At 48.8% G+C, this 124825-nt stretch overlaps 1 protein-coding gene across 18 annotated transcripts; it reads left to right on the top strand.

Moving 5' to 3' along the window:
• The first annotated feature begins 48317 nt into the window (after window positions 1–48317).
• Jakmip3 (Janus kinase and microtubule interacting protein 3) lies at window positions 48318–106287 on the top strand. 18 transcript variants are annotated; one of them, XM_038341823.1, is made up of 21 exons: window positions 48318–48452; window positions 66352–66849; window positions 81602–81817; window positions 83113–83232; window positions 84158–84304; window positions 84906–85037; window positions 86784–86819; window positions 87504–87563; window positions 89602–89730; window positions 91004–91132; window positions 91811–91894; window positions 93108–93170; window positions 94898–94996; window positions 96210–96308; window positions 96389–96448; window positions 99495–99560; window positions 100597–100665; window positions 100751–100828; window positions 103020–103223; window positions 104291–104356; window positions 106237–106287. In XM_038341823.1, exons 1-21 carry the CDS (start codon window positions 48318–48320, stop codon window positions 106285–106287), a joined length of 2541 nt encoding a protein of 846 aa, XP_038197751.1. The 18 variants fall into 18 exon arrangements, with proteins under 18 accessions (XP_038197751.1, XP_038197759.1, XP_041911190.1 ...); XM_038341831.1 differs by having other exon boundaries at window positions 96389–96442; XM_042055256.1 differs by having other exon boundaries at window positions 91004–91126.
• The last annotated feature ends 18538 nt before the right edge of the window (window positions 106288–124825 follow it).

A 124825-nucleotide genomic window follows, 5' to 3' on the forward strand; every position in this document is an offset into this window, starting at 1 on the left:
TATTCTATGGTTGGTGGTTGTCTAGGAGTAGATAGGTTTGAACACAAGTCGTTGACTGGCACGGCTGGTACAGTAAAGGGAACAGCTGAGCTGCAGAGGGCTTAAACTGTCTCTGGCAGTATGTGGGACTCAAGGACAGGTTCTATTGTGGTGTTCATAAGGACCTTCACCTTTTAGGAAACCTAGTCTGCCCTGCTGAGGCCCTGGCTCCCTTTTCATATTGTGCGTGTCTTTCTTCCCTCCACTCTGTAGTAAGTGAAGTTGGATAGAAGTCGTGTTTCTCATCCTTACTGGGACTGGAGCAACTGGAGACAGCAATCCTTTTACCATTGGGGCCTTGCTGGCTTTACAGCTATGTTTCATACTTTGGGTTCCTCTGCAGCTCTGATTCCACGCAGCCTGATGTGGCAGAAAAATTAGTCAACTCAGTCACCCTTCAGATAGCAGACATAAGCAGTAGACATAAGCACTCAGAAAGCCCCCTGAGTTGGCATCAAACAGTGCCATGATGCTTCTCTTCCTAATGACTTATTTGCTTTCCTTCTCTCTCCCTTTCTTTTCTCGTGTGTGTGTGTGCATGCGTGTGTGTGTGTGTGTGTGCATGTGCGTGTGTGTGTGTGTGTGTGCAGTCATGCAAGTAGGTGCACACATCATATCACACATAGATGGAGGTTAGAGGTAAACATTCGTCCTCAACTTCTATCTTGAGGCAGAGTCTCTTGTGTGCCAGTGTACTGGTTAGCCTAGCTGTCTCCAGAGCCTTTGGGATTCTTCTGTCCCCAACTCCCATCTCACAGTAGAGGCGCTAGATCACAGACACTCCTGGCTTTTTCACATGGGTCCTGGGGACTCAAACTTGGGGTTTTTATACTTTCATAGAGTGGTTAAGACCTATTGAGCTATCTCCCAGGCCTCTTTTTCTTCTCTCTCTTTTCCCTTTTGTTGTTTTGAAGAGTCTCATTGTGAAACCCAGGTTGGCTTGGATTAAATTCCCTATCTAACCCAGCTTGGCCTTGAACTTATGGCAATTCTCCTTCCTTGTCTCTTGTTTGTGGGAATTACAGTTGTACAGCCCCACACCTAGCTTTTTGACTGCTTACTTTCTAACTTGGCTGTTTTCCCTCTGCTGATGTTTTATGGCCTTTGTATTGTATTCAGTTTTGTTACACACACACACACACACACACACACACCGTATACCCAGGCTATTCTAGGTTTTTGGTTGGTGTCCTTTAGAGAGGAGAAATGCAGAGCTGGACTGTGTTGCTCCAGTGCTCACCTTTGATAGGAGGTTGGCAGGTGCATGATTTTTGCCATTTCCAGCGACGTTGCTGAAACTGGTGTCCTCTGCAGTTCAGAGTGCAATGTCGAAGAATCACTAGGAAGCCTGAGTAGGGGACCTTCCAGCTGCCACACTACCTCCACTGAAATTCCTGAGAGATGAAACCTCCAAGCCAGGACTCGGGAGCCTGTGTGCTCTTCCCTGGGCTCCAAGGCTAAAAATCTTCAGACTCTACTCCCCCTACCCCCGCCCCAGAATTTTTGAATCAAAATCTTAGGAGGAGAAGAATGTTTTGGAAGTAAGCCAGGAAGCAAGCCCACCTGGAACTGAAACTCAAGATTCTTCTCCTTCTGCACACATGCACAGTCTAAACCCTGACTCTGTCTGAGGGTGGGAACAGGCCAGGTAGGGCTACCCAGGGCAGCAAGGTCAGTGGAGGCTCTTTCTGGAGGTGCCAGAGGAAGCTGCTCTCTCCCACTGTCCCTAGGGATTCCATTACATGACAGGTTTAAAGAAGGATGGAGGTGACTTTGTTGGCTCTGTGTGTGTGTGTGTGTGTGTGTGTGTGTGTGTGTGTGTGTGTGTGTGTGTGTTTTGAGACAGGGTTTCTCTGTAGTTTTGGAGCCTGTCCTGGAACTAGCTCTTGTAGATCAGGCTGGCCTCGAACTCACAGAGATCCACCTGCCTCTGCCTCCCGAGTGCTGGGATTAAAGACGTGCGCCACCACCAGCTGTGTGTGTTTTAACTGTGGTGAAATATACACCTTATAAAATTGGACACCTGAACCTCTTGTCTTGAGCAGTGCATAGTTCTGTGGCATTAGATACATTTATACTTTTGTAAAACCATCACAGCCATCACCCACCTCCAGCTCTATTTTCTTCTTGCAAAACTGAAACTTTAGGGCTGGAGAAACAGCTCAGCAGTTAAGAACCCTTTCCGCTCTGCCAAGTGGTGGAAACAAAGAATAATCTTGGCATCACACAAAGTAAATTTTTTGGATAAAAAACATTCTTTTTGATAAAATGGTGTGCCATGACCCAAATAGGGCTAGTAAGCACACTGGGGCAGGATGACATTTGGTTTTTATTCTAAGGTGGGTGGTGACCATAGGGCTTTTGTGTAAACCAGAGTTTTAACAGGTGGGGGAGATTAAAGGTGGGGAAGACTTATGGGATATTGACCCGTGGTGGGCTAGCTACCTCTGATAGAATAAACCTCATTTTTCTTTTCAAGAGAACCTGAGTATAGTTCCCAGGACCCATGCTGGGCACCTCATGAGTGCCTGTAACTCCAGCTCCAGGAGATCTGACACACTCTTCTGGCCTCTGTAGAAACCTGCACATATAGACATACAGGCATACAAGTTAAAAAGTAAAAAAATATTTTTAAAAACCCTGAAACTTCATCTTCCTTAGATGTTAACTCGCCACTGATCTACCATGTCCCCGTCTCTGATCTGACTGTTCTGGGGACATTAGAAGTGAAATCACAGTGTGGGCTGGCTTATCTCACCAAGCATCATTTCTTTAAGTCTCACGCGTCCTACACTGTGACATTCGTCTATGTTGCTGAGTGTGTTGGCATCCCCTTCCGTCCTTTTATTTTTTAATTAAAAATTTTAAATTCATGCGTATATGTCTCTGGTGTCAACCAACTAGAAGAGGGCATGAAGTTCCCTGCAGCTAGAGTTGTAGGCAGTGGGGAACTGCCTGACATGGGTGTTGGGATTTGAACTAATTTGATACTAATCCTTTAGAAGAGCAGTAAGTGCTCTTAACTGATAAGCCTTCTCTCCTTCCTTCCTTCCTTCCTTCCTTCCTTCCTTCCTTCCTTCCTTCCTTCCTTCCTTCCTTAGGTTGGGGAGGACCATTACTGTTTGCATTTATCCTTCAGTGTATGTGTGTGTTGTCCACATTTTTACCTTGTGTCCGGTGTCTCTGTGGACATGGATGTGAGAATAACTGAGGCTGCTTTATACTGTCTAAATCTAGAGTCCACTATGAACACAGCTGTGTGAATGTCTGAGTCTTTCTCTCTCTCTCTCTCTCTCTCTCTCTCTCTCTCTCTCTCTCTCTCTCCTCTCCTCTCCTCTCCTCTCCTCTCCTCTCCTCTCCTCTCCTCTCCTCTCCTCTCCTCTCCTCTATCTATCTTGAAATAGGGTATCACTATGTAGTCCTACTTGGCCTCAAAGTCACAGAGATCTACCTGCTTCTGCTTACCAAGTTCTGGGATTAAAGGTGTGTTCCCTGCTCATCCCTGAGACCCTCTTTTTTTTTTGTTTTTGTTTTCGGTTTTTGTTTTGTTTTGTTTTTTTAAGACAGGGTTTCTCTGTGTAGCCTTGGCTGTGCTGGAACTTAGTCTGTAGACCATGGTGACTTCAAATTCAGAGATACACCTGCCTCTACCTCCCAAGTACTGGGATTAAAGTTGTCCACCTCCACCCCCTAGATGAGACCCTTTAAAAAAAACAATGAAGAAACAACCCACCAAAACCCCACAGTGGAGCTCCGAGTTATAGGTCATTCTGTTTGAGGTGCTGCCGCACTGTTCCCATGGTGCCAGCCTCAGTTTCCATTCCAACCAGGGTTATAAAAGGTTGCAATTTCTGTGCAGCCCTTGCTTTCTGTCTATTCTATGGACACTCACCATCTTGCGGCTGCAAGGTGGTGTCTCACTGTGGTTTTGATTGGCATGTCCGTGGTGGTTACTGACAGTAAGTATCCATTCCTAGGCTGGCTGCCATCTCTACGCTGGTGTCTTTCTTCCTCTTGACATCTTTGCGGGGGGGGGGAGAGGGGGAGGCACCCGCCTGCTTCTTCCGGTAGACTTTAAGCTTTTTCGAGGCGACCCACACTTGACTCTCTTCCCCACCCACTGGGTGCAGGTAAGGAAGGCTACAGGTGTAGGACATGTCTTCCAACTGTTAGAGGCCCTGGAGTGTAGTGATCAAAGGAAGTAAAACCTGAAGGCATTCGTTGAAAGTGCTTTACTAAGGTAAGCTTTATTTTTAGATTTTTTTGGGGGGTGTGTGTAAAATTTACATAGTGGCGTCTCTTGGCGCACCTTTTCTCCAGGGGTTGCATAGGTGTGAGGACACATACCCCAGCCCTGGCACACATAGGAGAACCCCTACGCCAAGAGCCCTCCCCAGCCCTGCTGCCTGGACAGGAAGAGGTAGATCTGTTTCCTTGGCACATTAGCTCAGCCCCTGTGCTTCAGAAGAACAGACCCACCAGGCTGTGCCTTGTGTCCGGGCTCTTTCAGGAGTGCCGTGTTTCTGGGCTGGCACACTTTCATCTGTGTCAATGAGTCTTTCATCGTTGCTGAGTAGCGTTCCATTGTGTGGCCACATCTTTCTTCCATCCGTTCACCTGCTGAGGGACACGGGGCAGCTGCCGGTTTCAGCTCTCACACACACACACACAAAAAAAGTGCTGTCTTGCTATTCTTTTTCTTTGCTCTTCCTCCTCTTCTGCCCTGGCTGTCCTGGAACTTATTATAGAAACCAGGCTGAGCCGGGCGATGGTGGCGCACGCCTTTAATCCCAGCACTCGGGAGGCAGAGGCAGGCGGATCTCTGTGAGTTCGAGACCAGCCTGGTCTACAAGAGCTAGTTCCAGGACAGGCTCCAAAGCCACAGAGAAACCCTGTCTCGAAAAACCAAAAAAAAAAAAAGAAACCAGGCTGGCCTCAAACTCACAGAGATCCACCTTCCTCTGCATCTGAGTGCTGAAATTAAAGGCATGCACCACTATGCTTGATATTGTTTTTCTAAAAGGCAAAGCTTTATTTTTGCCCAATTCTGTTTTAGTTTATTTTCTAAACGTTTATTTATTTATGTGTGTGTGTGTGTGTGTGTGTGTGTGTGTGTATACGCACACGCACGCGTGCACACGTATATGTGTAGGCAGAAGGACAACTCTCAGGAGTCAGTTCTCTGCTTCCATCACGTGGTTCTAGTAATTGAACTCCGGTCATCAGGCTTGGCAGCAGGTGCCTTTACCAGCTGAGTCATCTTGCTGGTCCTAATTGTTAATGTTTCAGTGAAATATTTTAGATTAGCATACAAAGTAATGAGCTATACCAGGGTGTCTTCATTCATATGCTAAAATTATAATTCGGTTTTGGTTGGCATATGAAGACATGGGTTTCGCTGTGGCATTTCCAGATGCAGACACCATGATTTAGTCTTGCTTCTTCCCTCCCCCACGCTCCTGCTCTGTCCCCTCTCCTTTCGGCTGCTCCCCTTTCTCCCCAGCTCCCCATCCACCCCACTCCACTTTCATGTCACATTTACCCTAGTGCCATCTCCTCTCCTACTTTCTCTCCCTTTGGTCCTAGCGCTCAGGAGGCAGAGGCAGGGGGATTTCTGTGAGACTGAAGTCAGCCTTGTCTACCTAATGAGTTCCAGTCATGGCTACATAGTGAGATTCTGTCTTACAAAAAAATGTGAAAAATGGACTATCCACCTATCCTTATTTTGTGTCCCAGAGTCCCATCCTGGTCCCCATATTGCACCAATGCTATGTCCTCTGCTCATCCTTTCTGTTTTCCATGGCCTTGAGGCTTAGGAGGCCACTAATGTTATTTGGAGATGTTTGTGTCTTGAGTTTATCTAATGCGCCCAGGTCAGAAGGAGGATATGATCTGGGACAAGAAAGCCTCATCAGGGACATTGGGTCCAAGTGTTGGACATCCTGTCGTTCCCAGGACCAACGCCCCTGCCCTGTGTGAGGTGCTCTGTAAGGCGGCCGTTTTCCCTTGCTAGTTGGTAAATGTCATGCTGAGCCTGTGCAGTCATTTCCCGCTTCTGCTGCTGACTGGAAAGCGGCACACTTGCATCTCGTGGGCTCTGGTGGGGCGCTCCCAGGGCTGCAGGTCCCTCCACCCCATTATACCCACTAAGTGGAGCTTTGTGGTGAGGGACAGGTGGTTCCTACTCCTTGGTGATGAACTTACTTCCATCAGCAGAGGGCCCAGGGAGTTACTGTGTGCCAAGGCTAAATTCCAGTGACAACAGCCTTTACTTAGCTCTTAAAATGTCTCTAGTTTTGGATTTCAGAATCTGGGAGGTCCCTGCGAGCTTTCCACAAGCCTGAGTCAGGCTCTCGCTCTGTAGCCCAGGCTAGCCTTTGGCCTCCTGCCATGCTGGGGTGATAGGTGTGCACTCATTGTCCCTAGCTCAGTATCCAGGGCCTGATGCCTGTTCGCGTTTGCTGCTGGAACTTAATTGATCTATTAGCTTGAAAGCCTTGAAGACTCTGTCTTTAGCTTTGATGTCTTGTAGTTTTACTAGATATATGTTGAAATCAATAAACTGGATTTAGTTTTCTAGGGACCTGGTGAGCCCTTTGAAATTCAAGGTTTTTCTAAAATCTATATGAGAAGCTTCTTTGTTATAGCTTTAAATTTTTATTTATTTATTTATTTATTATTTTTATGTGTATGGGCGTTTGGGGATGTTTATATGCCAGTGCAGCATGTGTGTGCAGTGTCCAAGGAGGCCAGAAGAGGGCACTGGATCCCCTGAAACTGAAGTTATATGCCATTGTGACCCTCCATGTGGGTGCTGTAATAATACATGTCCCTGGTAGAGTAGCCAGTGCTTTTAACTGCTGAGACCATTCTCCAGTTCTCCTGGTTATAGTCTTCTTGTTTGTTTGTTTGTTTGTTTTGTTTTCGAGACAGGGTTTCTCTGTAGCTTTGGTGCCTGTCCTGGAACTAGCTCTTGTAGACCAGGCTGGCCTCAAACTCACAGAGATCCACCTGCCTCTGCCTTCCGAGTGCTGGGATTAAAGGCATATGCCATCACCGCCCGGCCTGGTTATAGTTTTAAATGCTCTCTGGCCCCTTTGTATGTCTGCTTTGCCTCTATCTGTCTCTTCCAGAGACATGTGTCTCTATCTCCTCTCCTCTCCTCTCCCCTCCTTTCCTCACCTTTCCTTAGGCTGTAGCCCAGGACTGGCTTGGAATTCACTGTGCAGCCCACACTGGCCTTGAACTCATTATGAGTTCTACACAGTCCACTCAGGTAGCTGAAGATTAAAGGCCTGAGCTCTGTAGACCAGGCTGCCCTTGAACTTGGAGATCCATTTGCCTCTGCCTCCGAGTTCTGGGATTAAAACATATGCCACCACACCTGGCCCCTTTACTATTTTCTCTATGTCACTTTGTTTTCTTGGCTTTCCTGCCTTATTGTTCTTCAGTGTTTCTTATTAATTTTTCATTTGAGTCTTTTCTCCCTTGAGCATCTTAATATTAATTTCTTATCTTTAAGATATTTTTTCTTATCCCAGCACTTGGGAGGTAGTGGAAGATGGATCTCTGTGAGTTTGAGGCCAGCCTAGCCTACAGAGTGAGTTCCAGGACAGCCAGATTTATACAGAGAAACCCTGTCTCAAAAAAAAAAAACAAACAAACAAACAAAAGGGGTATTTTTTCTTCATCTAGTCATTCAATAATTCTTTCATTTCTTTTTCTTTTTTTGTGTCAATTTTGGTTTTGTGGTTTTTCTTGTTTTACCCACTCACGACAGAATATCCAGTAGTCCAAGTTGGCCTTGAACTCATTGTGTAGCTGAGGCTAGCCTTGAACTACTGACCCTCCTGCCTCCACCTCTAGCGTGCTGGGATTACGGGTGTGTGACCCTGCTTCTCAGGTTAGCTTCTAAACCGTGGGTGTGTTTTTGTTGTTATTGTTGTTTTTGGTGTCACGCCCTCAGACTGTCTTGGAAGTTGCCTTTTGCTCTGTGTATAGCTTTCCTGCCTTGGGTTGTTTTAAAGACCAGCGTGTGCCTTGCTCAGTTTTCTTCAAGGGAAGTCTCGTTCCTCAGTTTCCCCAGTTCTCTCCCATGGACTTGGCTTTCCTGTGCAAGATTGCTCAGAGGGCACGCTGTCAGTTGCTGGAATCCAGGCATTTGAATGACAGCTTTCCCTTTCTCCTTTTCTGTCTCCTTTCCTCAATTACCCCCGCACCCCTCCTCTTCTTCCCTTTATGTAGCCCAGACTGACTTTGAGCTGGCCTGTTCTCTGACTTCAGCCATCTCAGGTTAGGATTCCAAGTGTGTGCACTATGCCCAGGTATTCTTGTCTCTTAAGGCAAAAGCTATAGCACTGAGATACAATCCCAGACCTTAGATTTTTATGGGTGACTCTGGGTATTGAACCTAGGGCTTCAAACAGTCTAGGCAAGCCCTCTGCTGCTGAGCTACGTTCACGTCCCTACTCTTACCTCTCCTTAAGTCACATGTCTTTCAGGTCTGCTCTTTTCCCAAGCAAAGGCCTTCTGGCTTCTTTGAGATTCCCCGCTATGACCTGGCCAGCAGCTGCCCAGTTTTCTCTAGCTGGTGGCTTTCACTCGCCTGGGTTGTTCACACCTTCCTTCCCTGTCTGTTCCTTGTGAGTTCTCCAAGCCTGCCTTTGCTTTCCAGGGCCTGAGGCTGGAGTGGGTGAACAGCAGGAGGGGTGCAGACTGGGATCTGTTCCTTTGCTTTTTCACTTACATTTGCTTGGCAGTTTCGATATTTTCTGTCTTTAAGTGTAGATCCGTGAAGGCTTTTTAAGGCCATGGAGTTATTTGTGTGGTTAGGGAGCAGGTTAGTTCAATCATGTCTAATCTTCCAGAGTGACCATTCTTGTACAAGTCTGTGCACATGTTAGTATTTCTGGGGCAATTCCTCAGATTAGAACTGTTGGCCCATATGATAAGTATGTGTGTGTGTTTAATGTTTGTGGTTGTGTGTGTGGTTGTGTTTGTGTTTATATATGTGTGGTTTTGTGTATATGTGGTTGTGTGTGTGTGTGTGTGGTTATATGTTTGTGGTTGTGTGTGTTTGATTATGTGTATGTGTGTTTAATGTTTGTGGTTGTGTGTGTATGTGGTTATATGTTTGTGGTTGTATGTGTTTATATATATGTGGTTTTGTGTGTGTGTGGTTATGTGTGAGTGTGTGGAGGTCAGAGGTGTCTTCCTAAGTCCATTTTTGCCTTATTTTTGGAAACAGGGTCTCACTGAATCTGGAGCTGACTGATTTCACTAAACTGGCTGGCCAGCAAGCCTTGGGCTCCTTCTATCCCTGCTTCCCACCCAGTTGTTTTAGGGCTGGCCACTGGCACTCCTGCTGTTCCTTCTGTCTCTCCAGGAGCTTTTCAAAGGCTGTGAAAGTTGGGCTCTTCCCTGGGAAGTGGACAGCGTGCTCTTTCCACAAGACTCCTTTGGTTCTAGGTAGGCAGAGAAGTCAGTTTACCTCCAAAGGATTCTCGACTCTCCCCAGGGTCCTCACAGAAAGCCTCAGAGAGGCTGGAGCAGGTGTGAAAGTGGACTGTCCCAATATCCATGACAGACGTCCTCTAGTGACCCGCAGAGCACACACCAAGCTGTCCTTTGGTGCCTTGTGTGCAGAAGAGAGCATCGGCAGCATTTGAGACTGATGTGAGCCAACTGAACGCAACCTTTCTCCCCCAGCATCAGAGGGTACCGGATGCCAGTCAGCCTTGCCAGAATGCCTGGCGACTGCAACAGAACCAAAAGGAGGAAAGAGGGATTGTGGCAAAGCACTGTCATGGTCCACATGGCAGCAGAACCAGCTGGCAGGAGCTGGGCATGTAAGTTGCCTCAAGTCTCAGCTTTAATTAATGCCGGCTCGACTATGTCATGTCCCTGCCTGACCTTCCTGCTTCTTTCTGCCTGACATCTTAAACCTTTTGTTTGAACTTGGGGACCTTGTCAGCAGGAGTTTAGCACTGGTGTCCTGGCTTTGACTCCTCTCACATCGAAGTTTACGTGCACTCACCCTAATAATTAGCCTTCTCCCCATGGGAACTGTGAGTCTCAAACCCCAATTTCCTCATCTGGTTCCAAGACCCTGAGGAGAAATTTCAGCCCCACCCATACGCTGGAATTTGACAGGGAACAATGTCATTCCAAATGAATTTCAGGGTGTTGTTGAGCCCGGTCTACCTGGGCACTATTGTGCTGCCTTTGTCCATCTGTCTGTCTGCTCTTGCCAGCATTGGCTACAGCTTGTCATTACGTGTGGGTGTCTGGGTGAGTTTTCTGTTCCTGTGCCATGCAGCTTACAAAGAAGACAGGTTTCTTGGGGCTCATGGTTGGCGATCCTGTGAGTTCATTAGGGTTACTGAGAGAGCGTGGGGGACTCACTCCTGGGAAGTCCCCTGGGTGACTCACAGACGGCTACACTTCTGTATGTTTCCCAGGCAATTTATTGGCTCTTACATGGTGGCAATTGGAATCTTGGGGAGTTTAGAGACTACCTGTGGATCTCAGGAAGGCCTTGTGAGTTCTGTGGCCCTCTTTTCTCCTTCTGCAAGAGAACATTAATAGGCATGGACTCATGAGATCACGAGTAGGCCATCCCAGCTGCTCTGTGCCAGATGCTGATGGTCATGACAATCAAATCTAGAGGAAACAGCTGTACAACACTTGGCTTCATCCACTCATTACCTGGAAGAGCTCAACATCACACTCTCTGGCAACCCTTGGTGGTATTGTACATCTCCTGTGGTTGCTGTCACCTTGGACTCTATGTCTGACATCCTCAGAAGATCCACGCTTCTCTTCCCTGCTATACAGTCTTTGTGGTGGATAGCTGTAGATCTGAGGGCTGGGGGAGGGGAGAGGAGGGCAGGAGATCAGGGTGTACTTGTGACTAGTCAATGTGGGACTATAATTCTTCAGAGACTGGCCCTCTCTTCATCACATGGGCTAGGGATCTCTGACTTTGAGCTAGCGACTGGTGAAACTTGAGGTGTTTGGCAGTGATAACACCTGTGCTCCCGCAGCAGTGGCACCCTGGCATCAAGCAGATGCTACAGCCCCTTACTCTACCACCTCCCTTCCACCTCAGGTGAATGTTGGATGCCAGGGACAGGACCACCCCAGGCCCAGCAGCAACAGGGGCTTACCCAAGCAAGTATGACAAATATTCTTTCAGAATCCCACCCACAGAGTGGCAAAATCTGTGCAGGGTTCAGATTCCCACCCTGGGTTCCAGACTCCTACCTTGAGTTCCAGATTCCCACCCTGGGTTCCAGCCTCTTGTTCTAAGATCCAGATTCCCACCCTGGATTCCAGATTCCCATCCTAGGTTTCAGACTCCCATCCTGGGCTATTCACACCCGCCCTAGGTTCCAGACACCCATCTTAGCTTCTAGACCCTGCCCTGGGTTCTAGACTCCCACTCTAGGTTCCAACTTCCATTCTGGGTTCTAGACACCTTCAGCCATCTCAGGTTAGGATTCCAAGTGTGTGCACTATGCCCAGGTATTCTTGCCTCTTAAGGCAAAAGCTATAGCACTGAGATACAATCCCAGACCTTAGATTTTTATGGGTGACTCTGGGTATTGAACCTAGGGCTTCAAACAGTCTAGGCAAGCCCTCTGCTGCTGAGCTACGTTCACGTCCCTACTCTTACCTCTCCTTAAGTCACATGTCTTTCAGGTCTGCTCTTTTCCCAAGCAAAGGCCTTCTGGCTTCTTTGAGATTCCCCGCTATGACCTGGCCAGCAGCTGCCCAGTTTTCTCTAGCTGGTGGCTTTCACTCGCCTGGGTTGTTCACACCTTCCTTCCCTGTCTGTTCCTTGTGAGTTCTCCAAGCCTGCCTTTGCTTTCCAGGGCCTGAGGCTGGAGTGGGTGAACAGCAGGAGGGGTGCAGACTGGGATCTGTTCCTTTGCTTTTTCACTTACATTTGCTTGGCAGTTTCGATATTTTCTGTCTTTAAGTGTAGATCCGTGAAGGCTTTTTAAGGCCATGGAGTTATTTGTGTGGTTAGGGAGCAGGTTAGTCCAATCATGTCTAATCTTCCAGACCCCACCCTGCATTCCAGATTTTCATCCTGAGTTCCAGACTCCTGCCCTGGGTTCCAGACTTCCATTTTAGGTTCCAGGCCCCACGCTGGATTCCAGATTCCCATCCTAGGTTCCAGATTTCCCCCTGGGTTCTAGACTCCCACCCTAGGTTCCAGGGTTGCGTTCTGGGTTCTAGACTCCCGCCCTAAGTTCCAGACTCCCACCCTGGGTTCCAGTCTCCCATCTTAGGTTCCAAACCTCACCCTGCCCTGCATTCAAGACTTTCATCCTGGTTTCCAGGCTCTCATGCTGGGTTCCAAACCCCCACTCTCTGTTCCAGATTCCCTCTTAAGCTCCCAGAATTACGTTCTGGGGGCTTCTACCTCCAGTCCCTGACCCCAAGCACAAGCTGTCAGCCTGCATCCCACCAGAGTTCCTCTCCTTCTCCTCATTAGGATTTGAGACAAGGCTTGTAGGTGTTTTAGGAAGGGACTCCAGGGAGCAGAATCAGGGATGATGATCACTTCAGGGAGGGAGGGTAGTATTTTTATTTGGCTCCGGCTGTGGCTGCATTTTGGATGTAATTCCCTAGCAACAGAAGCAGGTGAGAAAAGACTCCCATTTGCCATCCCCAGAAAGGAAAGGGGAGTGCAGAATGTCCCCTTCTGACCCTGTAGGCGGAGCATTGCCTCGTGTGAAGGAGACTCTGCTTCTAGAGTGCTGAGCAGGCCTTAGGCCACACTCTGGAGGCTGCAGAGCTGGAGTCCAGAGTGTGCAGGAATAAATGGCCAGCGGCTCCGCAGTCAGGGCGTCCTGGACAGAGTATGTTCAGAACACGCACACCTCACACCCTCCCGTGTGGAGCACACAATTGAACCCTGCATACAGCCGAGACCAGGAGACCAGCAGGTGTGACATGACAGGTAGTGTTTGTGCCTTTGGCTTTGGTCTCTCCACAGCCCACATACAGTCACCTCCTCCCTTCCAGTGTGGCAGAAATGTGGGGCCGTCAGCTCTGGGCACTCGGGGCTGAAGGCAGCAGATGTGCCCCATACTAACCCGCGTGAAAGCGGCACCATCCTCTTCTCTGCCCGGCCAGCATGAATGCCGTGCATTCTCTGCTCTGGCTTGCGTGACGTACGCCAATTAGCAATGGGCATAATGGTGCTGTGTTCACTTTGGGTACTGAGTACAAGTCAGGGAGAGGGACTCAAGGCATCGCAGCGAGAGGCCGTGACACCAGCCCTTCCAGGGCCTGATGGGGGTGTTGTGGGATCCTCAGCCCTCTCTCCTGTGAGTGTGTACTGGCCCGTATCCCTTCCTGGTACTGCTCAGATTGTGGGGCTCCTGGAAATGAGTAGACAGGGTGCTGCTCCCAGAGCCTGTGGGTGCCACTTGCTCCAAAGTGGACCCAGGTCAGGGCTTGGGGCCTAGCTAGTGTGACAGATTGGTGAATGACTTCAGTTGTGTGTGTGTGTGTGTGTGTGTGTGTGTGTCTATGTGGGTCTGTGTCTTTGCACACGTGGGAAGGATTTCATCAGGGAGTAGGAGATCACATTTTTCTGGGTGGATGGCACTATTGAAAACGTACACCTTAGATTCCAGGGTCCTAGCAGCAATCCACTGGCCACGCCTTCCAGGCCTGTGGTGTTCTAAGGTTCACGAAACCTTCAGGGCTGGGCATGGCAGAGGGCCATTGTAGGGCTATCACATCTCCATACAGTGAGATTGCTGGGTGGCCTCAACAGATGGTAGCTTCTAACCTGTCTAACCCTGGACAGTTGGTCACTGGGAGGACAATTGTATTTTCAGCTACACACCCATACTCAAATCTTCTGTGGGTCTGAAGCTTCTCTCCCTTCTGACCTTTGCTTCTCCTTCGGGAGATCCCAGTGCCTAGCAGGCAGGGTGGGGGCATCATGGTGCGTCTCAGTGGCACTGTCTGTGCCACCATCAGCCTGTCACTGAGAATGGTGCTGTGGAGTATTGTCTTTGTAGAAGCCAAGCTTTTCTGCGCACAGGGAAAGGGACTGAGGGTTTGAGTCAGGAGGTGAGGACCCTGAATGCCCAGTGTCCACCTCTTTCTACAGGAAGTGTTTAACATAGCTAACATGGCCACAGCAAGGAGGCAACTCTGACCATGGATGGAAGGAGAGGCCAGGACTAGGCCCACCTCTTCTGTCTTCCCAGTTCCACCTCCACAATGATAGTGGTGCCAAGCCAGCCCTCAGGATGCCCCAGCCTCAAGTCCCACACTGAAGCCATTTTTTTTCTGTAATGGTGTATGGGTGCCCTCAGGAGAACGTGGCAGCTGATAGTTTGCAAGTTTCAGAGATTGTGGCAAAGGCCCTATCTACTCACAGTGGAGGCAGGAGGACACATTAGAGCGATGGCCTGGGCTACCTGCCACTGTCACCAACTGCAGTGACTCTCAGGAGTCAGACATTCAGGAAAAAGCTCATTCGAGCCCTGAGGGCTATTGGGAGGTTACCCATGTTTTAACCTTTTGTTGTCAGAGCACAGATGCTACTTAAGGCAGTAAATAGGATTGCTGGCAAGGTTTCAATCGTTCTGAGTTCTCCAGCTCTCACAGTGCTGAGAGCTTAAATGCCACTGGAATTGGCTCGAACCTAGGGTTCAGGAGGGAGAGGAAGAAATCGAGAAATAGATAAGGGAGAGAGGAAGGGTGGGGCTGATTTAGGCATCAGAAATATGAACCCTGAACCTAAAAGCCCAAAAGCCAGAGCTGTAGCTACAGCAGGCAGGTCTCCTCCACCCCCAAGTGTATTTTCTTACCCATTCATAGGCTGGGGTGGGAGGGTAGACTACTGTAGGAAGCTGCACCTTAGACCCTGCCCAGTGCTCTGATCCTACCCTCAAGAGCTACCTAATATGATATCAGACTGAAAATTCCTACTAAACCCCGAGAAAAACTTGCCTGTCAACATCAGCTCTGCGTGGAAGCACTTTTGGGAGACTGTGAAGAGCCAGGCCTTTCCTCTCCCACATTTGAGGCTCAACTTGAGATTTTCCAATGCAGAGGCCATGGCGAGATGGGTCTGGGTGGCACCCTGGTCAAGAAGGACAGTGAGCAGCAGGCGTGAGGTACCACTATAGGGGCATGGAGAAAACAACATAATGATTCTTCTAATAGATGCTAAGAAAATAGCTCGGTGCATTGCAATATCCATTCATGATGGCAAAACACAAGTATTTAGCAAATTCAGAATACAGATTGGTTCTTGGTCCTGACGAAAGGCGTTCAGTGGATCTGCAGCCAACATGGTGTTAGGTGGGAGACTGTTGGGAGTGTCTCAAGTCAGAACAGTTAGAGGCTCTCTTACCATCCTCAAGTATTGCTGGCACAACTCCAAGGCCACAGAAGGAAAAGAAAGAATAGAATTGGAAAGGAAAAAAACGAAGCTGTTTTCCACATATGATATCATCGATGCAAAAGGAAAAAGACTATGGAACAAACTCTCAGAACTTATTAGTTTGTCAACTTTCTATCCCAAGGTAAATTTCAAAAGGATCACTGGTGTTTTAGTGAGAGATCTCTAGAAGAGGAGAACCAATGGGATTTATGTGTGTATACATTTATGGACATATACATACATATGTATATATGAGTTTATTAATTCAGCTTTAAAATAATAACAATAGCTAATCACACCTGAGATGCTGAGAACCGGGTGGTTGCGTATTCCTTGAGGCTAAACGCCTCAACAGTCACACGATAACTGTCTCTCCCAGAGTAACAGCTGTTACAAGTCTACAAGTCAGGTTCTTCAATAGTTCCAGTCTGGTGCCAGGCACCTGGAAGCTTCCTGAAGAAAGGCTGGCTCCTAGTCCATGACGAAAGCTTGGAAACGCTGGTTCTGTTCACAATGAAGGAATTGACAACTGCAGGAACAGGGCAAAGCAACTCAGGAGCAAAAGGCAGGATGACCACCCTCTCAACACTGTTTTCAACTGCGCTGCTACCAGAAGGTGTCACCCACAATCAGGCTGGGTTTTCCCACGTCCATCAATCTTTAGATCAGGATCCTATTCAGGTGACTCTAATTTATAGCAAGTTGAGGTTTAAGCCAGCCATAATAGCTGGTGTCCCCACATGCCACCTTTTTGCTACTTATGGTAGGACACAGTAAATGCCTTCCACATGGTTCTCAACTATTAGGCACCTGGTTACTTGCATTTGAAGTTATGTACAACCTTTTGGACAAAATTATATAACTTCACTAATGCGGTGGTTAATGTTAATTGTCCAATTGACCGAATCCTAGGACCATCCAGAGATAGGCCTCTGGGAATGCATATGGATGGTTTACATTAATTGTGGTGGGAAGATCTGCCCACTGCGGGGATCCTGGATCAGGTGAAGAAGAGAGAGGGAGCAATGCATTCATCAGTTGCTCTCTGTTCCCGATGGTGACTGTGATCTGACTGTATGGTGGGTGTGCTTCAAGCTCCTGCCTCCCACCATGACTTCCTTATTGTGATAGACTGATCCCTTGAACTCTGAGCCAGAGTAGACCCTTTCTCTTAAGTTGCTTTGGTCAGGGATTTTTATTAGTGACATGAAAAGGATCTAAAACAACAAAAACGGTGTGCATGCGTGTTGTGTGTGTGTGTGTGTGTGTGTGTGTGTGTATGTGTACACACGCGCGTGTGTTCCTAGGGATTAACCCAGGGCCTTCAGTAATCTAGGTAGACCTTCTACCACCAAGTCACATCCCCATACAACTTCAACATAGAACATCTGAAAGCTTCCCGATGAGATGGGGATGATGCTATGATGATGTACAAGAAGACAATGTCCCAGAGACATCAGCTTCTTCCCAGAGACCCGCTAACCTCAGGACAGTCCCAAAGTCCAAACAGGACTTTCCTGAACATGGTAAGTTGCCTCAGAGGGGTTGAGTCTGAACAAGAAGGCAGAGGATATAGCTTTCCAGACACCAGGCTTTTGTCCAGCCTTAGAACAGCGGCAGTGCTGGTGCCGATGCCAGAGCCAGCATGCTGTGAGAGTCGCCAGGCTAGTGGCTGACATGGGAAGACCAAGACTAAAAAAAAATTCCAAGAACTCTTAAAGGCTTTTTTTTTTTTAAACTTTACACAATGAAGTCTAATTACTCCCACAGAGACGGGTGGGGGGAAGGAAGGGACCACAGGAGCCGTGGACACAGAGGCCAGAGCAGCCAACAAACACATCTAAGATGGCTCTCATCTGTCACTAGGGAAAGCAAATCAGACCAGTCAGCATGACTGACACGGAGCATGGCCAGCTGTGGGGAGGAGGCAGTTTACCACGACTGACCACCACTCTGGGGACAAGCTCCAACGTCCACGACTGGCCACCACTTTGGGCACAAGCTCCAATGTTTAACAAAGTCAGGATTCCTGTCCCCTTTGCTAGCTACCCTCCACCCCTGGGTACTCGCTTCAGTGACACCTGAGCAGGTGGGTGTCAGAGTCGTACCAGGGTTTCACTGTAGCACCATCTATGAAAACATGGAAATAGAAACCGCCTCACTCCTCGGTCGGTAGAAAGGAGGTGGAACATGCAGTGATGTGATTTTTTTAAAAAAATATCTGTGGGAATACAGTGGAAACAAATGGAGATCTACACACCCCATTGTGGATAAGCATCAAGAGCACAGTGCTGGGCAAAAGGCCCTGCAGAGTATGACATCACTTCCTGCTTATGCTCCACAGCACACGAAGCAATAACTGGACGGTCGAGGATATAGGCTTATGAGGTGACAGCACAAAGTCCCCCATGGGAGTAATGAAAATAGGTCTGAGGTATGAGAAATCGCCTTGGGAGGCGTGGCCAGGGGTAGGACACAGGAGCCCCTTGCTCCTGGCAGAAGCTGATGGGTGGTGAGGCTGTGAGGTGCAGGAGAGGCAAGGGTGAGGTGTTCACTCAGCTGATTAGTGGGTGGTGAATCAGGAGCTGAAGTGGAAGGGAGAATGGACTATGGGTGTGGGGGAAGATTATCTGGACTTTACAGGTCTGAGGCATCCCTGAGGGACCAGGGGTGTAGTGATGGGGAGCGGCGGGCTGCTTCCCACCACCCGGCTAGCTTTACCTGAAATAGTTACACGGAAACTGTATTCTTTTAAACACTGCCTGGCTCATTAGTTCTAGCCTCTTATTGGCTAGTTCTCTCATCTTGATTAACCCATTTCTAATAATCTGTGTACCATCATTAAGTGGTGGCTTACCAGGAAGATTCTAGCCTGTGTCTGTCTCAGAGAGGAGAGTCATGGAGACTGCCTGAGGTGTCTGCCGGACTCTGCTTTCTTTCTCCCACAATTCTGTTCTGTCTACTCCGCCTACCTAATTTTCTGTCCTATCAAAGGGCCAAGGCAGTTTCTTTATTAACCAATGAAAGTAATACATAGACAGATGACCCTCCTCCACCACAGGGGGAGGATGTATGGAGCTGGGTTTCTGATGATGAGGTGGCAGTCTATGAGTCTGGAACTCACTGAGTACCCAAGTTCTCCTGAAGAGGTGACAGTGGCCTCCTAATAGGAAGGGTTAACAAGGGTGAGGCTGGCAGAGGTTAATCCAGGGGCCTCTTGGTAACAGGAAAGATGACACAAGATTCCCTGGGGAGGGCAATTTGCAGTTGCCCAAGCACTGTGACAGGAGTGGCCCTGTTATTTGAAGCTCCATTCCTCAGGTTGGCCCTAAGGCCACTCCTGTTACTCTGTTGGTTCTACTCTGGGGGCTGAGCCCTGGTTCTGAGCCCTGGAAGGGCTTCTGCAGGAGGTCCATGAAGGATTGCTGTTTTCTTATCATGCCTTTGTTTTCCCAGTTCTCTACAATGAGTAGATTTATGTTTTTAATTATGTATATGAGATTATGAGTATGCATATGTGTCTGTGCATATGAATGCAATTGTGAGCTACCCGGCATGGGTACTAGGAAAGGAAATCAGGCCCTCTATAAGAGCAGTGTGTGCTCTTAACTGCTGAGCCATCTCCCCAGCCCCCAGAGATTTTTTTTTAAGGTCAGAGTCTCACTGTGTAGCCCCCTGGCTGTCCTAGAATTTACTTTGTAGCCCAGGCTAATCTCAAGCTCATAAAGATTTATCTGCCTCCCCTCCCCTCCGCTCTCCTCCCCTCCTCTCCCCTCCCCGCACTGGTTATATTTTATTTTTATAGTCAGGAAACAGATATGTTTTACATCAGTTAGCTGCACTGAAGGGCATGCTTTACTGTGGTGCCCAGACCCTGCCCCTTCTACTCCCTTTCAGCCTGGGGACTCTAGAAGGGTGTCCCTTTCTGAGGCTGAGAAAGGACAGCCTTTGGGGGACACTTTTGTTGCAGTGACAAATGAACGCACCTGCTTAACACATTTGAATAAGTTTGTTTTAAAATGAAAAATAGATTTTCTTGGCGTAACAATACATATTCATTGTCTTAAAATGCATGTAATCCAGAAATACATAAAGCAGAAGGTCAAGTCCTCTGGGTTTCTGTGACTTAGAGGTAAAACCATGTGATAGTTTGGTATATGCACGTGCAGGCTTTTTAGAAACTGTGAGTTCCAGAGATGAGACTCAAGTTTGTGCAAGCTTGTGCATCTTGCGCCTTTACCTGCTGAGCTATGTCCACAGCCCGCGCTTTTTATTTATGTGTGACTGTTGTGAGGAGCTCATGCAAAGGTGCACATATACTCGTGGGCACACACATGCACACACACTTTTTCTTTCTCACTCTGCTGGGACTTGAGCCTGGGACCCACCATGTGGTGGGTGTGTATGTACATTTTCAGCCAGCTTTTCAAAAGCTTAGCAATAAGCTCTTTCCGTCTCACCCGTTGGCAGCACAGACATAGGGCACCTGCCAATGGTGCCATTACACACTAGTGTTTGCCTTTGGAGGTTGGGGTGGATTCTTTCTCCATTGTTGGACCTTTAGGTTGCTTCCAGTTTTATCCTCTTGTGTTATTGGAAACATTGCTACAATTCTCTTCCAGTGAGCCATATTTTGTTCTAAGAGCACTGCCTGGCTCAGTGTGTAACCATGTGTATTGCAAAATAAAACAAAACCTGTGTATGTTCTAATAGTGGCCTGCTCCTGATATGGGGGAAGAGGAGCTGTCCTCCAAACTGGGGCTGAGACTCAGGCTGGTCTCACGGGGTTGGTGGTCTGGCTTCAATGTCCATCTTGTGCTACAGTCCAGGGAGTGGTTGGGACCCTGACCTCAGACTCCCCATCCCTCATCACACTGATTAGTTGTGGGGTGGAGGGCAGGAGGCTTGGCCTAAGATTCCTCACCTGTGAAACAGGAAGAACCTCAGTGATTGGCTGTGGAGCAGCCGTGACTGGCAGGTGAGTTAGGACAAAAAGGGGCATAAGACAGCATCTTTGCAGAATGTCACTGTTGTCGCCACAAACAGGTCATTTGTTCTAATAGATGGGAACTAGCCAAACCCAGACAGACAGCAGGTAGCGGGCTTCCTGACTTAGTGGGCTACATTGTATCATCTGTCTTCTCTGTGGAGTGTGAAGCCAGTTGGGTCTAGTTTAGGGAGAGGGCATGACTTTGAGGCCTGACTAGAAGAGGCCAGTGGGAGGAAAGGGTGGCACAGGCCAGTGCACTAGGGTGGGGCAGGGTTGGTGAGAGCAAAGTGGGCATGCAGGGTCTCCCTGGTTAGCGCTGGAGAGCCAGGCCTGGGTGCCCGTATCTCCCCTGAATCTAGATTCAGCTGTATTCACAGTTCTTTTCCTGGTGGTTATGCTCTGGCAGGGCAGTCAGGGTTATTTTAATTGTTTCTTCCCCAGTTCAAGCAAACCAGCTGGGGCCAGAGTGCTGCCTGCTGCCGGGGGAACCCACACTTTCTAAGAAATTGCTTTCACGGCCAGCAGTGCTCCCCAGAGTCACTCAGACCATGGCGCTGAGCTCAATGGCTCTCTTCCACTTTCTTTATCCAGTCTTCTCCCTATGTGCCCTTCAGAATGAAAACACCCTTCTTAGTGGAAACACATTCCGCTAGTGACCTTATAGTGACATAAGATCCCTGTGGGGATTCGGCGCCCCAGAGGAAGAGAGGAGCAGATTGTGTGCAGAAGCAGCCCGAGATTGGGACCCACCCAATCTCAGAGTAGGAGCTGTCCAGCACAGGCCTCTGCTCCTCCCTCTCCCTTTCATGTAAGGAGCTGTCTAGATCCACTCAGGAGCCAGCCTTCCTCCCTTGGCTGTGCAGCTCAGAGCAGTCAGGATCCCCACAGTGGTACAGTACCATCGTCTCCCCAGTGGTGGTCATCCTGAGCCCCGGGTCTCCATCTCCAGTGAGTGAGCCCAGAAAACAGTGAGAAGCCCTCTGCTTTTGGGGAGAGCTTCAGCCATGCCGGCTGCTGGGCTCTGCCTAGAAACGGCTGGAGAAATGGTTCCTCCCCCTGGATGCAGTCACGGCGTGGTCAATCCCATCTGAAAAATAAAAGCAGAGTTCTTTGCTGAGTCACAGAAGCTCCAGAGCTGATTTGCACACGCCAGGCTGAGTCTGGGCAAACAGAGAGAGTCCCAGCATCTAGATGAGAGATGGGCAAAGAGCAAAACCTGAGGCTTGAGACTGTGAGTATGTGTTCTGAGTACTGTAAATGCTTTGTCATTTTCTGACTGGGTTAAGGTTTGCCTCTCCAGGTTTTTTCTGCTTGAATTCTCTGCTATCTTTAGCATGCACATATACGTGCTAAAAGTTAGCGGTGTGGTATCTTGAGTGTGCAGGAACATGTAGAGGAAGATATTCCAGGTCTGCTTTTACCTGTACACTCTTGCACGAGCCTGGGGGGTGCCTGGGCCTGATTCTCTCATAGTGTTCCTTTAAAACATGGCTGTCCATTTAACTGACTCTGCAAGTGGAGCCTTGTTGCTGGCAGCTGGGATGAGCTGGAGGATCTGGGTGGCAACTTTGCTTGGTTCCATGGAGACAAAAATCCCATGAGCAGAGCCTCTGGAAACTCTGGGCCCAGCCTGGGAGCCTCCACTGCCTTCCCCTTCCCAGATGAGTGGGGTGATGGATTGGACTTGCCTCTTGTTTTCTTGTGTGGTTTTGGCCACTGGCTGCTTCCATCCTTATCTTCTGCCTGTCCTATGATTGGAGAGTGTCTTCTCTTTAAAACTTAGTTAGGAATCACTTTCCTTCTTTTTTTTTTTTTTTTGTTTGTTTTGTTGAGACAGAGTTTCTCTGTGTAGCTTTGGTGCCTGTCCTGGAAGTAGCTCTTGTAGACCAAGCTGGTCTTGAACTCACAGGCCTGCCTCTGCCTCCTGAGTGCTGGGATTAAAGGCATGCACTGCCACCGCCCAGTTAGGAATCACTTCTAAGCAAAGCACTAGGGGAAGCAGCAGCTTGTATCAAAAGATGTCCTCATTATCTTAGAAAGGAGCCATCACTGTTGCAGGGTGCCTCAGTTTTTCCAGTTGCTCAGAGAAAACCCAATGCTAACTGAGGCTGGCAGAGCCACATTGGAAAGATATAGCAGGTAATTGGCAATAACTAAGTTATCCTAATGATGTCACGAGGCATCTGAGCAGCCATGAACCTGAGCATGAAGGCTACATTTGCAGGCCATCGCCTGTCATTTTGTTATTGGTCCGTAATGTGAGAAGAGATTGCAAACAGGTTAATCTTCCTCGTTCAAATCCAAGATCAGAGTTGGAGACCTGAGACTTCTTGGATTGCAGCCTTTGAGGAGGTGAGCACCAGCATGCAACCTCTATCCCCTAAACAACAGAAGACGACTGAGCATCAGGTGATGTGAGGAGCACAGACTGAGTCCTCCATTCCTAACCTAGCACCCAGTGCCACTTGCCCTGCCTTGGAAGGATTCTTCATCAAACACTTGACCAGATTGAAGGTAGCACCCTGCTTGCTCTGCACTGGGCTTCCCCTGGGAGACCCCAGGAGCTGTACTAGGGCAGCTACACTGTGACAGCTTGAGATGTGTGCCCAACGCTGTATGTGTTGTCTTTCTGACGGTGTCTCTGAGCGTGGGTGTCGCAGGGGCTATGTCAGCAACACAGAGCTGGAAAGGCTGGCCTCACAGGAACTGGATTCTTCGCCTGGTGGCTCAGTCCAGCTTGGTAAGAAGTGTTCCACTCAAGGAGAAGGCTGAAGCAATGGGCCTAACCTCTGTGCTTGATACAGAGTGACTTCAGCTTCTACTGGGCAAATGGGATGCTGGTTAATCCAAGAAAGGAGAAGTCCTGTTCAAGGTGATGCTTTCCCTAGGCTGTGAATTTGTTAAAATTCTCTCTGGAACCCAGGTATGATGGTGTATGCCTTTAAGTTCAGCAGTCAGGAAATAGAGGGAGGTGGATCCTTGTGAGTTCAAGGCCAGCCTGGTCCACAGAAAGTTACATAGAAAGTTCTGAGCCAGGTAGTGTTACACAATGGAACCCAGTTCGGTAGTTTTGTTTGCTGTTTGTTTAAATGCTCTCTGAACTAAGAGTAGAGACATGAATGTCTTAATTACTTTTTCCTGTTGCTATAATATTACCCCAACAATCTTATGGGAGAAAGGGCTTATTTTGTCTCACAGTTCACAAGTCCAGCCCATCACGGGGGAGGGGGAAGAAGTCCTGGCAGCAGGAGCTTGAGGCAGCTGCTCATCTTGCACTTGCGGTAAAGAAGCAGAGAATGGTGAATGTTTGGGCTCAGCTCGCTGGCTCCATTTTTTTTTTCAGTATGGGATGTCCTGCCTAGGGGACAGTCCCACTCACAATTAAGATGGGTCTTTTCACTTCAGTTGACATAAGATAATCTCCTACATATATGAGAGATTTGTCTCCCAGGTGATTCTTGAGTCTGCCTAGTTGACAATTAATATTAACCAGCACAGTACACCTGTAATTCTAGTCCTCAGGGGACTAAGGCAGGAGGATAGCTGAGAGTTGCAGACCAACCTACAAAAAGTGTGTGTGTGTGTGTGTGTGTGTGTGTGTGTGTGCGTGTGTATGTGTGCGTGTATGTGTGTATGCACAGCATGGTGGCTGTGCATGTGGAAGTCAGATGACTCCCTTGAGGAGTAGGTTCCATCCACCTTTAGGTAAGATCTGGGGATTAAAATCAGGTCTCCAAGCTTGTGCAGCAAGTATGTTTACCCACTGAGCCATCTCACCAGCCCTGAACCATTGCTCATATACATGACCTTGACTTCTGGTTGGTTGACTGGGCTGCCTTTGACTCAGAGGAATGTTATGGTTTGAAGTCCCCACTAGAAGTCTGCGCCACTATACAGTCAGGGTCAACCATGGTACAGCCCCAGCCACCAGGATCTGAGCTGTGAAGAGACCTGTGTCTGTGTGATGCTCACATCACACGGGTCCACACCAGTGTCTGCTCTGCATTAAGCTGAGATCCAGTGTCACTTTGGCTGTAGGAGGGGTGTCAGAAGTGGGGGGGGGGGCTTTGTGTGCTTCATTCCCCTCACTGAACCCCCGGTGACCTTTGTGGACCCCTGCTGAACTCTCTCACCGAGAAGAGAGAGGTAGGACTAGGGTAGTTCCTGCAGCTCAAGGGCATGTTGGAAGTGACTTCCCATGATTTGCACAGGGCTAACCTCAGGTTTCTGTGCTTAGCTTCTTGCTGTGCCAGCTGGCGAATCCCACTCCAGTTTATGAGAAAACACACTTGGTAGTAGTATAGGTTTGGTTGCTTGCTCTCTGCCTTTGACCTCAGAGCAGGAAGGAAATGAAGTCAAGGGCAAAGGTCCTACTTGAGACATGGATGTAGGAAAGGTTGGAAACCTCTGGAGCTTTCCCAGACCATCTCTCCTGTTTATGCATCTGCAAGTGTCCTCTCCTCTCCTCCTTCCCACTCTTTCCTCTCTGCCCACCCTCCATGGAGTCTTGCTAAGTAGTCCAGGATGGTTTGGAATGTGTTATCTTTCTGCCTCAGCTTCCCAAGTGCTGGATTATGGAGTTACCATCCCCATCCAGGTTTCCACTATTTTTTATCCTAAGCAATCTTTTCCTGGTCCAGCATTCTGAAGATGCTGTTTGCCTTCACCTTCACATTTGCGTTTGTCTAGGTGGAGAGATGGCTCAGTGGTTAAGAGCACTGCCTACTCCTCCCAAGGTCCTGAGTTCCATCCCCAGCAGCTCCATGGTGGTGCACAACCATCTTTAATGAGATCTGGTGCCCTCTTGAGGAAGAGACCTGGGCAGTCGTCCTCATCAACTTGGGCCATGAAACCCAATATGGACAAGTTCAACAGAACTGCCATATATGGGCTCCCCGTGCATGCTTCAGCATTGCCAGGACATAAATTTCATTCATTTGAGGAGGTCTCTAATGGTCATGGAGTGTGGTGCTTTGTCATGTAGATGTAGATGACGGTTCTCCTAGCATGATGAAAAGGCTGCCTTTTCTCCATTAAATTGACAGTGGTTATTCATCGTTGTGGCAAGGTACCTGACAAAATCAGCTTGAGACAATGTGGTAGCTTGGATAGATATGGTCCCATAGGCTCTTGTGTTTGAATGCTTGGCCCAAAGGGAGCGGCACTATCAGGAGGTGTAGCCTTGTTAGAGGGAGTGTGTTCCGAGGCGGGCAGGCATTGAGATCTTGAGCTATGCCCAATGTGTCTCCTTCTGCTGCCTGCGGATCAAGATGTGGAACTCTCAGCTATTTGTAAGCCTGCATGCTGCCATAGTCCCCACCATGACAATAAACCTCTGAACTGTAAGCCAGCCCCAGCTAAATGTTTTCTGTTAGAAGAGCTGCTGTGGTCACGTTCTCTCTTCACAGCAATAGAATCCTGACTAAGACAGGAAAGAAAAAGGATTGATTTTGGTTTAAGGCTTATGAGAGCACCACGGTGGAGAAGGCTCCACAATGCTGGTATGAGAGCCTGGCTGCGCTGCATTCAGTCAGGAAGCAAATCAGTGAATGCTGTGGAACAACTGGCTTCCCCCTTTCCCTTTGTTCTCATTCTGGGACCCCATTCCATAGGACAGTGCTGCCCACATTCAATGGTGGGTCCTCCCGCGCCACTTAAACCTCCCTAGAAATGCCCTCAGAGACACCTAGAGGTGTCCCTCCTAGGTGGCTCCAAATCTCATCAAGTTGGAAGACCAACCACCACAGAGCTCTCTTGGGCCCTCTGTCATAAATCAGTGACTACCCAGCATGAGGATGTGTTTTGCTTTCTCTCTCTCTCTTTCTCCCAGATGTATACCAGTCCTTATGCCAAACCACGCTACCATGGTTGCTATAGCTTTATTGTAAATTTGAAATCAGGTAGAAATATCTGAGTCCCAATTTGTCCTTTGTTTCCCAGCATGGCTTGGGTAATTTAGGTACTTCTTTCCTGACACTTATTTCAGAAACATTTGTTTCGGATTTTCACTGGCTCATTATTTTTTCAAACAACATCGTAGCCACTCCAAGGTCCTCAGTCCCTGAACGTGGTTTGTTTCTCTGTGTACTTCAGGATTCTTTAATTTCTCCTCATGAATGCCTCCTAGCTCCAAGTGCACAAACACTGTAACTATTTCGTTAAATTCATATCTAAGTATTTCATTTTATTTTGGTGCTACAGTGTATTGAATCTTCTTAAAGCAAAATTGCCTCTGCAATATAGAAATATAATGGTAAACAGCACCGAAAAACATACATTATTTTTCTCTTTCGCCTTTCTATCATTTTAACTTTCCAAACTCTTGGTAGATTCTTTGGGCCTTTATATTTTGGTTGTGAGCCAAGCCTTTAATGGCTGAGCCATCTCTCCCTTCAGGCCTTTGTATGTAGATGACCACATCCTGTGATTACCAGTGAGTCTTTCTCTCCCTTTAGCATGGCCTTTAGCATTTTCCCCTGTACAGATTTGAGCAGAAGTAATAAGGAGAGAGGCTCTTGCATTGGTTTCTGTTTTAGAGAAAAGGAAATAGCAAATAGCTCTTCCCTCTTCATGTGTGCTGTTAGTTATAGCCTTTATTACACGTTTGCGTTTGTTTACTTTGTTGGGGGGGGGGGATAGGCACACATGCCAAGGTGCACACAAGGAAGGCAGAGGGCACTGTATAGGAACTGGTTCAGTTTCGGTGGCAGGTGCTTCACCCACTGAGCCACCTTGCCAGCTCAGCTATGGTTTCTAAGGAACTGCTCTTGACCAACCTGATGGTGTTTCCTTTCATTTCTAATTCATTTAAATTTTAATCGTGGATATATTTGGAATGTTTTCAAAGACTTCTGCATCTTTTGAAGTTATTTTTCAGTATATTAGTATAGTGATAAATTGAATGGATTCACTTTAAATTATTTACCCAATTTCCTTTAATATGTTCCCATGTGATAAAACTTACTGGCGAATTTGAGTAGCTAGTTTTGTTAAGAGATTTTCATCCATCCTCATGAGGGATATTATCTTTTCGGAATAGTTTTGCTAGGGGTGTGTGTGTGTGTGTGTGTGTGTGTGTGTGTGTGTGTGGTGTCCTTTTGCATGGATGCCAGAAGTCAGGTGCCTTAGGAACCATCCACTTTATTTTTTGAGATGAGGTCTTTAACTGGCCTCAAGATCACCAATTAGGTTATGTTATCTGGACAACAGGCCTGAGGGATCTGTCTCTGTCTGAACACCGAGATTACAATCGCTCACTACCATACCCGGACTTTCCCATAGTTCTAGGGATTGACTCAGGCCCCTATGCTTGCTGACTGAGCCATCTCCCCAGCCTAGTCTTGGTGTCAGGGTGGGCTGACCTCGTGAGATGATGTGGGAAGTGCTCTCTTCCGAGGACATCAGTACAGAAACAGAACTGGTACCATCACACTTTGAACACTGGGTGCCTTCCATCAGCAGATGCCTCTGCGCTGAGGGTTTTCCTTAGCACTTCAAAATGATTCCAGGTGCCAGTGAGCATCTTTCTCTAGGGGACACCCCTTCTATCCTGATGTTGGTTTTGTTTCCTTTTTTTATGTCATCAGTTTAATTAGATATTTATCAATATTACTGTATTTTCTAATACAATATTTTTCTAATACAATTGGTTTTATTTTCCTGTTTTCAAATGTATTGATTTCTGATAATGTCTTTCTTCATGATTTACTTTTCTTTTTTTCTATTTTCTTAAGAGAGGAGGATTTGCACATGATTAGAAATTTTTTGTGTTCCAGCTGGGCGTGGTGGCACACACCTTTAATCCCAGCACTTGGGAGGCGGAGGCAAGTAGGTCTCTGTGAGTTTGAGGGCAGCGTGGTCTACAAGAGCTAGTTCCAGTACAAGCTCCAAAGCTACAGAGAAACTCTGTCTCAAAAAAAAGAAAAGCCCAATAAAATAAAATAAAAAAGGATTTCTTGGGGCTGGAGAGATGACTCAGAGCTTAAGAGCACTGGCAACTCTTGCAGAGGTCCTGAGTTCAATTCCTAGCAACCACATAGTGGCTCACAACCATCTGTCGTGAAATCTGGTGCCCTCTTGTGGCATGGAGGTGTACATGCAGGAGGAGCATTATATGCTTAATAAATAAATAAATCTTTGGGGGGGGGGAGGGACTTCTTACTTTTTAGTTAAAACCATTTATTGGTTGATTGATTTGTAGGTGTATGTGGTGGGTGGGTGCACACATGCCACAAGCCATGGAAGTCAGAGGACAACTTGAGGGAGCCAGTTCTCTCCTTCCACATCTGGGTCCCAGGGACTGAACTCAGTTAGCTTTGATAGCAAGTTATTTTATTAACTGAGCCATCTTCCCAGCTCTCCAACATAAGAATTAGCTTAATTAAAAACTGATAATAAATAAAACAGTTTATTGTCGTGATGGTTCCTCTTTTTTCTACTTTTAACATGTCCCATAAATCTTGGTATATTGTGTTTGCATTTTTATTCAGTTCAAAAATATTTTTCTAATTTCTTCATTAGTAACTTTTTTTGTATATTACTTACTTAGAAATTTTATTTGTTTTTGTTTAAATTTCAAGATAGTTAACTGGGTGAGGAGGCACACATCTGTAATCTCAGGAAACCACTGTGATGAATGTAACTCACACAACACACAGTTTACCAGTGGAATCAGAATTCATGAGACTTTATGTTTATGAATTAAGAACATTTCCATTGACCCTGAACTTTGAACCCTTAGGCAGTAATGTCCCTCATCTGCCTGACACAATGACCCCCCCCCACACTGTATTTCCTGCCTCTGTGGCTTCCCCTATTCTGGATATTTGATGTAAACAGAACCTTACATGTGGTGCTTCATTCCTGACTTCTGTCATTGAGAACAGTGTCCTCAAGATTCATCTTGCAACAATGTATTGGTTCCCCATTCTTTATCATGACTGAGCAATAGTCAGTTGCGGGAATGGACCCCATCTTGTTTACTGCTTACTGGCTAATGATCTGGCGAACTTTTGGGTGGTCCCCACCTTTAGACTGAAATGACTAGCGCTGCTGTGAATGTTTGTGTGCAGGCTTTCGGTGGGACGTAACTTTCCCTTCTAGGTATATCAGGGCATGGCATTGCTTGTTTTCCTTTTGTTTTGTTTTCCAAGAAAGGGTTTCTCTGTGTAACAGTCCTAGCTGTCCTGGAACTAGCTCTTGTAGACTAGGCTGATCTCAGACTCACAGAGATCCACCTGCCTCTGCCTCCCAAGTGCTGGGATTAAAGGCGTGCGCCACCACTCGGTGGTGTTGCTATATTTGAAGCTGCTGCACTGCTTCTGCATTCCCCCCCTGCTGTGTATGAGAGTCTTCCTATCTGTCCTGGCAGCAGCCGGCTCTACCTGCTTGACCAAGGACTCCATCTGCAGAGACTTTCTTTTCTCCAGCCAGGGTTTATGGCTGCTTTCCCTGCACCATCTGGTTTCTGGAGCAGGTGGAAAGGAGGAGGAACTTACTTTCAGCTCCTCAGTGGCCCAGGTGCCCTCTTCCCAGGGGCTTAGGGCTTCTGCCGTGTCTGGGAGGTTTATCCCCAGGAGTGGCTGTCCAGGCTGCGCACTCCAGCCCCTCTGGTGTCTGAGCTTGGTCTCTCTGGTGGGTACTTGGCATGAACTTCTCAGGAGGAACATGGTCTGGTCCCTCTGTAGACAAGGCTAGTATACACACACACACACACACACACACACACACACACACATATTTGGTTTTTTGAGACAAGGTTTCTCTGTAGCTTTGGTGCCTGCAGGCTGGCCTCGAACTCACAGAGATCCGCCTGCCTCTGCCTTCCGAGTGTTGGGATTAAAGGCAGGCGCCACCACCGCCCAGCTCATTAGATATTTTTGAAGAAGAGTTTTGCCATGTAGCTCAGTCTGGCCTCAAACTTGGCTATGTTCCTGACTCAGTCTCCCTCTTGAATGTGGATATATATTTGAGACTGTGTCTCACGTTGACCAGGATGGCCTTGAACTTACTATGTAACTAAGGATGGCCTTGAAATCCTGATCCTTCTGACTCCATCTTCCAAGAATTGCCCATATCAGTTTATGTGGTGCTAAGGACTGAGCCCAGGGCTTCATGTGTTCTAGACAAGCACTCTACCAACTGAGCTTTTGTGTGTGTCTTGTTCTTTCTTTCTTTCTTTTGCCAATTTATTTATTTATTTATCTATATATCTATTTGTCTATTTTGTAGCAGGATCTTTTTTTTTATTTGCACAGCTTCCCCCACAGATGTTCCTTCACTAGAAGGAACACAATTGTGAGTGTCATGACTTGCTTATTCAGTAAACTACCAGCTACTTATTTATTGTGTATCTGACACAGCAAAACTCATTATTTTCCAGCCCTTGAGGCTATTTTAAGTAGCTCATGGTCTGAGATATTTTTTTTATTCTTTTTTTAAAAAATTGTTTTTATTGTGCTATACGTTCTCCCTGCTCCCCCTCTTCCTCTCCTCTCCCCTTCTACCCTCTCTCATGACCCCCATGATCTCAATTTACTCAGGAGATCTTGTCTTTTACTCCTTCCTATGTAGATCCATATATGTCTCTCTTAGGATCCTCTTTGTTGTCTAGGTTCTCTGGGATTGTAGACTGTGGGCTGGTTTTTCTTTGCTTTATGTCTAAAAGCCACTTATGAGTGAGTACATATTATAGTTATCATTCTGGGTCTGGGTTACCATACTCAATATGTTTTTTTCTAGATCCATCCATTTGCTTGCAAACTTCAAGATGTCATTACTTTTTACCGTTGAGTGCTCCATTGTGTAGAAGTACCAATTTTCATTATCCATTCTTTGTTTGAAGGGCATCTAGGTTGTTTTCAGGTTCTGACTATTATGAATAATGCTTTTATGAACATAGTTGAGCACATGTCCTTGTGGTATGATTGAGCATCCTTTGGCTATATACCCAAAAGTGGTATTGCTGGGTCTTGAGGAAGGTTGTTTCCTAATTTTCTGAGAAATCACCATACTGATTTCCAAAGCGGCTATACAAGTTTGCACTTCCTCTCCAGCATGAGCTGTCATCAGTGTTTTTGATCTTGACCATTCTGACAGGTCTAAGATGGAATCTCAGAGTTGTTTTGATTTAGCAGGATCTTTCTATGTAACCCTGGCTACCCTGTCCCAGACTGGCCTTAAACTCAGAGATCTACTTGTCTCTGCCTCCTGGACGCTGGTATTAAAGACATGGCCACCACATCCAGACCAAGTGAGCTTTATCCTCAGCCCTTTCTTGATTTTTTAAAAAAAGTTTTTTCTGTTTTCTGTTTATTCATGTGCAAGCAAGTGTCTGTATGGACGAATGTCACACATCTGTGTGCACCCACAGGGGCCAGAAGAGATTGTTGTAGCCCCTGGATCTTGGGTTACAAGCAGTGTTGAACTTCCCAGCATGGGTTCTGGGAACTAAACTCCAGCCCTCGGGCAGCGCAGCAAGGGTTTTACACTGACCTTATCTCTCCAGCTGCCTTCTCATGAATTCTAAAATCAATTTTACTTCTCATTTTTGTAAATTATCTCATCTGGTATTTTATCTAGTAAGGTCTTTTTCCTTTTTTTTCCTTTTTTTTCACAGCCCGTTAACTTAAAATGCAGACACTTCTTGCAGAGAGACCCCTGCTGTTATCGGTCTCCTAATTGCACTGCATGTCTATAATAAAGATCCGAGCTGTGGAAGCTATCGATCTTTCCCGTGTGGATCCCTTTCATCCGTTTAAGCCTGGAAAGCCTCTTCTCCCCAGAGCTTTGATGAATGTTCACTCTCACTTGGCCCCAGTTGCTTTCATGCTTTTGATATTTTTTTCCTCCCACCCTCAATTCTCTTTAATCCACTTAGAGTTTTACAGTAGAAAAATAATATCCATGAGGTTGCTTTCCCCTCCCACCAACCGGTCAGCCTTCTCAGTGCTGTGGACAATGTTCTGTACTTGCCCATTGCCTTACTTGGGTTGCTATTGCTAATATGAAACCCCATGACCAAAGGCAACTTGGGAAGAAAGGGTTTATTTCCCTCATAGTTCTGTATAACAGTTCATCAGCAGAAGCGGTGAGAGCAGGAACTCAAGCAGGGCAGGAACCTGGGGTCAGGAGCTGATGCAGAAGCCATGGAGGGGTGCTGCTCACGGCTTGTTCCATCATGGCTTGCTCAGCCTGCTTTCTTACAGCTACCAGGACCACCAGGCCAGAGATTGTACCACTCACAATAGCCTGGGCCCTCCACCATCAGTGACTAATTAAGGAACTGCCCTACAGCCAGATCTTATGGAGGCACTTTCTCAATGGAGGCTCCCTGCTTTCAGATGACTTGAGCTTGTGTCAAGTTGGCATAAAACTTGGCAGCATTGCTGGAACATTCCATGCTTACTAAAAGGTAGGGCCTGTTCCAGGACCTCGCGGTCTTTTAAATCATCTGGGCACTAATGAGGTCACCCCCCAGGTCCCACACCTCAATGTAGAAAACTTATATTATTTAGAATAAAGAAATTATGATTTTTTTTCCTGTTAGAAACCGTTGTTTCCTTTATAGGTCCGTGCTAAACTTGTCTTTCTCAGAACCTCCACGGAGATTGTTTTCTGTTGCACATGTCCAGGTTATGACTCTTGGGCCCTTCATGGAGTCTGAGTACTAGCCACAGCACACCAAGTTGCCCTTGGCGAGCTGGTATATGATCAGCAGGCTGCAGCGCTGGACAAGCACTGCGCTGGAATAGACCCGAGGGAACAAGTGCATGCCTTGCATGAAGAAATGACCCAAAAAAAAAAAAAAGAAAACCCAGCCTGCTTTGTCATCTTGTCTATCCCATGTGCACCTGCAACTTTGTGACCTGCTACCCGAGGAACTGGAAATCGGGCTGTGTTTGCAGATGCCTCAGGGCAACGTGTGGTGCCACCTGCAGGGGACAACTACAGCAACACAACCCCGCTTCTGCCACTAAGACCTGAGCTCATTTCCTATTACCTTTGTGGACAGTTGCTGTGTGCGCACTTACAGTTTAAAACAAAACAATTGTGTTGGTTAGAACCCCAAAGCCTGAAGAGCTGCTCTCCTGGAGGCTTTGAGTCTCTTCCCTGGCTCCTTCAGGTGATGAGCTCCTGGCAGTAGCTGAATGGATGTCCCCATCTCGTTTGTCTGTGGCTGTAGGTTTGAAAGATATTTATTTAAACACACATGCCAAATAGTTAACTGTGTGCTTCCCAAGATAGAATCTGATAGATTTGACTACTTACATACAAACTAAAGATGGTCTCGTGGGACACTAATTCATACCACTTCTTAAGCTTTGAACTCTCAATATACATATGAGATAGAACTTATCATCCTTGTTCACAATCACACAGTTCGGTGTGTTTAATAGATTCGTGTTTTCTGTGCAACAGAACTCCGGCGCTTCTTTGTCTTGGGAAACTGAAACGTCTCCATTAATCAATTCTTTGTCCCCCTGACAAATCCTGTAATTCTAACTCTCTCTTACCCCCAGTGAGTGGATTCCCACGTAGTGTCTTTCTGTCGTGGCTTATTTCGTTCAGCACAATGTCTTCAAGGCTATCTATGCCCTGCCCTAGCAGGTGCTCTCATTTCCTTCCCTTCTAAGGTTGAATAACTGTTGCGATATGGATGAGAAATGTCCCTCATGGGCTCAGCAGTTCTGATTTGGAGGCTCGTGGAAGGAGTGTAAAGCAGAATTTTGCAGCCGGCAGTGGGTCAGTGGGAGTGGGCTTTGAGACTTCATTGCTCAGCCCTACTTCCTGTCCGCTTCCTGTTTCCTGGCTGTTTACACCATGTGACCAACCACATCACCCCACACTTCTGCCTGCAGACCTTCCGGTGAGGCACTGTATCTCTTCCTAAGCGTGAACCAGAAGAAACCTGTTCTGAAGTTGCTTTTGTCGTTAACACCAAGAAAAGTGACGAATGCGGTGACATTCCTGCTCTTCTGTGAACTACATCCGCTCGTCTGTAGATGGGCTCCCGGGCTGTCACCTCTGGGCTGGTATGAGAAATGCCCGCTATAAACGCCGGCGTGTGGATCGCTCTTCAAGATCCTATTTTCAGTTCTCCTGAGTGTGTGTGTGCCCAGGAGTGGAATTTCCGGGGCCCTCGGCAATTCTCTATTTTTAATTTTGTAGGAACCGCCAGACCGCACTCCACAGCAGCCACACCACTTTGCGTCGTCATCTGGCAGGAGGTGCCAGTTCCCCGCATCCGCCCCAGCACTGATTTGTCTTTGACAGCAGTCGTCCTAATTAGTGTCAGGTGGTATCTCTTAGCGGTTGCTTACTTTCCTGACAGTTACTGATGCTGAGCATCTTCCGTGTCTTTGCTGACTATCTTCCTTAGAGGACTGTTTGTTCACATTCTTTACCACTTAAGTCATGTATGTGCTTTCTCGTTGTGCCATAGCCACCCCCTGTGTGCTGTGGCTATAAACCTCACGAGCTCCCATGTTCTGTCAATGATCCCTCCCCTCCTGCGGGCATGGAAGGTTTGGCTCCAGTACAATTTGTCTTATTTTCTCTGCTTTGGTGTCAGAGAAATAATCACTGACTCCAAATGTCATGAGGGGTTTGCCCTGTATTATGTCTTCGAAGCCAGTGATTCTCAACTTTTCTCATTGCTAGGACTCTTTAATATAATTCTTCATGTTGTGGTGACCCCCCCCCAACCATAAAGTTATTTTTATTGCTACTTCATAACTAAAATTTTGCTACCGTTATGAATCATAATGGAGTATCTGTATTTTCCAATGGTGGTGACCCACAGGTTGAGAACCGCTGGTCTCAGAGTTTTGTGGTTTTATCTCAAAGACTCGTCTGCTTTCAGTTAGTTGTTGTGTGTGATGGAGGCCAGGGTCCAGCCAGCTGTGCTGTGGTGCATACAGCTCTGCAGTTTCCTCAGCACCGTGATCTGGGAAGTCTGTCCAGCCTCCCCTGAGTAAGCGCCCTTGTCAAAATGCCTTACTCACACGCAGTCTGCAAAGAAGCTAGTGCAGGTCAGAGTCTGTGTATAAGCCCACACACTGGAGGCTTCCCTTCTAGGGTTCATCCTGTTGCATGTATATTTAGCTTTACACAACTCAGTTTTTTAATTTTAAATATTATGTGTGTGTGCGTATGTGTGTGTATGAACCGTGTGTGTGTGCTTGTATGTGTGTATGAGCTGTGTATATGTGTGTATGAACTGTGTGTGTGTGTATGAATCATATGTGTGTGCATGTGCATGTGTGTATGGACCGTGTGTATGTGTGTGTTTGTGCATGTATGAACTATGTAGGTGTGTATGTGTGTGTGTTTGAATCGTGTGTGTATGTGCGCATGAGTGTATGAACCGTGTGTGTGTGTGTGTGTGTGTGTGTGTGTATGTGTGTGTATGTGTGTGTGTACCAATATGCACATGGGTGCATGTGTAGAAGCCAGAAAACAACTTTTTTTTTGGTGGGGGATGGGGGTCAGTTTTCCCCTCCACTTTGTTTTGAAGCACAATCCGTCTTGCTTCTGCTGCTGTACAGTGCACTCCAGAGTCCCCTGTCTCCCATCTTACTCCTGGGTTTAGAAATGCATGCCATTGCATCTAGAGTTTTTCATGGGTTCTGGGGACCAAACTGAGATTGTTAGGCTTGGATAACCAGCATCTTTACCAGGTGAGCTGTTCTTATTAGACTTGCCACCCAATTTTTATTCCCAGACTTAGTAGTAGGTTTGAAGACCCTCCTCCTTTGCTCTGTGTAATCTAGGGTCATGTGCTGGCTTAGGGACACCTCCTCAGGTCCAGCAAGTAGTTCTTACTATATCCACCTGCCTGACCCTGTGTGGAAGAAGCTTCCTCTTTAGGACTCATATGGTTAGATAGAGCCACCCAATATCTAGGTCCTTAGTCATACGTGTAGTACTGCTGTGTGGTATACACAATCACAGGCCTCTCCAGAACTGCGGACAACATTGGGACATCGTTATTCTGCCCAAACACACAGAGTATCCCCAGGGTGTTTGCTGGGTGTCCAAACCTAGCCATTCCCTCTCTGTCCTAAACTAGTGGGTTCTCTCCTGCTGTGAGAAGAACCGTGTGCCTGAGAAATCTTACGTTTAAGACAAACACTTTATCTAAATGGGTGTACTGTCAATTTTCTCATGGCTGTGGTAAGATACCTGGCTGACATACTACTGTAAAGGAAGGATTCATTTTGGCTTACAGTTTGAGGAAATGCAGTTTCATGGCAGAGAAGGTGTGACAGAGGATATCCACCCATATATGACTGATGTGACTGTCATGTGGCCTGCTCCCATCTGGGCTGCTGAGCAGGAAAAGCAGAGACCTCAGGTCACAACAGGGCAGCTATAACCCTCTAGGTCTACCCCTATGATTGCCCTAAATCCACCTGCTAGACCCATTACGCAAAATATTCCACAACCCTCAAAACACTACCACCAGTTGGGAACTATGTGTTCAAGCGCATGAGCTTGTGTGGGCTATTTCACATTCAAACCAACTTACTGGGCATGAGGGTGGGAATCCCAGCATTCAGGACACTGGGGCAGACAGATTGCATGTTCAAAACCAGCCTGGACTGCACAGTGAGTTCCTGGCCAGCCAGGGGCGCATAGCAGAGCCCTGTCTCCAGCAAAACAGAACTAAACATATCTAAAATAAATTGTTCCCATAAAAAAATCCATAGATTAAAAGGGCAGTGGCTTTGATTGTAATAACAGTGATATGATAATTTTATATAAAAACTCACTGATAAAGGCATTTTTTTAAAATATTTATTTATTTATTTATTATGTATACAATATTCTGTCAGTGTGTGTGCCTGCAGGCCAGAAGAGGGCACCAGACCTCATTACAGATGGTTGTGAGCCACCATGTGGTTGCCGGGAATTGAATCCAGGACCTTTGGAAGAGCAGGCAGTGCTCTTAACCGCTGAGCCATTTCTCCAGCCCTGATAAAGGCATTTTTATAAGTATACTTTTATTGATAACTAAATGACATGCACTAATTAATAAAAATAGACAAAGTCACACTTGCGAGGCGTGTAGTGAGCTTGGCAAGCACAAGCCCACACCAATGAAGGAAGTGCAGGGTTTTCAAGGGGATCGTGGTTTTTTTTTAAATTCCTGCCAGAGGTCAATGACAGCGGTGCTTCTAGGCCAATGGACCCATCTCTGAAGCAGCCAGTCCTTTTGGACTGTGCATTCCAGGAATTAGTCTCTGATGAGGGATACTGGTTATTAGGAAGTTGTCAGACCAATGGCAGCCTGGGTGGTGTCCACACCTGTACTTCCTCAACCAAACAGACACGCTGCTGTACAGGTACAAAGACGCCCATGTGGAAGGAAGTATCCTCAGCTGGGTGTTTAGAGGCATGCTAAACAAGGCCCTTGTTTCTTTCCTAGAGAACAATTTCATTTTTTCTTTTTTCTTTTTAAAGATTTATTTATTTATTATGTATACAGTGTTCTGCCTGCTTGTATGCCTGAACTGCAGGCAAGAAGAGGGCACCAGAACACACTGTAGATGGTTTTGAGCCACCATGTAGTTGCTGAGAATTAAACTCAGGACCACTGGAAGAGCAGCCAGTGATCTTAACCTCTGAGCTGTTGGGGACTGCAGACCTCCAGACCCTGAATTTTCTGTAAACAACTTGTTTTCCTTTGCTTTGAGCAGCCTGCAGCTGCTGATGGCAGGGGAGTGATTTCTGATGGGCCTGCAGCTGAAAGATCCCAAGAGCTGGGGCATGGCCAGAGCACTATATAAGCTGCCCCTGAACACAATAAAGGGGGCATTCTTGTACCAATGATGACCCGTGTCCCCGTAGCTGTGCGTGTGTTTTTAAAACTCCAGCCTAGTTCCCGGCTTGCGTTCCATCCCGTATGGCAGGCCTACACTAAGCCATCTCTCCAGCCCCTTCTTTTTCATTTTCAAGACGTGATTTCTCTGTGTAACAATCCTGGCTGTCCTGGAACTCTCTTTGTAGACCAAGCTGTCCTCGAACTCACAGAGATCCACCTGCCTCTGCCTTCCAAGTGACTGGGATTAAAGACATGAGCCACCACACCTGGATGTGCTAGAGAGCAATTTCAAGGGTAAAAGTTTGAGATTCAGGGGCTAGAGAGATGACTCAGTGGTAAGAGGACCCCAGTTTGGTTCCGATCATTCATGTCAGGTGGCTCTCAACCATCTGTAAACTCTAGCTACCTCCTTTCTTTTTGCCTCTTTTGGACACCTGCACACACATGATAGGCACACATACACTTAAAAGTAATATATATGTATATATTTGTATAAAAGTACATATACACACACGTATATATACTTATATACACACACACTTCCCAGCTTGAGTGTTTTCTTTGACTCCGGCTGTTTCATGATTCTAAACATATGTCAATAGTTCTTCATGTAGCCCCTCCAGTAGGTACAACATTTCACTGAAGCAGAGGCCATAGATCACAGGGCACCACATACATCCTAAACAAAGGTAGAGTAGGATGGGGCACAGAGCATCACATCACCCTCAACAAAGATGGAGTAGGATAGGGCACAGGGCATCACATCACCCTCAACAAAGATGGAGTAGGATAGGGCACAGGGCATCACATCACCCTCAACAAAGATGGAGTAGGATAGGGCACAGGGTATCACATCACCCTCAACAAAGATGGAGTAGGATAGGGCACAGGGCATCACGTCACCCTCAACAAAGATGGAGTAGGATAGGGCACAGGGCATCACATCATCCTCAACAAAGATGGAGTAGGGCAAGGTGACTCATGCCAGATACTTGTTTGGGGTTAATAAAATATAAAATCTCAACCAGGTGGTGGTACACACCTTTAATCCCAGCACTTGTGAGGCAGGGAAAGGCAGATCTGTGAGTTCAAGGCCATCCTAGTCTACAAGAGCTAGTTCCGGGACAGACACCAAAGCAATACAGAAAAACCCTGCTTGAAAAAAAAAACAAACAAAATAAAAACAAAACCAAAAGAAAATATATAAAATCTCTCTTGAATGGTTAGATCCTCATCTAGACCCAGTAAAACTTTAGGAGAGGAGGTAGGAAGAATTGATGTAACTTCAGATAGAAGTCTCCAGGAAGGAGGAAGGGTGGGCTTGCCTTTATCCACCCATCTGCCCATTCCTGTCCACCTCATCTCGGTTTCTCTCTTCACTTACTCAGACTGGCTGCTGTTTGTTCAGCACAGCTGGGATATGAGAGGAAAGGCCCTGAGTACCCCAGCTTGCCCACCATCTCTGTAAGTTAGTTAGGGCCATGGTACTCTGGTTCATGGTGGCTATGGCTATCAGTCTGGATGGTGGAGTCCCTTTCTTACCCAAGACCTTCTGAAGGTCATGAGCCGAGTGGAAGCCTGGTCTGTTATTCTAAAACATTTCATAATGTCTGTGTTTGTTGCAGGCTTTCTTTTGGGCCACCAACCAGCTCCCAAATCATGACACAGAGACTTACTATTCATTATGAATGCTCGGCCTTAGCTTGTGCTTGTCCCACTAGCTCTTATAACTTAAATTAACTTGTTTCTTTTTATCTACATTTTGCCTTGGAGCTTTTTACTTTTCTTTTATTCTGTACATCCTATTCCATGTCTGGCTGACTGGTGGCTGCCTGGCTGACTGGCCCTGGGCATCTCCTCCCTTGTTCTCTCTCTTTCTCCCTCCTCTCACTCTCTCTCTCGTTCTCTCCAGCCTTAGATTCCTCCTCCTTCTTACTCTCTCTACCTGCTAGTCCCACCTATTCCTCCACCCCCTAGCTATTGACCATTCAGCTTCTTATTAAATCAATCAGGTGCCTTAGGCAGTCAAGGTAAACCAGCAACCCATCTTTATATAATTAAACAAATGCAACCTAAACCAGTGTAACACATCTTTGCCTAGTTAAAAATGCAGCATAAAAGCCGGGCGGTGATGGTGCACGCCTTTAATCCCAGCACTCGGGAGGAATAGGTAGGCGGATCTCTGAGTTCAAGACCAGCCTGGTCTACAAGAGCTAGCTCCAGGACAGGCTCTAAAGCTGCAGAGAAACCCTGTCTCGAAAAACCAAAAAAAAGCAGCATAAACAAATGTAACACACTTTTACACAGTTAAAGTAATATGCTGCAATGTAAACAAATGTAACACAGCTTTACATAATTAAAGTATAGTCCACAACGTGTGTTCATTGCATAAACCACTGTAGCCGCCCATTTTCCCCTTCATTTATTTTGTCTGTGCACATGCATCCGTGTGCCGTGGCACATACGTGGATGACATAGGACAACTTGTGAAAGTCAATTCCCTTCTTCTGCCAACTGGGTCTCCAGGATCACACTTGGGTCATCGGGCTTGGTGGTAATAATATTTACCTGCTAAAAAATGTTGTACATTTATTTATTGATTGTGGTGTGTGTGTGTATGTTCATGCACATGCGTGCCTGTGCATGCATGTACACATGTAGGCACACACATGTCATGGTGTGCATGTGGCAGTCAGAAGACAACTTGTGGGAATCAGTTCTCTCCCCCTACCATGTTGGTCCAGGGGATTAAGTTCAAGTTGCTAGACTCAGCAACAAGTTGTCTATATGCTATTTTTATAAACATTAATTTTGTTGGTTTCTATGGCATAGTGGTTAACAAATTTGTCTTACATTTAATTTCTTTGTGCGCATGTGAAGGTCAAAGACAGCTTGCAGAGCTGGAATTTTTCTTCTGCCAGGGGAAGTCTAAGAATGGACCTCAGCTTGTGAGGCTTGGCATCAAGTGACTTTATGTGCCATTTTGTCAGCTCCATTGCTGCTAATCCTTATGTCCCAAATAAAGTAACTAGACCAATTAAAACTATTAGGGAATATTATTTTAAGGTGTGTTACTTTTGTTTATGTTGCATTTGTTTAACTCTGTGAAGCTGTGATTCTTTGCCTGTCTAAACCACCTGATGGTCCTAATAAAGAGCTGAATGGCCAACAGCGAGGCAGGAGCAAGAATAGGCAGATCGGGCAGGCAGAGTATAAATAGAAGGAGAACTCTGAGAGGAAGAGAATACGGAACAAGAGAGCAAGGAGAGGCAGACATCAGGGGCCAGCCACCCAGCCACCTGGCTACACAGCAAGCCACGGAGAAAGAAGAAAAGAAAGGTAAACAGAAATAGAGAAAGATAAAAGCCCAGAGGCAAAAGGTAGTCAGGTTAGTTTAGGTTAAGAAAAGCTGGTAAGAAATGAGTCAAGCTAAGGCCGGGAATTCATAACAAGGAATAAGCCTCCGTGTGTGATTTATTTGGGAGCTGGTTGGCATCCCCCTCTAAAAGCCAAAGAATAAAATATCATACAATATAGAACTGCACAGCTTGCGGCTTTGCAGCACACCCCGAAGATGACTATTCTCTGGAATCCAAGGGGAACTCTGTTTCTTCACTCTGGGTGGTGGGCTCTGTGGTCATTAATATCTGCCTTCCACCTTGGGAAGAGCACTGGAGAATTTTAAATCACACCTGCTGCGTAAATAAAATAATGGTAAGTGTAAACCCAAGATTTCTTTCTTTGATTAAAAAGCTATAGCAAGACTGTGTATCTGGGAAGATGCAGCCCAAATGTGTGTTTTCCCTTCTGTTAGTACAGTCTTTGGACTGTAAAATCAGTACAAGGAAACCCTGGAGGAGGACAGAGGGAGCTGACTAGGGTCCTGGTGACCCCAAGAACTCATAGCAGGGAACTCCAAATTTTCCTTTTGCCTCAAAGATTCCAGAGGGGGAGTTGCAGAGGCCATCAATGAATGGATAGATTATATAGCCAAGTGGGAACAGCAGGAGCTCTCTACCAAGGGAGGAGGGAATGGCAGCCTACAACAGATTTCTCATTGGGTGTGCTGCTGCCAAGTAAGCTGGTGCAAACACACCTGAGTTGTTAGAGAAATTCAAATAACTGTAATGCAGCTTTACCTACTGAAGCGGCTAAAAAAAAGAAAAGTGTGACTATCAATTCCTCAACTGAGGTTCCCTCTTCTCAGGTGACTCTACTTTGTGTCAAGTGACAAAAACTGACCAGCACAAGAACGACCTCCAACTAAAAACTTTACCCAATTCCTGTCAATCATAACCTTGTAGTGGGCGTGGCTTGTCTGGCTGGGTTGTGAGTGCTTCACAGAGACCCCACACAGGAGCTAAAGATTTTTCTCTTTAGAAGGGTTCTTTTCTTCTCGTCTCCCAATCCCACCTTGTTTTCTGCAATCTTCATTTCTCCCAGGGGCCTAGAAATGATCAATATATACAAATAGAAACGTTCAAAGAAACCAACAAGTGATTTATTTGTATTGTGGTTTGGAAATGAGGCCACGATCCAAACCTTGGCTAATCCTATCTTTCAGCCAGTACACTGAGAGCCGTCACGCCTGTTTCCAAGGGCTGCTCTCAGCTCGTCACGCAAAGCACGCTCTCACACGTTCCATCACACCTGCAGTTAGCTGTCTCATCGATTGTCACAGCTGAAGGACAACATGTCAGGAGAAGTCCGTCATCCTCCTGATGGCTTTGACAGTACTCAAACAGAACATTTTGTTTCTCTTGTCGAGTTGATGATACGTTACTTCCTGTAAATTGTGGAATGACAGCATAGCACAGTAGCGTTCGTGAAGTTGAATGCAGGACAGAAGGGATGAGGGAGGTTACTCAGAGGAATCCTGACTTGGTGTCCAGTCTTATAGACCAAAGAGGAAGTTTCTTCCTGGTTGGGGCAGCTTAAGCAGGTGCCTGGCTGTGTTCTCTCTGCCCTGGGAAGCTGAAAAAGTAAAAGCCATGCTGCTTTGAGTCAATGGCTTTGGAGAAAAGTCTCACTTTGGTGGCTGGCTTATATATTGCCACTTCCTGGGGCCTTTGGATGTCCACGAGAACCATCCGCTGAGCAGCAGCATACACAGAGGTCAGGCTGCCCAGCTGGGCTCCCCTCGGTGCCGGAAGCCAATGCAGAATTCCTAAGAGAAGGAGTGGTCTTCCCAGTTACTCAGCTATGGACTCTTCTCATTCCAAACATAGGACAAAGGGCAGGTATGAGGATTTAGAGGCTTGAGCCTGAGCCTGGTGCTGGGTCTGGCCCTGGCGGTGCTGTTGGACACACAGTGACTGACTTGCCACCCTGGAGCCATTCCTGTACCTGGCCAGCTTAGGGGACTGCCACAGAGTGACCACATGACTCTGCTTCTACTTGGGGCCTCTCCCTCTAGCTTCAAGGAAACTCACATGCAGTCAGACTTGCGTGGATGTCCTTCCGTGTACTGCCTGCTTCTCCTGTGATAGTGTACCCCACATAGGACTCCAGGTACTGTGCTTTTAGTCAAAGGCTCTCTCTTGGATTAAAATGACTGCAGTTAGTTCAGAAACTCTGGACGCTGGGATTCAGCACATCTAGTCAGACCTCAGCTTTGCTCTAAGTTACTATTCACCCTCCTATGCCTTTCACCAAAGTCGTCCTCCCTCAGCACCCGGCTTCCCGTCAGCATTCAGTGCCAGTCCATGTTCCAGAGGTCCACCTCTTCCAATAGTCCCTCTTGCTTAGCCTCCACTCTGGAAACTCCCTGTTCCACCTGTGAAAGCTGCTTCTGCTGGCTTCCTGGTTGGATCCTCTTCTCTAGTCACCAGCATTTGCTACTCGACACCAAGGGCCAATGGATTCGCCCCTTTGAGTGAAGGCTCTGTTTACAGGACTTTAGCTGCGGTTGAGGTGTATCTGTTTGACTCCTGTGGGCCTCACCTGGTCTGTAACCCTGGGCAGCAGGGCCTGCTGGATCCCTGTGTGTATCCTGCTTGTCACGGAAGTGCTGGCTCTATGCCTGTGGCTCTTTCCTCTCTCCTCCTAGTTGCTCTCTCAGATCCCAAATTTGGTTTCCATGGAAATGAATTGTCAGAGTCATAATCTCTTCCCCATAAACAAGTTAATCAGAAAATCTGAGCCTGCTTTTTTAAAAAAAAAAAAAAAAAAAAACCCTTTTAACTTCTATTGATTCTTTGTGGATTTCACATCATGCATTCCAGTCCCACTTGTCTTCCCGTTCCCTCCCATCTGCCCTTGCGGTCTCTGTCCTCCCCCCCAAAAAAATAAAATTTAAAAGAAAAAACAAAAACACAACAGCGACAGAAAACAAAGGAGAGAAGAAATCTCATCATGGAAGCTGTAATGTGGCCGGCTGGATCACACGGTTTTACCCTTTGGTCCGTTCATCTTACAATTGTTCATCGCCATGAGTCATTGGTCTGGCTCAAGGCCTCTGGTTAAATCTGCTTTAAAGACTGCAAGGCTATGTGTCACTGTCCAGACAGAGCATGAATTAGGGGGCAGACCAGGAAGGGGACAGTGCTCCAAACAGTGCTGGATGTTGAAGAATTACTCTGACCTGTCCATGTCCTTTAGGTCACACGGTGACATCAAAACACATATCAGAGCTAAACATTAACTAAACCTGCTGGCAAGTGGGGACAGAGAGGGGAGGGTAGTCTTCCCACACAGGCCTCCAGTGAGCACCCTGTGGTTTACAGTGGTGATTAACCCACCCCAGGGGTGCATTCATCAACCATAAAGCTCTGCCTCCTGCTGTATCTCATCCCAGAGAGACTGGCAGAGGTCAGCCCAACCCTTCTACCCTGGTCTTGGGAAGAAAATTTATTACTTCCGTGGAGACCCCAAAATAAAAGATGGTATATGGAGCTATTAATTTAATGACTTCACCAAAGAAAGCATGAAAAATTCAGTTCTGCTCAGTGCTGACAGCAAAGTGGTACTTGCCTGGGAGCTGAGAAGTCCTGGGATAGAGCCCAGGCTTTCCTTCAGACCCTGGGGAGAATGTCTAGGGCTCTTTATTTCAAATGTTGCTCTAGCAAACATTTAAGATACTCAGCATATTCTTTTAAAGATTTGTTTTTGTTATATGTGTATGGATATTTTTCTGCATATTTCTGCGTACAACGGTTGTGTATGGTGCCTGCGGAAGCCAGATGAGGGCATTGGATCCCCTGAAACTGGAGTTACAGATGACTGTGAACTGACGTTTCAGAGCTGGGACTTGAACCTGGATCCTCTTGAAAAGCTCCCCGTGCTTTTAGACCCCAATAACCCCCCCCATCTCCATAATCAATGGTTTTGTGCCAATTCTGCTACAAACCGAACAAGTTACAGATGCTCAACCAGAGCCACTTGAAGTGACTGTCCCTTGGCTGTCCCTGCTCTGTGCCCTCCTGCATTGAGTGCATATTTCAGGACTGCCTAGCTCCCATGACTCCCCTCTTCACCCTCCTGCATTTGTGACCGGGGATGAGCTGACATGAAGCTAAGGACATCCTTAGTCTCCAGGTCTTTGCATTTCTGGGTTCCATCCTATGGAAACCCTTGCTCTCTTGTAGCCTGCTGCTGACTTCTGCCGCCCAGTGCTACTTCAGGCAGGCAGAGTTTGGCAGAGCTCGCACGGCGGTGGCTCAAGATGGCCTTTCTCAGACCACATGGGCCTGAACTGTCTCATCAGCATAGCAACCTGGGCTGTGAGCACCGGGCTTCTGGAAGCAACCCCGGCACACGCCCTGTGTGTCTTCATTGCTTCCTCTTGAAGTTGGTCACCTCTGTGTGTGTGACTAGTGGCATAGCTTTATCAGGGCAAGACCTATAGATTATTTTTCTTTTTCTGTTTTTTTTTTTTGTTTTTTGTTTATTTGAAACAGGGACTCACCATGTAATCTTGACTGTCCTAGGGCTTGATCTGTAAACCAAGCTGACCTTAAACCTAGAGAGATCTGCTTGCTTCTGCCTTCATAGCGCTGGGATTAAAGGTGTGTAATACTACACCTACAGAAGTTGGTTTCATTTTGTTTGCTTTTTGTTAGTTGGGATTTTTTTGTTTGGTTGGTTTTGTTTTTTGAAGACAGGGTTTCTCTGTGTAACAGTTCTGGCTGTCTTAGAACTCACTCTGTAGGCCAGGCTAGTCTTGAGCTCACATAACTCTGCCTGTTTCTGCCTCCTGAGTTCTGGGATTAAAGGCATGCACCACCACGGCCCGACAAAAAGTTTTATCTTAAAATAAGTTTTAAAAAGTTCCTGAAGACACCAGGTAAATGTTGGTACCTTGGCATAGCCATGGTGGTCCTACGGGGGCCCCGAACCTTGCTGGCATCTGATGAGGTAATAGATGGAGGGAGGGGGACAAATCAAAGCAGGAATCTTATGTAATGGTTCTGGGCTGTCTGATACTCTTGGCTGGAAGCTGGTACCGAATTGCCCTGCTGGGATGTGAGCAGGATGAGCAAATGGCTTTGCAGGGTATGGAGGCCCAGAAGCTGGAGAAAAGACCATACCTTGTTCACAGAGGTTAGTGAAGCAACGTTAGGGGCCCATGGCTCCAACAGTTCTCAACCTGTGGATTGTGACCCCTCTGAGGGTGGAACAGCTGTTTCACAGGGGACATAATCAGATATTGAGCATGTCAGAATTTACATTCCAATTCATAACTGTAGCAAAATTACAGTTATGCAGTAGCAAGGAAATAATTTTATGGTTGGGGGTCACCACAACATGAGGAACTGTATTTAAGGGTCACTGCATTATAAGGTTGAGATCTAGACCACTGATTTAGACTAAGGCCTGGGGAGTCCTTGATAGATAGTAAGTCCATGATAGCTCCCTAACCCAGACTTTCTGGATACTTGAATGCAACCAGCCATTTTGCTCAGTCACTTTTGTAAGCTGCTGGTATTTCTAACCAATGGTTCAAACAGTAAACTTGAACCCATTTAAGAGACCAGCCTAGGTGGCTCCCAGACCCTAGACATGGGTGATGGACAGGCAACTAGGAGGAGTCACAGATAGTTGCATAGCAGCAGGGAGTTCACACCCAAGGTCTCCATTCCCAGGAGGGAAGGGCAGCAGGCAGCTGCCCAGGGCTAAACTGGGATCTAGTGCTCCAGGGAGCTCAGCCAGGGTTTGTGGGTTCTTCCTTGGTGAGCTGGTACCCTACTTCTACGTGGAAGTACAAATACTCATTGAGACCTGTGTGCCCCCTTTCCTTCATTTCCCCCTCCTCCTCTCACCTCCTCCTATTTCCCTCCTCTCCCCTCCTCTTCACTCCCCACCCCAAACCCCTGTGTTTCCTGGATGAAGTTTGTGGATCCCTGGGATGACCCTGAGTTGTAGCCATTACTCCACCATCTATTCTTGCTTTGTTTTTGTTTTATGTACATTGGTGTGTGTTTGGCCTGCATGAGGATGTCAGGTCCCCTGGAACTGGAGTTACACACAGCTGTGAGCTGCCATGTGGGTGCTGCGACTTGAACCCTGGTCCTCTGGAAGAACAGTCAATGCTCTTAACCACTGAGCCATCTCTCCAGCCCCCTCTACCATCTGTTCCTTAGCTCATGGTTTGCACTCACTGTTGCCATCATGGGTCTCACAACCACATATGAAACGCTGGAATTGCATACCAATCTCTTCTTAAGGGAGCAAAGGACTAACATGTCCAATGCAGAGTCCCTGTCTGCGGACACTGTCCATGGCAGATGCCTCTCTGACCAGTGTTGGTTTTCAGCAAGCACAATCAGGACAACATCCTCAGCTCTGGGATGAGAGTGGATGAGGAGCCGGCTGTGCCCCCACCCCAACACCAAGGCCCTGAGTTCTAGGCTGAAGGTGCATGATTGAGGGGCTACTGTAGCAGTCGGCCATATACAGCCTGCTCACTGGGAGTGTGCTTTTCCTCTAGGTGAGTGAGAAAATGTAGCGGAGTGACACCTGCCAAGAGCTTGGCGTGGATACCCTGGCCCAGACGGAGCAGCTGCCCCTGGGCGTTTTTCTGGTCATCCAGCCTCACCATGTCAAAGAAGGGCGCGGGCAGCCGGGCCAAGGGAGACAAAGCGGAGGCACTCGCCGCATTGCAGGCTGCCAACGAGGAGCTACGAGCCAAGCTCACGGATATCCAGATTGAGCTACAGCAGGAGAAAAGCAAGGTGGGCGCTTAAGCCTCTGCCCCAGGTTCCCTGCCCTGAGCTCCTGCCCCTGGAGCCAAATGGTCTTAAATAAAGGAGGATGTGGCCAGGTCTCTGCACAGATGCCCGCTCCTTTATCCTGGTGGGTATCTTTGGGGAAGAGAATGACAGGCAGAGAGAGTTGGGAGTCTAAAACCCAATGGGAGTGCATGGAGGGACCCCTAACCAATGAGATGTCCCTCCCACAGAGGGTGTATGCTGTGGGTCCGTGAGGGCCTTGTCAAATGGCATAGTCCTGGGGCCAACACTGTTTTTCTCCTGAAGTATCCGTAGTGGACTTGAAATAAACAAGATAAGTTGGTGTGAGTACATACACTCAGGATTCCACAACTGCTTTGTGAAGCCAGCCTTGTGCCGGCACTGGCCGTGCACTGAAAAATAAACCATGCTCTGTGTGCAGGCAGGGAAAGATTGGTCAGGAGTTGAGAGCCTCTTGCTGTAGCTGAATCACACCTGTGACCACACTTGAAGCCACAGGCTTTTTGTTTACCCTCCTCCAAAGCATCTTGCAGATAGAAGTGACTTGCTAGGGACCCAGCAGTAGCGGTGCCTTCTGTTCTATTGTGACAGCAAGGCTCTTTCCATCTAAAGAATTTGGGGCCCAGAGATCACCAATAGAGCGTTTCTGTTGCGACCTCAGCTTCTCTATCACCAGCCTGCTGCAACAGCAGCACGTGTTTGTTTTACATGTAGCTTGTCAAAACACATCCGTGTCAAGACATCCTGATGATACCTTTGCCTGCTTATAGCAATTCAGCAGCTTCTAAGTTCCAGCATCCCCGTCGCTCATATGCACAAGACAGCTAGCAGAACAGGTACTTGCAAGATCGACAGCAGTAACAAGGTACCCCTGGGCCTACACGGACACAGAGCCCGCTACAAGGACAGGTAGTCACGGGAAGAAATCCCAGAAGCCAGATGTGCTCAGAGCTCTCAAGGGCAGATCAGGAGGATGACGTGGGCACAGCACACCGCAGGGCATGCATCCCTGGCATCTCACCTCCTTCTCCAGGTGTCACCGGTGCTCTGCCCCTTCCCTTTATATCATATTCAGTACACACACGTCAGCAGTGGCCTTCAAGTCTCCCATGAGCAGTATGTAGGTTCTCTTAGCAACTAGAAACAAGACGGAAGGAAACTGTCAGGAATGCATGTGGAGCTCATGGCCCCTCCCACTTGCCACCCACCCGAGGAATATTTGCTCAAGTCATTGCTTCAGTTAGTTTCCTTGTTGCTGTCACAAAATACCGGACCAAAATGACTTGAGGAAGGACAGGCTGATTTTGGCTCCCCGTTTGAAGGCACATCCATCATGGCGGAGGAAGGCAGGATAGTGGGAGCTTAAGATGGTTATCTCCACTGCATCCCCAGTCAGGAAACAGAGATGAATGCTGGTTTATAACTTGTCTTCCCTTTTATTCAGGCTAGGACACAGGAGGGTATCATGCAAGTTTAAGATGAATCTTCTGACCCTGACTAACTCAGTCTAGAAACTCCTTCCCAAGCATGGTTTGTCTCTTGGGCAAGTCTAGATCCTACCAAGTTTACAATATTAATATCATAGTCATGAGTCATGACCAACTAGGAAGTAAAGTATGAAGCTGAACATCACAATCACTAGCAATGTTAGTTCTTAGTCTTTCTGGAGTTTTCTGATATAGGTGTCAAAACTAAGATCTTAACTCCCACTGCAAGGTAGAACTAGCTAGAGAACTGGTAACTCTGTCTAATTTTCAAAAGATTCCAGATTCTTCTGAAGCTTCTGGTGGATAAGGGACACCAATACAGGGCCAGGAAGACCCTTCCTAGGTAGGTAAACTCTCCATAGACCTCCAAACATGTCTGGAAGCTCCTTGAGCCACCTGGAATGCCACTGGGCCTGGTGGTCCCCATGCTTCACTGGTGTTCAGGGCAGCTAGACCTATGCTGTGGGTTGGGACATAGGCAGGGCACTCCATGGAGAATTAGTGCCCTGGCAGAGCCTGAGCCTTCACAACCCCACGGGAAGACCCAGATTCAGGTCCACTGACAAAAAGGCACAGTTATAGGTTACACGAAATCACTTCCACTGGGTAATGTGACCTCGGTTTAGACCTAGCCATCCCAATGTCTCAGTTGTGATCCTGGCCTAATACCTAGTGGGGGCTCCTTTCATTGCCTGGGCATTCTTTGTGCCCTGATGCCCTGCAGCAGTGATTTCTTACTCTGCAATGCCAGGGTCAAGTGCGGAAGGAAGCCAGCAACTGCAGCAGCTTAAAGCTGAGCATCTTAGACTTCGCCAACAACTGGCTTCTTGCGGAGCAACGAGTGCATTAAGGCTTGTCTGTGAAGCACAGAGGGGCACCAAATCAAACTGGACCCCTCCCCCGTCCCCACGCTAGCTCACACAGTGGGGACTGGGTAGTTCATTAATGGCTGTCTGCTGTCTGCACACTGGAGAGGTAGAGAACCTGTAAGTCAAGTGCCTCTCTTGGCAGTCCTAATGTTGTATGGAAGGCCCGGAAGGCCCTTGGGTGTCACTGGCATTCAGTCTTTTTTAAAAAAATATTTATTTATTTATTATGTATACAATATTCTGTCTGTGTGTATTCCTTCAGGCCAGAAGAGGGCACCAGACCCCATTACAGATGGTTGTGAGCCACCATGTGGTTGCTGGGAATTGAACTCAGGACCTTTGGAAGAGCAGGCAGTGCTCTTAACCTCTGAGCCATCTCTCCAGCCCCCAGCATTCAGTCTATGTGGGAAGGTTGAAGAAACTGGACTCTGAGGTCAGTGGAGAATGGCAGAAGAGGAGTAAATAAGCTCACTCAGAAGTAAAGGAAGGCGGACAACTCTGCTTTGCCTCAGACCTCTTTATATTTGAGCTGTGTGGTAGTTTGAATAAGAATGGTCTCCATAGGCTTATGGATTTGAATGCTTGGTCACCAGGAAGACGAGGTCTTGTTGGAGGAAGTGTGTCACTGGGGGTGGGCTTTGAGGTTTCAAGAGCCCAAGCAAGGCCCAGTGGTTCTGCTCTTCCTGCTTCCTTGTGGATCTGGATATAGAACCCTCAGCTACTTCTCCCACACCATGTCTGCCTGTGTGCCGCCATGCTCCCTGCTATGAGGACAATGAACTAATCCTCTGAAACTGTTATCAAGCCCCAATCAAATACTTTTCTTTTATAAGAGTTGCTGTGGTCAGACTGGTCTACAGAGCAAGTTCCAGGATAGCTAGGGCTACACACACACACACACACACACACACACACACACAAAAAACCCTGTCTTGAAAGACCAAAAACAAACAAACAAGCAAACAAAAAGCAAGAGTTGTGGTCATGGTATCGCTTCACAAGCAACAGGACACTGAGACAGGCTGCCTGCTGGGATGTGCCACTTTTTTTTTTGTTTTTTTTGTTTTCAAGACAGGGTTTTTCTGTGTTACAGCTCTGGCTGTCCTGAAACTCATTTTGTAGACCACGCTGGCCTTGAACTCAGAGGGATCCACCTGCCTCTGCCTCCCTAGTGCTGGGATTAAAGGTGTGTACCACCACTACCTAGCCCCTTTTGTTTTTTAAGACATAATCTCACTGTGTAGTCCTGGCTGGAGGTGAGCCACAATACCAGTACCAGGCCACCACTCACTTGTGGTTTTTCAAGACACGGTTTCTCTATGTGACAGCCCTGGCTATTCTGAACTCTCTCTGTAGACCAGGATGGTCTCAAACTCATAGAGATCCACCTGCCTCTGCCTCCCGAGTGCTGGGATTAAAGGCGTGCTCCACCACCACCTGGCTCAAATGGATGTTTTAAAAATGAACAGTCTAGCAGACTGCATCCAAAGTTATACTAATTTGATCATTACATGCTGAGAGATGATCATAAGGACATATTAAAGGTGGTTTTTCCCCACAATTAAGTCATTGTGTGTCTATATGAGGAAAAACTGCATACCATAAAACCTCCATAACTCACACTATGTATGCCTTGCATGTAAACCCCAGGATTTTAGGCAGCATTATCTGGTTTTGAGAATGACTGATACACTGTTTTGCTTAGGGAGAATCTGCCTCTTTTTGGGACAGATACAATGTTCAGTCTATAACCTCAGATCCAGAGGGCTGAATACACATTGACAGATAGTTCAAAACACCAGCAGGCTAATGTGGTAGGGGTTGGGAAGGCAGCTTGAGGAGCTGGGAAGGTGGAGAGGATGGCAGCTGGTTGGTACCCTGTGTCCTGCACAGACCCAGACAGAGGTGTGAGTATGAGGGTGAGCATGCACACAGGAGAGTCCCCAGGTTTTGACCTAAAGCACCGAGCGAGGGAAGTCTGGGTGAGGGGTTTGTAGGGGATCCGAAGCTGTGGTTTGGCAGGTGCCTGGGAGATGCGCCAAAACATCCAGGTGGAGACTGTCAGCTGGACCGCTCAGTATGCCTGCCATTCATTAGGGAGCACTTGGCCTAGGTGGGTGTGGGAGTTGTCAGGTGTTGGGAGATGTCAATTTGAGAGTATATAGGAAGAAGGGGACTCAGTGCTAAGTGTGGAGCCTTCAGGTGGTTGGCAGAGAAGGAAGATAAGCAGCAGCGAAGCCACTTGGTGCTGCAACTTTCTTTGGGTCTTTGTTTTTTGTTTGCTTGTTTGCTTTGTTTTAAATTTATTTATTATGTATATAGTGTTCTGGGCACCAGATCTCATTATAGATGGGTGTGAGCCATCATGTGGTTGCTGGGAATTGAACTCAGGACCTCCGGAACAGCAGTCAGTTCTCTTAACCTCTGAGCCATCTCTCCAGCCCTGGGTCTTCGTTTTTTTGTTTTTGTTTTTTTATTACTCTTTTTTTTTCTCATTTTTTTATTAAAAATTTCCATCTCCTCCCCTCCTCCTCCCCCTTCCCTCCCCTCCCTTCCACCCAAACCCCCACTCCGCCCCTCTCCAAGCCAAAGAGCCATCAGGGTTCCCTTCACTATGTTAAGTCCAAGGTCCTCCCAGCTCCCCCTAAGTCCAGGAAGGTGAACAACCAAACTGACAAGGCTCACAGTGAGCCCGTCCATGCTGTAGATTTCATGCTCATCGCCGTTGTCCTTGGTTTCTCAGTCCTCCTCCACCATCAGCCACATTCAGAGAGTCCGGTTTGGTCCCCTGTTCCATCAGTCCCATTCCAACTGGACTTGGTGGTCTCCCGTTAGATCTGTCCCACCGTCTCAATGGGTACACGCACTCCTCACAGTCCTGACTTCCTTGCTCATGATCTCCCTCCTTTTGCTCCTCATCAGGACCTTGGGAGCTCAATCCGGTGCTTCTATGTGGGGCTCTGTCATTTTCTCCATCCAATGCCAGGTGAAGGTTCTATGGTGATATGCAAGATATTCATGAGCGTTTTTAAGTTATGTGCCTGACAAGCACATAACTCCAGCCTGCCTTCTGCTTATTGCGCTCAGCCATGGCTGCTCCGGTGTTTTTGTCGGCACAGCCCCAGGGGGCTGTATTTTCACAGCACTTGATGCTAAAAGGTCTTGAACTTAAAAAGAGGGAACCCGCTAGTGTTTCCCTGGAGAAACATACACATACTATTCTGGGTACTAATGCTTCTGTGCTCATGGACTGGGAAAAATATTCCCACAAGGAGCTTTGGAGATAGCTGGGGCTCAAAAAAATAAGATTCTCCTTATTGCCCAGAGCCATGGTCCTTTCTGCATGGAGCAGGCCACCTGGCTTCCCTGACCTTGACAGGGGCTAACCTTGTTCTGTACATACATCAGACAAACTCACACCCTCAGCCACCTGGGTGTAATCCTCTCTATTCCTCATTTCTCTCTGCAGCCCCATCTGATTTTCCTATTTTCTTCAGTCTTCACAATGAAACAGACAAAAGCCTTTGGGTCTCTGGATCCAACAATGCAATGTGGCTAGGTTTTTCTTTTAATTAAGTATTTTGTGTGTGTGTGGGGGGGGTGTTTTGTCTACATGTATGTCTGCATCACATGCATGACTGGTACCCTTGGAAATCATGGAGCTAGAGTTAAGGATGATTATGAGCCACCATGTGGGTGCTAGGAATTGAATTCCAGTCCTCTGGACGAGCAGCCACAGTTCCTAACTGCCGAGCCATCTCTCCAGCCCCGTGGCTAGGTTCTGAGACTGCGACCTTCACACTTTTTTGTTGATGTTAGCGTGGCCTACAGGACGAATGTGTCTGCCTCGTGATTGCAACACTGCACACACCTCATCTCAAAGCGTTTGTCACCCAGCTTCATAGCCCACTAATGGTCTTGACCTGATTTTAGCAAATTAAGCTTCTCCCTTTAAGAAGTCACTAATCCAGCTCAGGGGACCATAGACAGTGACCAGAAGAAGCTCCAGGGAGGTTTCCCCAAGGAACACAAATAAAAGCAAGTGTCTGTATGCCACATTGTGTTAGCCTGTCACTAGCTCTCAAGTCCCCGGGTGGCTGGTTGGGTTAACACTCTTAGAAGCTGCTGAAGACAGTGGAGCAGGTCCCCTGCTTTGCTGGTGACTCCTTAGCAGGCACCAGGACATGAAAGATGCTGCTGGGTTTTCATTACAGTGTTTCCCAAGAATGTCTGTAGGAGAATATGTTCAGAGATGTGCACGAATGTGTTGGGTACCAATCTCGGTGTGCTGCTTGGGGCTTCAGGACCTCACTGGGAATGAGTGTTTGCAGATGGGGATACAGTTGCTGTATGGTTGAGGAGGCCTAGGAAGCACAGGCTGGACATCTGTGCAGATTCCTCTTGAACTTGTTTGTTCAGAAGAACCTTTCCAGAATCATAGAGACACTTTCCTATGCTTTCTAATAGAAGTTCGCCCTCCCTCCCCCGCCCTCTGATGTGGTGTACATGCATGTATGCACTTGTGGGGCACATGTGTGGGTGGGGGTATGCATGCATGCATATGTGTTCACCTGTATATGTAGGACCAAGGTTGATGCAAGTATCTTTTTCATTTGCTCTCTGCCTTAGATAATGAATAGCCGTGTCTCTCACTTAAACCCAGAGTTCACTGATGAGGTTAGTCTAGCTATCTAACTTGTCTGTTGCTCCAGGGATCCTCTGTAATTCCAAGCAGTAGGATTATGAGTGGTTGCCATGCCTACCCCACATTATGTGGGTGCTGGTTATCCAACCTCTGGTCCTCTGGTTCTTGTAGCAGTGCTGAGCCTGCTGAGTCATCCCCTAAGCCTAGAAATCTCCCAGAAATCCTCTATTTTGCCTTCCACATAGCCAAAACTCTCCTGGAGCTGACATTTGTGCCTCATGCGAGTAGTGACTGAGTCTTCCCTGTGATGTAGAATAGTTATGGTGCCACATATTTACTTATTTTTAAAAAATTGTTTTATTGGGGGGGTTATAATATAGTTATATAATTCCCCTTCCTTTTCTTCTATCCACATATTTATTTTTTAAAGATTTATTTATTTATTTATACAGTATCTTGCCTGTAGGCCAGAAGAGGGCACCAGATCTCATTATAGGTGGTTGTGAGCCACCATGTGGTTGCTGGGAATTGAACTCAGGACCTCTGAAAGAGCAGTCAGTGCTCTTAACCGCTGAGCCATCTCTCCAGCCCACGTATTTATTTTTTAAAGGCTATAACACAGCATGGCGGACACCCATATACGACCTCAGCACTTGGGGTGGGGAGGCAGGAAGATGGGAAGTTCCAGGCCAGCCTACAACACCTAGAAAGATCCTGGTGATAAAGACATGACCTTTTGCCTTGTACCACAGCACATGTTTAGAGCCAGCAGGCGGCACTTGTGTCCTGGCAGGGGCAGCACTGTGGGCTGCATCCTTTGCCCTCCCGAGTGAAGCCTCAGGTCATGTAACTCTGCAGTCTTGCTTGGCTTTGGACAGCACAGCAGTGACCTAGGCTCGAGCCTGGTCCTCTGTTTTTTTTCTGTTTATCCTCTTGCCTCTGGCATTACTGCAAGGAAGATACATCTAGATTAGCTACCACTCCCAAGAAAAGCGTTATTTAATCACTAGCTAGTCCCTGTCATCATGAGCCAGGGGTCTGTTTTCCCTGTGCCTGTCTGTGGCTAGTTCAGTTCCTAACTCTTCCGTGGCAGGATGTGATTCTGGAGGGGGCATTGTTCTTGTTTTGCTCTTTTTCTTAACCGCTGCTTTAGGGAGTCCTGGATCTTTGTATTCCCATACAAATTTTAGAATGTACTTGTTAATTTCTGCTTCCTTAGCACCCCTGTGGATTGGGTTGCATTGACTCTATAGGGCATTTTGGGGAAATCCGACTTCTTTATAACACTGGGCATTTGGGTTTATAAACAGAACTGGTTCTGTTTATTTAGCCCTTTTGAATTTCTAACAGGCTGCAGCACAGAGGTCCTGAGCATGTGTCTTAGCGTGTATCCACAGGCATTTGATCACCTGATATAGCCTAGCATTTTCATTTCTAATGACGCAGAAGTCTAGTTAACTTGTTCACATTTACACTTCTTATCTCTCATCACATTCACTCAACCAATCTTTAAAAACACACATTTTGTCAGGATGTGGGAGGGCCAGAAGCCAGTGAGGGGACATGGCCCTAGTGAGGGGACATGGCCCTGACAAGCAGATGTGCAACAACAGTAAGAGTGGTGCTCCAGTCCAATAGACAGTGCTTAGGCACGCCACGTGCCAATCTGTCCAAATTAGAACCATCAGCGAATCACAGAACACAGTTCTGAATCATCCTGCAGCTTAGCTGGGGAGGCTCTGGGACTGTTCTGATGAACAGAGGTCACCCAAGGACAGGGACACACACACACACACACACACACACACACAGAGTGACCAGAGACTGAACTCCTCCCCAGCTAATGGCCAGATGAAGGCCCCAGAAAAGGCCACCTATCATCCCTGCTGCTCATTTGGGCCTTTCCCAGGCAAAGCTTTGCTGGCAGTTCTTTTGATTATCTTCCAACTATCTCTGATGAGAGGAAAACAGACAGACCATAGGCACAGACGTGGCATGTGGGTTCAGGTGTGTGTGTTGTTTGGTGTCTATTCTTATAAAGAAACCAGTCCTCAATTGACTGGTATAGATGACCTCGGATTCCAGAGCACTCATAGTTGAAGGCTTGCCGACTATTTTCACAAAAATATTCAGAGAACATGTACTTTCCAGCAAAACAAAAAAAGTGGCTAGTGGCTAATTAAGCATCTCTTTTGGGCTAAGGCGTAGGATCACATCCTGTCATCTGTCTAATTTAAAACCTCACAACCTTCAAGCTGTCTGCAGGGCTCCACAGTATTGTTAACTATTACTTGAGAGCCCTAAATACTTTCATAACATGAATAAAGATGGCAGTTGCATCTCTAAACAACTGTGCTAGAGGCCCCTGCAGGATGAGATGTGGATTCCTGGGGGTATGGCGCCCTCCCTCAGGTGGGAAGTGATTGTCCCAAGTGAATCCCAGCACCATGCCTGACTCAGGACCCCTGCAGCCTGCACTGCACTTTTGGTTCAGAGATCCACTGTAGTGACAGCATCTTGCCAAACCTTCCATGATGCTGTCTCTTGAGTCCATGGAGCAGTTTATTGCTATAACTACATACTGCTTAGGAGACATTCATTTATAGATTTGTTTTTATGTGTTTGAATATTATGCCTGCATACATGTGTATGAATTATGTGCATGTAGAGCCCACAGAGGTCAAAATAGGGTGTCAGATACCCTGAAACTAAAGTTATAGACTGTTGTGAGTAACCGTATGGGTCCTGGGAATTCAACCTGGATCCCCTGGAAGATTTGCTAGTGCTCTTAACCACGGACCCAGCCTCTCTCCATCTCCTTAAGGAGACCTTTCTAAGGTGAGTGAGTTTCAGCCTCCCCTTCCATCTAAAAGGGAGTCTAAGGTGTATCAGTCCACAGTACGGGGCAGAGGCAGTGTGCTGACAGCTGATAAAGTCCAAGGTCACGAGCCAGTGCTTGTGTTCTGAAAATTGCTCGGCTATTTTCCTTTTTTTTCCATTTTTAAATTTATTTTTTAAAAAACCAAACTTATCTTTTTTCATTATACATACCAATCCAAGTTCCCACTCCTTTCCCTCCTCCCATTCCCTCCACATACCCTCCCACCCCACCCCCAATCCAATCCTCAGAGAGGGTAAGGCTCGTTGCTTTGGGGAAGGACCAAGGCCCTCCCTACTATATCTAGGCTGAGCCAAGGTATCATCTAAAGAGAATAGGTTCCCAAAAAGCCAGAGCATGGAGTAGGGATAAATCCTGGTGCCGCTGACAGGGCTATTTTCTAACTTTTGTGGGTAGATGGTGGGTGGGTACATTTTCTCCCAAGGCTGTCTCAGGGACTCAAAGTGAACCACTGACCTATAGTCCCCGAATTCTAATCTGGGAGGATCAATGTGCAAGAATGGGTAGGAAATGGCTAACCTGGACAGTAGTTGCCCGGGTGACTTATTTAAGCAGATATGAGTACATGGCATGATGCTACCATTTCATCCTTCCCTTATAAGATAGATAATTGGATGAAAAGTCCAGAAGCTGAGCTGAGTTGCATCTAGTGGCTGCTTTTGTAAACAGAGACAGCAGATGCTAGGAGACAGGCAGTGTCGCAGTCATATTTGGGGCATAATTTCACAGTCTCCGTGAAAGTCTGGCTTCTGTAATTGGCCGAGGCTCAACTGCTTGGCTCCAGGAGACAACTCCTGTTACATTCAGTCTGCTGGAACATCCAGCCAGGCCAAAGTTCACTGTTTACAGAAGGACCAAAGTCTCTGTTTAAGGGTTCTGTGGTGATTGGGTTGTAGTTTGGAGTCTCGCAGTTTCAATATCCCGTAAGCAGAAGAAAACCCTATGGATGGGGATGGAGTTATGCTCAGTGGTTAAGAGTACTTACTGCTCTTCCAGGGGACTGGAGTTCGGTTCCCAGCACCCATGTCAGGTGGCTCAGAACCGCCTGTAACTCCAGCTCCGGGGAATCTAGTGCCCTCTTCTAGAATCTGCCAGAACTCACATGCAGGCACATATGAACATGCACACATACATAAATAAAAATAACAAATTTTTTAAAACAAGGAAACACGAGAGATGGCGGGCGCACAAGTTCAGCAGTAAGAGGACAGGCCTGTAAACATGATGGGATGCTATAAAGCTCTTTTGGTTTTAAAATGAAAGCGGCTTTCATGTGATTTTTCTATAGCTGGTTACAGTGAACATTTTGAATGGGGAAGAGGGCAAGGAAAGTCCGCAATGAAGCATCACCGGTGCCCATTTCTGAGAAGTGTAATTTAGGAACATTTAAGATCAGCTGGGGCTGGTCTGTGACCTTCATGGCAAAACCTGTGTTCCTAGCCTCCCATCACTCCCTCAGCTGCCACCCTGCCGCTGGGGCCTTGCAGACTTTGAGTCTCTGTGTCCTCTGTAGCTTACTCCCCTGGAGAGAAGGCTTGAGGACCATGGTGGCTGTCTCTCTGGAGATGAGCCCGTTTCCTAGCCAGCCATGCTGGGATGTTGAGCTGAGCCGAGTGAGAAAACGGGCAGCACCAGACGTCACACATGTAAAGCACCCAGGAAGCCTAGCAGGCCCCACTACCGGGAAAGGGCTCTACTGTGTGAGACAAGCATCTTTTAAATGTGGTTTTTTTTTTTTTAAAAAAAAAAATAGGTTTGGTGATAACTGCCATTAATACAGATACCCTGAGGCAAGAGGCCAGCCTGGGTTACCTGACTGAGACTCTGCCATGAAATTATATGTGTTAGTGTGTATATACATACATATATTCGTAATGCATATATGAAGACAAATTATACATCTACATGCATACACACACAGGAGGTGGTTACATGGCTTGCAGCTGCTGCCCCACTGTGGGGAAGTAAGGAAAAAGATTCCAGAGCTCTGTGTGGTGCAGGACACAACCCTCTAGGGGGAAATGTGGGGCAGGGGTGAGAGTGGGGGTGTGTTCAATGTCAAATCACACTGGAGATCTGAGACCACATCAAGGTACTGTAAGGAGAGAAAATGAGTAAGAAACAGAGAAATGGCACCACAGAAACGCTCAGTCAGAAGATGCTACAAAGGCTCTGTACAATAGACCTGAAAAACATAACAAAAAACAAACAAGCAAAAAAAAAAAAACTGGATAAGAAGTACATACATCCAAGTTAGAAAAAAAAAATACACAACTGATGTGTCAGGACACATGAATTAGAAGTGAAATTTTATAAATATAGATCTAGAAGAAACATGAGCATATGAGTCCAACAACTAATACCTTATGAGGAATTGAAGGAGAGACTAAGAAAAGAATATAAACAAAGTGGGGGAAAAAAGGCTTTAAAGAAAGCAGGTAGATACTGAAGATGAGCTGCGTTACTCTGACGTAAGGGCAGTGGGGGTTCCTGAAGATGATGGAGACATAAAAGCAGGCTACAGAGACACGACACTTAAGAAGAATGTGGCTATGTTTTAGAAGGAAGCAAGGGCTACTGAGGTTGCTCAGAGGGTAAGAGCACTTGCCATTAAGGCTGGCAACCCGAGTTTGGTCCCCGGAACCCACATAGTGGAAAGACAGAGCTAATTTCTACAAATTGTCAATTTAACCTTCACACTTGCAACGTAGCACGTGCCTCCTGCCCAAATAGAAGTAAATAAATAAATGTAATTTTAAATTTTACTTATTAATTTTGTGTGTGTTCATGTGTTTGTCTGAGCTTATATGCACCACATACGTACAAGAGCCAGTGGAGACCAAAAGAGGGTATTGGATTCTCCTGGAGCTGGAGGTACAGGCAGTTATGAGTCTTATTGTGGTGCTAAGACTCCAACCTGGGTCCTCTGCAAGGGTAGTGAGCTTTCTTAATTTTTGAGACACAAAAAAGGTTTTGCGAAGGAAACTGCTTATTGAAAGAGCAAGACCCAGACCAGCAACTCCAGTGTGTGCTCTAGTAACACAAAAGAAACTGCAGGTGCCAATGCACACTGTCCGTGAAGCGAAGGAGACTTCACCATGGTGAGGGATAACAGAGCAACTACGGATGCAGAGAAGAATGAGCAGCAAGTGTACGCCGAGGGGCTTGTGTCTGACAAAGTCTGCATCCGATCACGGAGGGGACATCTTGCAAGAATTCAGGTGGCATCATTCCTGCAGCTGCTCCTAAGGCTTCTTCAGACCCTGAAGTGGACAGGGCCACCAACCGGGCTATGTGTGTGGGATCCAGAGTCCCTCTGTGAGTTAGACCCCAGTGAAGGTGATGTCATAGAAGCCACCTGTGACTTGTGCTTAGGCAGCCTGCCAGGTTTGACCTGTCTAAATCTGTTGGGAATTATGGGGTATTTTGAGATTTAGAAAGTACTTTGAGATTCCTGGGGGCGGGGAGAAAGAACGAGGGGAGAGTGTTTGAATGGCCGTGGTGTTGGCCATGTGGTGAGGGTGCAACCGCACAATGGGGGCGTACAGAAAGTGCAAGAGCACCAGCCATTCGTGGTTATCACACCCAGTGGTGTCAGTGCCAAATCTACCGAGTCCTGGAACAGTTGCCTATATAATGTGGGGATGGGGAACGAGTGATTACATCACCTCCTGATTCCTTGAGAACAAAAGTGCTCAGTGTGAAAGAACAGAGATTCCGCTGTGCGCAGGGTGCTAGGCAGAAGTTCTGTGGGCCTGACTTTGAACTTAATGTTGATGTGGACTTGTAAGGTGTATGTGCATGTGACACACACACACACACACACGCATACATGCATACACACATACATACATATATCAGTAACCTACCCAGTAGGAATGAGCAGTCCTGGAACCTTGACTGTGACCTTGAAACACCACTTTCTATGAAAATGAAAAGCACTCAGAGCAACTAGAGATAAGCCAAACAAACCTGGACCATGCCACATTCTACAGTTTGGGAAACTACTTGGCTCTCAATAAGAGGATTCAAGAGCCTCCTGAAGAGGCATTCGCTGGCCACAACTCCAACACTCTAAGCCTCACTGAAGATGAGATTTACAAAGAACTGAGGCCCATCAAGTATGCTTGAATCCCTGTGCACCTCAGGAAACAGTTAGTTGGTACTCCATGGTTGGCAGGGAGCCAGTTTATTATCACACAACTGAGTAATTAGAGGAAAGAATCAATTGTTTATCTTGCTTTCTCACCACAACCAAACAGCAGCTGAAGGAAGTTCCCCCACCCTCCCCCAACCCTGAGTGAAGTAACCTCCCTCCTATTGCATGGTTCAGATCTCTCAAGAAGGCCAGAAGAACCAGCAGAAAAGGAAAAGTCATGGTATGAGAATCCGAGGCAGACCCTGGCAGGCATTGGTGGCTGCCTTATGTCTGAGAAGACTGTAGCGTTTCTCACAGTTTAACACCCCTGATGCCAGTCTCTGCCGACTGCAGGGTTCTGTGGGAGTCAAGTCCTGTGATGATTCAAATGATTATGAACTTGGCTAGACGGAGGGACACCTGTATCAGTAAAGCATACCTCTGGGCGTGTCTGTGAGGGTGTCCAGAGCCAGGGGGAATGAGGACAGCAGCTAAGAAAAAAAGCTGAATGTCAATCTGAATGTGGATGGTATTTCCCAGTAGCCTTTGATCAGGAGGCACAGAGGAACAAAAGTGGAAGGCAGAAACTGGCCAGCATGGACTTCTGTCCACTGTGGGGTCATTCACTCTGCTCTCCCACCTGTCTCTCCCCAACTATGATGCTCTTCCTCCACACACACAGGCCTAGAAGCAACGGAGCCAAGTGACTGTGGACTTAAACCCCTGACATTGTGAGCCAAGATGATCGGCTCCACCCCTCCCCCACCGCCTCCCTGGCATGTCTGTCTTTAGCCAGCTTCCCAGAATTCCAGGAGAGCTAGCTACCCTTTGTGTTGAGCCTTGAAGTTGCCTACTAGCATTTCTCCAGGGCACGGAGGAGTCTCCCAGGATTCTCCAGGGCCTAACTTCTGCTCAGTTTTCATGACTGTCCTGGGATGGGTGTCCCACTCTGCCACATGCTTTGTTGGAAGCTAGTGGCCCAGCCTGAGCACTGTGGGTGCTTTGGGAGGGGCAGGAGAGTAGAGGGCGTCTGGTGATTGGCTGGATGATAACCAAGTGTTCCACACATGCGGCACAGGCCTTTTCTCCATGGCAAAGTCTCAGGCCCTGGACAGAAGTAAGCCCCTGTCTCCAACAGCTTAAAGGTGGGGTAGAGCTTCACTCCACTTCGGGCTGTTTGGCTCACACTGCTCTCCGCTCTCCATAATCTTCTCTGTGATACAGGATGCACTTATTTCTCTTTGCTCTTTCCCATTTTGGAACGTTTTCATGAGGTCTGACCATGTATCTGCTGAGAGAACAGAGCCAGGCTCCTGGGAGACTCCTCTGTTCTCCTGAGTCCATAGATACTGGTGTTGGTTCTGACCTACCATGTCCCACTCAGGACTTGATGCACCCACGGGTCCTAACCCCCAGGAGAAACTGGCTATTCCTGCCCCACCCAGCCATTCATTCTTCCTTCCTTTAAACATATAGAATGTTCTGGAATCATCCAAAGGAACCATGAAGGAAGAGAAGGACTTTCTTTAGATAATTCAGAGACACTATGTGGTGGCTCATACCTGTAATCTCGTCACCTTTGGGATGAGGCAGAAGAAGGGGAAGATCTCTGTGAGTTCAAGGCTAGCTTGGACTGCATAGCTCCAGGCCAACCTCAGCTACAGTGTGAGAGCCTGTCTCAAAAAACTCAAACCAAACAAACCACAGATTTTTTTTTCATATCTGGGATTTGATTAAAACTGGAAGAGGAGGAGGCACACATTAAATGGGCAGGTGGGAGGGAGTTAGGGAGCCGGTTGCCTATTTGCTCTAATTTTCAGTAATGGTTTATTCAGCAAAACAGAAACCCACATTGTCGGATGGCTGCCTACTGTCCAGTATGCAGGAGGGACAGTCTGTGAGAAGACAATAGGGTCACCAGCCCTGGTGCCAGCTGTGAGTCAGTGTCACATGCCTGTCCTGTGGGGATGCAGCAGCAAACAGCCCCGAAAAGTTGCCTCTGGTGGGAGAGGAAGGAAGGCCAGCCACAGAGACAAATCAGGAACAGTTTGGATCTTAACTATCCCCAAAGACCCCTGTGTTAGAGGTTTTGTCCCAAGATCATGGCACTGATGTAAGCTGGAGGAGCCTTTAAAGTAGGCTTGGGCCGAGGATAAGCTCAGCAGGGAAATGCCTGCTGTGCAGGTGGAGTGAGCAGCTTTGCTGCTGTTCGGTGGTGACGGGTAAGGAAAGTAGGAGCCTAGAAGGTGGCTCTAGCAAGAGTCTCCCCAAAGAATATAAGGAGAAGAAATAGAAGATTGGGGAGCATGCGAGGACTAAGTAGGCAGCCAGCACAGGAAGGACTCACAATTGGCTGCTATGGAAAAGTAGGAAATACTAGTCACTCCAGAGCTGGTGCCCACTGTGGCCACGAGAGCCTTGAAGGCAATCAAGACCTGGGGAAGCTGTTTGAAAAAATTCAGTATACAGTGACTGTTTCAGGGTCCCAGCAGGGAGCAGGTGGATCCCCAGCTGGGTCGTTGGGATCCATAGAGGCCCAGTCTTCCAGAAGTGGGTATGAGAATATGCGTGCCCACTGTAAGCAGGAAGTTGATCAGAACAGCAGCAGCCTAACCCTCCCCCGACGGTGGGATGCAGGGGGCTGTGACACCATGCCCATATCCTGCTGGATCACCACTGGCTGATCCCCCTAAAGGGGCTTAGAAAGCCAGGATAGTCTTCAGGCACAAAGCAGGCTGCAGGTCCCTCTGGGTGCAGGTGATGGGGTGTAGCCCTCAGTGTCACCAAGTAAATTGGCCCTTGGAGATCTGAGAGTCAGGACCAGAGAGAAAGAAGAGTGTTTGGGGACCAGTGTATGTGGGTGCCTAGAGCCCTGGGAAGCAGCAGAAAGGAAAGGGGTTGGTTGGGCTGCAGGTCCCCTCTGGATTGAGTGTCCAGAGAGGCAGAGACTACAGAACTGAGGCAGTATCTGATGTGGGAGCAGCTAAGAGGGGCCTGTAGGTCTCGAGGAGGGACGCAAAGTCAAATGCTGCCAGGTGGACAGACCACTGTGGACTCCACATTGTGGAGCTTGGTGGCTTCATCTGCTCATCAGAGAGAACTGGGACTCTGCATGGTGAAGGCAGAAGGTAAGCGCCATGGACCACAGGGGAGCTCTTCAGTTCTTCAGCCATGGTACAGACAGGGCAGATGGGAATTTTAGCCATTATCCATTACATATCCATCATATAGTACTTGCTATAGTGGGGTAACCACTCAATCAGAGCCCCAAATCATCTGGATGAACACGAAGCACATGGTCACATTGTTTCCAAAATGTAGACTCGAGGTGTCATCTAGAAAGACAGCCTGGCTGCTAAGAGGTGTCCCCATTCACCATAGAAGGTAAGTACAGCAGGTACACTGTTTGTGTGAAGAAATAGAACCTGGAGGGAGGGAGCAGAAACTAGCTTGAAGGCTCTACAGAGGCACAGAACTGCCGGTGCTCCTCCACTGCTCCTGGGGGGGCAATGTCCATTGAGAAGCTCCCCGTGTGCTCAGCTTCCTCCTAGAAGGACCTGGAACAGATTTCCATGGGCAGACCCTGTCCACAGCCTGGACCTCTTGGGCTACAGTGTGACAGTGCAGGGCCATGTATGCTGCAGGGCCAGCATGCACATCCACACCCTCCACCAAGCAGGGTGACTTCTGTTTTAATTGACGTTTTAATTGACAGTTAAAAGCACATTTGGAAGTCAAGTAGCCCCTAAGTTTGCAGAAAAGCAATCCTTTATGTGTGCACGCATGTTTCAGCCGCTGCAGATGTTCAGGGCTCCAACCGCCTCAGTCTTGCCTGTCTTTCAGGTCAGCAAAGTGGAACGGGAGAAGAGCCAGGAGCTGAAGCAGGTGCGCGAACACGAGCAGCGAAAGCACGCGGTCCTGGTCACTGAGCTCAAGACCAAGCTGCACGAGGAGAAGATGAAGGAGCTGCAGGCAGTGCGGGAGGCGCTGTTAAGGCAGCACGAGGCCGAGCTGCTAAGGGTCATCAAGATCAAGGACAATGAGAACCAGCGGCTGCAGGCGCTTCTCAACACCCTGCGGGACGGTGCACCTGACAAGGTGAAGACGGTGCTCCTGTGCGAGGCTAAGGAAGAGGCCAAGAAGGGCTTTGAGGTAGAGAAGGTCAAGATGCAACAAGAGATATCAGAGCTCAAGGGGGCCAAAAAGCAGGTGGAGGAGGCACTGACAATGGTCATCCAGGCTGACAAGATCAAGGCCGCGGAGATCAGGAGTGTCTACCATCTGCACCAAGAAGAAATTGTTCGCATCAAGAAGGAGTGTGAGCGTGAGATCCGCAGGCTGGTACGTGGCTGCTGGGCAGGTGGGAAGGTGGGCAGCAGGGCACAACTCTGGTCCCTCCCCAGGCCGTTCTCTCCGCTCACGTACCTCGTACCTCTCACCCTTCCTATTAGTTCTGTGGACTCCAGAGGTGCAGGAGTGCAGAGCCAGGTAGGCAAGACCCCATCTGCCCCTCCATCTCAGCCAGCAGTTCCCCTGATCCCCAATAGAAAATTTTCAAGTCATAATGCCTGACCTCCCCACTGTGGCTGTGGAGGTGTTCCATGTTAATCCAGGAGCCAGGTGAGACTCATACACTGATGGCAGAAGGATTCTGAGCTGCTGGATGCCAGATCAAGACAGGAGAGGGGTCTTCATGTTGGTGAGAAGCCTAGAGCAGCTTTGAGATTCCTGTGCCATGCGTACCTCTAGGAAGACAATGCCCTAGGCATGACCCTGTGAGATGGTCAGTTGTACTCATTGGCTGGAAGCATCTGTGTATCCTAGGAAGCCCACAGACCAGGCATCCTGAGGCAAGGACTGGGCCAGCCAGTGTTCTCAGGCCCAGTGCTAAAAGCAGAAGAGAACATTCAGGAGTTATGAAGGAATGGGTTGGGTGTGACTCCTCTCTTGGAAAGTGTGTTTGTCAGGGATGTGGGGAATAGTGGAGTTCTACCCGAGAGGCACAGCCATTTGCCTCATCTTACACTTCACCAGGACAGTGTTGGTTACTTTCTATTGATGTGGTAAGACACCATAACAAAGGAAACTTATAAAAGAAAGGGTTTATTTGAGCTTACAGTTCCTGGGGAATAATCGTCCATGGTGGCAGAATGGAGGTTAGCAGGTAGCAGGCCCGGAGCACCAGCTGGGAGCTCACATTTCAAACCACAAGAAAAAGTGCCCTGGAGATGGTGAAAAGCTTTAGAAATCGCAAGCCTGTCTCCAGTGACATACCTCCTCCTATAAGGCCACACCCCCAATTCCTTCCCAACCATCCACCATCTGAGGATCAACTATTCAAATGCCAGGGACTTATTATGAAGGACATCTCATTCAAATCACCAGAAGGACTCAGGTATCCTAGGCATTAAGGCACTCCTTAGTAGGATGTAGCCGTATTTCTAGTTAGGGTACCCAGGCAGTCATCCTTCCTCCACTTCCCTGGGTTTCTGGTGTCCAGAGACATGCTACAGGCCACACCACTTCACGGAATTTAAGGAGATGGCAGCGATTTTCTGGACATCACCGGAAAGAGGAATGTAGGCATTGCGAAGGAAACATGGCTTTGCCATGATGAACACAGGGTGTCTGCCCTATTCCTAACCTGAAAGCCCCGCCCCTTTCCAGAATGTCCCCTGCTCCGATACCCCTACCCCTCTCTATCTGTCCAGAACCATATGTTGTCATTGTCTTTAATGACCCCCGGATGTGGTCTGACCATACGATGTCACATGGTGTGGCTCTGCCCTGGCCTGTCTATCTGGGGAAGTGGGGGGAGCTGACGGCAGACTGCTGGGGGAATGCACTCTGCCTGCTCCACCCGCCCTTTCCTTTGTCCTGCTTGGAGATGGCGTCCTAGAGTCCGTAGCAGAGGAAGGCAACCTCACTTCTCCACAAAGCTTGTAAGAAAATAACTGTGCTCCACAGTCCCCTCCCACTCTGGTTTGGGTCCCTAGCGGCAAAAACTTGTGACCTCTCCAGCTGGTGGCCCTAGACTTTATCCCAGACTCTCACGGTATGTCTGAGCTGTTTCTCCCCTTTAGTCTATGCTGCCTCCTGCACGCAATGCCCCCCTCCCAAAGTGCTGTGCCTTCGTTGCTCCCAGCTCTACTTCACCATAGTGTACCGGGTACATCTCAGCAGGAAGTAGACGGTGTGTCCTCTGAGAAACCCCCAAGGAAAGCTAGAGAAAGATGAGGAGGAGAGTCCTGGGTCTGATGAGTCTGGGGCTCATCACTGGGTCTGGCCACTGGGGCTCCAGATCCAGAGGGAAGGGCAGCGCTCAGCACAGGAGAGCATCAGGGGCAGGACCCAGTCAGCTCCTGTCAACTCCCAACCCAAGAGGGAGCAGGGAGCACGTGTCCAGATGGCTCACCTCCCACTGGCCCACAGACCCAGAGGAGACCAGTATGGAGGAGCAGGTGGGACCATTGCAGGGAGGACCAGTTCCCCCATCCAGAGTAGGAGCAGGTGGGACCATTGCAGGGAGGACCAGTTCCCCCATCCAGAGTAGGAATTGAGTCTAAGACCTCACACATACTAGGCAAACAGTATTACTGATCCACATCCCTAGCTCTCCACCTTTTGGGTTACAGAGCCTGACAGGAAGGTAGAGAGAAGATGCAGGGGGCAGAGAGCATCCAGGGGGCAGCTCTATCTTGGCTGAGGGAAGGATATACAGTTCCATTCCTGCTGCTGAGAGTTACAGACAGTGCCTCAGGGTCCATCCCATTGTACCGTGTAGCTCACACATCTGTATGTTTTCCTTTGAGGGTTTTTTTTCCGCTTAGTTTCCTAAGTGTCTGTGTCACTAATGCATGACACATTTCCAGTAGAATGGTGAACCTCTCAATGCTGTCAAAAAAAATCGGAATTTCAGCCATTTGCCTTTGAGGTTCAGCCTCAAAGCACCGCATCTCCTTCTGTCTCTTTACAAGCTAAACAGTGCACAGCCAGACAGTGCTGGACCTTTCTTCGTTACTCAAATCCCCTGCCCTGTTCCCCACCAGCCCTACCTTCTCCTTGCGCTTAGGACACCTCTGCAATGACGCTGTGCTGTGTGGATAGCACAGGCATTTGCTCATCTACTCCAGGCAGGCCGGCACTCTCTCTAACTGTCCTCAGCTGGGGAAACCTGCTGTCTGTGTCTAAATCTCCTTCTTGCCTCTCATCTCCCCTCCCCCATCTGCTCACCAGAAGTTGGGCCTTTGAATTCACACTGAACTTAATATTTTTCTCCCGACCTTGGTTTTCTGTTCTATTTTTTAGGAAGCACCCTCAACTTCCCTGCTTATTTCAATTATTCTAAGTGTCACAGGTACTTGCTCTCTGAAGTAAACGCCTTGGCTCCCTCTCCCCTCTCAGCCATGTAAGAGCAGCACTTCTCTGAGAATGTTCCACTTTCAAAGGTTCAGCTCCTTTCTTATCTGTTCCATGGCAGAGGCCCTGTCCACTCCTGGCTTTCCTGTTGAACAATTCTCTTAGCCTCTCCTTTACAGACCAGCTGGGGAAACACACTGTGCGTGTGTGTGTGCGTGTGTGTGTGCATGTGTGCCTCTGTGTGTGTATGTGTGTGCATGCATGCCTGCGTGCGCGCGCGCGCGCGCGCGCGCGCGCGCGCGCGCGCGCGTGTGTGTGTGTGTGTGTGTGTGTAAGTAATGTGTAAGGGCTCTGATACCAGGGTCTCTAAAGTGAACTTTCCAAAATTACACAAGTGGGCAATGGTATTTTTTTTTCTTTTCAAAGAAGAATTCCAGTCACTTTAGTTGGGAAAAGAAAAGCTAAAATCATCAGGAAGGAAAACAATAATTAAACATTTTACTGCAGGTGAAGTGACTTTATGTGTCAAATATTCCAATAAATACACAAAAATAGGACAGAAGATGTAGCTCAGTGGTGGAGTTCTTGCTTCACATGCTCCAGGTCCTGGGTTCAGTTTTATTCCCAGAACACGTTAAACTGAATAAGAAACAAGAGCCTATACAACCCAGAGATGTCTCTCAGACGTAGTGTTCTCCATGATCATCATCCTCTCCACAGAGCCATAGAGTATCCAAGTGGAAGATACGCACATGGCACACCTACAATACGGCACAGTCCCCAGAGGCCCTGGCGTTGTAATGAAAGGACAGTCGGGAAATAAGTTTTCCTGGTTCAAAGTATCCCAGCATTTTCCCCTAGAGAATCCATAGTCACTCTGGAAAATACTCTGTGCCTGTCATTTTATACACACCCTATTGACAAGGCCAGTACTTCACTCTTGAGACCATGGCCCAGAGTCCAAGAGCTCTCTGGTCATCCAATCCAGTCCAACACCAAAGGGCCTTGGGTTTGTTCCAACTGCTGCATTACTCACGATCCCCACCAGGTGTCACTGTTGGAGACCATTGGTAGGTTCATGCTGGGATGGGGATTTGCTTCTGACCCTTGACCTCAGCTGCGTGCATAGCCACTGGAGGCACAACTTGCTTCTTCCCTACTCCCGAGTCCACTTTCACACACTGCTTCCAGAGACTAGCCATAGATAAATTGTACAATTTGATGACATAATGAAAATCCCAGAGAACAGTCTTGACCAGGAGGCATGAGGCGCTAGAGCAAGCCAGTGTGGCCCTGGGTCAAGTCACTGTTACCTAGGAGTCCAGAAGCTAGGACTAAGGCTCTGGGTGTGGGGCAACCTCTTGTGACACTGGCCAGTGGGGGCCTCCTTATTGATGGGGTCTCAGAACTGCCTATATCCCTCGGCCCCTAGTTTATAAGAGGATCCTGCTTTCTGAAACCTAACTGAAGTTGGGCTGACTCTCTAGACTCCACAGAAGCCTCTGGGGTGGGCATCAAGCATATAACAAGAAGACTTTGAAGGTCGCCTTAGAAGGGTGGGGCCCAGGTGCTGTCGCTTGGGGAGAGAGGGCAAGAGCTTGGTATGGACAAAGAGTCCGAGGTATTTCTGAGGATACCAGAGATAGGAGCTGTCTAGAGCAGAAACTGAAGCAGGGCAGAGCAAAGGAGGGGGGGATGTCACGTATAGACAGGCTAACCCCAGGGGCTGAGCACAGGGCTGAGAGTGGCTTTGGATCAGAGAGAAGTGGAAGAATCCCTGAGTCCCACCCAGTCCCACCCAGTTCAGCACAGATGTTGTGTACAGATGTTGTACACCCAGTCTGAGTACAGATGTTGGCTGGGGCTTTGACCTAGAGACGGGGCAATGGCCTCTGTGGGCCCAGCAGGCCAGAGAAATCTTGTTCCTAAGTCCCAAGGCAGCAGACCAGCTCAGCTTACTCATGCAGGGAGATAGGAGCTGCACAAGGCAAGATAAGCTGGGACTCTAGGGACTGTCCCTGTGGAGAAACCTTGGCTACAGTTACATTTGAGAACATTTAACTGTCTCTGTTCTTTGCGCTATCTGGCAGAGACTGCCATTTCTTCACTGGGCACACTGACTAGCAGGGAGCCTTAGACCAGTGCGGTGAGACAAAGGCCAAGAACCCAGGTCAGGAGTGATGCTGCTGGAGGAAGTGGGCCTTGGGAGCTCTTCACAGACTGATGTCACCCATCCATGTGTCATCTAAGATAGAGTGTATGAACAGGGGCCGTGGCCCCAAAGAGGACTGGCACATCAATCAGTGGACAGGGCTATAGCTAGGGCTGCTGTGGGGGCATAAACCTAGGAATCCTGCTGAAGTCCAGGCCCTGGGGCAGAACACAGTGGACCAAAATTCCATCCCCAAGTATTCTGGGTGGGATAACTGGGCTGGGGATGGAACTGAGAAGGTTCCAGGTAATCTTAGAACCACCATAGCAGGCTTATAATAATTTGAAGCTCTGTCTCTCTGCTTTGGCCAGTGGCATTGTCCAAGGATAATTCAAGTCTATTTGAGGTAGTGCTCAGAGTAGGTGCTCGGCTGATTGTCACATTCTGAGCCAGGGCTAGGCTGAGCCACACATGCCATCAGAGCCAGCAGAGTGCTGACCCCAGGGCCCTAAATGATGGGCTAGGATGTGGCCTTGTAGAACTCAGGAGCCTCAGAAAGGCTGGTGGAGAAAAGACAGAAGAAAGCATGGCCAAGGTGTCATCAATAAACACCTGAGACACATTTGTCTCGGGTGCATGGTGTGGCTTGTGACGGCAAGGACTCGAGACTCCTATCTGCGTTCAGCGGTCTTCTCACTTGTGACTAGAAAGTCACAGTGTGGGGAGTGAGGATTGAGAACTGTTTGTCCACCTCTGCCCTTCATGGGAGTTCGTCAGCCAGACCCTCTCTGGTAACAGGTGGGACCTGTATGACTCTATTGGTTTCATCTGTGCACAGCCTACTGCGTGCTCCCGGGTAAACCAGTCCCCGGTGGCTTTCTTGACCAAATTTTCAGTAATGTCACAGCGAAGTAGAAGGGATGGGGAATCTCATGCTCAAAGGTTCTGGAACATGCTGCACAGGCTCACTGTGATCTCAGATGGGGACAACTCCCACCTCACAGCCCTGCCTTCCTCAGAGCCTCCAGCCCATGATGCACTGAGGGCAGGGCTGTGCTGAGCACTGGAGCATCCGTGCAGGGTCGCCCTCGAGTCTGGGAGGGTTCTGCTGTGCAAGCACACAGCAGTTGCACGCAGAGTGCATTTTCTAAAATGCAACCCCGGGCTGTTATTCAAAACTATAAAAATAGAGGAATTACAGACAAAAAGCAATTTCCTTTCCATCATAAAAGTCAGTGGTTTACAGTATTAGCCCCTTCTGCAGGCATTAGAGCAGTTAGCTAATGTGCTGTGCTAATACACAGCACTAATGAAAACCCTATAAAAAAGGCTATAAAAGTGAAGTCAATCCCCAAGGCACCAAGCACAGCTGGAGGGTTGGGCCTGGCCTTGAGTTTTCTTGACTTTGTTTCACCAAGGACTTGTGTCTTGTGGGGAGGTATCAGAGAGGTGTGGAGGCCCTCTTCTTCTTGGAACAGGCAGAGTCACTAGTTCCTTTTGGCTCTTTTAACCCGGAGAACGGTTCCATAACTTTTCTCTGTATTCTGGCTAGCACAGCAGCCTTCTCAGTGTGGCTGCCCTGAGCACCCCAGCAGCATCTGTAGATAAGCACAGCTCCTGACAGCAAGGAGGTGCACCTGCCCCGCTGGTTCTTTTCATATGCAATTTATGTGCTGCTTAGACATCCTTTACCCACTCTTGCAAAGCTCCTGTGCCGTTGCCAGACAGACAGGAGACCGTTCCTTCCTGTGGTTCATGTAATATCTGCTTTTGTAAGCCGTATGAAGTGGTTCCTTACTTGCTCTGTGAACGTCTACCATTGTGGAACAAATTTCGGGAAGTCTGCAGCCCTCCGTTAACTGCAGTCTTGTTCTGGCTTGTATCACGTGTCCCTATTGCTTTGGGTTGTTTTTCTGACCCTATCAAATTATGTCTGCTTTTCTACCTGGTGTTAGCACAGCATCTTAATCCTGTCACCGTGAAATAAGTCTTGGCATCTCACCAAGTGTCAATTCTTCAACTTTGCTCTTTAACTCCTACGATATCATCTTAATTTCCCTGTACCATTTAGATCAATCAGTGCATTGGCTTCCACAGAAAAGCATTTCTCCCCACCTTTATAGGTGTAGTCTGATGTCCTGCAGCTTTTCTCTGATTTCTCCAGTCACGCTTCATGTAGCTCTCTCTAGGTCTTGCCTTCTTTTGCTGGGTTTCTTTGTATTTGATATTTGGTGCTATTTGACTTGGCATTGCATTTTTACATTTGAAAAGATATTCCTATATTTTACAGATGACACATAGAAATATCACTGGTTTTAAAACTGATTTTGAACCTTGCAGCCTTCACTTGTAACTCATGTCTGTAGATTGGCTTTGGATTTGCGATGGACAGCCAGGTCTGATGGCACGGGTATATAATCCCAACTACTCAGGAAGCTGAAAGAGGAGGGTTGTGACTTCAAGTTCTGCTTGGACAAGTTAGTGAGAGCCTGTCTCAAAACAAAAAGCAAAAGACGGTCAAGGTTATATCTATGTGACAGAACATTTGCCTGTAAGTGCAAGGCCCTGGGTTTAACCCTCACTACCAAAGAAACCCCATGCCTTTTATGCATGTATTCACATCATCATGGATAAAGACAGCTTGATCCTTCCTTTGCACTAGCGTGCCTTTGATTTCTAGTCTTAGTGCACTGGTTCAGATTACAAGTAGAGTTTTGCAGATTATTTCCGGCTCTGCCCTCTCTCTAACTTCAGGGTAAAGGCACCAGTGCATACTTTCTCCCTAGAGATGCTGTCAGCTGCAGGCGGTTAGGAAAACCCTTGTTGAGAATAGTAACACCCTGAGGCTTTAATTTGCTGAAGACTCTTACCATGAGTGGCTGTGGGGTCCCATCAAGAGCTAACTCAGCATAAACTCAGATGACAGTGTGGGCTTTTTCTTTATCTCATTGAGGAGAGAAATTGCATTCATTGCTTTGCAAATGCAAACTCAACATGACATTCTTGGGATGACCCCTACTTGGGCACGATGCATTGTTTTATCTTTCATTACCACACTGAGGATTCCCTCCCACTTCATTACAGGATTCTTGCCAGGTTGTGTGATCTAAATTTGGCTGACTTTATAAAATGATTTTTAGAAACATCTTCTTTTTTCTACTCTCCTTATGCTTTTTTGAGGGGGTGGGCAGAATTTTGCTCTGTAGTCTAGGCTGACCTTGAACTCACCACTGTATGAGTGCACAGCCTCTTGAGTGCTGGAATTACAGGAGTGGATCACTATCTCTACTTTGAATTTCTTTTATTATTATTAGTCATAGTTTATTTCTTTTTCCAGTGTTTGGTCAAATTCACTAGTGAAGGTCATTGGGACTAGGATTTTCTTTGGGGAATATTTTCAAATTATGAGTTGTTGACAGAGGTTTCTGTCCCACCCAATCCCACAGCCATTCAGTCCCAAAGAAACACACAGAGGCCTACATTAATTATAAAATGGTTGGCCTAATAGCTCAGGCTTTCTTATTAACTAACTCTTACATCTTACATTAATCTGTAATTCTTGTCTGTTTTAGCCACGTGGCTTGGTACCTTTTATCACTGAGGCATTCTCATCTTGCATCCTCTCCATCTGGGTGACAAATGGAGACTGAGCCTTTTCTCGTCCCAGAATTCTCCTCTTCTGGTCACCCCACCTATATTTCCTGCCTGGCTATTAGCCAATCAGCATTTTATTAAACCAATAAAAGTGACAAATCTTTACAGGGTACAAGACCATTGTCCCACAGCAGTGAATAAAATTTATTTAATAAATAGAACCTTTCCATATTTTGTACTTCTTGTGTCAAGTTTAGTAAAAAGATGTATTTCTTAAGGAAAGTGCTCAATTCATATAAATCCTTAAATTGTATTGATATTAAAATTGTTCTTAATATTCTCTGATATATTTTTAATGTCTGAGGAGTCTATGATGGCATGAGTTCTCCTCCTCCCCTCTTCCTATTTCTTCTTTTCCATCCCTTCCTCACCTTCTCCTCTGTCCCTGCTCCACTATTCTGGACCAGTAGAGATTCTTGAATCTGAAATGATGTCTTTCAGAGGGTTTGAGAAATTCTTCACCGTTACTTGGGCAAATATTTCCTCCCTTTTCCTCTCTTTCCATTCACATGTGTATTAGAAAACTAAACCTGTTCCTTCTTTTTTATGTAATTTACTTTTGGGGGGGTTAGTTCAAGACAGGGTTTCTCTGTAGCTTTCGAGCCTGTCCTGGAACTAGCTCCTGTAAACCAGGCTGGCTTCGAACTCATAGAGATCCGCCTGCCTCTGCCTCCTGAGTGCTGAGATTAGAGGCATGTGCCTCCACCTCCTGGCTATGTAGTTTACTTTTTATGTTCATTGGTGTTTTGCCTGCATGTATGCCTGTGTGAGGTGTCAGAAGCCCTGGAACTGGAGTTACAGACAGGTGTGAGCAGGTATGAGCTGTCATTTGGGTGCTGGGAACTGAACACAGGTCCTCTGCAAGAGCAGCCAGTGCTCTTAAGACGTCTCTCCAACACCCGCCCCACTCCTCTCCTCCTTAAGCACTTCTTTTTTGTATTTCTCTCTCTCTCTCTCTCTCTCTCTCTCTCTCTCTCTCTCTCTCTCTCTGGTTTTCAAGATAGGGTTTCTCTGTGTTACAGCTGTGGCTGTCCTGGAACTCACTTTGTTGACCAGGCTGGCCTCGAACGCACAGAGATCCTCCTGCCTCTATTTCCTTAGTGCTGGGATTAAAGGTGTGCACCACCACCACTCAGCTCTTTTTGTATTTCTTTTCCCTCTTTACTTCCTGGATATTATCTGTGACTTTTTATACTGGGTTTATGATTCTACTGAGTCCAGTAAGCTAATAAAATTCCTAATTTAGATATTGAATGTTTTCATAGATTATAATTCTCAACTGGATTGCATTTTAACCATTTTCTATCTCTATGAGGAAATACTTATATGTGACTTAAATGTATATTTGTGTGTGCATGTGTTTACTGTGTGAGCTGCATGGGTGCATGTGCCTTGAATGCATACAGAGGCAACAGGAGGATGGATGCCGGGTACCTAGTTGTATGACATTCCACACTCTCTCCTTGAGACAAGGTCTCTCACTGGAGACAGGCTGAAGGCCAGCAAGCTCCAGCAGTCCTGTCTCTGTTCTCCACACAATACTGGGATTGTTGGTGTACGTGGCCACACCCAACTTTTTACATCGGTGCTGGGTACCAAAATTCAGGTTCTCATGCATATATAACACATATCTTACCTACAAACCATCTCCTTAGACTCATTCTGTTAAAGACACACACTGTCCAGGCTTCCTGTTGTCTTGTTATGCAGCTGAGGATGACTTTGGACTTCTAGTTGTCCTTCCACTTTCCAGATGCTAGGATTGCCAATATGTGCCCTCACACCTGGCAAGAAAAACATTTTTTAAAAAACCTTATTTTTCCTTTATGTGCATTGGCGTTTTGCCTCCATGTATGCATGTGGATGCCAGATCCTCTAGAACTGAAGTTACGGACAATTGTGAGCTGCCATGTGGGTGCTGGGAATTAAACCCGTTTCATCTAGAAGAACAGTCAGTGCTCTTAACTGATGAGCAATCTTTCCAGCCCCAATGAAAACATTTTAAGACACTAACCCTTTTGATGATTTTCAGTGTGTTGATCCCAATTACTTTTTCAGGTTCTGTTCTGCTATCTCTAATAGCTCATTCATCTCCAGGCCTGCTTTCACATCTGATTTATCTCGTCTATCTCCAGGCCTGCTTTTACATCTGATTTATCTGATTTATCTCATCTATCTCCAGGATTTTACATCTGATTTATCTCTATGACTGTTACTTTTCCGTGTCTTCCGATAAGTGTTGCCATTTTGGCACATCCCTGACACTGTGAAGGCAGGGTCATTACATCTCTAAAGAATAGTTTCCTTCTGGGTCTGGTTGGGTTTTAGAACAGGTCTTTCTCACCCTCATTACTCTGAAGCCCTTGTTTATAGTGTGTTGTGTGGGTTCTGCAGCAGCCTTTTCAGCCTCTGGCCAAATGCCCACCCCACTCATTAAGGTGAGCTGTTTCCAGGGAGGGAGACCCCCAGGGAAAGGCTGGGCCAAGGCTCCCACCTGCATTTCTGGCTCCAGCACTCCACTCCCGCACTGTGTGCTTGTTTAAGGCACAGAGTTGCTGACCCTGCAAGGCTAAGTGTAGCGTCAACTTCCCCTCCATGTCTGGAACTAACATTTCAAAGGGCTTTTTCTAGAAGATTCCAGCAGGATCCACCATTGTCGTTCTGTTGACAGACTGCCACAAGATTGTGGGTACCTGAACGTTCTGTCCATAGTAACTAATTCTCAGCCATGCCACAAATCCTCCTGTGTCTCTGGAACATTGAGGGTGGAGTATGTGCCAAGCCTAGAATGTCTTAATTGCCCTCTCCACACCACCTCTCAGACTGCCCCTGAGGATGACTTGAGGCTGGAGTAGCTGTCACTCTGACATCCTCAGCTCCAGCTCAGCTAGTCCCTCCCTGCCCTCTGCTGTCTAGGCTGCACCTGGGCCACCCCCAGGCTCTCCATCTGGTCAGCATTTTCGTTCCCATCTCTCTTTGCACCCTCAACCCTCAAGGGCTTGTCCCTGCTCTCACCACCTGACTAAGCCCTTCCAGGAGCCGCTTTTAGGAAAATGAGCCCCACTCCAAAGCACCGTGGCCTTCCTCACCTCCCACACACCCTGTGGAACAGCAACATTTGCTGTTGGGGGTGGGGTGTCATCTATCGAACCTGGAGAGTCACTGGAAGAAGACAGATGGTGTGAGCGCCCTCTATCGTCAGTGAGAAGCACTGGGTGCCAGGTGCTCATCCTAGGAACTGGTTAATTCAGATGGAAGCAGCCACAGTTGTGAGGGACCCACTACAGTGGGTGGTGTGCCCTGAGTGGCAGGAAGCCCTGGGGGCCATTTTGGGGAACAGGGAAGGTGCCCCTAAGCTCTACCTCAGTGTCTGAGGGTGAAGATCTCCCAGTTGACAGGGTTGACAGGGCTTCAAGAAGTTCTGATGCAGAGCTGTTTGGGTCACATGAGGGGAAGCATCATAATGAGCATGCTCTTTGGGTCAGGATATGAGGCACTGTATGCTTGGTACAAGCATCGTCCTGACCACCCCTTCCTGGAAACGCACAGTCCCAGGGATCCCCTCTGCGGTTTCCAGACAATGTCTATAACTGAGAATCTGAGGCAGTGGCAAAGGAGTGGCAAAGAGCAGGAGGAGTCCTGGTGGTAACCAGCAGGCGCCAGCAAGATCCTGAATGTCAGCCTGGAAAGGGTATTCCCGTCCCAGGAGCACACTGTTTCGTGTGTCCATGCTGATTCTGGTGCAGCGCGGATGGGGTCAGGAGAGGGCATGTGTCAGCGCGTGGTATCAGGATGCTGCCACAGGCATCTAGGAGAGGCAGTAGCTTAGATGACCCATTCCCCCAGGGTCAACAGTGGGGACATGCTCAAGAAACCCCTTGGTCCAGACTCACGGGAAGGTTACTTGCCAGATGTGGGGATGGGTATGGATCCAAAAGGAGGTAGCCTTCCCTATGGACCCAAAAGCTATGTGGCAGAAGGGGAGAGAGGGAGGAGGGAGAGGTGGAAGGAGGGGCAGCATCGGCCTAGGACTCCCAGCCTCCAGCCCTTAATGACACAAGTCATACTTAGCACCCTCTCACAGCAAGGGAGGGACATTTGTGGGCACCAGTGTACCTGTGGGTAGGAACCCTGTGTTGTTGGCGGTGGTGTCCTGGCCCATCTTCCTCTTTGTGGTTCAGTACATACAGTAGGGCCTGCCATGAGTGAGGGGCCATCCTACTAGGCAGAGCACCCTAATCTGGGTGGGGCCTGGCATACTACAGATACATGCTCTCCTCCCATGAAGTCTTGTAGATCTATCCCAGCATGATTAGGAGACAAAAGGTTCAGAGAGGTTCATCTTAAAACACTGAGTGAGTGCTGGACGTGGTGGCTCATGCCTTTAATCCCAGTGTTTGGGAGGCAGAGGCAGGTCGATCTCTGTGAGTCTGAAGCCAGTGTGGTCTACAAAGCAAGTTCCAGGACAGCCAGAGCTACTGCATAGAGAAAGCCTGCCTTCAAAACAAAACAAAACAAAACAAAACAAACAAGCTCCACTGAATGAGAAAACCACAGACTTGGGAGACCTGGTCACCAATCTCTCCATATGGGCATCCTGTGCCTATTGACCTCAAAGACAGGGCTGCCTTCACTCAGATCAGATGCTCAGGCAACCATCTCATGCTTGCACAGGGGCTCTTCTGTTCAGAGTCCCAGAGGAGACTGTTACTGGATGGCTGGATGAGAACCTAGCCTCAGAACCTCGCTGCTTCCATAAGGTTTTATTGTTACCAGCTCAGCCGTTCTGCTTCCCTGATTGACCACGTTGCCCTTCCAACACCATGGCGTGCACCACTGAACAGGAATGGAGCCAGCAAGGGTTTCTTTTATCTTGTTCTGCCTATGGCTTGCCTTGAATTTGTGGTCTAGGTTAATTCCATATCTGTCTGTGTTTCCAGCTAACTTCAGCAAAGACTGGCTTATTGGTATTTTTAAACCTTAAACAGCAAGCAAAGCTGGTTTTGGAAATCTGTTTTCAATTGGGTTGCTCCCCTCAGTGTCGTCCTGTTACACACCTAGTGCTAGTTATGATCCTTACAGCACCCAGGTCTCTCCTTCCCCTCCCCATGTAGGGTCAACCTCAGGCAGAGCTCGTACCTGCTTAGGAAGCCTAAGTGAGAGACCCAGGATACAGGCACCGTCCATGTCCCAAAGGGCTTCTTGCTGCCAGAATTAGGTTGATCACAAAGCACACTGCCCTTTGGGGAAGGTGGGAGGGCGCCACTAGCCCAGCAGCATCCAGGGGCTGTGGCAGGTTAGATACGGTGGGTGTGGCCTTCTGGAGCCTGCTTGTCCCTCTGCCCCCACTGAAAGCCTTAGACTTCAACAAGATTCACAGGAAGCCTATGTGACCTGGAAATGCATGGCTGTGCAGTGTTCAGCTTTTGGCTATACCTCAGAGTCACCTCCTACCTTCCAAAGAAGAGTCTTGTGCCCTTAGCGGCAGATGTGGATGTGCCAGGGTGAATCTCTACTTTGCCCACTGTACTGTAGGAAGCAAGGACTACAGGTCTTTCCGCCCTGCCCAGTGATGCCCATTGTCATGGGCATGTACAGCAAGGGATGGGGGTTTCTTGGTGGGCCACCCTGACTGTCAGTGCAAGGACACATGTTGCCTGGGGCCTGTAGAAGGGACTCCTCACTGGGACCAGCCGAGGGTGAGACAGTTGAATTTGGGTGGCCCAGGGCTGGGGTATTGTACAGCATGGATGCCCAGCTCTTATCCAGAATGTCTGCTTTTGCTTCTGGTCTCAGAGCCCAAGACGCTCGCTGGTGGGGCTCCCATCCCAGGGACTTTTTCCTCCTAATGCCACTCTGCCTGTTTCTATGGTAACTGCAGATCTGTACCCTGCCTGCGCATGTGATTGTGTTCTGTTCTCCTTGTAGATGGAGGAGATAAGATTTAAAGACAGAGCAGTCTTCGTGCTGGAAAGAGAGTTAGGGGTTCAAGCCGGGCATGCCCAGAGACTGCAGCTCCAGAAAGAGGCTCTAGATGAGCAACTTTCCCAGGCCAAAGAGGCTGAGCGGCACCCAGGCAGCCCCAGACGGGAACTTCCTTATGCAAGCGGTGCAGGAGACGCCTCAGACCACTCAGGAAGCCCTGTAAGCACCCCCAGGTTGCGTCTCAGCCATCCCCGAGTCGCAGACACAGAGGGCCACGTAGCCATATGACCCAATGCAGCAGCTCCATGTATCCAGCTAGCTCCTCCTGCCCCAGACACTGTACAGCCAGCCCCTACTTTCCTGACTCTGGCTGGGAGGGCTGATACATTGTCTCCCTCCATCATCAGCCCAGCAGAAGCACTGCACTTGTTGCCTCCTGGGCCCCAGGTTGCTAAAGGTCACTTGCCGATCATGTCCTGCCCTTGGTTGGTGGGGAGAACCCACTCCAAGCATGAACTGCTTTCCTTCCCTTCCATCCCCCCTGCGCACGGGCTCCAGCTCCCCCTCCCCCGTGTCTCTCTGGCTTGGCCCATTTTGTTATGGTTGCTAGCGCTAGCATCACCGGTCACCGCCCACCTGCTTTTCATGTGACCATGACATTCTCTGCTCCTTCTCAGGCTGCTAGTGACCCTGTGGGGCAGCCAGCAACTGCATAACTGTGAGCGTGTTCATTTTGTCACCACGCCTCATTCAGACTCTCTGTGGTGGTCTGCAGTACCCTGGGAGACTCTCAATGCTATCCCTCTAAGTCTTTGGTCCCCAGCCTCTCCTGCACCTGTTGAATGAGGAATTTGAGCCATGTCCAGCACCTTCCTGGACGTTCTTTCCTTTGATTCAGGGACAAAAGTTTAAACTGATTCTGCCTTGGGCCATTGACTTTGGAGAATATCATTTATGATCTCGTTACAAATGACTTACTTGAGTTAGAACCAACTCCCTGGATGCCCTGGTTCTGTACTAGACCACTGCAATAACTCTAGATTCCAAACATGCATTAGAATGTTTTTCATTCATTTTTTTTAACGTTCCCGTAGTTCCAAAAGTGAGTTTTAGAAACTCAATTTGAAGGGGCACACTTCTTGGGAAAACAATTCTAGAAAGTCTACAAGGAATGTCATCCTTTGAGAGTGACTTGTTGCTTGGCAGGGCAGGCCCGTCTGGAAGGTAACAGCTGGGCAAAGGCCTAGAGGAAGCATGCGGCTGGTCCTCCCCCACACTCGGGCTTCCACACTTGCACGCCCTCACCCGCCACATTTGCACATTGCAGACTTCTCTGCTTTCCCATCTTGCTGGGTTCAGTGAGTGCATGAGCTCTGGGGCTAAGTGCCTCTGCCAGGAGGGCCCTGCGGCAGCCATTGGGAAGCCAAGGCAGAAGCGCGTTGGTCTCCAGCTGGGGTGGGGATTGCCAAGGTTTGCACCTAGGACCAGTTATTTGCAGTTGATTTTTGTTTTAGGAACAGCAGTTGGACGAAAAGGATGCCAGGCGCTTCCAACTTAAAATCGCTGAGTTAAGCGCCATCATTCGTAAACTGGAAGACCGCAACGCCTTGCTGTCCGAAGAAAGAAATGAGCTGGTGAGTGGCTGGTAGGGGGCTTTGTATTCCGTAGGCTAGGGCTGCAGTCCGGGGCAAGGTGGAAGTATCCATAAGATTCCTTATGAAAATGAGGAGTGATGGTATCAGGGACAGGCTTTCCTCAAGGCTTCTTGGTCATGCTACAATAAAGCTTCATAACAAAAACATGTGGTGGGCCATATCGCACCCCCACTTACTTACTGGTAAGCAGAGTATTGGCCCTGCCCTGCTGGTCTTCACCTTTCTCTCCATCTCCAGGTGAGCTGAGTTCCACCCTTGAGATACCCTGGCTCACCTGGGTGTGGAGTGGGCAGGGAGCGGTGGGACTCTACCTGCAGCTTGAGCCCAGCTTTCCATTTTTGCACTCTGTACCTGTAAGCTCTGCACCTACAGGTTCTGAATCTAAAGATGCTATACCTCTAGGTTCTGTATCCATAGAAACCCTCGTGTATATATACTGCATGTACAGTTACGTACTGACAGGCTCCACACCTAGAGGTTTTGTATGTATCCGTGAATCCAGCCATGGATCAAAAATACTTTTCAAAAATTGCATTCATCCTGCACAATAACTCTCTCTCTCTCTCTCTCTCTCTCTCTCTCTCTCTCTCTCTCTCTCTCTCTCTCTCTCTCTCTCTCTCTGCTTTGTTTCCCAAACAATACTATCTATGAACTAACTATATTTACTCTGTAACTGGATTATTATAAACAACCCTGCAGTGTCCAGCACACCAGGACTGTGGTAGTCTCCAGGAAACTACCATGCCACTTTATACAATGAACTGTACACACCTGTAGCTTGGGGACCCTCAACATCTCCATGTGTCCTGCCCCGAGCCCTCCAAGGCATGGCGCTCTGACTGGTCAGTGCGCTGTCTTTCTATGTCATGTAAAAGCTCACGTTATGTAATAAATATTGTTTCAGCTAAAGCGGCTGAGAGAAGCTGAAAGTCAGTACAAGCCGTTGCTGGATAAAAACAAGCGTCTGACTCGGAAGAACGAAGACTTGTCTCACACTCTGCGGCGCATAGAAAGCAAGTTGAAATTTGTTACTCAGGAGAACATAGAAATGGTAAGCACCTGCTAGGTCTGCAGAAACAGCCGTCTGGGCAGAGCTAGGCAGTGTCTCATGTCCTCCTCTAACACCAGAGGCTCGGGCAAGCAGCAAAGAGCCCTGAAAGTCCTGTGCACACAGTAGCAAGAGATCCTGTGTATAGCGAGACAGGACTTCCAGGCCTGCTGGGGAGCTCCAAGCCAGTCAGGGTAAACTGCACTCTTGTTTCTGCCACTAAGCCAGACTGCAGAGTGGTTAGTGCTGTCTGTCTGTTCCTTCATGCCCTGGAAGTCCCAGAGGCCATGAGGCAGGTTAGGTTAAGTGACTCAATAGGATGTCACAGAGGCGTGACATTACCCTTCCAGTCAAATAGCCCATCTCCTCAGATCCTGACCTGACGGAAAAACACAGATAGTTGAGGTGGTGTGTCTGGGCTATCTGGGAAGCTGTCTGGGCCCTGATGCATGACCAAGATATAGGCCTGGGTTTCCCCAGTGCTCTGGGGCACGCTGCTCCAAGCCCAAGCCAAACAGTCCTTGCCCACACCAAGGAAACTGGAACTGTTACTCAGGCTGGTAGGGAAGTCCTTCATTCTTACCCACCATGCTTGGTGTTTCAGAGGCAGAAAGCCGGAATCATCCGGAGACCCAGCTCCTTAAATGACCTTGATCAAAGTCAAGATGAGAGAGAGATCGACTTCCTGAAGCTCCAGATTGTGGAGCAGCAGAACCTCATTGATGAACTTTCCAAGGTGAACGTGCTACACCCCTCTGCTGCCCTGTGCCCTTGGGAGCCACGTCCCATACTTCCTGTGCCCTCTGGAGCTGTGCCCCTGTTGCTATGTGCCCTCTGGAGCCACGCCCCATACTTCCCTGTGCCCTCTGGAGCTGTGCCCCTGTTGTTATGTGCCCTCTGGAGCCACGCCCCATACTTCCTGTGCCCTCTGGAGCTGTGCCCCTGTTGCTATGTGCTCTCTGGAGCCAAGCCCCCCTCTCCCCTGTGCCCTCTGGCACCATGTCCCTCTGCTATCAGGTACACCCACTATGCTCCCCTGACACTGCACCCCTCTAGAGCTGTACCCCTGCTCGACCGCATGCCCTCTGCTCCCATGCCCTCTGTCTGCACCCTCACCCATAGCCCCCAGACCTCTGTTGCCACACCCCCGTCTGCTGCATATCCTTTACTCTCTGTGCCCCCTGCCTCATCTCTCTAGGGTAGAACTGAGGGCAAGGGGGAGCAGTGATGCATTGGTGGCGTCTCCTCAGATGCCCCCATCACGTGACTACTTAAGGTGACCTTCTTTAAACAGTTTTCTGCCTTTGAGTCCCCTAAAACTGGGGACCTCAGGGCCCAAGGCCAGCAGCACCACCCATGTTGCTAACAAGCCATGCTAGCCAGGAAGCTTAAGAACACTCCATCCATTCACTCTAGGTTTGGGAGGCCAGGGACACGAGTCCAAAATCAAAGAGCAGGTGGCTGTACCCGATGCATGCACTCTGGCTGAGACCACTTCTTCCCCTGAGCAGCCCTGTGGACTCCAGCGTTCCCTGCTGTGGCCTGTCTTTTCCACTCAACACCACCATGGCTTCCTCCTCTTCTGTTTCCTGTAGGACCCTTCCCACTGGGTTCAGGACCCCTACTATTCTAGTACGGCCTCATCACAGCATCTTTGCTTAATGACACCTTCAAAGACCCTATCTGGAAACCCGGTTCCATGCACAGGTTTAGTGGATAGAGCAGGGGACAGCTTTGGGGGGCTACCACACCAGTGGTTCCATTTCTCTGTCCCTGTGCCAGCCCCCACATCCCAGCATGGGTGTGTAAGGAGCGCTTCACGAAACCCTCCACCCTATCTTAAGAGTTCCTTCTGCTTCCTGCCGGGGTCCTGATTGAGTCCAGCACGAGGCTATTTCACAATGAGCTACCTCTAGTCACTCTGTGTCCTTTGGAAGGCAGCAGTAGAACAGTGGCACCGATTTCTGTCTCTGGTCTATCTTGTAAGGACCAAACCTACCCCCATGAAACTACACAGGGAGATCCCTCCCCTGACTCCCCAGACTGAGGGTGCTCTCACCGAGGCCTCACTTTGCTGGTCCTGCTGAGGACCTGAGTTCTTTTCTCATTCAGTCTCAACAATGATTGATGAGAGAAATAGGGGAAGGTTGAACTCCTGGTTGCCTACAGGTACATATCGTGGCAGTTTCTGAAGGGCCTCTTTCTCCGGCTCTGCAGGAGTAACAGGATATCCACTGTGAACAAAGACTCCTGGTATTCTGGAAGGTTCTGGAAATCTTTAGAAAATAGCCCTCAGGAAATGAGAAGAAAGAGTGTTAGGGCCCAAACATCCCTCAGGGGAGTGAGCGTGTGGCCCTTAGGCCTCTACCAGCCATTTAACTCTGAGGTTAGAGTTTAGAGATCCCCAGGGGCCATTCTCTCTGGCCTCTGTAGAGCAAGGTCTTCCCTGTTCACTGTGTGACATCGTGTTCTCTTCCCCTAGACCCTGGAGACAGCAGGCTATGTGAAGAGTGTGTTGGTAAGTACTGGCTGGCACCGCCTTGCTTGCTGCACGTTCCCCTTGCCCCATGTAGCTGCATGGACCCATTCTGTGCCCATGGCCCTTTGTAGTCTAGATAGAAGATTGTAGCAGTCTTGAATGGATTTATCATAACACTCCCTGACCAAAGCACACAGTAGTACCTGGGAGCCAGTTCTTGGGTCATATAGGAACAGTGCCCCAGGTGATACAGCACCAGCTCCAATGATTTTTCTATGTACTCCCTAAAGGCCAGAACCAAGAGGCCACCTTTGCCACCCCTCCCTACTAGTTTCTCCCAACTAACGTGAAAGATTGTGTTGGCCTCTTCACCCTCACGACAGTGAAAACACAAAGTCTCAGGGTAACGTCCCAACAGGGAAGCAGGCACTGGTCTCTAGGTGTCTCAGGAACTACTTCTCCATAAGTAAGGACCCCTTTATGAACAAAAGGGGCCTAGACCGCCCGTCTTCCTCGAATGTCCAGTTTTTCAGAAGCCCAGGGCCCACCTACATGGGGGCTTGCTTGCCTCAGGCTGCCAGAGGATGGCTGGTGTGTACGATCTCCTTAACAAGTCTTCATGCCCAGCACCACCTGCAAAGATGTGATGCAAACCTAGGCCTAGGTACTTTGCCAGACAGCCGTTCAGCTACTCAAACAGATCTCTCCACCTGGCTTTTGCAGGAACGTGATAAGCTGTTGCGGTATCGGAAACAAAGAAAGAAAATGGCGAAACTCCCCAAGGTAAAAGAGGGGAGGGCTTGGGCATAAAACGCAAGCATCTAAGACCTGTATAAGGGGAGTGAAGCTCTTCCTTTGCACATGAAAATTTCATGGAAAAGCATTAGCCTGAAATAACTCATGTGGGACTCAAAACAAGGCTTCTATTTATCCTTTTAAATTTTGCCGACAGAGATCAGGCAACCTAGCTCGGAGAGAAGGACCCTGTTTATCTGAGGGTTGCGGGATCATAGTCGGAAGTGTGTTCCAGTGGTTTTGTGTTGTTTTGTTTGTGGCCCTGGCTAGTTTTAGAATTTTCATTGATTCTTTGAGAATTTCATACATTTATGCAATGTATTTTGATCGTATCAACCCCCTTGCTCCCCCCTCCAGCTCCTCCCCCATCCCTCTCCCCATTCACAGACAGCACTGACAGACTCAGTGGGTTATAAAGAGGCCCTGGCTGTCTCTACAGCTCAAACTCCAGAGCAGTGTTAAGTCCAGTGTCAGAAATGCCGATCATTCAGGTAAAATGTGAGACAGAAACTCAGGCTCTGACTGAGGAGTGGACAGGCGGTCTCACAGTTGCGAAGACAGGCAGTCAGACTGTTTCCCTGAGCTGACGATTGGCGAGTTCACCAGGCCAGTGGTCAGCGTGCACCCGGCGGTGTGCACAGCCAGCTGAGTTCAACAGTCGGGCCATTGGACACACCTGGGACCTGTTCCACCAGGACATCCCTACTCTAGTCTCAGTGTTCAGAAGAAGGGGGGTCAGGCTCCAAAGGCCTGGAGGCTAGGAGACCTGGGGCCAGGAGCAGACACCAGGGTGTGGTGAGCGCTGACCACTGGCCGGTGAAAAGCTGGACAGCAGGGGGCTGGTGGGTCGTCAGCACAGGTGCTCTTGCAGCACTGGCAGAGTGGGACAGCGGGAGCTGAAGCCAAGAGGGAGGTGGAGTGGACGAGAGTGAAGGTCAGAGAAGGACAGTGACAGGGAGAGCCCCGGTGGCCTGCGGCGCGTGTTTAGTAATCAGAGATCAGAGGGGCTGAGGTCTGATGAAACTGCCTCAAGTTGGTCTTCATTTGTCTTGCTTGTTTTCTGTACATCCCTATGGAGAAGCCCGGGAAAGACTGGGGTACAGAAAAAAAGTTGGGGTACAGAGAAATCCTTCTTCTGAAAGGGCAGGACTCGGCTAAGCAAGTGTTTGGGGGTCGTTCAACTAGAAAGGTGGGGTAGTGGTCAGCTCTCTGGAGGAAAGCCCAGACCGCTGGCTGCTAGGCAGGAGGAAGGTGTGAGTTGTGGGTACTTGGGAAGGGACACAGCCAAAGGGCTAGAAAATGGAGACTGGAGACACCTGGAGTTCCTAGTCCCGGATTCAAGCTTTCCTGGAAAGCTCTGGAAGAGGGACCAGCAGAGAGACCCAAGGCCACAGTGGCCAACCACTACTTCAGAATCAGTTAAGGAAGCAGGGGACCCTGAATGTGGCCAAAAGAACATGTAAGCCTCCTGGACCTTGGAATACTCCTAAAGCCCAGATGAACAAAGCTAAGGATTTTGAAGGAAGAGCTTCTCAAACTATCTGGTAACAGACCCGGCTTTGCTTGGTTTCTAGTCCAATCTGTCAAGGATAGATACTTGTGAAAGTACAACAGACATGTGGCCGCAATAGTGAGTGCCCAGCCACGTGGAACTCACTGTCTACCCTGTATGAGTTCAACAGGTACGGAAGTCACATCCAGGAACTGCTTATCCAGGGACCATGGTCCACTTCCCCATCTACCCTCTATCATCCTTCCTCCAGGATAACCAAGCTGGCTAATAATGCCCAGACCTTCACATTGGCCTGTAGGAAACCAGTCCCAGTGTTTCTTGAAGGACAGCAGCAAAACATAGAAGGGAGTGAATTGCATTGGAGATGGGGAACAGCTACTCACCTGTGACCCCCATACCAGGGCAACAGGAAGAAGAGGCAGAAGAAGGCCTAGGGCTGCCAGCCATGCCTGGCCTGGGTTTGCACTAATGCATTGTTGGGTTTGCACTAATGCATTGCATTTGGGTCAGAAGCCGGTTGTTGTGGAGACCTTCTTTGGCTATGATGAAGAAGCTTCCTTGGAATCCGATGGCTCTTCCATTTCTTATCAAACCGACAGGACAGACCAGACCCCATGCACCCCCGAAGATGACCTGGAAGAGGTAACTTGGGTCTCCTACAGAGTTCTCTGACTAGCCAGCCCTTGGGGGGTCAGTGAAGCACTTAGTCAGGTGGGCAAGGGATAGGGTGGAGCTCTCACGTGAAGGCTGCTCCCTTTGGATCTCCTGGCCCACCCCTGGCGGTCCTCCTGTTAGCACAGTGAGGAACATCATTTGCACTGCTTGAGTGTGTGGCTGCTGAGGGCTACTCCTTGCCTCCAGTGTCTGGTCATACTTCTGCCCTCCATGCAGCTTGAGCCCTTTTTATAGGGTTGCGGAGGATTCTTCACTCTCTTAAAAGGAAAGTTTGAACCTCCAAGCAAGAGGCCAGCACCCATCAGGGCACACCAGAGCCTCAGTGCATAGAGCAGAACCATTTCGTGTATGAAAACAAACAGCTAGCTGTCCTAGCTGGCTAGCCCCTCTAGCCAGAATGATGGCTACCTCAAGTCCAGCAAACCATCTCAACTCCCAGACCTGAAAATCAGGATTTATCCTTGTAGGGACCGCTCTAGGGTGGCCAGCCTCTGTGGACAGGAATTGTTGTTCACAGTCTTGACCGGGTCCAGTGGCAAGGTTGTTATGCATGGCCTTCCCTGGTAGACTCTGGAATGTGGCCTAAAGGATTTGGACTTCCTTAGAAATCTAAGCGATCATAACACATCCACTCCCATCAGCCTTAGGTGGGGGACAGGGTGGGAAGATGGACTCTGTCACTCCTAGATACAGCCTGCTCAAGGTGACAGCCGACCCACTTGCATTTGCTCTCTAGCTGTGGCAGCAGGTGACATTGTAGCTAGCAGTACATACCCAGGGGTGAGCCAGAGGTCAGCGATCTTGGCATAGACCTGGGGGTAGGCTGTACCTTTCCCAAGCTCAGTGTACTTCTCATGACACATTTCTGCCAGCAGAGTTGTAGCGGGGCGGGGGGGGGGGGGGCGGATCATCTGTCATAAAGAGCCGTCGGGGTCAGGGCAAATAGGAGTTCCAACAGAGCCCCTGGTCACTGGCTACCAACCAATGAGGCTTATCCTGACTTCATCACAGCCAGTTCAGCCACCCAGGAAAAGCCCCCTCTGAGCAGTCTTGGGTCCCAAGTAGTACCCCTCCCCATAGGCTACAGAATCCCTCTGGCATGCTTCTTAGACTAGTCATAGTACCTCGCTGGGAAAAGTAGAGCCCAACTGTTTAGGGGCGCTGCCATGTGGCGCCCAGGTTAATGTCATACCTCTCTTTGCACATGTGGTGCCTGTGTGGTGCCCATGCGCTTCCCTAGGGTATGGCCAAGGAAGAGACGGAGCTGAGGTTCCGGCAGCTGACCATGGAGTACCAGGCATTGCAGCGAGCTTATGCCTTGCTGCAGGAACAAGTCGGCGGGACACTGGATGCAGAGCGAGAAGTTAAGGTCTAAATGACTTCTACTCTGCGACGTCCGGGCTCCCACTCAGCTCCTCCCCGCTTGTCCCCTACCGGGACACTCCACTTGCTCAAACTTTTGAGCTAAGCCTCTTCTATCCCACAGTCACTGGGTTCTGGGTGTTAGCACTAAAGCCGTTAAAGCCAGGGCTATGGAACCTGAGGCTGGGTCAGTTTGAACTAGAGATGGAACTGGCGTGGATGGTGGCAGTTCTGCTTCTCTGGATGTGTCCCATCACTCAGCAGCATCCAGGCCACCCTGACCACCACGGCTGGGCGGGGGTGGGGGGCGGCACTGGAGGCAGTGAGGGCACCAAGTCTCAGGGAGGAACTCAGGAGAGGGGATCCTCCTCACTGCTTTCCAGGGGCAGCTGCCTTAGAACTGTGGCTGGTGCAGTGAGTAGGGAGACAGGTTGTGGCATGGTGGGGCTCTCCTGAGCAGAAAGCTGTGAGGTCTTGGTCCTGGTTGGCCACACTCTCCCTATCTGCCCTGCAGGGCAAGAAGCAATTCTGCAACTTAGGGTTTTGGCAACGCCGCACGACTCCATCAATTAAGCGGGCTGAGGCAGAGTGCTCTGCAGTCTGCCTCTCTGAGTATGTCTGCCTGTTGGTCTGTCTGTCTGGGCTGTTAGAGAAAATTTGATGTATTCTTCCTCCTTTCTTACAGACCCGTGAGCAGCTGCAAGCAGAAATCCAGAGAGCACAGACCCGGGTGGAAGACCTGGAAAAGGCACTGGCTGAGCAGGGGCAGGTGAGTTATGGGGTTAGTATCCTCTATTTGTACTGGGGGTTCCTGGGAGAGGCATGGCCCTCAGTGGTTTCCAAGTTTCCTGTTCAAGAAGGATAGAGAGGGTGAACACATACCAGTAAAGGAATTATTCACTTCACTCTGCAAAGCTGAGCAGGCATAGTATGTGGAAGTTTCTAGTATCCAGAAGGAATGCCCTAGCAAACTGTAAGTGAAGCAAGAATCTGCCTATCCAGGGAACAAGGCATCTCCTTGGCTTCTCCACCATTCCCTCTGAGCCAGGGCAGAACTTCAGGTCCTATGTACCCTCACCATAGACATCAGAGGCAAAAGTCCCCAGCTGCTCCTGCCTTAGCCCCTGACCTGTGTTTCTGGGCACCCATCATCCCCTGGAATCAAACGGCTCAAGGTGCTATCACTCCTTCTCATACCAGAACACCATTGCCAGAATCTTCAATCCCATGGAGGGATCTCTCCCCAGTGGCCATGCTCCCTTGGTACGGTCCAACCCCAAATGCTAACAGCTAGTTGGACAGGCAGGAAGACACTCCATGATCAGCATCCCAGAATTCAGTGCTGTGGAACCTGTTGTCTCTTGACACACAGAACCCACTCACCTGCACTTCCCTGGCCACGATGCATGTAAGCTTTATCACTGGTGTTCAGACCATACATGTGCAGCCTTCTCAGACCAAGAAGTGGTCCTGGCCCAGTCATCACAGCTGGGTCGTATCCCAGGCGGCTGCTATTCTGTTGTTGATGTTAAAAGAAGAAAAGTGACCATGGAAGAGAACACAATGTCCCAAGCCCCCACCCCTAACCCAGAAGCTGTCTCCAATTGATAACCATTTGCAAAGAAAAATTAGTTTTCTCCAATAGTTTCATTGGGCATACAAACCACTCTTAAGGACAGGTTGAATGTCCAGCAGTTGATGGTCAACACAAAGCAAAGACAATGGTATTGTTGAAGGGTTTTGATCTTATAATGCTTTTTTTTATAATGTATTTTTTCTTTAATTTTTTTTACCTTACAGGACTTTTGTTTGTATATTGTGGTTTCTAGTTTTGTGTTTTTATAGGACTTATGTGTGTGAAAATGTGTGTCTGCATGTGTTGTGTGTGTGTCTGTCTGTCTACATATCTATATGTGTTTCCTGTAGCCCTGCAGTGTTCTCCTGCAGGGTATTCACACCTGCATTTCAATTTCATTTTCAAGGATATGAAGTGGATTGAGGAGAAGCAAGCGCTGTACCGAAGGAACCAAGAGCTTGTAGAAAAGGTATGCCCTGCCTCCCAGCTGTGTGTGCATGCATTGGCAAGACGCCTTTGTGCTTGTGGAGTATGTGGTAGACTTTGTGGGCTGGTGGTAGACTTGGGCACGAGTTCCAGGCCTTTCTGTGGTTCGCCCTGTAGCAGCCCAAGGCAGCCTACTTCCTGGAAGAGGAAACCAGAGCTGCCTTTCCCAGGTCCAACAGAGCTGTGTCTGCAGCCACTGTGGTAATTCTCTGTGCTGATGGGTAAGGATGGCTGGAGAAATCGCTGGAAACACCCTGGTCAGAAGCCATGTGGATCAGGAAACTTCTAGCAATGTTCACCATGCGATTGATTGTCCTCAGAGTACAGCCTGCTTGAGAGTCCCCAGGTGAAGCTGGACTTTTGTTCCTGACTGTGCCCCTCAAGTAGGGCAGTACCTAATAGTATCTTCAGCTATGGGTTCTCTTGGTCTCTGGTAACAAGAGATTAAAAAAAAAAAGTTCATTTCCCTGACTGTGACTTTATTGGCTATAATGTTTTATCTAATTAAAACAGGGGAGAAGAGCCATGCTACTCTTTGTAGATCTTAGGGGTTACCTGGTACAAACACACCTTTCCCAAGGTGAGCCTAGATAGGAGAGCTGTGACTTCCATTTGTGGTACACACTAACACTCATGCACACCCACACTTAAACACCTGTGAGCACACCCGGATGCTGATGCCCATTTGAAAATGCATGCTCTCCAGGGAGCTAAAGAGATGACAGTAAGGAAAGCGTTTGCCGAGCAGCTTGAGGACTTGAGTTTGGATCCCAGCACTCATGTAAAGCTAGGTGGAACAGTGTGTGTCTATATTCTCAATCCTGGGAGGGACTCTGGGGCTTGTCGGTCAGCTGAATCAGTGAGTTCAAAATTTAAAGCTCTGTCTCAAAAAACAAAGTGGAGAGTGGTTGAGGGAGCTGCTCTGTGTCGTCTGGCATCTGTATGCACACATGTAGATGGCATATCACACACACGTGTGAGCACACACGTGCACACACACACATACCTGTGCTCTCCTCTGAATTTGATGAGCACAGTGTCCCAACAGGGCCCTGCAGGTACTTCTAAGCTCCTGAATGTTTAGGACGAGAACGAGTGCTGTAGAAGGATCCACCTTGCTGCTCGAGCATCCTGAATATTAGACCAGGCTTAGGCATCTCTGAGTTCAGTGCTGGGAGAGATGGCTATAGCTGTCTCCTCCTCAGCGGGCATCCTGCGTGTATGGAGCTGCTGAGGATGTGAACCATGGTGGCATGTGTTAGCCTTTGCTTTTGGTTTGTGATGCCAGTGATCAAACCCGGATCCTTGTGCACGCTAGGCATGTGCCCTGCCGCTCAACACTGAGCTATATACCAGCCTCTGTGTGTTCACACTCAGGAAGGCAGAACCCTATGTCAGGTTAATTCATTACTGGTGGTATCTAAACACTCCTGAGTTACCCGCATCAAATCTAGAATGTAGTCAGGCAACCGCACACCCATTCATTCCTCCCCTGGGCCGTGGACCAGCCTGAGCTCCAGGAACCGCACAGGGGACCCCTTGTCCTCATAGCTTCCATCTCTGTCTCTGCGGAGTAGTTCTCTGGGCAGTATCGTCGTACAGGGCAAGGGCCCTGTTCTCACAGAACCGAGCAGCTGTCCAGAAAGCTGGTCTACGCGTTCTCTGAAGGAATCATACTCCTTCTCACCTTATCCACTTCCTATTCTTCAGATAAAACAAATGGAGACGGAGGAGGCCCGGCTGAAACATGAGGTCCAGGATGCAAAGGACCAGAATGAACTGCTGGAATTCAGGATCCTGGAGCTTGAGGTAGGGAAGGCTATGGGGCTAGGGGGAGGGACACACAAGCTGGCAGGCCACAGAGCCATGAGCTGGGATCCTCTTCTCAAACCTCTCAGCTCTTAGGATGAACAAAATCCCAAAGGCCACCTGGGAAAGAGAAGAGACCAGGTTGGGGTCAGCTGTATCCCTCCGAGGAAGGATGGGGCAGAGATATAGAGTGAGGTCACTTGGGGTAGGGGTGAGAGGTGGCAAGCAAGAACCTAGCACTGTAAAGGGAAAGGAAAGCAAACAAAAGGCCCGGGGCTCTATGGGTCCAGACCTATGACCTCAGCAAAGCGTGGTGGCTGCAGCTACGCTGAGGTGACCAGTGGCGGGGACAGTGGCCAGGTCCTGGTGCAGCCCAGCAGACATTCATTCTAGTCTGTAGAAGCCTCTTGGTGGAGGAGAGGTACCATACAGGGGTCAGGTGCCCTTCAACTTTGCCCTGCTGTCTCTGGCCTGTGCCCTCTGTTATGACCTACGGAGGAGAAGAGGCAAAGATCCTTGGGAGGTCAGGCTGGGTTAGGCGGGGGGTCATGTCACTATGCCACCTTTCGCTGTGAGGACAGATGGGCAGTGTTGCTCACTACGGTGAGAGGAAGTTATTACACAGGTGTGCCCTTGATGGACATTCCCACACAGCCCTGCGTCCTCCATCTCAGTCCAGTGGGGGAAAGCCTGGGGAACTCTGCACAAAGTCCAAACACCCATCCACTTTCTGGGTCCTTGGAGGGCTGTGAAGCTGACTGGCTGTCCTTTATGAGTCCTGGGCTCCTGTGTCATCCTCTGTACAAGGGTGATGAACCCCATCAATGGTCTCCTCCAGTGCTCATTTTGCCAGTCCTGTGAATGACTCTACCTGACATCTGTCCTCTAAGCCTCTTCACGACCCCTGGGACTTGGGGATGAATGAGCAAGTGAAGAACCCTGGGATGGGTACCAGTAGGCCACATGGCCAAGGCTCCATAGAGCCAGCCTCCTACCACCTGGGGCAGCAAGCACACAGGGACAATCTCCTGGGCAAGTCTGTGGAGGTTTCTGCCCAAGGACTCCCCCAGAGCTGAGTTCGGGGGGAAACATCACCTTGCCTCCCCAGAGGGTGGTCTCGGTCAGTGTGCACCAGCTCAGCACCAGGGAGGGAGGAGATAGGGTGAGAACAGCCCCACTACTGCCATGCCCAGCCTTCTGCTCTTTGTCTCAGGAGAGGGAGAGGAAGTCACCGGCCATCAACTTCCACCATACGCCATTCGTGGATGGGAAGAGCCCCCTGCAGGTGTACTGTGAGGCCGAAGGTGTAACGGTAAGTCTCCCCTCCTTCACCTTGCCTGGCCCACCAAGCTGCCACTCACAGACGGCCCTGTCCCTCTGTCTGCATCCTAGGACATCCTGGTCACGGAGCTGATGAAGAAGCTGGATATCTTGGGGGATAACGCCGTAAGTGTATGTCGCTCTCCTGACTTGTGCATGCCTCTTCATGCTGACCACCCCAGCCCAGCCCTCAGGCCCAGGGGCCCCGGAAGCCCACCCCAGTCCCATCTAGGCCACCTTGAACAGAAACCTTTCCTGAGGTGAAGAGCCCCCTCAGAAGGGCCCACTGCATTTGGGAAAATCTGATCTTGGCTCATTGTGGCTATACCTTTGGGGCTCAGTCACATGTACTTAGTTTCTGGACTCTCTTTGGATCATAGCTCTTCTGTGACCACAGGGCATTGGTCTGGGGGAGCCTTGCTTGTAGGCAACCCAGGATTATTAGGATTCTCAATTTTGTGATCTGGAGGTAGAAGCAGAGTCCATAGGTAATCTCCAAATCGCATTAGGAGAACAGTTCCAATTTCTGCAGCACACTCCTCAAAAGACTCCTAATCGTCAAGTGTACAGAGTCAAGGCAGCTCCCTCCACTACTCTTCCTTGCCTTCTTCCTTCAGCCCATCCTTCCGCCTCCGTCCACACTCTATACATACGTACAGATATCTTCCCCTCTTTCATCCGCAGTCTCTCCAGCCACCCTTTGCCTGCCATCTACCCTCCAGTTCCTTGCCTACCAGTGGTGTTCTCTTCTTTAAATTGTTGCTGCCTTTTAATCCACAGCTGTCAGCAGTGATTAGGCTGCAAGGGCTTCAGGCTTCTGTTCACTCAGGCACCAACTCTTTCAAAGCTATGAAGGGAACTTAACTAAATCTCTGTCCCTCTAAAGAATTCAAGATTCAAAGTTTGAGGTGGAATTTTGCTCTTCAGAGAGGGTGAATGGCAAGTAGCTCACCTCCTCTCCTCACTCCTTCTTAAAAACCCTTCTCTGCTGGGTGTTGGTGGTGCACGCCTTTAATCCAAGCATTCAGGAGGCAGAGGCAGGCAGATCTCAAGACTAGCCTGATTTACATGGTGAGTTCCAGGACAGGTTCCAAAAAGCTTCCTGTCTCTAAAAAACAAGCCAAAACAAAACAAACCAACCAAACAAAAAACTCTTCTCCACCTGGCTCCTCCTACCACTTCCTGTCAGCTAGTTGCTGCTGTAACCACCTGACCACAGGTGAATTTTATTTAATCAAACACATCTTTGCATCATTAAACAAATGTTCCAGTGCATAAGCAAAACAATACAAGTTAAAATAGTATTCTACAACATATCAATCTATCATCTATCTTGTGTCTACAATACACCACCCACCCACCTTTTGTCCATCCTTCTATCCTGTTAACCATTTGTCACCCATCCATCCACCCACCCATCCACCCACCCATCCATCCACCCACCTATCCACCCATCCACCCAGCCAGCTTAATTCTATTCATCCATCCTCCATCAGTATCCCATCCCTCCCTTCCTCCACCTTCTCTCTTCTTCCCTCCATTAACCCATCCTGCATCCACTTACCTATCTATCCTCCGTGCATTATCACATACTTGCTGATCTCTGCCCCTGCCCCCCATTAGCTTTGGCATTGACAGGGGCCTTTCTCTTTATCTTCTCATTTCCTGGGAAGCAGTGAGGAGCAGAGCAAGGGGAAGCACCTTCAGGAAGTTCCATGTCCACCCCTTAACCACTCTTGGTGGTTCCTTTATATCAAAGATGGTGAGGTACCATTCAATAACAAGGATAGCTGTGGTGCATTGTGCCCTGAGGTCTAGACTTAGGTGTAAGTTCTGTTGTGGATGCTAACTTCTGTTGCATAGCTAGAGAAATTGAAGCCTCAGAAGTTTACTAAGCTGATTTAGTGGCTTTGGTGATAGCCCCAGCCAATTCTGTGTCAGGGTCCTTCCTTGACCAAGTAGCTTCTCTTAAGAGTGCCAGTAGCTTGATTGCCCTAGGGTCATCATACAGCCTCCGAGATCACTCTTACCACACAGGCAGAGAAGGGTGACAATCGGAGAGAATATGGCCAGGTCTTACATGTAGGAGACCCTGGCAGTTCCTGCCAATGGGCCAAGTTCTGACTGTACTTATCACAATGCAGCAATGTACTGTGAGATGCCTGAGCTTGTGAGTTCTGTCTGGAAGCATTTGGTGGCCCTGCTGGTGAGGAACCAAGTGACTGTCACCTTCATAGTTAGAATACATGAATGTCATGGCTGCCGTCACCAGACATTTCCTGCCTGCCTCTGGTTCCCCAGGGGCCAGGATACTGGGGCAGAGGAGAGAAACCAGTGGGGCCAGATCAGAGGCCCATCCTTCATTGCAGGTGGTGCAGCTCAAGCTGCTGTGGTTACCTTGTTGTCACCTGGAAAAGAGAGGGCTGTAGACTGACTGAACAGTGTTCTGACAAAGCTGGGCATTAGGGAACAACCTCCAGGGGTCAGAGGATCAGACTGCATACAAAAAATGACCCCAAGAGCACTTCATTCCGCTTTGATGCATCCAAGTAGATCCCTTCCATCGCCTTGAAGCTACTTTGTTCAACCTCCCGGTGTTCATCGTCCTAGCCAGCAGACAGAGTTGTGGCCATGCAGCTCTGCCTTTTGCGGGTGAGGGGCTTCTAGAACAGGAGGAATGAAGGAGAGTAGGAGGGAGGATGAGGAACGGTAGGATGAAGGGTCATGGGAGGGCTAAGAGCAAGGATAAAGAGCACTGTGGTCCAGCCCTGGGAGATGAGGCCCCCACTGTGCCCATCCCAGGCAGTGCAGTCCCCTGCCTCCCCGCCTGCCAGAGTACTCACTTGTGAGGAACCCCATCCTGACTTGGAGGCTGAGGGAAGAAGGAACTACCTGCCTTTAGGGAGCTCATCTTCTAGGAGGGAAGGGCTAGCTCCTGTGTGACTTGGTCGGGTTCTAGGGCTAGAGGGAAGCTCCCCTGTGCCAGCCTGAGCTGGCCGTGCCTCTTGCTTCGATGGTCTGACAGTGAGAGGTGATGTGGATAGTACCCCAGAGATGTAGAAGGGTGATTGAGTAAAAATATCTTTTAGCTATAGCCCCAGCCCCATGTCCATTCACCACCCCCATTCACCCCACACCTTCCTCTGACACTGACTCTGTGTTCTGCTTTTGCACCCAGAATCTGACCAATGAGGAACAAGTGGTTGTCATTCAAGCCAGGACAGTCCTGACCCTGGCAGAAAAGGTAACAGGGACTCTGTGGATGTCTCAGAGCGGGAGAGGCTCCTATAGATAGATACTCTCCCTGGGAGGAGGGCCTTCAGGGCAGGGGCATGGTCCACTAGGTCTTGTCTGCCTGGGGAAACTGACCCACACAGGTCAGACAGCGACACCAAGAACCTCTGCAAGGGGAGATTCGGCCAAACAATGGCCAAATAACTCTGTCTCCACCCCTCCCACAGACACTGCCCTAGTGGAGACTTCACCTGTACCTCCTCCCAATGCAGACTTCACCTCTACCTCCTCCCAATGCTGGCTTCACCTCTACCTCCTCCACAGACACTCCCACAGTGCAGACTTCACCTCCACCTCCTCCCAATGCTGACTTCACTCCCACGTCCTCCTAATGCAGATTTCACCTCCACCTCTTCCCAATGCAGACTTCACCTCTACCTCCTCCCAAGGCAGACTTCATCTCTACCTCCTCCCAAGGCAGACTTCATCTCTACCTCCTCCACAGATACTGTCCCAGGGCAGACTTCACCTATACCTCCTCCCAGTGCTGACTTTACCTCTACTTCCTTCCTGGTTTGAGTCTGTAAAACGGGCAGTGTTCCTTGGTTTCCTGATCTTATTCTGTTTAGCCTGCCATCCTCATGCTGGTCCTTCCCCCAGCCCAGACTTGCTTAGCAGGTCACCCTCACTCTCAGCCCTTTCTCAGATCTCCAGCCACACAGGAAAGGGGGATCCTGGTAAACAAAGATTTAGGGAAACAGGCTACCCAACCCCTCCTGGCAGAGTTCTAAGATGCACCTGCTCCTGCTGCTCCTCAAACCAATTGTTCCTCCTCTCCCAGGGAAGACAGGAGTGGCAGACATCTGAACATCAGGTGGCATGGGTAGTGCCACAATATCAGCCCAACCCTAACTCCCCTTCCTTAGTCAGGCCCCCCTTGACCTTCCAGGCTATCTCCGTGGAGTTGGGTGGGAGGCAGTTGGCACTGATGGTCATGTGGGGGATGCTAGGGGTCACTATCACCTGTTCATTGTGCTTGTGCCCAGTGGCTCCAGAGGATTGAAGAGACAGAGTCAGCGCTACAGCGGAAAATGGTAGACCTGGAGAGCGAGAAGGTCAGTGGAATCTTCCAGAGTGCCTCTGAAACCAATGTTATCAGGTCTGAATACCTAAACCAAGGCCTGGCACTCTGTGTTTCAGGAGCTGTTCAGCAAGCAGAAAGGCTACCTGGATGAGGAGTTGGACTACAGGAAGCAGGCATTGGACCAAGCCCACAAGGTGAGGGAGAGGACTGGCAGACATCTGCCTGCTTATCCACCCCTGTGAACATCTCAGAGGCCTGTGTGGCCAGGCGCAAAACTTTAGGCAGGCACCAAGACTCAGTGTGGGGTCACTCTCGGCTTTTCTCCGTCTGGGTTCTGAGGACATGTTACTGCCCATTCAGCAAATGCTTCAAAGTACAAGCACACAAGAACACACATGACACACGATGTATAGGGACATGTGTAGGGATATTGGGAACTAATATAGATAAAATAAATTAGTTGGTAGACCATTAATGAGCACACAGGGCATTTAGGAATTAACTGAAGACAACTGAGTGTTCATAGGGAAACATCCTACTGGAGACCTTCCTTTTGTTCATTCAAAACTTGCCTGTTCTGTGTATCTGGTCATCCTTTGGGGAGTCAAGAATATCCTAAAGAGAATATCCCTATTTAAAGATTACTTATTTATTATGTATACAGTGTTTTGCCCACATGTACACCTGCATGCCAGAAGAGGGCACCAGATCTCATTATAGATGGTTGTGAGCTACCATGGTTGCTGAGAATTGAACCCAATATCTCTGGAAGAGTAGCCAGTGCTCTTAACCTCTGAACCATCTCTCCAGCCCCAAGTAAGAATATTCCTGCTTAAGGATAACAATGAAGATGTGCTCCGTGGTTACCTATATTAGTCTGTATCCTGTTGCTATAATGAAAAGACTGACAAGTGGGTAATGTATAAAAAAGACATGTCTATTTAGTTCACGGTTCTGGAGGCTGCAAGTCCAAAAATGGGGAGTCACATCCGCTGGGCTCTAGTGAGGACTCTGCCTATATTCCATCATGGTGTCATGGTGAGGTTATATGGGAAAGGGAGAGAGATCACAGCAGGGCAGCCAGACAGAGGGATTTGGAGGCCAGGATTGCCCCTTTTATAGCAATCCACGTCTGAACCCCCCCGAGATCCACACTGATGTCTTCTAAGGACAGAACCCTGTTGACTCAGTGGTCTCCATAGGCTCTTAAAGGTTCCACCATCTTAGTGCCGTTATGCTAGGAGCCAAGCTTCCAGCACACAAACCCCTTCCCGCCCCCAGAGATGCACTCCAGCCACTGCCAGAGCGGCCAGCACTCATGTCTCTTCTGAGAAGCCAGCCCTCGCTAGCATCAGCTTGAGAACCTAAGGAGATCCAACGGGACATTTGTCAACCTTTCTGTTCCAAGAAGGACACTGAACCCAACCAAGTGTTGGATCATAGCTGATATAACAGGGACACTTAGTGCCCAGCTGCAGAGACCCCCTAGGAGAACCAAAGGCCACCTATCATTTCTAGGGTTTAGTTATCCTTGTATAGGGTTGTTATCCTGTGGGCGGTGCCTTGTCCCATTGAGTATCCTTAAAGGCACAGAGAGGCGACAGCAGTAACTCAGGAAGAGCACTTGGTGGTCTGATGTGTGGCTGAGGGCAGGTGTGGATGCTGGAGCACACAGAATGATCCTAGGGTGATCCGAAGTGAGCAGCAGCCTGTAGGTCTTTGGGGTCATTCCCACATCCTCTGCTTCTCAAGGCTGTATGTCAGATGGTAATGACATTTACTCTGGGGCCATTGCTAGTTCAAGACACGGTAAGCAGACTATAGGCTAAGCGAAGGCAGGCAAGGTCCCTCGGGTGACTTAGGCTCATCTCCTGGTGTATCCTGTCTATAAACAAAGTCCAAATCAAAGTTCTCACTAGCAGGAGCATATGAAACCTCTGCGGTGTTTGCTCTAAGCCACGTGTACCATGCTTGTTTTCAAAGGCTGGGTCTCAGGATCTGGGTCTGACCCTCCTTGATAGTGTTGTTACCTAACATGCCTGAGACTCTGGGTTTCCTCCCCAGCACCAAATAAACAGTGGAAGAGTGTCGTTCTGATTTCCCTAAAATTCCCTTTTCTCTGAGCAGTCGCTGAGGCAGAAACAAGCACACTGTGGTACCAGGACATGGGCAGGGAGTCACAGCCGGTGTTTGGCCCCCACCTCTTCTAAGATGCCTGCTAGTTAGGAAGGAGGCTGTTTGTAACCCTCCAGGCCCTTCCCCAGAGACCACTGGGCACACTTCCTCCCCAGTAAGAACTCCGCTGAGAGGCAAGGCTGTCTACCGTGGAGCAAGTGGGCCCACTCCTGAAGAAGGGGAGGGCTGATGCCTGTCTCCTGTCCCCAGCACATCCTGGAGCTGGAAGCCATGTTGTATGATGCCCTGCAGCAGGAAGCCGGGGCCAAGGTGGCTGAGCTGCTGTCAGAAGAGGAACGTGAGAAGCTCAAGGTGGCAGTGGAGCAGTGGAAGCGCCAGGTCATGAGCGAGCTACGGGAGCGCGATGCCCAGATCCTGAGGGAGCGTATGGAGCTGCTGCAGATTGCACAGCAGGTGCTGACCGGGTGGGGATAGGGGGTCAGCTGGACATCCCGAGACCCAGCTTCCGGCGGGGGTGAGGGGCACACATCCAACAGCTGTGTCCTCCAGTGGCCACGCCCTTTCTCACTGAGTCCGTGTCCCTCCCTATCTAGCTCCTAGTCTTGCAGTTGTGTTGCTCACCAAAGCCTTTGGGTGGTAGCTCCCCATGGACTCCTAGGTCTCCTACATGACACTGTCCCCTAATGGTAAGAGTGTTGTCTGTGGCCGGGCGGTGGTGGCGCACGCCTTTAATCCCAGCACTCGGGAGGCAGAGGCAGGCGGATCTCTGTGAGTTCGAGACCAGCCTGGTCTACAAGAGCTAGTTCCAGGACAGGCTCCAAAGCCACAGAGAAACCCTGTCTCGAAAAACCAAAAAAAAAAAAAAAAAAAAAAAAAAAAAAAAAGAGTGTTGTCTGTGGACAGCAGCTAACCAACCATTACCCAGCCCTGTTGTTTATGACTGTCACAGCTTCTGCCTGTGGGGTGGACCCGAAAGCAGCTTCTATGAATACAGCTCAAGCCAGACCATCCTAAACACAAACAAGCTCAGGCTGCAGATTAAGATAGGCTCCTACTAGAAGGATGGTCAGTAGGCCACTGGACAGGGCTTATCAACCACCAGGATGTGCCCACGCCCCTTTACTCCAGGGTAGTCAGGGTTAGGCAGGTCACCCCATCCCTCTTGCTCCAGCTGTCATTTGGAAGCACTCAGCTGCTTCTAAGTCCCCAGGCCTCAGCTGCAGAAGGACAGTTCTAGTTGGTAGCTCTGCGGGCTGGTTGCCTGTTGCTCTGTATAATGGCCCTGGGAAGGACGTAGGCTAACTCCTTGCTCTTCCACTTAAACAGTATAGTTTCTGACCTGACTAAGTCAGAGGACATTGGTCCCATCAAAGGAGAAGTGGTGAGCCGGGACTGGAGCAACACAGTAGCTACTTTGTGGGCTATTGTCTACCAAATAAGTGAAGGGAACTCTTGACCCTCTTATAGGTGGCACTCCAATCCTCTGTTTATTGAATATCTTCCTTCTTTTAACATTGCAGAGAATAAAAGAGTTAGAAGAAAGAATAGAAACCCAGAAGAGACAAATAAAGGAGCTGGAAGAAAAGGTAAAGCAAATGAGTAGGGGAGGGTAGAGCTGGAGGCTGCCGGGCGGGGGGCTTGCCTGGCATCTATAGATAATAGAATGCAAGCTCCGGTCTCACAGCTGAGAACAGGCCTGCAAGCTAGCCCATGCAGAGCAGAGTAGAGATAAGCAGAAAGGAGACCACTGGGCAGGAGCTGTGGTAACACTGGACCAGAGCCAGGAGCCTTTGTACTGCCTCAGTTTCCCCTCTGGATCTATATGTTGGACCAGTAACCTAGGTCAAACTGGTGCCCTGGGTGGTGCAGAAGGGTTAACCCTCCAGGTTCATCACACTTGGCTGTCTGAGAATCAGGTTCCTGAAAGATAGGCCATGGTCCCCAAGAGCTGTTCTTGGGGCTCAGAGATTTTTGCTCCTGATGCCCAGGGAGTGTCTCCAAGACCAGAGAGGCTGGGGTGCCTGCTTAGGTGCTTTCTCTGAACCCTGACTCTACAGCCTGGGGTGCAGGGCCTCTGTCCACTGGTATCCACAGACTCAGTGCTCCCCAAGTTAAAGGGCATGCATCCAGAGATCCCTGCCGTCCATAGGATGCTGTGCTTTCTTTCTGTATCCTGTGTGGTCTGAGCTGGGGCTAGTTCCCAGGTTTCTGGAGGCGGATACTGTCTTGAATCTTATGATTGTTCCTACCCATAGATAGATCTCATCAACATGACAAGATGCAGGAAGCCATCAGTGGGACAGCACTTGGGCAGGATACCTTCTAGATAATGTCCTCACCGGCCTTAGTCATGGCTTGGAGGTGTTCCTCTGCAGAGCAGTCCCCAGCAGTTTTCCATTTCAGCCGGCCCAGCCAGCCTTAGAAGTGACAAAAATTGCCATCTGTGGGGCATTTTGTTGCCCCTGTTCAAAAGATCTCACATAAATTCCTAGGTCTGCCATGTAGATAGGATCCCAGAATCAAGCAGGCATAGGCTTTGAAACAAGGTCCCCACAGGGACTGTCTACAAACTCCAGGCCACGTGGGCAAACACCCTACATGCACACTGAGTGCCCAGCGGTGCCAAGAGGGGACACAATCTTGTTCACCTGAGTTTCTAACACTATAATTCTGACCTGACAGTCTGAGGACATTGGTGCCACCAAAGACGGAGTCCTAGGGAGAGACTTCCACTCTCTAGAAAGAAGTGACAAACTGGGGACTGCTAGGTGACTCAAGGCTAGGCAGACATGTTAGCTACTCTATGGGCTACTTGCCCATCAAATAAATGCAAACCTATCAGGTGGCAAAGTCTTCCTCAGACTGTACGCTTGCTTCACTCTGTGTCTTAACTTAAGGGCACGTGTTTGAATTAACACTAGAGCAATGTTAAGTTTGCTGTCTGAGCTTTCTAATTTCATCAGATGGCTGAATGCAATGCTTGATTTTTCTCCAAGTTAGATTGGCCCCCACCCCCATCCCAACCAACACTTCAAATCTATCCAGGGTATCAGTATATTTTGTTGTTTATAAATGTACCACCTCCAAAACAATAGTACTTGTATGTGCTGGGTACTTCCCAGTACTTGTATGGCAGTGGCTTCCTGTTCCGGTGTTAGCCTTGGCTCTGTGACTCTCAATAGACTCCTGGCCCTGGGAAGCTTGGTGCACTGTGTAGGGGTGTAGAGCCCACAACTTAGCCTTAAATGATGCCTAGTCCCCCAGCGTTATTTGGGGTAGCATTGTCACCCTAAGCTTAGGGTTCTCACAAAGCCCCTTGCACACCTCCTGTCCTTGCCTGCTCCTCCTGGCTGGCCAGGGTCCCTCTCTGTCTATGCTCATGGCTTGTTTCTTTACAGACATGCTACAAACTCTTATTTTTCTTTCTCTCTCCTTGTGTTTCTCCATCCTCCCCTTTCCTTTTCAGTTTTTATTTTTGTTCTTGTTTTTCTCCCTAGCTTTCATTCTCTGGTCATAGCTGTTCTGGGCACTCTGAACTGGTGAGTACTTAGGAGGCTGGTATTTCCTGCTCCTTCTTCTGGGAGATAATAGCGGTACCTGCTGCCCAGTCAGCTGGCTGCTTGCCCTCATAGAAGCAGAAAGGCCCCTCATGTGTCTTCCAGAAGGCTCCTCGAAAAGTACCCACCTTTTAGAAAGCCCTTCTCCAGGCACTGGGTCCACGAGAAAGTACTAGGCATTCTCAGGACCAGCACCTACTCAGGAGTCAGTATCCACTAGGCAGCAGGAGGGGGCTTTGTAACTTTTTTTGTATCCTCTGTGGCTCAGGTTCCATGTTCCCAAGTCCCTGGGTCACCTACAATCACAGGAATGGCACTAATGCATAAAGCCCCTGCACTGCCTGCACACCAAGGCCACACACCACACTTGGTCCCCACTTTCTGGTGGGACACGATGACACAGCTCATCTCAGGCCCCTGGATCTGCTGTTTAGGGGATACAGAGAGATCTTTTCCAGGGGACCAGCCCTTCATCCCCTAAGTCCCATGCTTGTGTCTGTCTTCTAGTCCTCGGCAAAGGCGGACCTTTGTCCTCCAACAGGACCAGAGAGCAGCAGGTGCCAGAGGAAGCATGAGAAATTGGATCTCAACACTGAAGACTCGGGAGGGTTTGGGCTCTGTGCCCTGCCCTGTGGAGGATGAGGGCAAAAACACTGTGAGCTGCAGTCACTGTCCCCTTGGGGTGACAGGACTAGAACTTGTCTTGCTGAGTAGCGCTTCTCTAGGGGAGGCCTAGCCTTGGCTACTGAGTCCTGGTGACCTTCAGCCCCGAGAGTAGGCCTCCTCCCAATCACAGCGATATGACGTTCCCTGCCATGCAGGGGTCAGACCTGCTCCTGTGCTGGAGCCCACACTGGACACGCCCCTTGTTCCCATAGTAACCATCAATACTCTTGGAAGAAGATCTCAGAACTGCCCAGACTTGCCCCTAATGGCAAGATGAAGGCTGTGGTCGCTGTGGTGACCTAGGAGGGTTCCCTGTGACACCCTGAGTGTCACACTGAAATCATTCACTGTGGTCCTGAACACTTGCTGATGGACAGATTCCTTGCCCAACCTTGTTCTGTTACGTTGGCATCTCTGTGAGGACAGCTGAGAGTTGTGACCCCCCCCCACACACACACACTGACCTTCTACCCTACCCCCAGGCACAAAGGCTAGAATCCTATCCCCTTCTGCTGCTAGGAGCTTAGTGGAATGACCAGAGGAAGAGGCCAAGGGGCATATGAGGCCTGGCCTGGAAGAATGAGGATCAAAGCACAGCCCAGACATAGTGGAGGCGTGGCCCTCCTGGCCAGGAAGACCCTCAGCCTGTGGGCCTAGCCAAGAACTGCAGGTGGCAAGGGCAGGTAGTGATGATGGCTGAGAAGGGCTTTGTCCAGAGCCTGTGCACACAAGAAGCCGGGTCCGGGAGAGAAGGTGAAGATAAAATAAACCAAAAGTTCAGAAGGCAGCCACCACACAACGGCCTGCAGGTAAGTGGCAACATCCGTCCACTGGGGACAGCCCTCCTTCCCACACTATTCGGCATCCTGCTACTCTTGCTAGACTGAATGAGCCCTTTGCGGTGTGAATGAGGTCTCCCCTGCCAGAAGAGCCTGGAGTGGCTATGAGGGCCAGTAGGTCATGGGGGCTCCCCACATCCATTTCTGGATGTAACCCACAGATGTAGGATCCTCACTTTACCTGTTCATGCTAACTCAGATGCCAGTGCTCTCTGAGGAAGCACCTGAGCTGCCCTGGTTAGTGCACTCCAGCCCCATGCAGCTGCCCTGGCTAGTGCACTACAGCCCCATGCAGGTACAACTTCCTATCTCATCTGTGGACCCCTTTGTGCCTGTAGCTGGACCACACCTAGTGGGGGCTTCCCTCCCCAGTGCAGCGATGCCCACACCTCGTGGGGACTTCCCTCCCTCCCCAGTGCAGTGGCATCCCCAAAGCTCAAAGGAGATGGGCAGGGGCCGGGGGGGCACCTTCTTCCCCATCCCTATAGACAGGAAGCTCTGCCTTGAGACACAAGGTGCCCCATCCTGCCCAGTCCCCATGGCAGATGGCAAAAGTAGCTACGGTGTGGGTTAAGACTATCCATCCACTACACACATAACATGGATCGAGCCCAGGGCCCAGCATATTCAAGGAAAACTCTCTACCCCTGAGCTGTAGCCCTAACCTTTTTAGTCTTTATTTTCAAACAGTGTCTCATTAAGTTGCCCACAACTCATTCTGTACCCCAGGGGTTGAAATGGCGATCCTGCTGACTCAACCTTCTGAATAGCTGCGATGACAACCCTAGCTACACTGTGTTTTGAACACATACCCATGACAGGATGACCCTGTTAGCCCCAGGCCCTGTGACAAGTCAAAAGGGCTCGGTCTCCTCTGAGCTGCATCAAGACCCCTGTGGGGAGGAGGTGACTGAGGACAGGTTTCCCAGAGACACCCTGAGGCTCTTTGGGAACTGGGCAGATGCTGTCTGGGTGTGTGTATCTCTTGGGACATGGAGGCCTGCCACAGCGGATTTCAGCGACCTCTGAGGGATGAAGATTGCCCAGTTTGGGGAAGGGCACGGAAAGTCCAGGTCCTCACACCCAGGGCTACCTACAACTTGCAATGAGGCATTTGGCTCCAGTGTGGCTCATTCAGCCGAGACATCCCACCACCTAGAACTGTATAAGGAAGGGTTCCTGATGAGGTCACATGCCCTGCCACTGACAGAAAAGAGCCTAGAACTTACAAGGGAACATGGTGGAACCTATTGCTGAGCCTAGGGGCAGGAAATGCATGGAGGCAGAGATGGGACCCGGGGACACGTCACCTGTGGAGACCCAGCACATGCCCCAGGGTGGTAGAGGCTAGCCCTCTTTCCACTGCATAGCCTATCGATGAGTGCTTTCCCCTGTGCATGCACATTCCCCCTCATGAGCGCCTGCCTCATCTGGCTCAGCACCCGTGTGTCCATCTCTCCCACATGCCTTCCCACTCTGGGAGGCCCGGTAGGCTGGGCCCTCTAAGCTGAACCTCTATTCCACGGCAAAGGTGTCTATTGTTCAGTAAGACTAGCATGCCCTGTGGAGAGTGAGCTGGCCCTTGTGTGGCATGGTGAGTCACTCAACAAGATGGACTTCCCACCAAGCCTCTTCCTAGGGCTGTGGGCATGTCCCTGGTGGGGCTGTGGTCGTGTCCTTGGTGGGGCTGTGGGCGTGTCCCTGTGGGGCTGTACAGGAGAACTCCAGGAGACAGCCTTCTTGTGAAAAGATGCTCCTGTGTGAGAACAGCGTGAGATCGTGAGACCAGTCTGCTCAGCAGGGTGGGAGGAGATCCTTACTCATCTTTCATTTGGGCGCATATTTTTACAAGCATGCCTTATATAATTCCCTGGTCTTCATTGGGGGCCAGGCTCCCTGTGCAGGGCACTGTGTGATCTCTCTGGCCTCTAGCGTCTACAGATACAGTCCGTAAGCGGGTCACAAAAGCTTGTTCTAGGCTGCCTGGCTCAGCACTACAGGAAATGCCAACGTGAGCCACACGGGGGCGCTCCAACCAAACAAACCCAGCATGACTGAGCAACAGGTTGCAGCCGCTCAGGCCCCTGCTGTGTGTGTTCCTTTTGAACCCATCCCCACTCTGTCACTGGGGCGTTTTCCCACTTGCTTGGCAGGAACAATCCCAACCTCAGATCATCACGTGCCTGGCCTTAAAGGTTGCCAGAAGCTGGGTGAAGGACAGTAGACACAGGTCTCAATGCTGGCTTCCTGTGGAAACAACCCTAAATTCCTAGGGAGACTCCTAGGTGGCAGGGTGTGGGTGTCCCATTGGTTGCAACCACTCCTATGCTTGTGGGCAAGTAGACCTCTAGGGTTTACAGAGTTACTGCGCCTTAAGTCCGAACAGTTCCCACATGAAGGCTATATTAGAATTTCTGTTGCTATGTTAAACACCATGACTAAAAACAACTTGGGAGGGAAGTAGTCCGTGATCCAGGGAGGTCAAGGCAGGAGCTCAACCAGAGCAGGAACCTGAAGGCAGGAAGAGATGCAGAAGCCATGAAAGAGTGCCATTTACTAGCTCAATCCTTCTGGCTTTCTAAGCCTTTCCTTGTTTTCCCTTCTTCCTCTTCCTCCTCCTCCTCCTCTGTGTGTGTGTGTGTGTGTGTGTGTGTGTGTGTGTGTGTGTTTAGTGTGTGTGTTTTACCTGCATTTATGTATGGGCACAAAGTGCATACTTAGTTCTCTCAGGGCCAGAAGAGGGTTTAGATCCACAGAACTATAGTAATGGATGGTTGTAAGCCATAGTGTGGGTGCTGGAAATCTGGGTCCGCTGAAAGAGCAGCCAGGGTCTTAACCACTGAGCCACCTCTCCACTTCTTATATACCCTAGGACACCTGTCTAAGGGCAGCACCAACCACAACGTTCTGAGCCCTCCCACATCGTTCACTGATTGAGAAAATGCCCCACAGGCTTGCCTACAGGCCAATCTGATGCAGGCATTTTCTTAATTGTGGTTCCCTCTTCTCAAACAACTCTAGCTTGTGTCAAGCTGAAAACAAAACAAAACAAACAAGGACAGAGGCAAAACAGGGCTGTGTAGGGAGTTCTAGGGGCGTAGGCAGGGCTGGCCCCCTCAGAGATGCTTCCGACATTAATGAACAGTAATAGACACAGGCAGCATACTAGTTATGTTTGTGTTGCTGTGACAAAATGACCTGATGGAACAGCTTCCGGGTTCCAGAGGACTTGGTCCTTTGTGGCTGGGTCTGGGTTTCTGCGGCTGTGACGAGGCACAGATCCTGATGGCGAAGCTACTCATCTCAGAACAGACATAAGCAACAAGGGAGAGGGACAGGAGGGGGACAGAGACAAGACCCTCTCAGGGCCCATCCCCTCCAGCTCAGACCTGCCTCCTGAAGATTCCAGACCCTCTCAAGGTAGTGCCACCAACCAGGTTTGATGGCATAGACCTGTAATCCCAGCACTTGGAAGGCTGAGGCAGGAGAATCATGAGTTTCAACTTAGATTGGGCTACATAGTGAGACTATATTTCAATTTTTTTTTTTTTGGTTTTTCAAGACAGGGTTTCTCTGTGGCTTTGGAGCCTGCTCTAGAACTAGCTCTAGTAGACCAGGCTGGTCTCGAACTCACAGAGATCTGCCTGCCTCTGCCTCCCGAGTGCTGGGATTAAAGGCGTGTGCCACCATTGTCCGGCCGAGACTATATTTCAAAACAAACCACCACCAAAAAAAAAAAAAAAAAGGATGCTACTAGCTAGTGACCAAGAATGATTGACAACATGAGTTTTTTGGGATATTTTGTGTTCAAACTATAACTATCAGTGCCCCTTTCCCCCCCCCCCAAAAAAAAGCATTTTGTGAATCTGGGCTCTACTCAGACCATCTGCTCCCTGGACACTAAAGTCGGAGTGGTCAAGGTAGAGGGAAGGAGAATGAGAAGTCATGGCTACCTCTTAGCTTGGGTGCCAGCATGCTACAGAGCAGCCCAGGAGCCAGAGCCAGAGGTTCCCTGAAGTTGGCTGGATCGCCTGCATATTATATAATAAAAGGAACCAGCCATCGTGGAGAAGGGATTGATTCCAAGCGTGGTGCAGGGACAAGCAAACATTCTCCTCATTCCCCCAATCAGAGAGAGGCCGCTCAGACACAGCGGGTAAGGAGAGGTGCATGGAGCTGGGGTGCAATACTCTAGTGCCTGCAGCAGTACTAGCTCTGGAGGATCAACAAGGGATGGTCACCACGGGCTGGCAACTCCGGTGGGACAGAAACGAGCAGTGGATCAGAAACCTACCCAGCAGCTCCCAGAGTTGCAGGGACCAGAGAGGTAAGAGGGTCAGAGCCCTGACTCCTGAGGCTCCAAGTGAAGAGGCCTAGAGCTGGTTATGGGTGTGACCACCATGACATCCCCTTACCCTACCTGAGGCTGCTGCACTAGGGTTCTTTCCCATGGCTGTCAGTCTCCAGCCTATTTGTGAGGATTCTATGCTGTAATCTCAGCTCCTGGCTGTTGCACGATTTATAGTTGGTCTTAATAATAAAAACCCAGAGTAGAATCAGATATTAGGGGGCAAAAGCTGAAAGATCAGAGAAGCAGAGCAGCCAGCCACTAGTTCTTACCTCTATGAAATCCTCAGACTGAATGGGGCATCCTGTCTCTACAAGTCCTCAGACTGAATGCCCTGAGCTCCTATCTCCTCCCGCCTTATATTCTTCTCTCCACCCAGTCAATCCCTTCCTGTCTCACCTCCCTAGTCCTGGGATTAAAGGCATGTGACTCCCAAGTACTAGGATTAAAGGTGTGAGCCATCATTGCCTGGCTCTGTTTCTCTTTTAGACACAGTCAATCTCCTGTAGCCCAGGGTGGCCTTGAACTCACAGAGATCCGTCTGCCTCTGCCTCCCAAGTGCTGGGATTAAAGGTGTGCGCCACCACTGCCTGGCCTCTCTGGCTAACTAGTGGCTAACTCCACACTCTGATCTTCCGGCAAACTTCATTTATTAGATCACAAACAAAACATCACACCTGGCCAAGAAAACCTGAGGCCCCTCTTGTCTGAGAATCAAATCCAAGGGTCTATGCCTGTTTCTGCCCCAGATGCCACTCTGGGGACTGGTGGCTGACGCACGTGTGATACAGAAAAGGCAGTGACAGAGATCACCTGCTTTCTGACTGGGTATCACCATTCACCCCGTGAGCTGTTCAAAAAACTCTTATTTTGAAGTGATTTTTAGATTTAAAAAAATTACAAAAAATAGGTATAGAGAGGTCTTATTGCTTTAATTTTAAAATTATGTGTGTGTGTGTATATATGCATGGGCATGCCACATTCTCTTCATGCCATGGCACTATATGGAGGTCACAAGTCAACTTGCAAGCTAAAACTCTCTCCTAGCATAGGAATATGAGGTAGGAAGTGAACTCAGGTCTCAGGCTTGGTCAGAAGTGCCTTTACCAGCTGAGCCATCTCATTCTCTGTCTCTGTCTCTGTCTCTGTCTGTCTGTCTGTCTGTCTGTCTGTCTGTCTGTCTCTCTCTCTCTCTCTCTCTATATATATATATATATGTATATATATATATATATATATATATATATATATATAAAATATATATATTTCAGACTGGTCTTGAACTCATTATTCTCTTGCATCTGCCTTCCAAGTGCTGGGATAACAGGTGTTTGTTATGACATCCGGCTGTGGGAGTCCTTGTGTGCCATTGCCTAGCTTCTCCTGATGTTAGTAGCCTGCATAATAATCTTTACACATTCTGTTCCTGGACCCCAGGCTGTAGCTGTCATCGTATCTCTCCACTCAAAGGTGTCAGTTCTCAGTGTTTCCTCATTGTGTCTGACACGACACGCTGATACTAACCTGTGGGTTATTTTGTAGTGTCCCTCAGTTTGATCTGTCTAGTGCTTTCTCATGTTTAGCTTGAGGTGAGCACACTGCAGGGTGAGAACCTTCATGTGCCAAACAGGGGTGCCAAAGGTCAGCTTGGTGAATCCTATGCTCACGGAAGTGGGAGCCTGGGGTGATGCTTGCATACAGCAAGAAGAGGACGGTGACACAGTACAAATCTACGTTTCCTCCCCAAACTCTTGTTCACCTGCCAGCAAGTTCTTTTTTTTTTAAATATTTATTTATTATGTATACATCATTTCTTCCATGTATGTCTGCAGGCCAGAAGAGGGCACCAGACCCCATTACAGATGGTTGTGAGCCACCATATGGTTGCTGGGAATTGAACTCAGGACCTTTGGAAGAGCAGGCAATGCTCTTAACCTCTGAGCCATCTCTCCAGCCCCTGCCAGCAAGTTCTTATGGGAACGCTGTGTCCTAGTCGTTCTGTAAGTTTCGGGCTAGTCATATCACGTATTTTCTTGAACATCAAGCATTCTTTCAGGTTGACGCTTGTCCTATCTCCATGTCCCTTCCTTTCTCACACACACGCTTTCTGTTACCACGAGGTACTCCAGGCTCATCTTATATTGTCCCCGTGCTAGACCTGAGATCCATCCCTTCTCCAAGGAGTGCTTGCCCCTGTTGGAGAATATGGTTAAGAAATCAAGATCTCTAGGTCCAGGTCTGCTTGCTGTTGGCGTGGCTTCATTCTCCAGCTTCTCGTGGGCAGAGCGTGTGTCTTAGTCGCTGTCCTGTTGCTGTGAAGAGCCACCATGACCAACGCAACTCTTAAAAAAGGAAACATTCAACTGGGGGTTTGCTTACAGTTTCAGGAGTTTAGTCTATTATCATCATGAAAGGGAGCATGTATGTGTGCTTAACTATGTAGAGTTACCTATGTGCTTACCTATCTACTATATCTGTCTGTCTATCTATCTATCTATCTATCTATCTATCTATCTAGCCAGCCAGCTGTCTATCATCTGTTTATATATCATTTATCCATCAGCCACTTATCTGCACTTTTATTTTCACCCATTTTTATACCCCTCCGTTATTATCTATCTACTTTTACCTCTTCGTCTATCAATCACTGTTATAACACCATGAGTTCATAACCACACCCCCAGATTCAGACCAGTGACACCAGATTTGCTCTAACCTCACTCTCTTCTTGTTTCCAACCTCTTGCCTTGACAGTGGCAGGGCATGTGGCTCTTGTTTACTCTTCAGTTCTGGTCTATCTGACGTCATCTCAGGATCACTGAGGCACACTTCACTACCTAGAATGCAGCACGAACATAGTTCTGGTTGTCCTCGGTCTTACAGTCGAAATGTTTTTCTCCAAAATAACTATCTTAGCCAGAGTTACCGTTGCTGCAATGAAAACACCACGGCCAAAGCAACCTGGGAGGAAAGGGTTTATTCGGCTCACACTTCCTTATCACAGTTCATCAGCAAATGAAGTCAGGACAGGAACTCAAACAGGGCGGGAACCTGGAGGCAAGAGCTGATGCAGAGGCCATGGAGGAGTGCTGGCTGCTGGAACGCAGGACCACCATGTCAGGAATGGCACCACCCACCATGGGCTGGGCCCTACCCCGTGGATCCTGAAGAAAACACCCTTGAGGCTTGCCACAGTCTTACGATGGCACTTCCTTAACTGAGGCCCCTCCTCTCTGATGACTCTAGCTCGTGTCAAATTGACATAAGACTAGCCAGCACAATAGTTTAGGGAGTCCTTCTCTGTCCTCCCTCTCCAGGGCAGTTATGCTCTGTCCTGTGTCACATCCTGTATGCTCTCTTTACCCCACATTCTGATATTTAAAAAAAAAAATCACATGTAATAATGTTTACTGTGTATGATATGCAGTAAGTGTTCTCTGGGTTTTGACACATTGTCCACCGCTGTCTTGACAGACAGACAGACCCCTCCCCTCAGCCCTTTGCTATTGGGTCCCTCAGCCCATCCTGGTAGCCCTGGTCTGTTTCCTCCCTTCAGTCTTGCCATTTCAAGTCATAGCAATAGAATCACATAACCTGCAGTATTGGGACCCGACTCTCCTCCGTATTGTTTTGTGGCTGACCAGGGCATCCCTTTTTACTCGGGAGTATCTCCAGCTGAAGGGCATCAGGGCAGCATCCAGTTTAGCGTAATTACGAGCAGTGCTGCCATAGCATTTGCGTGCAGGGTTCCATGCATGGGAGCCTTCATTCTTCTTGGGTCAGTACCTATGATGGGGCTTCTGGATTGCCTGGACCGACAGCTTTCGTTTTATAGGGAGCTGTTCACTGCCACTGTGCCCCGCAGTTTGTGGCCCCACCAGCAAGGTAGGAGAGCACCTGTATCTCCGTGGGGCTTTGCCTGCTTGGTTTTGCAGTATCTTATTTTGGTGTAGTTCGCATTTTTCTAATGGCAAACAGGGTTGAATGTCTTTTGTGCTGATTTTCTATCCGTGTATTCTCATCGTAGCAACATTTCTCTTCATATTTTTTACCCATTTTTTAAATGGGTTGTCATATTCTCCTAATGCACTGTTTTAAAGCTTTTTTCCCCATATAGCATAGACACATTTGTTTATCGGATATATGTATAAAATTTAAAGATATTTCATTGTTTGTTGTTAATTTTTGTTTTTCCAGACAAGGTTTCTCTGTGTAGCTTTGGAGACTGTTTCCAGAACTCGATCTGTAGACCAGGCTGGCCTGAAACTCACAGAGATCCACCTGCCTGTGCCTCCTGAGTTCTGGGATTAAAGAAGTGCACCACCACCACCTGGCTTTTTTTTTTTTTTAAGAAGTCTTTATTGGGAGATGGCTCAGTTGACAAAGTGCCTGTCATGCAAACAGGAGGACTTGAGCGTGATTCCCAGAATCCACATTAAAAAAACAAAACAAAATAAAACAAAACGAAAGCCAAGCATTGTGGTACGTGCTTGTAACCACAGCGCTGTGGGGACAGATCCACTGCCCAGCCAGCCCAGTTTACAAGGCAAGTTTCAGGTCAATGGAAGAAGTCATCTGAGAAATAGCTGAAGAGGAGATGGCGCCTGAGAAGCGACGGCCGAGGCTGCCCTGCAATCCTCCTCACACACATGAGCACTTAGGTACGCATGCACCCATGTACACACACCCGCACACACATGCATGTACACAGATAAGAAAGAGTCTTGCTGGGAAGCCCAGGCACTCAGGTGTATCCCAGGCTAGCCCCAGGCTCCTGTGCTGGTATCACAGGTGTTGGGCGCCATGCCCATCTCCCAGCCCTTTGTTTCTCTTGAGTCTCTCAAGGGCGTGTCATGTAGAGCTTGTAATTTTTGATGAAGTCTAATCGATCAGCTGGGATTGCTCGTTGGGGAAATGTTCAATGTGCAAACATGAGTGAACGCAGAAGAAAGAAAGAAAGCGTGACTGCTCCTAGGTGTGGTGGAGGAGAACGTTTATTGCAGATGTTCTACGGGAGAGCATTGCCAGAGGCAGGGACAGGGACATCGCGGAGAATCCAGGGTGGTTGTGACCAGACTGAGCGGTGCCGTGTGGGGAGAGGGGGAGGGGAAAAGACAAGGGGGAGAGGGGAACCAGTGCAGCAACCAGGAGGTCCGAATGTACAAAGAGCAGCTAACCAAAATGGTAGGATTATATAGGGAAGAGCAATCCAGCCCCCTGGGCTGGAGTTCATGCCAGCTAGGAGGGTCCTGTAACAGGTAAGGACTGAGGGATGTAGGGACAACCTGGCAGCCAGGTCTGCTTTGATGTATTAAATCGGCACTTCAGCCTTTTGTCTTGGTTTGGAAACTAACGAGGAGGGCTGGAATTTCCATGCCCAGCTCCCACGTAAAAACTAGATCCGTGTGACAACCTGCCAGGAACCTCTCAAGATGGAGGTCAGAGACAGGGATACCAGAGCAAGCTGACTAGCTAGACTGTCTGAATCAGGGAACCCCAGGTTCAATTAGAGACCCTTCCTCAACATATAAAGACATAGACAGTGATAAAGGAAGGACCAGATGTTAACCTCTGGGCTCCACCTACATACGTACACACGTGTGTACCCACACACATATAAACATGAGTGCACACACACGCACATGCACACACACACACACACACAGAGAGAGAGAGAGAGAGAGAGAGAGAGAGAGAGAGAGAGAGAGAGAGAGAGAGAGAGCTTTGTAGTATGTGAACAAAGAAAACCCTGGCTTGTTCTGAGTAACAGATCTTTTCTTCCTTGTTTCCTTCCAAATGTCTAATTCCTTTTGTGCTGCATGCACTGTGACGGTAGTTCAGTTTTCAGGGGTGGCCTTGTCCCCTGAACCTCTTATAGGGAGCTCCTCCCCTCCCTGATTAGCCCTTCTGCTTGTCTTGAATAAGCCCTCATTTGGTGGTGCATCCCAGCCAGAATGCCCCTGCTCTGTGCCTATTCTGGGGTGCAGAGAGAATAAAGCTGCTGGTGGCATCTTCCCTGTAGGTCCAGACAAACTCTGGTTCTGTTTGATCCTGGGGGTTGGCTGGATCTCCAGGGACTGCGTTCCTTCCAGCTCTGGGTCTGGAAGCTCACGGAGTGTGAGATTAACTGTCAGTAGCCTCAGATTTACAGCTCCTCGTGAAGCCAGTGCCTGAATGCCAATGAGCAAACCCTTCTGAGTGCAGTCTCAGGCTGCTTCCAATGTGCTGTGTCCCGGGCCAGCCAGAAGTGGTGGTGTCAATCCTCAATCCAAGGACAAACTGTTCCTCTCAGAAAACACCCATAGTCCGTGAGCATTGTGCAGACATAGATAAAAATTTAAAAAAGTAATATTCTCCATTTTAACCCAAGGAACATATCTTCTTACTGACTTACTATATTTCATTCAGAAACAAAAAGGTACAGTAGTTTAGCAATGGTTCCCTAGGTGTGAACACGGAGTCTGAGGCTGGCCCCTCCTAGGGCAGTTGCTGTTTGAAAAGATTTCCTCTAGCCTTTAAGGAGCATCTAGTCCCTGCCTGGCAGCCTGCCCCACCCTGCTATGGGGGCCTGCCACACAATAATCACAGGATCTAATCAGTAATTGGTGTTGGGTCCTTTCATATGTGTGACCTCTGTGGGGCTATTACATACAGCCAACACCCAGGTCTGACATATGGCGCAGGCCTAGCTGGCCCTTTGCCCTAGAGTTTTGTAGAGAACTCTGGAGCTGCTAAAAAGAAGGCTCTCCTTGGTTCTCGGGTCTTTAGGGAGGCCCCCGTGCGTACTGACTTTGTACTTCACATCACTGTGCTGAAATTCACCCAGAAACATCCCAAGATGTAGGTGACTCCGTTCCTGCCGGATGTTACCTCTCACCCTGTGGACCTGCATGCTGTAGAGTGCTTCTTGTTCTGGGGGAATCTCGTGTGTGTGTGTGTGTGAGTGTGTGTGTGAGTGTGTATGTGTGTGAGTGTGTGTGTGTGTGGTTTCTGTATACCCACTGAGGATTGAAGATACCGGGTCAAGTGACACCAATATCCAGCTCAGGGAAATACTTCATACCCCGCTCTAATTCATCCCAGCAATGCTTTAATTTGTGCTCCGTCCACAATCTTCGTTTCTCCTGGCAAAGACGTTTCTCACATGTTCCTGAGTGTGTTGCACAAAATCTCAGACCAGAATGGAACGACTGCTGGGAGATCGAGGGTATTCCCTCCCCCTTGCTGCTCCATTGTCTAGTTCGCTCTCTTCCTCAGGAGCTTTCGCCTGGGGAACAGCTGCCGCCCATCTATAACGTGACCATCTTGGTCTGGGCAATAATGGATCCTTTCATAGCGCGGCTGCGAGGCCATTAATAAGAGATGTCACTGCTAGAGAGGTCAGTGTCAGAAACGTAAGCAGGACACCCCCGCCATCAGCCAAGAGCAGCTGCCTGCAGCCAAGACGGGAGAAGAATCTGAGAACCAATGGAAGCAGGTGAAAAGCGCCCACATCTGTGTGTGCCGTGGAGGGATGCAGGGATAAGTGCTTATGTATTTGATTATGTGTGTGCACCTGCATGGAAGCGCCTGTGCATTTGGTTGTGTGTGTGCACACCCACCCATCGGGTTGGTTATAGCTAAGGCGAAGGGAGGCTGAGCAATGTGCTTGCTCAGTATCCAGTAGGAACAGGCAGAGTCTTGAGAAGCACCGGCCTTAGCCTGTCTGTCTATCACGAACAAAGGCCTGGAAGTGCCTAGCCTGCCTCCACGCCTGAAATTACTCCTTCCCTTTATTCAGGCAAGGCCTCTCCCTTTTCAATAGTCCTCTAAGAGCTGAGGTGGGGGTCCTCCGGGTAGTAACGGGACAAGTGTCTCTGCGTCTCCGGACAAAGCTGACAGGGTAGGACGGGGTGTAGTCACTCTGCTGCCCCGTGCTCTCCAGATCTCAGGAGCTGTGGCACCAGGGCTCTGACTCCAAGCCTTTAGGCGAGACCACTGTGGGGCCTGATGAATGGAAGTAAGCCTAGAGCACAGCACAGTTCCCATGGTACAAATCCCCCTCCCTGCTTCTTGTCTACCTCCAGTCTCTGCTTGCCTCTTTACCACGGTGCCTAACGTACAGCACTCTATAGCAGCAACCCACCCTCTCCCTGTCTTCTCCAGGGCCTCCCCTAGGAGGATGGGACAAAAGACCGATCACTAGAGGCCCCCACTGGTGCACTTTGGGTGGGAACAATGGAAATACAAGACCTTCTAGGACCCAGGTTGTGGCCCAGCCTTTCCCTGCTTCTCTTGCCTGCCCCATGGGGAATGGTTGGAAGACTGCGCCTAGGGAGGTCAGGCTCCTGGATTTCTACCTAAACGAAGTGTCACTCAGATTCTTGAATTGGGTTCTCAAAGCACTGCGGTCCCAGAGGCAACCACAACTGTTTCCTGGAGCTTCTGACCTTGCTTAGTGGGGAGGACAGCAGCGACCCCAGGGCAAGCACCGTCTTCCAGAGAAATAGCCCACTGAACACACACAGCCATATACAGAACAGGCTGATTGCAAAGGTTGGCTCATGTGACCCCAGAGGCTGAGACACACCTCCCCAGTCTGCTGCCTTCAAGCTGGAGCCCCAGGAGGAGGGGCTGAGAGGGTTGAGCTCTGTTCCCAGTCCTGCTGTAGCAATTTAGATGCTTCAAAGGGAGAAGGAGTTTCAAAGGGAGCTTGAGCCAGGGATCAAGCTGAGCCCTGCTCAGGAGAGTCAGGGAAGTGAGTTGCTGAGCAGCAAGAGGCCGGGCCTGCACAGGATCTGCAGCTGTGCCTGCCAGCTGGCAGATATCAAAGCAAGGAGACCTGCGACCACCCCCACCCCCATTCTGGTTCACAGGTTCACAGGCGGGGCACTTAGGGCCTCAGAGAAGCTTCTGAGCTGGGGAGAGAGAGGACCATATCACAGTTGTCAGCCCCTCTGGAAAGCCCCAGAGGGAGGCCAGGAGCATCTAGTCCCTGCCTGGCTCTAAGGGGCAGTCTGTGTGAACAGCCAGTGCTCTTTTCAGGGGGCAGATGAGTGACTGGACTACCCGAGGTTATGGGGAGCAGGCCACTGAGGGGAGCTGGGGGGACTGGGTCCATCTGCTAGGCCAGTGGTTTAGCAGGAATGGCTGTGAGAAAGGAAGAAGATGCTAAATCGCTGTCTGATCAGGTTTTCTATCCTTGATATTATCCCAAATTAGAGTGTTGGGAATGAGGCTTTGGCTCCAAAATGGCCTTGGTATGCCACTTGGTTCTGTCTGGCCTGAACATGCTTGGCTAATGTGACTGGACAAACAGAGCTTATCAGGAAGATTCTGCTTTTAGCCTGTCCTCTAGTATCTTGTGGTCAATTACTCTGGTAACCCTGGAGCATAGTGTTTTGGGGGCTGCAGGGTCCCAGCCTTCCCAGTAGGTTCCCCAGATGGGAACTCTGTCTCTGTATCCTGACTGAGACTGTGGGCCCCCAGCTTTTTTTCCAGTGTTACCATCTGTAGCCTTTGATTTCGATCCAAGCTGCACTCCTGGGGACCCAGGAAGGTGTTCATCTCCCGTGCCAACAGCTTACTGTTTCCCAACAGCTGAGCGCCTGTGGAAGTTCCCAATGCAAACACAGGCGGCAGGGCCGCTCCCTGACTCTGTTTTGACATAAATCAGCGTGCTGTTTCCCCATCCATATGCCAGGGCCATTTCTTGCGCTACCCATGTGTGTTGCTTCTGCAGCTCCAAAGGAGTCCTCATGCCTGCTGGCTGGGCTTCCCACTGCAAGAGCAGGGGGCAGGATCAGGGACAGCCCTGTTGTTACCATCCTACCCTCATCCCCACCCCACATTTTTGGTTCCATGAGTTGAGCCCCTGGGGGTGTTACCAACTCACTGGGTATCCCCGTTCTCACTGCACCCCAATACCGAAGTTTCATTACCTGCTCACTCACCAGAGAAAGGGCAGGCTGTGGCCCCGAGGCTGCCTTCTTTAAACGTGTCACACTGCCACGAAGCAGGTAGTGGCCTCATAGTCTCCAGTTTGAGGGGCTCAGAGCTGGCAGGGGACTCCCAGTTGTGCCTATACCCTCCGCAGCCAGCATCTCTCCTGCGAGCTGGCCGGTCAGTCAGTTCCTCTGGCTCCTCTCTGTAAACTGTAAGCTCTAAAGGAGGTAAGCGGCCGCCAGTGCCTCCAGGCATCACTGTGGAGTCCTTGCTATGGCTCCTGATACACCCAGATACACACTTACTGCATGAAAGGGCAAACCAGCAATGGCTATGCTTATGGTGGCTAAGGACCGTGTCCTGTCTGACCACAGCCTCTCGGCCCGCTCTGCCGGTGGTAGAGGAAGCGGAATATTCTAGGGTCACCAAGACCACCCTATGTTGGACAGCACAGAAGGATCCATGGGACTTGACACATTGTCCCACTGTGGTTGAGTCATCACTGCAGCTGTGTCAGTGGGGCACACAGGGAAGTGGGGAGCACAGGCAGGGTCAGGTTTCTATGGAACATACTCTCCACAGAAGGGAAACACAACCACATTTATGCAGCGCTTCCGCTGGCGGAAGTACCACCTGAGGTGCATAATTCCAGGCTTTTGGGAGGTTTACTTGGTTGGGCACCCAAGCCTGGTCCACTAAGTTTCAGAGCTGGGAGGGAAGGCAGGGCCTGCTGTCGTCTGAGCCTTTATGTGGTCATAAGCAGGTAGTCTTGTTTCAGAAGATGCATTCCCAACTCCAGGTTGTAGGCAGGAGAGTAGCTTCAGACTTTCCTGACTACAGAGGCCTTTGTGAGTGAGGAGTGGAGGTCTGAGCTAGCACTGGGCCAGTGGGTACATGGAACATTGAGGATCCCCATGGGCCACAGATACTAAGGCCAGATACACAACATGGTTTTATGCTTGCTTACCCTGTGCCCTGCATGCCTCCAACCTGACTGAGATCTTGAGCTGAAGCTGACCTAGTGTCCAGAAAGGGAATAACTGGAGGGAGAATAGTGTAATTTCAGAGGCTTGAACTTGGGGAGTGGGATGGAAGGGATTCGGGAGAACTAGAACCCTGGGATCAAAATGATGTCTCTATGTATACACCCAGAATGCATGTTACAGGGATGTATGGATGCATGCATTGTGTGCGGTGCAGTCATGGGTGAGGGAAGAAATTCAGCTGTTTTAGAAACTTGTGCATGTGTATATGGGTGTACACTGTGTGCCTATATATGTATATGAATGTGCTATCTGCATGTGTGTGTGCTGTATTATATACAGATGTGCACCAGTGTACAAGTATGTTCAGTGTGCCTATTTAATATGGCACAGTCATGGCTGAGGACAAAAAGCCACCCACTCTGGAAACTGTGCGTGCGTGTGTGCGTGCGTGCGTGCGTGCGTGCGTGCGTGTGTGTGTGTGTGTGTGTGTGTGTTTGCACATGTGTACCTGCACATGCAGTCACAGATTGTACCGGTTATAGGGTTTAGGGAAATAACCACGGTAGTCCTTTATAATAAATCAGTTTTAATACAAGGGAAAATAAGGGAACTTACAGATCCAAGGGTCCAGTGGAGCAGAAGGTACGCAGGGGAGAACCAAACGGGCTCCTTCCGGCGCCCCGATCCTATTTAAGGGGAATGCTACTCCGCTGGGGCAGCCACGCCCCTGAACGCAGGGATTGGGCCAGCCGCCCCAACAACAGATGAAGGCAGGAAGCCTTTCCCACCTGGAAACAGTGGTAATGAATGGAGTGTGTGAGCAAAGCAGAGCAAATACCGACTCAGAAAGCGATAGTGGGAATGGCCCCAGGCAATCGAATGCCCTTTCTCCCTCCATCTTAGGGAATCGCTATTTAAGACTTTGAATTATTTTCAGTGGATTTTTGTTTCTTCTTGTCATGTGTAGTTTATACTCTGGACAGCTGATCACGTAATTCATGGATCCAGTACATGGGGTGAGCGGGCTGATGGGTATGTTGGTAAGAGTCTTAGGAGGAGGGTTGGAGAGTAGGATCATCAAGGCCTCAGGCCTCCTCAGCCTGAAGCATCACCATGGGAATTCCCCCTTTATCCTCCTTGGAGTTTTGACTTTGTACCTACAAAACTAAAGGTCTAGAATGGAAAGAGTCCCCCCCCCCCATTTTAATGTTCTAAAAATAGGTGATTCTGTAACAACTCATTTAGAAGTGAATCAAATTAAAGGCAGAGAAGGTGTTATTATAATGACAGCATCGATTCCAACTATAATGTGTGCAGAAGTTAGCGTATGTATAATGTGTCTATTTTAGCTCTTTAAAAATTTTTAACCTTTACTATTTTAACAGTTTTTATGTGTATGGGTTGTTCTGTCTGTCTGTGAACAGCGTGTATGCAATGCCAGTGAAGGCCAGAGAGGGGGCTGGATCCCATGGAGCTGGAGTTATATTGGCTACCACAGGGGTTCTAGGAATCAAATCCTGGTTCTCTGGAAGAGCAACCAGAGCTTTTTAACCACTGAACCATTTCTCCAGCCTCTATTTTTTTTTTTTAAAAAAATCTATGTGAGGTGGTATCCTCTTAGGTTAGTGTTAGCATCTGTCCTGGATCTTCCCTTAACCCCTGCATCAGGGACTGATCTACTTGAAAGAAACCTTAGAAGCTCCTTTGGTGGCTAGACACTTTAAAAATCTGAAGG

The sequence above is a fragment of the Arvicola amphibius genome, chromosome 1, assembly GCF_903992535.2.
Source record: "Arvicola amphibius chromosome 1, mArvAmp1.2, whole genome shotgun sequence".
Classification (NCBI taxonomy): Eukaryota; Metazoa; Chordata; class Mammalia; order Rodentia; family Cricetidae; genus Arvicola; species Arvicola amphibius.

Coding starts and splice junctions, on each gene's coding strand:
- Jakmip3 (XM_038341823.1), top strand. CDS start 48,318: ATGTCAAAGAAGGGCGCGGGCAGCCGGGCCAAGGGAGACAAAGCGGAG. Junction 66,850..81,601: donor AGCGTGAGATCCGCAGGCTG/GTACGTGGCTGC, acceptor TTCTCCTTGTAG/ATGGAGGAGATAAGATTTAA. Junction 83,233..84,157: donor CCGAAGAAAGAAATGAGCTG/GTGAGTGGCTGG, acceptor ATATTGTTTCAG/CTAAAGCGGCTGAGAGAAGC.